Source organism: Emys orbicularis, chromosome 5 (assembly GCF_028017835.1).
Source record: "Emys orbicularis isolate rEmyOrb1 chromosome 5, rEmyOrb1.hap1, whole genome shotgun sequence".
Classification (NCBI taxonomy): Eukaryota; Metazoa; Chordata; order Testudines; family Emydidae; genus Emys; species Emys orbicularis.
In genome coordinates, this window is record NC_088687.1 from 76,016,635 (window position 1) to 76,160,813 (window position 144,179).

General features: G+C 41.2%; 2 protein-coding genes across 3 annotated transcripts; one reads left to right on the forward strand and one right to left on the reverse strand.

The window, feature by feature from the left end:
- Positions 1-6,709: 6,709 nt before the first annotated feature.
- FBXO8 (F-box protein 8) lies at positions 6,710-34,042 on the reverse strand. 2 transcript variants are annotated; one of them, XM_065404776.1, is made up of 7 exons: positions 33,834-34,042; positions 23,255-23,591; positions 21,278-21,404; positions 10,278-10,319; positions 9,577-9,695; positions 8,242-8,438; positions 6,710-7,343 (listed from the first exon to the last, which is right to left on the reverse strand). In XM_065404776.1, the coding sequence occupies exons 2-7, from the start codon at positions 23,581-23,583 to the stop codon at positions 7,156-7,158; spliced, it is 1,002 nt and encodes a 333-aa protein (XP_065260848.1). In that variant the 5' UTR covers positions 23,584-23,591; positions 33,834-34,042; the 3' UTR covers positions 6,710-7,155. The 2 variants fall into 2 exon arrangements, with proteins under 2 accessions (XP_065260848.1, XP_065260849.1); XM_065404777.1 differs by lacking the exon at positions 10,278-10,319.
- A 117-nt stretch (positions 34,043-34,159) lies between these two features.
- CEP44 (centrosomal protein 44) lies at positions 34,160-74,941 on the forward strand. Its single transcript, XM_065405418.1, has 11 exons — positions 34,160-34,230; positions 42,709-42,858; positions 51,216-51,366; positions 55,362-55,508; positions 57,401-57,511; positions 62,544-62,675; positions 63,334-63,543; positions 70,659-70,734; positions 73,475-73,602; positions 73,864-73,901; positions 74,778-74,941. The coding sequence occupies exons 2-11, from the start codon at positions 42,770-42,772 to the stop codon at positions 74,815-74,817; spliced, it is 1,122 nt and encodes a 373-aa protein (XP_065261490.1). The 5' UTR covers positions 34,160-34,230; positions 42,709-42,769; the 3' UTR covers positions 74,818-74,941.
- Positions 74,942-144,179: the final 69,238 nt, after the last annotated feature.

The following is a 144,179-nucleotide window of genomic DNA, read 5'->3' on the forward strand; positions in this document are numbered from 1 at the left end:
TTCCCTAACTGTGGTGGGGCAATAGATGGAACCCATATCCCTATCTTGGCACCGGAGCACCAGGGCAGCCAGTACATAAACCGCAAGGGGTACTTTTCAATGGTGCTGCAAGCACTGGTGGATCACAAGGGATGTTTCACCAACATCAACATGGGATGGCCAGGAAGGGTTCATGACGCTCGTGTCTTCAGGAATACTACTCTGTTTAAATGGCTGCAGCAAGGGATTTACTTCCCAGACCAGAAAATAGCCGTTGGGAATGTTGAAATGCCTATAGCTTTCCTTGAGGACCCAGCCTACCCCAGCCAATGCCATGAAGCCATACGCAGGCAGCCTGGACAGTAGTCAGGAGCTGTTCAACTACAGGCTGAGCAAGTGCAGAATGGTGGTAGAATGTGCAGTTGGACATTTAAAGGGTCGCTGGTGCACGTTACTGACTCGCTCAGACCTCAGCCAAACCAATATTCCCATTGTTATTGCTGCTTGCTGTGTGCTCCACAATCTCTGTGAGAGTAAGGGGGAGGCCTTTATGGTGGGGTGGGAGGCTGAGGCAAATCGCCTGGCCGCTGATTACGCGCAGCCAGACACCAGGGCGATTAGAAGAGCACACCAGGAAGCGCTGCACATCAGAGAAGCTTTGAAAACCAGTTTCATGACTGGCCAGGCTATGGTGTGAAAGTTCTGTTTGTTTCTCCTTGATGAAAACCCGCCTCCTTGATTGACTCGTTCTCTGTAAGCAACCCACCCTCCCCCTTCGATCCCAGCTTGCTTGCAAAGGAAATAAAGTCACTATAGTTTAAAAATCATTTATTCTTTATTAATTGATTATAAAAAGAGGGAGAGAACTGACAAGGTAGCCCGGGGGGGTTTGGGAGGAGGATAGGAGGGAAGGAAAAGGCCACTAAAAAAGTTCAATATAATGACAGCCTTTTGGTTGGGCTGTCCACTGGGGTGGAGTGGGAGTGTGCATGGAGCCTCCCCCTCCCCCCCCCCCGTGTTCTTACATGTCTGGGTGAGGAGGCTATAGAACATGGTGAGGGGGGAGGGCAGTTATACAAGGGCTGCAGTGGCACTCTGTGATCCTGCTGCCGTTCCTGAAGCTCCACCAGACGCCTGAGCATGTCTGTTTGCTCACACAGCAGCAGCAGCGTTGCGTCCCGTCACCTCTCATCTCGAGCGTCTCTCCTGTCCTCACGTTGGTCCCTTCTGTCCTCATGTTGGTTCCTCCTGTCCTCACGTTCACTGGCATCTTTCCTGTACTTTGACACTGCATCCTTCCACTCATTCTGATGAGTTCTTTCATTGCGGGTCGATTCCATGATTTCAGAGAACATTTAGTCTCGCGTCCTTTTTTCCCGCCACCTTATCTGAGATAGCCTTTGGGACGGAGGAGGGAGGCTTGAAAAATTTGCAGCTGCGGGAGGGAGGGAAAAAAGGGAGAGAAGTATTTAAAAAGATACATTTTACAGAACAATGCTTATACTCTTTCATGGTGAACAACACTATTCACATGTGATTTCAGTACAAGGTCACATTTTGCATCTTAATATTGAGTGCCTGCGGCTTTGGTGTTAGAGATCACAGACGCAGGTCCGGGCAACAGAATTCGGCTTGCATGCGGCCATGGTAAGCCATTGTCTTTCAGCTTCTGCAGCCTTCAGAAAAGCAGCACCCTCCTTTCCCACATACCATGCAAAGCCCATTGAGTGCTGTGGTTTTCCTGTTAACGTGCAGCAGCAGAAACCAAACTAACCCCCCCCCCATCCAATTCTCTGGGATGATCGCTTTACCCCTCCCCCCACCGCGTGGCTGGTATCAGGGAAGATCCCTGCTAGCCAAATGCGAAAAGCTCAGCGCCAATCCCCCCGTCCCACTTGGCTAGCTGCAGGGAAGGATTTATTTTCAGCCACAGGCAAACAGCCCAGTAGGAAAGGCCATTTCTGTCCCCTTAATTAAATTCCTGTATTTCAGCCAGGTTACCATGAACGATATCACTCTCCTGAGGATAACACAGTGAGATAAAGAACGGATGTTGCTTGAATGCCAGCAAACACCGGGACCATACGCTGCCAGGCTTTGTCATGCAATGATACCAGATTACTTGCTACTAGCATGGCGTGGTCAAGTGTCCTACCCTGGAGGACGGAATAAGGCTGCACTGCCCACAAACCTTCTGGAAAGGCTTTTGGAGTACCTCCAGGAGAGCTTCATGGAGATGTCCCTGGAGGATTTAGGCTCCATCCCCAGACATGTTAACAGACTTTTCCAGTAGCTGTACTGGCCGCGAATGCATCCCAAGCCCTCAAGGCAAATTAATCATTAAAAAAAGCTTGCTTTTAAACCATGTTTTATATTTACAAAGGTAACTCACCAGAGGTCCCTTCATGGTCTGAGATAATCCCCTAGGAGGGTTGGGAGGGTACTTCAGTCAGGCTGAGAAAAAGATCCTGGCTGTTGGGGAGAATGGAGTTCTGTGTGTTCTCCGCAAGCTCGTTGTCGTCCTCCTCCTCCTCTTCCCCATCCGCAGAATCCTCAGGCATGGCTGAGATTATCCCCTCCTCGGACTCCACGGTCAGGGGTGGGGTAGTGGTGGTGGCCCCCCCTAGAATTGTATGCAGCTCAGCATAGAAGCGGCATGTCTGCGGCTCTGCCCCGGACCTTCCGTTTGTTTCTTTGGTTTTCTGGTAGGCTTGTCTGAGCTCCTTAACTTTCACGTGGCACTGATCTGAGTCCCTATTGTGGCCTCTCTCCATCATGCCCTTGGAGATTTTTTCAAATGTTTTGGCATTTCGTCTTTTGGAATGTAGTTCTGCTAGCACGGAATCCTCTCCCCATATAGCGATCAGATCCAGTACCTCCCGTACAGTCCCTTCTGGTGCTCTTTTTCGATTCTCGGACTGCATGGTTACCTGTGCTGATGAGCTCTGCGTGGTCACCTGTGCTCTCCACGCTGGACAAACAGGAAATGAAATTCAAAAGTTTGCGGGGCTTTTCCTGTTTACCTGGCCAGTGCAACCGAGTTCAGATTGCTGTCCAGAGCGGTCACAATGGTGCACTGTGGGATAGCTCCCGGAGGCCAATACTGTCGGATTGCGGCCACACTAACCCTAATTCAAAATGGCAATATCGATTTCGGCGCTACTCCCCTCATCGAGGAGGAGTACAGAAATCGATTTTAAGAGCCCTTTATGTCGAAGTAAATGGCTTCGTTGTGTGGACGGGTGAAGGGGTAATTTGATTTAACACTGCTAAATTCGAACTAAACTCATAGTGTAGACCAGGCCTAGGTGTCTAATTTCTTTTTTTGCATCCAGGCCACCATAACTTGAGTAGGTCTTTGCAATGTGGCTGCTTACACCCAGGTGCTGATCACCCGGGCTACTGTGCAGCAAAGACATATTCTAATTCTCAGTGTCTCTGTTTTTGGGTGTTCAAAGTTGGAGGGCTTGATTTTCAGAGGCAGTCAGAACCCAAAATTCCAGCCAAAGTCAATGGGAGCTGTGCATGCTCAGGCCCTTTGAAAATCAGGCCCAAGCTATTTCAAATCAGATATGAAGAAGCTGACACCCAAGAACTGTGGCCATTTTTGAAAACGTTAGTTTATCTATAGTCACATTCTGATTGGCTACTTGAGCCTTTATGCTACACCTGTGCACCAACTCCCAGTAGTCCATGGATAGAATTTCATCATTGACCCCCACACAATGTTAAATTAAGTGTGTAGGAAAGTTAATGGAGTGGAGAGGTGAAACATCCTCTGAGCCTCAGAGTCTGAGGATTGGGGGAGGGAGGGAGAGATAGTAAAGAGACACAGTTAGGAGTGCATTGGGAGTGGGTGAAAAAAAGGGACAGTTGGTTCTGTCCTGCCTATGGAACTCTGCATTATGAGGGACTGTGTCCTCACACAGCTTGCGGGGGAGGTATGATGGCAGAGAGCAGATAGGACATATTCTCACCCCTCTCCCCATTCAACTGCAGCCCTCAGGATTACTTTCACAAGCAGTGCCATATGTGGGTGAAGTACTCCAGGCTTTTGAAGGGCCAACAGAATCCACAGAGAGACGATCTCTTCTGCCCAGCCTGTTACTCCCAGTAATACCTGAGATAGCAATTTTACTCGGGCAAGGAAGCTGGAATATAAGACAAGTGTAAATCAAGAGATTTAGAGACAAATTCTCTTCTCTGTGTGAGTCAGGAGCAATTCCATTGACAGCAGAAGTGTTACCAGTGAGTGGAGAATCAGGCCCTACAATTTATTTGTGGCGGTGGGAAGAAAGCTTTGCCTGATGAAGTTATCTGTAACTTCAAAATTCACTGCTGTTCCTCCTATTTTCTCTTTCAAGTGCCTAACACCTGGGAAATAATGCCTAGGAACTTCCTCTCTGCATCTCTGACCAAAGGCCACTTTAAAGAGCATGTGTGTGTGTTTATACTCTCTGCAGGTTTGTAAAGGTTAGGGTGTTAATGTTTTCTAAATTGTTTTAGTTTCTTACAAGACCAGTAGCTACAGCCGTGTTCAATGTTATGATTTTTATAACTAAAAAGTAACTGTAAAAGCTCTTATTCTTCACAATAAAATAAAAAAATTAATTCAATTCAGCATGTACTCCCTGTTTGTGAGGTTTCTTAGAAGAGTTGAGATTAACCTGTCATTGCTGCATCTACTCTTAGGTCTTCTGAAAGAGGATGTGCTAATGGACCTAGCATACAGAGAAAAGTAGTCATGTGTAGAATAGAGCAGTACTGTAGAACTCAGGTGGAAAGACCATCTGCAATACCAGTGTGTCTTGTCCTCTCTGGTGTAGGATGCATAAGTACAGCTGAAGTGAAGACCTGTTTTGAGGTACTGTACTTGAACCACACCCGCAATATCTGGGTGCATTTTTGTATGTGGATGAGAGATATTGGAAATACTATAGGCACTAAAAACTGCATTCACCAATGGCAGAACTATCTTTATTTTAGTTTAAGTAGCCCGTATGCAGCTTGACAGCACCTAAAGAAAGTGGCACTGTGGTTAAGGCAGTTGACTAGACCTCAGGAAATCTGAATTCAATTCCTAGCTCTATCATGGGCTTCCTGTGTGACCTCATCTGTAAAATGGAAATAAAAATACTTACAGATCTCACAGGGGACCCCAGGATAAATTCATTAAATGACTAACACAGACAGATACTGCAGTGATGTGACTATACACGTATCTAAATACACATCATCCAGAAAGAAAATTAAGGAACAAGTAAACCTCATGCATAATACAGAGAAATGCAGTATTGAGAGTTACTTGGCTAACAGCCATACAGTTCCCCATTCATTGTAATGGAAGCTGCAAAGCTAAAAGTACCCTTTAAATTGTAAGGTAGTACATAATTGAAACTATATTCCTGAGTCCAGAACCAATTAGAACCCGCATACATGACCACTAGACTAGGAAAAAGGTGCTTTTAGAAACTGAGTTAGCTAATATGAATGCTCTCTATAAATATATCAGAGGGATAAATACCAGGGAGGGATAGGAATTATTTAAGCTCAGTACCAGTGTGGACACAAGAACAAATGGATATAAACTGGCCATCAGGAAGTTTAGACTTGAAATTAGACGAAGGTTTCTAACCATCAGAGGAGTGAAGTTCTGGAACAGTTTTCCAAGGGGAGCAGTGGGGGCAAAAGACATATCTGGCTTCAAGACTAAGCTTGATAAGGGGATGGTATGATGGGATAGTCAAAGATCAATTAATTGCCAAAATTAGGCTATTAGCGGTAAATATGCCCAATGGCCTGTGATGGGATATTAGATGGGGTGGGATCTGAGTTACTACAGAGAATTCTTTCCTGGGTGTCTGGCTGGTGAGTCTTGCCCACATGCTCAGGGTTTAGCTGATCGCCATATTTGGGGTCAGGAAGGAATTTTCCTCCAAGGCAGATTGGCAGAGGCCCTGGGGTTTTTTCGCCTTTCTCTGCAGCGTGGGGCATGGGTCACTTGCTGGAGGATTCTCTGCACCTTGAAGTCTTTAAACCATGATTTGAGGATTTCAATAGCTTAGACATAGGTTAGGGGTTTATTACAGGAGTGGGTGGGTGAGATTCTGTGGCCTGCGTTGTGCAGGAGGTCAGACTAGACGATTATAATGGTCCCTTCTGACCTTGAAATCTATTACTCTAATATATCACCTCATATAGGCACAATTTAACAACTTCCAAATTGTGTTCATTGGCTGTGTTTATCCCAAATTCTCCATCAATGGAATATCTAGATTGGAAAACTGGTCGAGGTAAGGTTAAGGTTAGCAACAACATGATACTTAACCTCCATCATGTGCTAGTCTTGACATGCCCAACCTTATCACACAATGAGCTAACACAATTGTAACTGCATCTATGCTATGTGTTAAGGCTGCTTTCAAACTTGAATTTTAAAAAGTCAATTTTTCTAGTCTATTCCTCATGTAGACAGGTCTTCAGGATTTGTCTAACAGAGTTTGTGGTCCCATTTTAACTTAATAACTGACTGCCAATTAATTTAAGTTAGCCAATGCAATAGTAAATGATAGTTTAAACACTCCACAAATGTTTGGTGTGTCCTCGAACAAACCCTGATGGAGTGTCATGGCTAGCATTTCTCTTTAACTCAGGTATCTGAGAAAATCAACATCATGAAAACAAGAGCAAAGTTTGCAATGTAAAAGGAAGAAATACAAGACTATTTTTAAGAGAGGAAAAGGAAAAACTTTAGTTAAAATATTTTACAATAAAATAATTATGATTATAAATCTCTTTAGTTAAATATGTACACATTACATGGTATTTTAAAAAAGAATGGAACTGGTTAAAGTTTTCAAGCAAATCTAATGCACAAATCCACCATCTTGTCAGCTTTAGATTGTAATGTCAGTTTAACATTCATAAATGGCTGTGTCAGACTAATGGCACTGCTTTGTGCAAAACATAAACAAAATTAAGAAAAAATTCTGCAAAATCCTTCGGTTCCCATGGTAAATTGCTAAAAAAGGTAGTACATACAACACACATTGTGATTGTATACAGAGGTTAGAATGACCAGCACTAATATAACCCCCATATCTACAAAATAATTAACTCCTTGGGTAGCTTTAGTTTTTGTAAACTACAAATTCTTAGTCCTAGCAAATTGTGCTTTTAGGCAGCCACATGGCCAATAAGGTAGATGTTGTCATAAAGGTGCCCTACAAAATCTTCACTAATGTTCTGAGCAGCACGTCGTGTGTTTCGGATAAATTCTCTCTTTGACATTTTGTTCTTCACATGAGGGCTGGTAAGATCAATGGAAAGCAGAATCAAAGAGTAGCATAGTACATAAACTGCATCTAAAGAAAAGAGAACATTATGAAGTTATTGTTTACAGAACCATAAGTATGGATGGCACTTTACAGGCAACTAAAATGATCAGTCCCTGCTCAAGGATCTTACAATCTTAAGGGCTTCCTTGAATAAATATGCACATGAGTAACTTTACTCACATGAGTAGCTCATTGAAAACAATTTATTCTTATTAAAAAGTTATAATGATAATGCAGTGCTAAATAAACACCAATGAATGTATTCATATTTATACAGTATCCAAAGTGTGCAAAATTCTTTACAGACATGAAGATAGACAGATCCCTGCCCTGAAGAGATTTCACTTTAAGGCCCTGATCCTGCAAATGCTATGCACATCTAAACACTAAGTATGTGAGCAGTCTCACTGGGTAAAATCCTGTCCCCATTGAAGTCAATGGCAAAATACCCATTGACTTCAATGAGGCCAGGAATTCACCCTATTTGCTTATTATTATTCACAGGGTGTAAAGTTAAGCTTATGTGCAAGTCTTTACAGGATCAGAACCTATAAAGACCACAGAGATAAATGGCAGACAAGGGAGAAGGGAAAAGATGCAACACAGCAATTTTTTAAAATCACTTTTTGTACATGGAAGTTGTTTGCCTATCAGGTATGTACAAGAGGAAAATCAGTAAGTCAAAAGTTTTTTTGTTTTTTTTAAATTACTATTGTCTGTATTACTGTAGCTCCTGACAGGGAGGAGTTTGTATGCTTATTGTGTACAATATGCGCAGACCTGACCCTCTCCCAAGACTAATCTTTCTACTTTTAGAAAAATTTAATTAGACCCTGATTTAAACCCACTATGAAAAGTAACATTTTCCAAAGTATATGTAGATAAATATAGACTGATTCACTGCATAGAAGTCCTCTCTTCTTACCAGGGCTAAGGCCAAGCTCTCTCATCAAATCAGGATTACAAGCACAGAATCTGTGTGAGAACTTTGTTATAAGAGTCTCAAGATACTCCCCACGCTCCTCAGGGGCATGAATGTGTTTGAAAAACTCTCTCAGTGCATTTGGCAAGAACTGATTTCTGAAGTTGTGCAGTGTCACAAGGTCATCCAAAACATCTCTCCTGGTTGAAAAAAAAAAAAATTAGAGAAATTTCCTTTCTACTGTTTAAACATTAAACAAGGTTTCAGAAATTAAAATGAAGATTTCTTAGAATCTGAATTATAGGTATTTTCTGTCATGAGAAAATGAAGGAAAAATCCAACAATGATAAAACAAGAACAGGAAACACGTTCCTCAGACTGCTACCACAGTAGTGTACAGTTCAGCCTAATACTTTAGAGAAATTATAATAAAGCAATATTCTAAATTTGCACACACACAGAGTACAGAGGAAATTGAGGCTGCAACAATACCTGACAAAGCTAAGGAAACCACAGTAAAAGGAATAAATATACAATATGCCTTTCAGGGCCTATGTACATTAACAAGCAGTTAAGGCAGCATTCTGTTAAAACCAGGCTCAACTAAGGTGATATTCACTCATGGTGCATAGGGCCGGCATACAGGCCCTCCACAACACTTAGTTTCCATGGGAGTGCATGCTCCATCTATCCCCTGAATATCAAAAGGGCTCGGCGTGCAAGGGAAATCTGGAAGCAAGCCAGGGGAGAGGCAAGAGATCCACAATGTACTGATCCAGTGGCTGAAACATCCCAAGTAGGGGCTGTGGAGCATCAGTATCCAGAATTCCAGCCTATGGTCTACTCTTTTGCACATCTACAATTCCCACATCCCAGTCCAAACATAGTGTCTTGCTTAAAGCCTGGTTACGCATTCTTTGGGGAGGAAAGGTGAATCTCATTCTTAAGAAACAGGAAAAAATATACACAGCAAAATATTAGTAACGTTCCAATGCTAGACAGCACAAAGATCGCCTATGTAAGGTGACATTCTAGTTACAAATATAACTTAAGCTTGGAACTGAAAATGTGGAAATAAGTACACTATCTGACCTTTACTAGATAAACACAGTATGCTTATATACAGTGGTGCATACACACACATGCTAGAACTGAGTAAATGTTCTGCTTTAGGAATAATATATTTTAGCTGAATCTCCGTGTTTGCTCTTTACTTCAAATTTTTCTAATTAAGATTATTTTTCATTAGATTAGTACACGTAAGAAGAGTGATTACAGAAAGGTGTTACAGACTGAAAATGAATATAGCATTTTCCCCTCATTACAGATTCAAATTACCTTTCATCAAGATAGATCCTCAGTTTCTTCCAATTTAGTGTTCTTGTACAAAATATAAACTGAGCTATTTCCTTTGGTGAATCATCCAGTATACCCTTGGACATAAAGTAGTTAACTCCCTGAGACAAAAAAAGGACATTTGTATATAAATAAGATTGGTCTTAACAAATCTTTTATGGGAAAATATTGTAATGAGTAATATTGGAACATAAGCCTGCTAATGTTTTAGCATAATACCTCCTTCATCCTCTAAATGGCATTTCAACATGCACAATACAATCTAAAATTAATATAAATCAAATGCAAATAAGATTAATGCAACATTATGGTTGAAATTGTACATGTACTAACAGTAGGAAATTCAAAATTACATATCCCACAGCAAGCATAATTTGGCTCTGTTGTATTTTCTCTTACTATTTTTCTGTCATCATATGTATATACATGGTGATTAAATTATGTTTGTTGTAGGGACCATAATTTATAATTTCCTAACTATGGTTTATATAAAAATCTTGGCCATAATGTGCTTTTTTTGCCTTTAATTTCTTTTTATTTAAAGCATTGATTTCAATGTTCTTCCATGTGTATGGGTTCACATTCAAATAAATGCACTATATACATTTAATTAAATGTATAATAACTCAAATAAATGTGTGTTTATTCAAAGTGCAGATCCAGATACACACACATATACGTACAGTATATATGTATAAAAAAATCCAACAGCACTCTGCCTCTCCCTAATTTAAAAAAAAAAAATAGTTTAGAAAGTGACAGAATGAACATATACCTCTATTCACTTATTTATTACTTCTACATTACAACCATTTTTTCACACTTTGCCAAGCACACACTTCTCACTGAGAAATATGTACATGCCAAATTTGAACATGTAAATACAATATTTAAAATCCTTTTGGATGCTTTTCTTGAATTTAGATATCTCAAAGCATGAAAACTACTTTTGTCATGGTTTTATAATTCAAAAGCAGCTTACTGGATTTTAACCAAAAATTTTGGGGAGGGGTGGGGAAAAGGAGAAAAAAGGAGAACAGCCATGACAAATTTAAACTCAGAGCGTAACTTTTTTGGGAAGGGGCTTAAACTCAAATTGCGTCTTCAGCAGTAAATATGGCATCACTACCGTGATAGTATAATGCTGAAATAGGTACAAATGCGCAATCTAATGCATTCTCTTAATTTGCTTTAGACATCAGTGTATCAGTACAACTCCCTAAATCACCAAATAAGATAACCCTTACAATTTTTTTTCATTATAAATCTTCCGATTCCAGGTACTTTACAATATATTGCAAATTTCCCCTTTTGGTTTAAATTATATCTATAAAGACACAGTGGGGGCAACCTAGCACTTTGTTTATAAACAACCTTCCCAATGATGACAATTGAAGTTCTGCATAAATAAGGAGTGCACGACTGAGCTTTTAATCTGGAACATTATTTTATAAAAAGTGAGACAGTTAAGTAAGACAGAAAAGTTGAACCATGTCAAGCAAACTAGAAAATAAACCTTGAGATGATGACCAGGGACTTCACTTCAGAGACCTAAAACACAGGTGAAAGACTAGCACACACATATACAACACACATAATATGCTATTTAGCCTTTTTTTTTTTTTTACTGGTTCATAATTTGTTTTTATATTTGTGGAAAATGTTACTTGAAGTAACATAGTTCTTTGGTTATAATCAAAACAATGTTTTAAATATATGCAACAAATTAAATATATGCAAACAATTTTCTGTTAGGAACAAGGAATCTAGGCAACTTTAGGGCCTGATTCAGGTAAGCATCCGTATTCAGGACAGCACTTAAGCACGTGTTTAAATTAAAGCATGAACTTACGTATGTGCTTAATACCCATTGACCTAATTGGGATTTATCTGGGCTTTTCCGAATAGGAATGGCCTTAAACCCATGCTTAAGTGCTTTTCTGAATCAAGGCTTAAATGGGAAACTAAAATGGATTATCAAAATGATTAAACAATTGCTCACTGATGCCTCAGGATTTTGACAATTGCTTAAATATGACAAAAAGCAAAACAGCAACACTACAATATCTCATTACATCTTCTGTTTAACTCTGCCTCCTTAATCTTGCATCCTGATTCAGCAAAACACTAAAGTACATGCTTAACTATAAGCATGTGCTTAAAGTGTTCAGGTGAACTGGGGCCTTGAGGAATATCCTATTTTTAAACAAGCTGTGTTCTCACAGCACTTACTCCTCTTACTACAGTGTTACTAAAAGAGGGAGACATTGGACAATCTGAACAGAAATGTATTTACCATCTACTTTAACAATGAAAAAGAGTCACCTGTTCTATAGAGACAATCTGAACTTGTTCTCCCAGAGCTGGGAGATGCTGCAAAACATTTCTGTGCTATATAAGGCTCTTTATGACCAACAGTGTGTTGTTGGTACTCATTGTACAAGCTACCAGCTCCTCATTTGACATCCTCAACCCACCCTAGCTCTGCTTCCTTCTTTTATTGTATCTTCTTCTGTCAATGCCATCTCCTCACTCATTTCCTTTTCCTCTTTTTCACACACACAAGGTGTGATTGTATATTCATTCCAACACAATAACAGTGCCACTTTTGAGTTGCTGTTATTTCTCCCCAAATAACAAATACTTTGAACCAAATTGAAATGGTTTCTTTTTAAAGATTTTCCCCATTTTTTGTTTGCTCACATTGAGTGAAGGTTATTTGTAAGGACACTGGACAATCTGCTCTCTAAATGTGTAAACTGTTGTATGTTTATGGCATCTCCGTCACCTTCCTCCCCCACAAAATAAATCACCTTTATTACGCATGTTCAGCTATGAATGTACACTATTTGAAGGGCATAATTCTACAAGGAAGCTAAAACTAAACGTCAGATAATCCGCTTTAAAGTCCCATTGCACTGATCCGTCTTAAGCAGGCATCTGAGGATTCCCCCAGCAAAGGGGAATCCTTGGCTGCAGTAAAGCCAGTCTATTGAGCTTTGTCACCTGTTTCTCACCAATTTTTGGGTAGGAGTGGTTTAAGGCTGGTGGGGGCACACTGTGTGTGTGTGTGTGTCAAGGACAATATACTCTGGCAATCATGGTCCAGTGGAATGGTCCTTAGAAGACCTTTCCAGCAGCCATGATTTACAGCAGTTTCATGGCTGCTCTAAATTGTGTCTGTGGCCAGCTTTGTCCTTTGACTATCCTCAGGATTGGGGGCTTAGAAAAGGTGATTTAGAACTACCCATGTCTTCCTTCCCCATTGTGCTGTTTATGAGCTCAGCATAGCCCAGGATGCAATCCTAAGTTTAAGAAGGGCTATTTAAAGTATATGCAACTAACAGTCATCATTGTGGGCTATGCTTGACTAGGGAGGCAAGTAACTATCACAACAGGTTCTAGTTTATGGTCACTAGTTGTTCATGCCACCCCTTTCTCATGTTACCAATTAATTCCGATGCATTGCACCAGTTCTCAGGGGGCTGAGGTGCTCTTTGAAGCATATCTGGATGATTATCGGAATGCATTGCCAAGGATGTGTCTTGAGAAAGGGAAGATCAGATTGGAGGGATTTATTAGAGATGCCACTCACAGTTGTAGAGAATTTGATTACTGGAAAGGGGCCAGTGTGGACAGCTTTTATTTTTATCGTTTGTTTGCAACTCAGTACTTTCCTGTAGATATATTATGGTAGGTATCTTGTAGCAGCTATTATAGATAATTAAGGTTGCAAGTGCTTTACATTATAACAGCTGTTTTTTATATGCCCATAACTTTCTGCAACTATTCACCTTTTGGGCTGAAATTTTCTATGCTTATGCCTGATGATGATTTGTTTTTTTTTATAAAAAGTTTGAACAAAATTAATTGACAGTTCTGAATTATGGGACAGTAAAACACATTTTTGCCAATGGCTTTAATCACCCTCGTCCCCCTCCCCGTCCGCCCCCCAAAACACACCCTAACTATACTTTTCTTATCAGGGTTAATGCAAAAATTGGGTAAAGTTTAACATTTGGCATACATAGTTCTGAGTTTTGTGTATTTGCTTAGCTTTGGATAAATACGTTTAAAATACAAAAAGATGATTGAAATAAAGAATCACTACTGAGCAGGACAGTGAGCATCTGCTAAGATTTTTAGCACATTTTCATTAACTACTCCCATATGTGACAGCACTGGACATTCTCTCTGCTGGAACTCATTAGAGAGTTCACGTAGGAGCACGGGCTGCTGTTCTCATTCTGCTGCTAACACTATTAGTATGGGATAGATTGTAAATGCATCATTGATACACATAGCAAAAACTACAAAGTATGTTCTCTCCACAAGTTTTACTGTACTCTGCAATATTCTGCAGACTGTAATCTCTTACTTTACAAAAACTCAGAGAATACCAGACGGAGTCAGGACAGCTGGAATCTAGTCCCAGTTCTGCCATTGGCTCACTATGTGAAGCTAGGCAAATTGCCTCCTCTCTGTGTGCTTCATCTGCCAAAAGGAGATAATGATCATAGAATCATAGAATATCAGGGTTGGAAGGGACCTCAGGAGGTCATCTAGTCCAACCCCCTGGTCAAAGCAGGACCAACCCCCAACTGATGTTTTATCTGCCTTTGTAAAGCACTTTGGAATCTATGGCTGAATACTACATACATATTAAGTATTATTCTACTGCACTATAGCAAAGATACAGCCAGTATAAAATAAACAGTTGCAGTGTGACTGCTGTGTTAGGTTTTTGCAAGAAGGAGTTATCTTCAGCTAAATGATAGGCCTGATTCTACTAAGCTCGGCATGCCTCCTTCACAGTGCCAAGCATTCTCAACTCCCAATGAAGTCAAATGGGGACACTCATGCCACCCCCATACAATTTACCTCAGTATGCTGTATATTTGAAAGCCTAACTGGGAAAATGGAAATAGTAAATTCAGGTATTTCCCCTTTTTCACTTTATTTATTTATTTATTTAAGAAAAAGATTTCAAATGCAACACCATCTTAAAACTTTAAGGTGCAGTTAATTTTTTGTTAAAAGTTAGAAAATAGAGCGGTTAAAGTTTCAACACTAAAGTAAGCTCAACTGCTTAGATTGTAAGCTCTTTAGGGCCTTGTGTACAGTGCCTAGCACAGTGGGGTTTCTCCCTGACTGGAATTTCCAAGCACTAGTCTATTCTCCTGGTTAAACGTTAAGCTTAATACATTACTGTTTATGTACTAAAACATATTCCATTAAACATATAAAAAGGCATAATGTGTCCACATTACTATGGATTATTTATATGGGCATATTAAGGCTGAGAAACCAATCACTCAGGAGTCAAGAAATGCAGAGATAATGTTGAACATTCAATTTGAACTCTGCCTCCTTGTGCATATGCTTTAAAACACAGTCATTCAACATGGGAGGCAGAGAAGGTAAGGTACTAAAGTGGGACTCATAAGACCTGGGTTCTATTCCCAGCTCTGTCACTGGCTTGCTGAGTGACCTTGGGCCAGTCACATCCCCTCTTTGTGACTAAGTTTGCCTATATGTAAAATGGGAATAATATTGACCTATTTATAAAATGCTTTGAGATCTACAGATAAAAAGTGATTAATACATATGTATGTTATGGATTATTTTTAGCCTAAAAAATTAAAAGTTACACAGCTTCCAGAACTTGCAATTTCTTAGATTCAGAGCTTTTTGGCTTGCCATCTCTTGAATGTAGACTTTCTAATGTGGTTCAGCACTCTAGACCACTCTGCTTTTCAGTGTGACATATGACATTATCCTGCAGTATCCTTGTAGCGGGGCAGTCACCCCACTCCAGTCAGAAAGGGATTAAAAGCAGCCAAGGGAGGCTGGTTGGGTAGTCAGCCACAGGTGTGGTTGCACCCAATTAGGGCACAGCTGGCCCTGATAAAAGGGCAGGCTGAGAGAGGAGACTCTTGCTCCAGCTGGGAGCAGAGAGGACCAGGCTGCCTGGGAGAGCAAGCAGGGTACCTGAGACAGAGCAGAGCAGGGCTGGGGAAGGGCAGGCAGAGCTGAGGCGCTCTGGCCTGGTGAGTTCCCAGGCTGAGGCCTTGCTAAAGGCCAGGGGAGGTACTAGGGCTGCAGGGAGGCAGCTGGGGTTAGAAAGGCAGCAGGTCCAACCCTTGCCAGTGATGAGTGCCCCTGAGAGAAGGGTCTAGATGATGACTGGCATAGCCACTGAGGCAACGTGGGTATAGGGGGTTGAGGTTCCCCTGGGAGGGGAGACCCAGAGTGTGGGGGCACTGCCGTGGGGCAGCACCCCAAGGTAAGGGGCACCGAGGGCCAGGACTGACATGGGGCCAGAGGTGGTGGAGACAACAGGGCAGGTAACCGAGGGCGAGAAACTGGCCAGAGGAGGGTGCTCCTGAACTGGATGAGCTAATGCCCGGACTGATCAGTAGGAGGCGCCGTTCCAGTGAGTTGGTGCTCTGCTACATATGGTGGAGAATGTGGGCATTTTTGGCCCACCCCAATAAAAGGGGAACTGTGAGGACTGGGCAAGGTGTGCCAATATAGGGGAAGGGGATGATGGATCCCGCCTAGGTAGAGGGTTTTTTTTGCAGAGGTCTCTTATGCCGTCCCTGGCTGGACTCCAGCATCGATGCCCCAGCGAAAGGGGACTGGTGAGCAGCGAGGAAGACTAGAGACTCTGCTACAGGTGAGCCAGGAGGGACAATGGGAGATGTATTGGGCCCTGCAGGAACAGAGGGGGCAGCTGCTTGATGAACAGCGGGCCCTTGTAAGACTACTGAGGAAGGAATCCAGGAGAGACCACAGAGAGTGGTGAGAAAAGCCCTGCGCCAGGAGGCCAGTGGCGGAGTACAGGGCTTGTTATGCCTGCAGGAGGCGTGGACATTTATGGAGGGATTGTCCCTACTGGGATGGGGGCAAAGTACTTCACCCAGAGCAGGGGAAGGGACAAGGCCCTGGGAAGGCCCGCTGGGTGAGGAAACCCAGGGGACAATGGACATGTTGGGCCTGTGGGCAAAGTGGACACCAGCAGTGGGAGTGCCCATGCCAAGGTGGAGGGTCCAGTTGAGCTCCAGCGAGAAGGGGGGACCCAAGACAGACTATGAGAGGCCCAAGGCAGCAGATGGGCAGGGAGTCTACTTTGGCTGCTGTGGGCAGGGCCATATTAAGAGGCACTGCCCCCAGGGAAGGGTGGCCGAAGAAGGACGTGCCTGGGGACCCAGAAGGGGCAAAGATGAGCGTGATCAACACTGCAATGAAGGCGGTAGATCTGCCAGAGAGCCACCAGCATGAGGTGGCAGAAAAGGGGACTGAGACACAGGCTGTGAGGGAGCAGGCTATGACAGGAACCCAGACCCGCCAGACAGCAGAGTCAGAGCTGGAGAAGGCCAACAAGGAGAATGAAGACCTGGGCCTGCGGTTGAAGGAAAGTGAAGAGAAGCGACTGCGACTGGCAGGACATCTCTGGGTCACACAGGCTAGAGGACCCCCTACCGCCAGGGCATGGGACTTTGAGGAGTGTGTGTGTGTGTGTGTGTGTGTAGCAGGGCAGTCATCCCACTCCAGTTAGGTGTGGTTGCACCCAATTAGGGCACAGCTGGCCCTGTTAAAAGGGCAGGTGGAGAGAGGAGACTCTTGCTCCAGCTGGGGAGCAGAGAGGACCAGGCTGCCTGGGAGAGCAAGCAGGGTACCTGAGGCAGAGCAAGTGTACAGGACCTTTGGTCCAATGGGGAGCCTAACTCTCAGGGATGGGTTGGAAGATCTTTGGCCCACTGAGACCCCCACAAGACATGGATGCTGTTCTTGAGCTGAAGCTGTGAAGAATTTATGACCACAGGAAATACCTGTGTGGGGTTTGAAGGACTAATCACCATCCAAAGCTTTTGTTGGAGTTAGGGGGTCATCTCTGGTCAGCTTATTAGCATGCATGTAGGGGATTTTTATTGTTAATTTTTTTCTGTAATGCTTTCCCCTTAAGAATAAATGTGCTTGCTTAGAAAGAACTAAGTGTGGTAATTAACTGTGGCAATTACACTGTGTGCTGTCTCTGATTAGAGAAGTGATTCAGGCCTGCTTAGGAAATCTGTCTTTTGCTGCACAGTACAGTATGGAGACTGTGCAGCCTGGAAATGCCCTGGTCAGGAGGGACAGAGAGGCATGTCTCCACTTAAGAGAGGTGACATCTGAGGAGCCTAGAGCGGGTGCCCTTGTGGGACCATAGAGGGGTAATACAGGTGCAGTTGCCTTGAAATGTGACATTCAGGTCAATTAAAAAAAAAAAAAAAACTATGCACATATGATATTCCATTTTCAATTCTCATAACTTTTAGACCGCTGAACATTTCCCTCTAGCCTAGCTTATTCCTTAAAGATGTATAAAACAAGCCAATTTGATGTTTTTACCATGAGCTGTTGAATTAACCTTGCACAAGAATTTGGACAGACACATATGGGAAAGGGAGTATTTTCTGCACATAAGCTTAATTATAAAACAAACAAAACAAACTAATCAATCTTGCTCAAAACTTCTGAAAAAAAATCGCTTCTAAACTGGAAAGCATAGAAAATCCCCCTCACCAACCAAGTCATGAATTAGTCTGACAAAATTAGGAGCAATTGGAAAAAAAGAGAGGAGGATGAGAAAATAAGCTGAATGTCAAACTTAATTATAGACACACTATACTCACTACAATTTAGAACATTATTATATTGTATGGGTGAAATCCTAGGCCCACTAAAGTCAATAACAGTTTTACCATTGACTTCAGTGGGGCCAAAATTTCACCCTTTATCCATGAAGGAAAACATTAATAAAAACATGAATTCAGTTAAGACTATTAACATTAGGAGTAAAACAGAAACTGGACATCTTTTCTGAGGCAAATGTTCTCCCTCCCACCTCTACTTATAGTTTAAGTGCATAACTGTGCGTCATAATAATCTTTGAAGCATACTTTATGATTATGACTCTATATTTCAGAGAGAAAATTAAATCTACCCATGACACCTCCAAACTTTGAGTAATAACTCTGCATGATATGGAATGAGTATTGTGTGGGAAAGTTTCACACACACTGTACATTATTTAGAATAATATATGGTAGAAATTAAGTTGGCCGATTATAAAAAATAATTCTCAAACTCTTAAATTCTTGATACACTTGGAAGTAAAAAACAAAATAGATTTTAGCTATGAGGATGCTGCCAATGGAATAAAAATAAAAAACATGTCTTGCACATGCATAAGGAGGTTGTCATGTTATGTGTAAACAGGTGGTCAGGTACATCCTTCAGCAGAATGTGGTCACCTGCCATGAATGATGCAAGCTCATGCACACAGTCAATACAGTATATACAGCAGATTTCACAATGTCATGCACACAACAATGGTGAACCAGATAATCCTACCACAAAGTGTGCAGGCGCTCTCCCCCACCCCGTGAGCCACTGCTAGCTCTGGAGCTGTTGCTGTGGAGCTTGGTTACCCATTTTCATGACATGGGCGGTGTCCTTTGGAGAATCTTGCTCCTGTGGCCGTAAGTATCCTTATTTTTATAATATTTTAATCAGGTCTGTTACTAAATGTAAAGCAGAGTTGGGCAGGAAGTTTTTAGACATAGGATTTGTAATAATGGAATGTCATTTCATATCATATCAGTCACAGTGTCCTTATAGTAATAATTCTGCCAATATCACAGTTGTAAAGAAAATAAACAAGTGAATGTTCTTGGAACTTTCAGGCCCAGAACACTTCCTGCCAGGCTGTGGTGCTCCACAGGGAGAGAAGATCAGAAGCGGCTAGGAGATACAATGAAATTCCAGGCTTTCAAGGGACCTGAAGCTGACCATATTTCAACTGACAAATGGACCATTGTGAATTCTGAAGTAGCAAATGTATTATACATTTAATATATAAATTAGCCTATTTTATAGAATATTTACAAATTGTTAATTTTCATGTAATATAAAAATTACTTATATTTGTATATAGTACATTTTTTTTCTGAAGAATCCCAAAGTGCTTTACACTATACAAAAATTACTTCACCGCTAAATTGGAGTGTAACTGCACATTGCAGTTTAGGACAGGATGTGAAGAATAATATTATATCCAATTAAAACTGCAGGGGGAACTGTAAGTAGGCAGAGCTGTTACCAGATTTAGGACTAGGCCTGGCCTTGGCCTAGGGTTAGCACTTGTACTCTTATAAACAAATCTTAAATATCTCAGTGTAAAGTCTGATTTGTAAAATTTCATCTCTAGTAGTATCTCCACTAAGATTATTCTGGAAATAAATATATGAATCACTCTTAACCTGAGCTGCACAATACTGATAACTTCAGTGGGAGTCTAGAGTATTCTGCCCTCTTCTTGTACTGTATCAAAAGAATTGACTATTATATTTTGTGATCGATAAAAAGGGCATGGCTTTCAGCAGTCAAATAAAAAAAAATGTGAGCCAGGGCAAATGAGACTCAAAGAATTTAAACCAAATCACTTTGTTGTATTGGCTTATATGACTGCTTTATCATTTTGTTCAGCAATTGTACATACACATTATCTGTATGATACTGACATAGCGAATCATTTGTTTCTAAACACAAAACTGAAAATAAAAATTTACTACTCTGGATTTATCCAATTACCACTTGTGTGTCTTTATTATATAAATATACTTGGAAAGTGAAAACTCAGTTTTGTTCAGTGTGATTTACCATCTTTTTGCAGGAAATGTGATGCATGAGGAATCTAATTTTATACACAAGGGAATATTTTCAAAATGCTGGTGGGGTTTTTACCACATGTATCCTAGGTTAAACCTGGTTCAACTCTCAAATTTCTCTTTACACAAGCAAAGATGTGGCTAGATTGGGAAAAAGCAGAAGATAGTTTGGTTTTGATTAGTTATATGAATTAATAGGTAACACTTTTTTTTTTTAGTTCTGAGAGATTTTTATTTAAAATGTACATATTTAATGTAACAGAATGAGTTAAGTTTATTAAAAAGGAAACATTCAGAAAAATCAAAATCACTGCTATTTACGAAAGTTCAGTCTTTAACAGTTTTGTTCCATTAGTGTAATTTTATAGTATATGTTATAGGCAGGGTAAGTTAACAGATATTATTTCAACATTTGCACCTTGAAATTGGAGGTTTGTGTATTGTCTTTGAAGACTGCTTATGAACAGTGTCCCTCACCATCCTAGATGCAATTGGTGTTCCGCTCTATGGCAGGTTTCATCTGCATTTAGGGCTTGAGCCTGCTCCACTGAAGTTAATTGGAGTTTCGGCATTGACTTCAATGAAAGCAGGATAAAGTCCATATTGCATAATAAAATTTTTTTTAAATATTTATTTTTGTGGGCATATCACAACCAATTTTGAAACTGCCCATTGTTTTATCTACTAGGATCCCACCCCCATGTCAGGATGTGGTTATGAATTTCTGACATCTGTTAGACTGCTTGGCAGAGTACTTATGAGTCAAGCAAGTAAATGATATGCCTGGGAACTGTAAGCATAAAAGATCAGTATAAGGCCATAACTTAGTATTCAGCATTCACATAGTACAACACAGTATCCATTAAAAATCAACTTCTAATGTTGCTACAAGTTCAATGTTCTCATGTACAGTTTAACTGTATTAAAATTACTGCAACTGTTACTGATGTTAGCAACACTCCACTTACCTCATCAGGGTTGGCATTAAAGGTGAGACTGCCCTCATCCAGCTGCATATACAATCTTCTAAAAGAAAATCCTAGAGGTGGATTCTTATTGTATATAGAGCAGTGTCCCCAAGTGGATTTGCACAACCTACCAAAATAGGAATAAATCTAGTATGAAAATACTTGGCATATTGAACAATGGGGATAAAAAATATTGAATAGCTGCTCATTAATTGACAATCAGTCATCCTATGAACTAAATGAGGCAAGGTCCTGTGAAAAGTTATATGGGATCATATAATTAATGACAGTATCATAATCCAAATGCACAAGGGAGCTGAACAAAGATTGCACAGATGATGTTAATTCTGGCATTTCCTAACTTTTGAGTGCTTGACTTTACAACCTAAATAACATTCTTAACAATGTTTTGCATGTAATTGTATAATATACCTCAAAGGGAAAAACAGAAGAGGATTCAACTATATAGTGTACACTGCAGAGCTGATTTCTTTTCTCCTTCCTTTAGTCTTTATGCTATAAAATGTATACACTTTTATTTTAAGGGAATATCTGTGCTTAGTCTAAGATTTTTATGGAACCAAGACAAGACAACAGTAATTACTAGTCACTAATGGACTTCATGTTAGGTCATGTGAGGGGGCTTGCAAGTTTTGGTATTTATATATTTACACAGCATCATTGGGTGCTAGGAGTGCATCACTGCACCTTTTCACTGTAAAGTGTGAAATTGCCAGATGTTTAATTCTTGTGTCCAGGCGTGGTGGTGGTTGTTGGTCCCTTACTTCTTCCTGGCCAGAGGAAGATAAGATGGCAAACTGTTTTTAACAGCTAAAACAAGTTTTAAAAACACACACAATACAAAACAAACGAAAGCCAGAATGGAAAGGAAAGGCAGAAGGAGTTCATTGGCTGAAGCAAAGTAGAATGGACCATGGCACTATAAACCTGATCCCCAGCCTCTAGAAGCTCAGTCCAGGTCAGGACTCAGTACTGGCCAGAGCCTGCTTGCAGTTTCAACTAGATGTTCATTTAATTTGAAACTGGGTCTTATGAAAGGATGACTCTTATCTGAACTTTGTAAATCAATTTTCATAGAGTTTTAAATTTAAGTTCTCTATTTTTGATTGAGACAATGGATTCCTGACTTTTCTTCTCCTTACTGACTAAATAGGTCTACAATCCACATCACCTTTACTACCACTGCAGTATGACACTTCTGCTTTACTGCATTAATCCTTTCTCTTTGTTGATGCTTTTCCATTTAGATTCTATATGCTGGACTTAGACCCACTGTAACATTCTGCACAACAAAGGTTAACATTTCTGCTGTCAGGCACATAGTGGGCCATGAAAAGCACTTGTGGAGACACCAATGTGCTAGAGGGCTTGTCTTCATTTCAGTGCTAATGTGAGCATAGATAACTCAAGCTAACTCCTTTCTAGCTTGAGTGAAAATGACAACACTGCAAACAACACTTGAGCAGCACAGACTAGCTGAGTTACCTCTACATTATCAACTCCAGCATCACAATCATTTGAGCTTCAACCACATCTGTTGATGGGCCAGCTAGCTCGAATTTAAAGTACCACTGAACTTGAACAATAACATTTTATGTGTGCAGGGGGGGAGCTGGGTTACAGGCAACCCTTGATTTACACTGCAGTGAAGACAAAGCCATTAGTCTTCTTTCTAGAAGTGATACCACAAACAACAGCATGTTTATAATTTTCACACAGATCTGGATTTGCACTGGGTTCAAATTTCCCCCCGTCAAGTCTGAATTGACCTGGTTAATATTTGTTTGCAAAAAGACAAATAGGAAATCCTTAAAATGTATAAAACAGTTCATTAGCATGAGTTAAACAGTAACTTTTCACATTTGAAACATTGTTTAAAAGGGTAAACAGTGTGACAACCCACAATCAATCTAGTAATCCTCTTTATTCCATGCAGGTGACCTCACATTAACTTACCCTTGCCAGAGAAGCTCATCATTAGCAAGATCCTGCCAGACACAAGAAGCCAGGCAGAGGTCAGTTGCATTCAGATATGACAAAATGGTAAAACTAAGCTCAGGGGGCAGCATTTCCAAGTTAATGAATCCTTCTTGTTCTTTAGATTTTCTTGTTTTCAACAGATGGTAGATGTCAATTCCTCCTTGGGCTTGTTTACGATGGTTTGTGTTTGAAATGCTGTTAGTAGCTAATCTTCTACCATGCTCTCTGGTGAGATAGCCTTGCCCACTGTATCCTTGGTGTTGCAACTGCTGGTTCCTAGCCACTCTCCACAGCCCCTGACCCATCTGCGAGCCTGTGGGTCATAAAATCCAAATGAAAGGTTATTTAGAAAAAACATCAGTGGGCATTTTTATAGCTGCTAAGGAAATTAGCTTATAAATTTAGAGTTGCAATGGCAATTTATGAAAAGTTTTGGGAAATATCTAGTAGGTACTGAAAAGCTGAATAAAAACAAAGGTAGAACTGACTTTCAAATAGTAAGAGAAGAGTAATCTTGTAAATTATTATGCCATATGTTTATCCTCTGTCCCCAGTAAAATGAACAGCTATAGAGAACAAAAAAAGTCAATGAAAACTTAAAAAATAAAATTTGCCAAACATTATTGATGCTCTGGACAGAATTACAAAATTTAGGGCCTGATTCTGTAAATAATACGGAGCACAATGTAAGTTGCTCCATTCAAGTCAACGGGACTTGCAAGAGGGATCACAATGTTTGGGACTAGTGTTTTCAGAATTATTTGTAAAATTAACTCAAATGGCCTGTCTGGAAACAATGTAATGCAGACTGAGACTATAATCAAGAGGTAATGATAAATGGCATGTAGGGTAGTGTGTAATAAAGGCAGGGATTGGTATTAAGATAAAACCTAACAACTTTGGAATTGATTCTAAGTTAGGAAGATTAGCAATTATTGGCGAAGACAAAGAAATAATACGAAGATCTACTACTATTTATTTATTTAGACACATTGTTTCTTCAAAATGCTTCAAAAACAGAAGGTGGATTCATGTTAGCTCTCATGGTTATAAACACAAAAACTTAATTTTATGTGTGTTGTAAACAAAATCCAATTACAACTGAGTCCAAGAACTATGTTTTTTATAGAAATGCCAAATACTATCAGATTTGTGATAAAATCAAGTGCTGACAACTCTGCAACATATTTGTAATGTGATATGGCTATAAAAAGACCAATCTTGAGCTGCATTTAAAGAAGCATCGCTACACAAATTAGGGAGGTAATAGTTCTTCTCAGTGTAGCTCAGGTGTGACTGCACCTGGATTTGTGTGTTTGATTCTGGGCATTCTACTTAAAATATATTGAATGGGAGTGAGTTCACAGAAAAACAATTATCAGATGGCTAGGCTGGAGAGTCTGAAGAAACCTAGAAGAGCTAATCAATGTGAAAAAAATCTTGAAGAACTAAGGAATGATTAAGATGAGAAACCTGGTAAAGGTCTACAAATATCTGAAGGATGTATTCACTATGGATAGTGAAATTATTTGATGATGATGAAAGGGGGTATAGCTAGAAGTAATGGGATGAAGCTAAGAAAAATTTAGGCTGAATTTTTAGAAACATCCTGACCGTAAGATCTGTTATGATGTGGAACAGTTTTCCAAGAAAGTGATAGAAGCCCCTTTGCTTAGAAAACTTAAAAATCAGAGTAGGCTGAACACTAGAAAATGTCATTTTCTGTTTTCCTTCACTCTCCCAGCTAACACAAGTTATTTTCTTCTTTTCTTTTTTTAAAGATTGCAATATATTCTTCTATGGCAAGTTTTAAATATCATGAGATTTAGAAAGGGTGGCTTGAGGACTCCATTTTTTAATATGGAATTTATGTTCCAGTACTAAAGAGAATCTTAATCACAACACAAGACGTTGGTCAAAAGGCATCCAGGCCTTTCTTTTTATCACAACCAAAGTTGTACTAGGCTGTGCCCTCTTTTTACCAGCATCTCAGATGTACAGCAGCTGTGTATGTGACTTCTTTTCTTACTTATTGCTAGTTAGTTATGCTGTAGAGTATAGTAAATGCAGCAGATTCTGAAATTTAATTCAGGAACCTTCTAAATTAGACACTTAAATCTCAATGACAAATATTTCAGTAATAATTTGTATTTAATCAAAGGGACAAGGAAAATAGTTACTCACAAAGTAGGCCACTTGAACTCACAACCCAAGCAAAGGAACGTTCTTTGAATTCTAGTATGTTTTAGAACTATACAGTGAAACAGTCTTATTTTTATAGCCCTGCTATGATAGAAGAACATAAATTAATGAACACTCATTCCTGAGCTGTGCAGTCTCCTGTTGCTGGCTCACCAAAAAAAAAAAAAAAAAAAAAAGACATAAAAAAGACACATCTGAACTGACTTGTGCATTTGGACACTGGTCTGGTAGGAGCTCACATGCATGCTGTTATTATTCATATTCAGGTAGCACCTGGAAATCAGAATCGGGGATCTATGATGTTAAGGGCAGACATATGATGTAATGGCTCCAAAAGAGCTTAAACATGTAACTAGTAGGAAATTAACAAAAAGAGAAGGTGGAGGAGAACGAGGTTAATGGTCACAAAACCAAAACATTAAATTGTTTTAGAAGTTTGCAAAAGTGAGATATTCAAACTACTTTGTTTTTTATTTCTGCCTGTTTCTACTTTTTGAACTCTTGCATGGTTTCTATTTCTACTGGAACCTCTGTTTGGATTTTTTTTCTGTTTAAACCTCTCTTATTTTTACATAAACACCTCTCTCTTATATATACACATCTTAGTGGGGAGTGGGTGCTTTTAGAAGGCTAAAAAACACTGATGGAGGGAGGGGAAAGATCAAAGAACTACAGTTCAGAAGATCTTCTCAGAGGACACGGTCACTGCATATATACACTGGTGGGGATATATTAGACTCTACAAGAGGCTATTAGACTTCGATGGGCTTAAGACTTAAGTTTAACATTACTGTTTATCTGTTAGCACAGTAATCTATTCACTCACAAAGACATCAGAAGTTCTGAGCATAAAGAGCCTCTAACATTTGCATCTAAAATTTTTGCAAGTTTAATTACTTGCTGCCAATGCTCAAATTTCAGCCATCCCCAGCCCCTTGTGTAGTCTCCCATAGGTCCAGAAACACACCAGTTTTCTAAAACCTGTACACATACAGTGCCTAGCACAAGGGGACCCCTAATCTCAGTTGGCGTATCTAGGCACTACTATAATACAAACAGCAGCAGCAATGCCGTATAGAGATTAATGGAAACAGTTAATGCCTCAATCCTTCCCTTTCCTTTGTGGCCACAAAACAAATGGAGTTCCACTAGACTGCAGCAACAGGAGAGAAGACAGGGTTCTGATAGCCTACAAGGCACCACAGAGCTCAGCTCCAGAGCCTCTGTGAATTAAATATTAATTAAATCACAGGACAGGAAACAGCAGAGTTGGTGAATCTGCTGTTGTACAGAGCCATCAGTTATTCTTCACCATGAAATAAATAGCCACTGAGCAACTCCACCCTTCAGGATGGCCTCCATCCCAGAGCAGCTCCGTAACACAACTGTCTAGGTTGTGTGCTGGGATCAGGATTTAGGCCTTAAGCAGTTGTTACCTCTTGTTTCAATTTGCCTCCAGAGTGAGGAAGATATATGTACATTTATATTCTCTCCACATTCAGAAGGTTCTCATTACAAGGTTAAGGGCTAAAAACTTGCTTTTTCTAAATTAAACTTAAATTCCCCAGAAAGTCCTGGATAAGCCCCTTCCCACCAACCCACTTATTTCCTGGTCACCTTAAAATATTGACATGCATTAAGTTGGGCACTTTTTTCCCCATGGTTGCAATTATGTTTTTTAAGAAGGAAAAATTCAAAAGTATACCTTCCTAATGTGATCATTACTTGCTATTGAATTAGGCTGAAGCTGCTAACAACCTTGAGGTTTTTTTTTTTAAGCTTAGGTGTTCCTCTCAAGAAAGGCAGAAGTAAATTGCTTGTTTTCTCATATACATGCAATTGACTGTGTCACTTTATACATGTTGTGATTAAGCACTTTTAAAACAGGTGCTTAATATTTTACAATAGGATTAGTTGATTATGTGCTGGTTTAATCTGTTGTTCAGTCTAGTAAAACTCAGTAAATAGATAGCCATGTTGTAGATTTGAGACAGTAGTATTAGATCAAGGAAGGGAAAACTTTTCATACTATTGAATTGAGAAATATACAACTTGCTGTTCTAGTTATGTGAGAAAACAAATTAGATTTACCTGGTTAAGAAGCTTTTATGTGGAAATATTGAACTGCTTAGAATTTTTCAGAATCAGGAAATTTAAAATCTAGCTGTTTTCTGAATTTTATTTCTGGAATTAGTTTTATTACAAATCTTCACTTTCTAACTTGCAAACAGCAATTACCTATGACTGTCTTTTATCATTAAGGTTTCTAAGAAGTAAACTGGTGAAGGGTTGGGAAGGCAAGTATTTAATACAGCTGAAAAACAAATCTCATTCAGTTTTTAGTTACATTTAAAATCTGTCTAGGAAAAGTGAAGCTGTCTTCAAATCCACGAGACTTCTCTCTCTCGCTGCTATTTGTGCATTTGTCTTTGAATCAGTTATGTGACCCAAAACCTGGTGGAGCCCTTCCTGTAAATGTTGATGACCCTGTCACTTCTAGAAGAACAAATCTGTGCTGAATGTTCATATAATCAATTTCAGGTCTTTCCTAGATTGGTCCTTTTGCTAGAGGACTTTAAAAAAAATGATATAGTGATATTTATAGTTCATAGAAACTACTTGTTAAAATAGTGGAGAGAAAAACTGAATTAATTAATGGCAGTGGCTGTATATGCATTATATTTCAGTTTAAATATACATTTGAAAACACATTACTGTTACACTTGATTTTCATGTACAGTGATGGAAATGGTACTCAGCTAATGAGCAGCTGTTCAACATGTTTTATCTTTATTGTTCAGTATGTGACCCCATGCCTTATTGAATTCAAAACCTGCTCTGAAAACAGAATTATTGTTAGTTTGTTTGTTTGTTTGTTTTTCCACGGGCTTTTCTATGGTGCTAATAACTATGGTATATAAGTGCTTCCCACACAACTAATTTATATTCACAACACCCCCATGATGTGAGGGGGATGGTATTCTCATTTTACAAATGGGCAACTGATGCACAGAGAGATTAAAGTCAAAAGTAGCCACTAATGTTGGACACCCAATTTGAGAGAGAGAGGACCTGAGTTTTCAGTGTACTTATAGCATTATATAGTATTTCATCTATTCATCCACAGTTCCCAGTGAGTGAATTAAAGGGGACAAATTAATGTTGCACGGGCATCTCATATTTGAGTGTTTGACTTTGCAACCTTAATAATGTTCTTTTACTGTAGGGGATCTTTTATATAATTTCCTAGGTTTTAAATAAAGCAAATTTAAGATACAGAAATTTAATTAGGTGCTGTCATATTTTCATCCACATGGTCATCAGCATGTCTAGAACCTTTAGCTGTTCTGTAGTGGGAGGGAGAGCTCAGTGGTTTGAGCATTGGCCTGCTAAACCCAGGGTTGTGAGCTCAATCCTTGAGGGGGGCCACTTAGGAATCTGGGGCAAAAATCAGTACTTGGTCCTGCTAGTGAAGGCAGGGGGGCTGGACTCAGTGACCTTTTGGGGTCCCTTCCAGTTCTATGAGATACGATGTTAGACCTAATCTGCAAGGACCTCAGCCATTTAAACTAATGGAGTAACTCATAGCAATAGTAGATTGTGATTTCCTATATGGACCAGTACTAGAGGGGGGATGAGAGATGCACTTTGCCAGTGGAATTCCCATATATTTACTAACACGACTAAAATATAGACTCAGGAATCTTGGGTTCCGTTTCATACTCTACGAGAGAGTATTCTAATAGACTTATTTCCTCCCATGCTTGACCCATTCTGTCCCATCCTCTCCACTCTGCCCCTATCTGGTGTCTTCCCCACTCTTGGCTCCTTGTCACCGTTCCAGCCAGCTTGCCCAGTCAGTCCTAGTCACCCCACCCCGATCTTGCTCTCCAAGTCCTAATCTCCATGCCTTTCTTTACTCCCAGCCTCTTCCCCTACCGCACCCAGTACCCTTACCCAACCTGACCAATTCAAAGTTCCCTCTCCCACTGCCTCCCACTCTTCCTCCCAGGCTCCATATCCCATCTCAGTCTCCCCCCGCCCCCCACATACACACATCTCTCTCTTCCCCAGCATCTTGCCCCAGTCTTTGCCCAGCCAGTCCCAGTTATCCCCCTATGTTAGATCCTTTTCAGATCTTTCTTTTCCCCCCACACTGTTTTCTAGTCCCAGTCTCTCTCCACTCCCCCAGCTCCTTGTCCAATCTCATGTTACCCCACAGCCAACGTCTCTAGCCCCTGCCTCCATTTCCCTCACCAGCTCCCAAACTCAGTCTTCCCTCTGCAGCTCCCAGTCCCCTTGCCCAGCTAGTCCTAGTCCTCCTCCTCTCCAGCTCCCGGTTTCACTTTCCTCCTCTTCCAGTCCCAGTCTCACTAGATTTCTTGTCCCAATCTACTCCTTTCCCTCACCCTCAACTGGCTTTTGTCCCATGTGCATTTGAGATATATGGTTTCCTCCTCCATGCTGCCAGGATGCCAGCAGAGGGATCACTGACAGTGCAGGAGAGACAGGCTTCAGTTCTGATGCTCATCCTAGGCCCAAAGCAGCCAATACAGGAAGAATCCTTCTAAACCCCATTGCCCTGTGCTGGAGCATGCTCAGTCACTCTGTGGGGATGGCACATGCAGCATCTGGTCAGCACTAGCAGGTGTGAAAGGAGAATGGATTCTTTTGAGGGGTTCAGTGAGGATTCTTTTGGGATTTTAGCTATTAAGCTCTAGCAAGTCTCTACTGACCATGTGCAACCTGAGATTTTTCAGATGCTTATAACTTGGCCAAATTTGGGTGGATTTTTATGCAGATCACAAAATACGCATTCCTTCTCAATTTCAAATCCCTGATTCAAAGTATAGGCGTGCTAGAGCAAAGAAAAGGTTGCCACGTTTTTTTTACATGGGGGAAACATGTTTTTCCTAGCCTCAATCAGAAATGGTTGAACCATTTGGCTGAAATTATCCCCCCAAAAATTCAGCCTGAGGTGGATACCTGCATTTCAGCCAAAATGGTTAAAGTTTGACAAAATTATTAGCAACTGAAAAATCACGGTTTTATAGTGGAAAGTGTCAAGCACCTTTAATAATAGTTAGTGCAACCAGCCCCTCCTTTCATTTTAAGATTTGCTGCTGCTCACAAACACCTTCTCACAGATCCTGAGGAAGTGATGTGATGTTTGCATTGTGATAGCTTTGGTGTTGTCATGACAGGTCATCACATTCTGATGCAGTGTCTTGACATTGTGACAGGACCCTCCCACCCAAATACAATTTTGGAATTAAGTCAAGTCTGCCAGCTAATCTTGCAGGCTGTTGACAGTTCTGAGGTAATTTGATCTGTCCTTCAAAATTCAGTCTAGATGATGGCACAAGATGTCAGATTCTGGCAAGCGTCCTCCACCATACAGCCTACCCTTACCCCAATAAACTCTCAGCTGTAAAGCCCACATTTCCTCATGACCTGACATAGAAACTAGATTTCTTGAATTTGTTACTTGGACCTTAGATTCCTTCAGCTGCAGTTCATGGACTTTTCAATGGACATTTAATGGTAATTACTTGGTCTGCCTCACCAGAACTTCTGCCCTCTTCCTCCCCTACTCCTTCTTCTCTATGCCTAAACTTTTTCTTCCCATCCATTTCTCCTCCCTCATTTTTCTCCTCCCTGTAGTTCTTTGAAGCAGGGATGATCTTTATTTTTGCACGTTGTACAGTGCTGAGGATATTGTTGGAACTAAACAAATGATAAAATAATAATTAGATAGCAAGAGATCTACAACAATACTGAAGTGTGAAAAAGGAGAAAGTAGGATATGGGAGAAGAATCCTCTGGGCTCTGAAAAGTGTGAGGAGAATCCAACAAATGAAGATTGCTAACTCAAGCTGTCACTTTTTCCAGTATTACAAGACATTGAAAGACCATTTTTTCCCCGGGTCAGAGTATTCCAGAGAGGTTTACAGGTGAGAAATAAAGAGCATTATCAGAAATAGGGCATGGAATAATCACGCCTGCTGAATTATCAAGTGGACTTTACACCACCAGGCAAACACCCAAGTTTTTCTTATACTAGCTTCTGATCCTCTGCAAAATGGATTATCTGTCTATAGGTAGTACTTGTGTTCATAATGGTTGCAGGTGATTAAACCTTTCCTTTAGCTGTAAATAAAACATGGAAAAAGCAGCTACACCGGGTTTTTATACACAAAAGCCAGTCAACATTCATTTATAATGAAAGAAAATAAACATTTTCTCAGTGCTCCTGGTAATCTTTTCACCTCAGAAGTCAGACCACAATCATTTCTAATCAATTTCACATTAGAGAGTAAGTATGGCTGATATCCAGGGATACAAATGCAAGCAGTATGACAGAATATTTGAAAAAACAGGTTCTTTGTGAAATACACCCATACTTCTATGGAAAAATATCAAAAGGTGAAATCTGTTTAAAAATCAAAATCCTTCATTAAAATCTTACTCATTTTAGGAATGATAAAATAAAGGACAATAGATATTTTAAGTTAAATACCAAATGAGCAGATTTCACAGATGCAACAGGTTGAGACACGTTTTAACTAGCTAAGCACTGATCATAAAGCCATAAGATGTAATACATTTGTAACTGAGGCTTTGTCTTCACTACCCGCCGATCCGGCGGGTAGCAATCGGTCTATCGGGGATCGACTTACCGCGTCTAGTGAAGACGCGGTAAAATCGATCCCTGATCGCTCTGCCGTCGACTCCGGAAATCCACCTCGGCAGGAGGCGGCAGCGGAGTCGGCGGCAGCGCGGCAGCGGTCGACTTTCCCGCGTCCTCACCGCCAGGTAAGCCGACCTAAGATACGCAACTTCAGCTACGGTATTCACGTAGCTGAAGTTGCGTATCTTAGGTCGGACCCCCGCTGTAGTGTAGACCTAGCCTAAGAGCTTATCTGCCGTTTGTTAGATCTGATGTCTTATTTTTCCCCCATCAAGCAATTATTTTCAGTTTTGCAGTAATCAAGATGAACACTTTAGAAACTCACTATTACAACATGATGGGTAAACCCATTACTGGGCATAAAATCATCTGAGGGAAGGAGTAAATAAGAGTCAATGTAATTGTATTGTATAAACTAGTAGCCAGTTTAATTTTATACTTGAAAGTCTCCATCTTCAATGTTTATACCAAAATAAATCATTTGGGTGTATTTCCAAGACTTCAAAATTGTACAGTCCTCCCTACCTATGGAGACTCCGATGGATTGGCCTACCCTTGTGAGTAGAGGAAAGCCACTAACATTTATTTATACATTCGCTATCCTATCTACCTTTTTCTGTACAGAGCCTATCACAAGCAGGCCCCAATCCTGGACATGGCTTCTATGTGCTACGTTATGGTAAGTATTACATTGCTGGTGTGTGCTGCAGAATACAAAAAGTCAAATCATGGTCTCGTTGATAGAAATACCAGGTCGTCTGAACTGTGTGAAACTGCAGTGACATATCCTTCAGTGCTAATGGCCTGTGCTCACAGCAGTGACTGTTTTGGTTCAAGATAAATGCCAGTTCCTTAGCACAAATTTGAAAATCCCACCACTTGGTGAGCACAAGGGCTAGTTCACTGTGCACCATCCTTTCCAGTCCAGTACGCAGGCCATGAAGCATCATTAATATTACTACTAAACGTGGATGTTTGGAAGCCAGAGGTGCATTTAATAAGAGTTTTTAAAAAGTTTTTAAAATGACTATTTTAGTTAAAAGATTATTCCGTTTCCTCATGTCCATGATTGTCAGAGCTGTCACTATCTCCTTAGGAAATTCAAAGTGCCAGCAGCATCCCCTTTCCCTCCCTGGAGACCCCAGGTAGCCCTCACTCTAGGTTACACCTTACTCACACACACGCTGCTCCGAGCAACTCGGAATCATCATCAGCCTGTTGTATCGTCACCTATCTCTCCCCCCCAATAAAGCTCCCGCCCATGGGCAACAAAGGACTAACCCCCCAGCGCCCTAAGGAAGAAAAGGCGGTGGAGAGATTACTCGCCCATAGGCAGTGAAAGGGGCGTGTGTGTGTGTGTGTGCTGGCAGAGGGGGTCTGTGTTGTGCTGGGGGAGAGCGGGCAGGCGCGGGCACTGAAGGCGCAGCGTGGAGCAGGCAGGAGTCGGCCGAGCAGAGGCTCAGCGGTCTCCGAGCTTTAGGGTAACGTTGCTCCCAGCGCCAGCCTCTGGCTCTCACACAGACCCAACCGGGCAGGGAAAGTCCCGCCCCTGAGCCGGATTGGCCCTTTCAGACAGCCCCACCCTAGCGCCGACCTCTGATTGGCCGCGGTGCCAATCACTCCGCACCGACCCCACGGACCAAGTTCGGGGATCTCTCGTACCTCTCCAAGCTCCGATCCCAACCGCCGCCGCGACGAACCCAGTCGGTGCGTGAGCCTCGCCGGCTGGGAACGAACTCAGGAAGCACGGGGAGGGGAAGGGGGAGGGAGAAGAAAGGAGATGAGAGCCCTCTGCGTCGCCGTCGCTGCCACCGCCCCCTTCTCGCTCCTGAGTTTTGACGTTTGCTGTTGTTGCTGGAAGTGACGTCAGCGCCGCGAGACTTCCCGGAAGCGGAAACTACTTGCAGATTTGTGTCGGCAGATTCTGCACGAGCCGAGCCTGGCTAGTGCCCAGGGCTCAGTAATCTTCCCTGTCCTGTCCCGCCCCGCCCCGCCCGCAAGTGGGAGTCGCCCGGCAACAGGGCTTCGCTGTGGAGCTGACCCGGGCGCTCTATGGCAGGTAGGCGGCGGAGAGCGAGCGATGAATCTGCTAATGCGAATCGGGAGACGAGGTGGGGGGCGGTTCCCGCGGCTGGGCTTGAATTGCCGGTAAAATACAAACTGCCGCCGGGAGGCCCAGGTGGGTGCGGGCGTTGAGTATAGGCGAGCGGAGAATCGCTATGGGGGAGTCGGAGAAAGGGGGGGAGCTTTCTCTGTTTGCGACCCCTCGTCCCCGGTTTCCTGATCCTGCCCGCCCCGCTGGTCCGTGTCTGTTTCAGTCTTTGCCCCTCCCCCATACCGAGACTCGGGGGGGGGGGAGTTTTCTGTGCATCTTCCCTGGGGCGGGACAGGCTCTGTTCCGCGCGGCCGCCGAGTCTCTTTCCCCCGCGGAGGTCAGGGCCGGGCCCCGGATTTTCTGTAGAGTACTCTGCTCGCTTCCGTGTAAAGTGGCCCAGAGTGAGAGAGGGGCTGAGCACTTCCCTTGTGCTTCTCTCCAGCTGCGAAGCACCGGCCTGGAGGCCCTGCTTCTCCCGGACTTACATCAGCACCTCCGGAGCGGGACACTACCCGACCCCGGGGTCACTGCAGCTTCCTGAGGACTTGCAAGGCAGAAAAAGGGCAACACGTGCGCCTTGCCCCCCTTTGCTTTGCTGAGTCTCCTGTGGGGAAAACAGACTCCTGGGGCTGCTGACCATTTTGGGAGGTCTCTGGTCACAACCGCCTGGATGCTTCTGCCAGATAGTGAAATAGAAGAGTGTTATAATTAGGATCCTACCAAATTCAGGGGCCATTTTGGTCAATTTTATGGTCATAGGATTTAAAAAATCGTAAATTTCATGATTTCAGCTGTTTAAATCTGAAATGTCACAGTGTTGTAATTTCAGGGGTCCTGACCCATAAAGGAGTTGTGGAGGGGGTTACAAGGTTTTGTGGGGAGGGGGTTGCGGTACTGTTACCATTACTTCTGTATTGCTGTGGGCTGCCTTCAGAGCTGGGCAACTGGAGAGCGGCAGCGGCTGGCCGGGAGCCCAGCTCTGAAGGCAGCGCCGCCGCCAGCAGCAGTGCAGAAGGAAGGATGGCTAGGTATAGTATTGCTACCCTTACTTCTACGCTGCTGCTGGCAGGGCACTAGCTTTAGATCTGGGCGCCCAGCTAACAGCTGATGCCGCTTTCCAGCCGCCCAGATCTGAAGGCAGTGCAGAAGTAAGGGTGGCAATACTGCAATCCCCCTAAAATAATCTTGTGACCCCTGCAACTCCATTTTGGGTCAGGACCCCCAATTTAAGAAATGCTGATCTCCCCTGTGAAATCTGCATAGTATAGGGTAAAAGCACACAAAAGACCAGACTTCATGGGCGGAGACCAGATTTCATGGTCCGTGATGCGTTTTTTATGACTGTGGATTTGGTAGGGCTCTAGTTATAATCATCTCACCTGTACCTCAGAGCTAAGGATAGCAATTTAATGCTGCTACTTGCCATTGGTATAAATCAGTAGAACTGTTCCTGTTGCTGCTTCATCACTTAAATGATTGTTTAAAACTGCATGGGATGAGACAATTATTGGCAGTTTGTTACTGTCGAGAGTTAATGAGTATCTTTTACAATAACAATATGTAACCACTGTATAAGGCACAACTTTGTGTGTTGATCTCCAAGTTCAAATGTTTATGGATCTATTGCTGTGTATACAGTATGTGGCAGAGAATGATCCTTTTTCCTATCCCTGCAAAAGGAAACGTTTTATTGGAAGCTAATGCCCTCGGTATTTAAATGGTGCAAAAATGGGAAGTAGGGTGAGAAAAATGGAAGGGCTAAATTGTAGCTTGTTTAGAAAGAGCCACACTGACTGAATGCCACTGCTATTTTTCTGTTACAGGCATTGGAAGGAAGTTTACATATTTCTTCAATGGGTGGGGATATTGTATTGATGTCACCTAGGTACTTTGTGATTTAAAAACTACAGGTACCTTGTTTCCTATAGGATTTTACAGCAGGATAGCTAATGTACATTAGTTATTCCACAGTACAAACACCACCTTTTTTTGCAGTTGACATTGCCTAAGTATAAAAACAGCAGTTGGCTTCCTCCTCTGTTGGGGGTGTAATTCTTCAATGAGAACTCTGTTAGTCATATTGAATAGGTCTCTCCTCTTTGTCTTTTTGATCTCAAGAACCATTTTTTGTACAAACTGGCAGTATTGGTATTCCATGTAAAATGGACCTATGGACCCTATATAAACACAAGGAATTTTCATTAAAATGTAGGGGTGTCATGTGTTTAAGGGATCTTTTGACTACTTACTCCATTATTTTAATGGGCTCTTTAACTTCCCATAAATGTCTAAAACTCTGCTAGTGTAACTTGTTTTCAACACTTCCCCCCCCCCCCCACATTCTGTAGTTCCAATGTGGAAATGGCAGTGGGAAACTGTCATCTTGTTAACTTAAATTATACTCTCAAAACAAAATTATGATTGTACCCCACATTGTAGATTAGAACCTCCATTTTTTATATGACTCTACTTTGTGTTATGTAAGAGCTAGTTTAAACTGGTGTACATATAGCCTGGTTGTAATGTATAACAAGAGAAGGAGGAGTTGAAGCTCTCCCCAAGATGAGAAAACACTTAATGAGACATCCCGCTTGCTCCCAAGGTCTGACTTGCTCCTGACTCAATTGGCTCCATCTCTCCTCTGAAACAAAGGGGACTGTTCATGTGAGTTCAGCATGGCTGGGACATTGGGACCTCACAGCGGGACTCATGATCAAAACTACTTATATGCATGAGGGCTTGTGTGCAAAAGGGAGACTATTGCTAAGAAGAGACGATTGAGCAGGAGGAGATGGGTCAGGAGGATCTGAAGGACACTCACCGAGACCCAAAAGCCTCATAGGAAAGATGAAACTGAGGGAGGGTCATGAGTGCAGCTGTTTGTTGTTTTTGCTTAGATCTGTAACTCGTGAGCTTGCCTCTAAGTAAAGTGAATAGTTAAGTTCCTATGCAAAGTCTGTTACTTGCTTTAACTGTCTTGTCGTCCCTGAGGAGTTAAATTGTAAACCAGATACCCGTGAGGGTGGAGCTCTGGGGACAGCATAATAAAACTATCAGGCGGGCTTGTGGCGTCAGTACTGGTCTTTGGGCCTAGGGCAGCTAGACTATGGGGTCCCATATCCCTAGGAGGGCTACTAGACAGGGGTCTGTACCCCCGGAGTGTGCCAGAGAGGCTGGATTTAGAGATTGCGAGGATGTTGCTCAGACCTAGGAGGCCATATCCAAAGGTTGGGTCCAGTACAGCAGTCTCTTTTCTGATCATGATGGGGAAACTCAGCCAGGGCTGTGACAGGCACTCTCCCTAATTTTTAGCAAGAATTTAATAGGTTGCTGTAGTGTAAAGTCTTATTGCAGAAATTTCACTACTTTTACTCAGGTTTTGAAAAAAATGACCAGACATACTAGCTGCTGGAGTTAAACAAACAAAAAACAGAGAAGAATGTGTTGAAGCAGCACCACCCTTGCTAGGAATCTCAGCTTTTCTGCCCCATCAGGTCCTAGAATTTTTGTTAGTGTGCTGTCTCTAGACCTTACTTAGGGGGACCTCCATCTCTCCCAGTAGCCTCTGGTTACTGGTAAGTCTGAAATTTGAATCTGCATCTCCTTTTCCATTCCCTCCAGGGGCTACAGGTAATTACAGGTAGGGCATGAGGGGAAGATTTTAACTACTTTACCCTAACTCACCTTCCTGGCCATTGTGGTCGGAAAGAGGTCCTTGTTACTTTTGTCTTCTCCCAGAATTTTCTGGATGGTGCAAAGAGGGAAAGAGGACTGCTGCCCCAAAGCTCCCAGCCTATTTTTTTCAGGGGGAAGGAGAGGATGGTCCTCCTGGGTCATAACTCTAGTTCCTGCCTGTGGTGCTACCTATAGTTTGCCCAAGTTGCGTATGGTTCTTAAAAGTGTCACTGTTGTGCATGAGGTTCTAAATAGCTGTGAAACTGATCAGATTCTTATTAAAGAATCTGTGTTCTCAGTGGTACCAGATGATAGAACAAGGAGTAATGGTCTCAAGTTGCAGTGGGGGAGGTTTAGGTTGGATATTAGGAAACACTTTTTCACTAGGAGGGTGGTGAAGCACTAGAATGGGTTACCTAGGGAGGTGGTGGAATCTCCTTCCTTAGAGGTTTAAGTCAGGCTTGACAAAGCCCTGGCTGGGATGATTTAGTTGGGGATTAGGTCCTGATTTGAGCAGGAGGTTGGACTAGATGACCTCCTGAGGTCCCTTCCAACGCTGATATTCTATGATTCTAAAGTTACCGTTCACCTGCTTGGCAAAGCTATTAAGCACACGAAGAGGCACTGAGACTGCCTGTTTCCAGATTCAGGGCTACAGCACTATATCATTCTACACTGAGTCCATGTTTGTTATGGTGAAAAGCTTCTAAAAGGACTAGAAACATATTCTTCTAATTAAAGCTTAGATTCTGCAGAAATGTATCATATGGATCTTTTCACTCACTGAGGTCTCAACTAGTGGATTTTTCAAATCCTGCTTTAACAAATGTACTGCAGAATATGTATTGTTACTAATTAAAATTACTCTTTTTTAAAATGTCCTACCCCCCACCCCCAAACCCTTTCATTGATTTGCTTACTTTCTAAATTGCAAATAATCTCCCTCTCATTACATGAATTAGTGAGGTTCTGTTGTATTTGTAGTTCCCGGGGAAGTTGCATACAGTTTTATATAGAACTTGCCATGCTGATTGAAACCTATACAGTAGTAAACAAGCAAACGGGGGGAAATGCCATCTTCTGTAATTTGGCACTGCATATTTTCAGAATTTTCTTTGAACTAATTATCTCTTGGAAACCTGCCTCACTCTTTTGCTAATGAAACCTTTTCATGAAGCACTGATAGAGGAATCTTGTCAGTTTGCTAATGGATCTTCTCTGCAAGACAGGCATTTTTCTCTGTCGGAATCTCTGCTGCAGATCAGACTGAGTGAAACTAATACAAGCCTTAGTTTCTTCTGGGAAGGAAGGTTCACAGATCTTAAACAGTAAGTTGTCAGTTTGCTTACAGCTTGGGCATCAGAGCCAGACCTGTCACATGCAGGGTGGGAGTGACCCTGAAATACCCAGCAGTTTTGCGTTGCCTTCTCAGGTCTAAACGGGCTTTTTAAGACGATGCAGAACAGAAACTGAAGCCAAGAAAAGTACTTAATTCAATACATTTGGTCCTTTCAGAACTGCATGGTCTGGTTCCAGGTTTGTAAGAAAGCTTTTTTCTTTTTTTTTCTTTTTTTTGCTCCTAGTCTTGCTCTTGTTGAGGCTTTGCAGCAATTACTGCCCCTGCAGCACTGCTGAGAGCGCTAATGTGGCGGACAAACAACAAGGAAAGATCTTTATCTCCCATTCTTCCTTTATGGAACGTGTAGATGGAGATATCCCACTTTCTGTGGTGAGTAAGCCAGGCCTATCTTCTGAGGCTCAACTATCCAGTTATTGCCGAAGCCCCCTTTTGATCAGGCTACAGTGGAGCCAAGTGCACTCAGAGCAGTCTTCTAAGGTGGAGAATTGCTGAAAGGTGCACAAAACAGCTGTGCCAGTTTGGAATGTTGCAGAACCATCCATGCTCACATCAGCAAGTTGCTGCTGCTGACTATAATCCCTCATGGTCCCCCCCAACCTGCTTTCCAAATCCCAGCTGTGAAGGGATGGACTTAAAAACAGTTTGGACCCAGCAAAAGCAATAGGATGGCATTAAAGGGCCTATCTGTTTATTCATTTAGCTCATTCCTGCTTCCTCTTCTCCAGTGGTTTGGCCTAATTTCAAAGAAGGCCCTCCTTAACTGAATTTTTAAAAGTCCTCCTTGGTTGAAGGTTACCAATTTATAGAATGTACTTTCAGGGGCCAGGGCAGTTCTGTTCCTCCAACACAACCAGTGAAAAAACACCTACTCTGAACCTCTCCATGGTGTTGTGGAGTGACCCTTTCAAGGAAATAGAGACTAAATCAAAAAGGAGAAGTGTGTCCACCTTTTTCAGGTAGCTCTTCCAATGAGACCCACAGATTTTTCTTCCTTTTCTTGAATACCCACATAGCTGGAAGGAAAGAAGAAAAGGGAGCCCATCAGAAAGGGGAGAGATTCCCCACTTTCCTCTCAAAATCAGGAAGAAGCTGGCATATCTTTCCTGGTGTTCCAAATCTCTTTATTGGAGTCAGACTGGCAATGAGAAACTGGCCAAGGCTCGGGTGGCCAGAAAACACAAACCTAAATCTTGCCATAGGATCTTCTGTCTCTTCATCAGAATCACGGGAGCCTAATGTCTTGAATCTTAGGAGATCTATAGGAGGGAAAGAAAAAGACAGGAGAACTTCTGGGGGAGGGATAGCTCAGTGGTTTGAGTATTGGCCTGCTAAGCCCAGGGTTGTGAGTTCAATCCTCGAGGGGGCCACTTGGGGATCTGGGGCAAAATCAGTACTTGGTCCTGCTAGTGAAGGCAGGGGGCTGGACTCGATGACCTTTCAAGGTCCCTTCCAGTTCTAGGAGATGGGATATCTCCATTAATTTCTATTTCTATTTCTTCTGTTCCTCCACCTGGAAGGAGGGTCAGCTGTTGGTGTTGGAACCCAAGGACCAGGAGGAAAAGACAGGATATTTACCCCCAGGATATTTGAGACACTTTCAGGTTGTCACAAGCCTAGTTCTTCCTCTGGGACAATCCCCCAAAAGAAGAAGGGGGTGGGGGAAAGAAGGGGGTGTGGGTGGGGTCAAGAAAGAGAATTAGATTAGTAAGAATTTTTTCCCTTTGGGATACAAATTGGAATTATCAGAGTTTCTATGCATGGATATTACTGGACCTGAATGGGAAACTTTTGCAAAAACAAGTATCTGTGAAAACTTGTTCTGTTTTGTAAAATTCTGTAAAATGTTGCACAATAGGTCAGGGCTAGTGAATTGATCCAAAGTGGATATGGTCCTCTCCTGGAATGGGCACCTCTGATTGTTTAAAAAACAAATCTCATGGCTGGGGCATATTCCTATGGAATATCTGTCAGCAGCACTCGTGTTTCTCCTCAAAATACCCTTGTACCTTCATTACCCTAGTGGAGACATGATCAACAATTGTCTCAAGGGTCTGACCTCACAGGGTCCCAGAGCCTGGCCTGCAGCCCAAGCCCAAACATTTACACCATGACTAAACAGCCCCATAGCCTAAGCCTGTGATAGCTGGCATGGTCCAACTACGGGTTTTTAACTGCAGTGTAGACTCATCCTGAGATGGAATACAAGCCTTGCTACAAATCAGGGTAGTCTTTTTGTTGTCATGCAGATGTTTTTTGTGTCAGTTGGACTCTCCTGATTGATATATACCAGTATCCAAAATATGCTAGAAAGGTTGACGTGCTGCATGAATAGCAATTTATTTTGTGGATGAACTGCTTGTTACACGGGTCAGTAATTTTCTATTTTATTGTTTTTAAAGTATTTGGTCTTGAGTTGCTACAGAATTGATTATGGTCTGTTTAATACCTACACTGGTCTTAATGCAAAAGATATTTTCCCCCACTAGGGCTAGTTTAGAGCTAACTTTACTATTTCCCCCAAAATTTATGATAGTATAGTGCATATTCCTCACTGAGTACTACTGACATGTCAAGTCTGAAGATTTTAGTCTTAATTGTTCTGAATTTATCAGATTGTGAAAAGGCATCAGAATAGTCTTCAGAGCACGGAAAACACTGGAGGTTTGGTTTTGTTTGGTTTTTTTTAGACACATTCATAACTTAAATGGTTGGATTTTCTTTAAACCTTAAGGGAAAAATATTTCTAAGTTAAAGTAAGACTTGAGACATTCATGCAAAAGATTTTTTTTTTGTTCACCTAGTTTCTTTCTCTGCCTTTCTACATATTTCCCCAAACTGAGTTTAAACTCCATCCCCTAATGGCCACAGAACTGGTGTCTGCAACACCTTTTTGTATTTTTATTACAGTTAAGTATGCTTTTTCAGGGCTTATGCAGCATTTATATAAGCTTTTATATAGTGTTTTTTGCTTTACACACTTCCCCTTATAATACTCTCACCTTTGTTTCCTTGAAATAAAGATTCATCCAGATCCCATAAGCTGGTTGTATAGAGCTGTCTTCAGACCATAATGATATGACTACCTGACATTGAGTAAAACACAGGTCTTTGTTCCACCTGAGCAAGCTATTTAGGAAGCAATAACCCAACTATGGAATTTGAACTCTGATTTCCCTTTCTAGCAGTAATAATTCTAGTTTACTGACTGACCTATATATTCCATGCTTTTTAGTTTGAATGAGGAAGTACATAGACATTAATTTGTGCGGTACCTTGGCTTAATAGCATATTGGGAAATGTTATAGAATGTCAGAAATAAGACAGTGTCTCGGGGAAAAAAAAACATGGACTTCACTGGTAATCCTATTGCAGTTTATAATTGTCATGTCTGTTTTTTTCTTTTTAAGAAAGAGAATATCCTGTATTAAACTTGTCCCAAAATCTAAAAGAAGAATAGTGTGTGAAATAATGGCAACCGGAGACTTAAAAGGAAGTTTACGCAAGCTAGAACAAGGACTTCGCTTGTTAAACTATCCTAGAGATGTGGATTACACAGGGTAAGAGGCAATTAGATATTTTGAATGAACTTGTGCTTATACATCATGATGACCACAAGAATGTAAACAGTTCTGGTAATTGTTGTTAGAAATTCCACCACAGAGTCAATATAGAAATTATGATCTGTGCATGTGTGTGCTAATGGCAGGGTATGGTAGATACCTAGTCAGATTGAATACACATTCCAAATCATTTAATTAAATAGTGTCAAATTTTGAGTGTGCGCACTAAGAAATAGGTTATTCCTGTTGACAAAGCTGATAGAATACTGATGTTTCTGGGTTGAGATTGGGCCATTTGCCATTGTAGACAGTCATGACTTTTATTAGCAAATATCTTCAACAGCCAGAGATGAGACATTGAAGGGGCAGGACTCAGAGTTACTACCGAGAATTTTTCCCAGGTGTCTGGCTGGTGGGTTTTGCCCATATGGTCAGGGTATACCGGCTGCCATATTTGGGAAGGAATTTTCCCCCACGTCAGATTGGCAGAGACACTGATGGTGGTTTTTTTTTTTTTTTTTTGCCTTTCTCTGCAGCGTGAGGAACAGGTCACTTGCTGTTTGAACTAGAGTAAGTGGTGGATTCTGTGTAACTTGAAATCTTTGAATGAAGATTTGAGAACTTCAGTAACTCAGCCAGAGGTTACAGACCTGCTTACAGGAGTGGGTGGGTGAGATGCTGTGGCCTACAATGTGCAGGAGGTCAGACTAGATGAGCATGACAATCCCTTCTGGCCTTAAAGTCTGTTACCTGGTTCAGCTGCAGGTGTTTTATTGAACAGTAGACGTACGTATAGATACTAATATCACCCTTTGCAGCTGTTCAGCATTTCACAATTGACTTGGGACACTTCTGTGGGTTTCACTTTTCTCTGAAGCATTAGGATAGGGGCCTATGTTGGAGGCAGGATACTTTACAACTAGGTATTATTTACATATCTCTTATGGGAAATCTATCAATAGTGCAGCTTCACCAGTGTTGGTAACAGTGAGAGCACTAAGGTAGAAAGACACTGGTATTTTTACCACTGCCCTCTTCTCAGTGCAAGTACAGAGAGGTAGTGATAAGAAGTGGCACTACTCGTTCTATACTAGCACTCTCGTTAGTAGTAGCTCAGTACTAAGAGAAAGCACTGCAGTTCTTCCCACATTGTCATCTAGACCTGAGCAGGGTCAGATTACACAGTGATAAAATGCTTGTGCATTTTCTACTGTAGCACTACCCCAAGTGCAGCTGAAGTGCTGAGAGATTTCACACAAAATGTTATTACAGGTACAGCCTGAGATGATTTGCCTCATTTGCACAAATAAGTTACTCTTCTCCCTAGTGAATGGATTCAGTATTTTAATAATCTGTTGAATGTACAATGTCATAATGAAAATATTCAGTATTTAATACAACAGTTATTGCACATTCAGTTTTCCTTGGTATCACCAGTCATTTGTGTAAGTAGTTGCAAATCAAGATATACTTCACTCAGTTTGTTACTGATAAAGTTATTTGTCCTTGAAGCGAAGCAATGACTCGCCGGCGTGGCGCCTCCTGCTGGTTGTTCTGGAAATTAGCTCTTCATCAGCTTCAGAACGCCCTCTGCAGGCCACTGTCTCGCCTGCCGCTGGCTCTGTGTCCCTCCCGGACCCCTTTCCCTGGGGTTCTGCCCTCCACAGTACCCCAGCTCTGGATCTCCCCTCCCAGGGGAACCCCCACCCTCTACACCCACCTTGCCTCAGTGGCTACTTCCGGTCATCAGCTAGCCCCCGCTCACTGGGGCAGACTGCAGTCTGTAAACCACTCATCACTGGCAAGGGGGTTTTGGACCTGCTGCCTTTGCCTAACCCCAGGCTACACCTCTTTAGGCCTTGCACAGGGCCTGCAGCCTGGGGAGTTACCTGGCTGGCGCTCCCAGCTCCTCTTGCCTTTCCCCAGCACTACTCTACTCAGGTCCCCTTCTCTCCCAGGCAGCCAGGTCCTTCTCTCTCTACAGCTAGAGAGAGACTGACTTAGCTCCTGACTCACAGCCCTTTTATAGGGCCAGCTGTGGTTGCTTCCCCAATCAGCTTAGCCTTTTCTCTCTGGAGTGGGGTAACTGCCCCGCTACAGTCCTTTTCTCTCTTTAGCAATGCTTTAACATCACAGGTGACTTGGAAATACATATCCGGTTTAGGACTGATGACAAGGTCCATGTAAACAGCAGGCATAAACACTATAATTTTGTAACCATTAAATACCAGCTTCGCAGTGAGGGTGCAAGAATTCTGTAATATGATATATTGTCCAAATCCAGAGCCAAATATGGATTTTAAGTTATTTCACTAATGTAATTTGACTTTGATATCCCCTTTTCAGTATTCTATAACTTGTGGAACAGGGAGGAGGAGCATTTTAACTAACTTTTATGACGGTTCTCTGAGCTATTGTATGGGGTAAGAAAGCTAGGGGAAAAGTTCTTGGGGCCTGATTTTTATTCTCTTTCCTACCTCCCAAAGCTGTCTTTTTCTCTTCTCCCACTATTTGGTGTCTTGCCAGCCTCAGAACAGGCATTTGATTAGCTTAGAGCTTCTGTACACAAGCATTTCCCGAGCAACACCCCCTGCAGTGTGAAACTGAACAGGCACATTTCATGTATGTTCCTTTTCAGTTTCACTTGGGAAAGTACTTGTGCGCAAGAGTATAATGTTAGTGTCTATGTGACTCCTGGGCACAGTATCTCCACAGGAGTCAGTAAATGGAAAAAACAACAGCTTGTTACAAGGGAAGGTGGATCCTAAGCTACTGGACTGCAGATGTGCTATATACTTGGTTGAATAAATGACAAACTATTGCAAAAGCAAAAAAAATAAGCCATAGTTTCCTTATGCTTGCTGCAGAGTTAGGCACTTAAGTGCAACAGAATTCTAGAGGCCCAGGGTAACAGTATGACTATTATGAAAAGTGTAACATGCAAAACTTAAATATTATCCAAAAATCCCCAAAGGTGCATGCACAAATGCAAGAGAGGGGGAGATTTTGGCATACTTGGTGACATAATTTGATCCACTTTTGACTAGTTTTTCCTGTAGTGCCTTGATTAAAGTTGGACCTTTGCAAAAAAAAATACACTTCTTCCACTGTGCTGTGGAAGCAATAGCATGTCGCTGAAGTTGTTTATAGTGAATACTTCACATTTGGCTTAAGGAAAGTTCAGCTGGAGTTTTTCATTTAAATTGATCTTAAAGCTAATGCAATTCTTTCATTTATAATCATGTTTATGAATTTTGTACAAGAGGAAAAAGCAGTACATTTTTCTGGAAACAGAGGACTGGCTTTATAAATAATCTTAGTACATTAACCAGTTCCATAAACTTAAGTGGCTCAATAAAGCAAAAATGTTGTTTAATCCCTTTGAAGTTTTAGTTCTTCAATAATGGAGAGTAAATGTCAGTTAAAATCTATATCTTCTAATAGATATGTTAATATACAGAATGCCTATTGATAAAGGTGGAGGGGTAATTAAAAGATTTATATGGCTACGCAGGGAGATTGAAAACAATGTTAGTGTAGAAAAGATGGTGTATGTCAATGTTCTTCTTTGAGTTATTGTCCACATCTTCATGGATTCCATTCTTGGTGTGCATATGGCCCGTGCACATGAAATCAGATTCTTACGACCTGCAGTGTGTGTTTGGGTCTGCACCTGTGTTCTATATGTCCTTGCCTGTGCTCCTCTCCCACCCTCCAGAAACAGGGTATAAAGAGCAGAGCAAGCCCAACCGTCCCTTGTTTCTTTCTTACCATCCGTGGCAGCAAGACAGAAACCCTACAGTGTCCAGTTACTTCTCTGTATTCAGTGTTAGTGTTAACTAGTTCGTTTTAATCTTTTTCCTGTTGGCAAAAATACATTTGTTTAGTCAGATATTTAGGTTTTAGGGCCTGCCTCAACCCCTGCAGCGCGCGCGCGCGCACACACACACACACACGGGCTCTTGCAATATGGAAGAAGTGAAATCCCTGGAGTTTAAAACTTGACTCTCTCAAGAGAAATTTCAACACCACTTAACAGGTACTCTAGATGCCTTTGTTTGCCTAGGTGAGGAATATGTTCCATACATATTCCTGAGAAGCTGGTTCAATAAAAGATATTACCTCACCCACATTGTCTCTCTAATATTTCATATATCACTTCTCTAAGTGGATTCAGAAAGCTTGAGAAAGCTCTTAAAATCATTCCTCATGTAATGCTCTATGTCAGCCTCCACAGATGCCAAAAAGAAGGATGTAGTGAGACCTCAGTTCTCCAATCAGTCCCTCTCCATGAGCACCCCAGTGGGCCAATATTTCACCCTGAACTTGCACACTGTTGACTAAGAGGCCTCGGTCGTCTGCCTCCATTCTAGCATCAGATATAAGCTGAGGCATAAGTTATCCTCTCCAGTGCCTACCAAGTCAGACACGAGCAAGTCAGATACCTGCTCATCTTTGGCTCAACAGTTAAAGGGTAGTTCAGAGGCCTGACATAAGTCCATCTGGTGCCTTGGTACTGAGTTTTAAACGTGTATCTTCAGTACTGACGAAACATGTGGACTGCCCTTGCTCCATCATTGGCCCCTTGGTACCTGGTGTGCAGGTACCATCTGTACTAGCACCTAAAGCGCATATGAGTACAGAGTATGAGTAAAGTACAGAGTGATCTAACTGTAGGATTAATAACCGTGTCAGTGAGGATGCTGATAGCTAAGCCACCAGTTAATGTGAGTCATCAGTACAGCAGATGAAGGAGGTATCTCCAGTACAAACATCATCCCCTGCCCAATTAGGGAAAATACAGCAGAGCCAGAGCACTCCTGAAAGGATGGCCTTCCCACCCCACCCCCTTTGGAAAGAAGTATACTCCTTCTCTTTGTCCTCATTGAGACTCAGTAGGGAGTCATCTCCTACATAGCCACCCTCTCCCACTTGGGTAGCACAATATAATCAGGAAGCAACCTGGGACTCTCAGGGAACATCTTGGTACCCCCATCCCAGTATCTATACCCTTATCAGCCTTGGCCCTACTGGGTACCTGTGCATGTGCAGTCATATTCTCATAAGCCTGTAATTTCTGCCCTTTCTAAAGTTAGACTGCCCTTCCCAAAGAGGCACTATAGACTAACCTAGGCAGGCCAGCTAGTGCAGCCTCAAATACAGTGACATGAGGAGGAAAATGATATGGAACAACATCTACAAGGGAAGGAACAACTTTTCCCTGCTTTAGTTTCCTCATCCTTCCCCAAGGAGGAAGTTATCCTCATTGGATAACTTCAAGGAGTTCCGGGACCTCATCAGGCATATGGCAAAGACTCTGGAGATATTTCTGGAAGTGGTACAAGAGAAATATGATATGCTTCTGGAGAGCTTGCACTCTTCCACACATGGCAGGCTAGCAATGCTGACAAATGAGGAATTGTTGGAGACTGCAGAAGATCTTTGGCAGACTCCAGCCACACCCAAGTATGCAGACAGAAGGAACAAAGTCCCTTCAGATGCCTACTTTGGTAGGGCTGTCCCACAATCATTGTTTAAGTAGGACTCCTTCTACCTACCTCCAAGCAAATAGACAACTGCTTGTTAGTCACCAAGAGTGGAATCCGTGGGGACAATCACTTGAAACGTTACTGTAGCTTCAAGACAGGTTCTTCGAGATGCATTGTCCACCTGGATTCCTTGACCTACCTTCCTTTCTGGTTATTACAGAATTCCTGCTCCTCCAGGTTTGTGTATTGGTAAAGGAATCTGAGGGATGGTTGGGCTAACTGCCTTTTATGTCCTTGAATGGATGAATGCACACTTCTAGGGCATAGATGTGGCCTAAAGAATCCAATCTCATGTGTATGCTGTTCATGTGGGCAACAAATCTTCAAAAGACACAGTTTATCTAAGGTACACCTCTACCCCGATATAACTTGATCCAATATAACACGAATTCAGATATAACGCGGTAAAGCAGCATTCCGGGGGGCGGGGCTGCGCACTCGGTAGATCAAAGCAAGTTCAATATAACGCGGTTTCACCTATAACGCGGTAAGATTTTTTTTGGCTCCCGAGGACAGCGTTATATTGGGGTAGAGGTGTAAGTAACCATTTTTTAATAGAAGCCTGAAAATTGTAACAAAGGTATTGTAGCTAGATAGGTTCTTTGAATTATTAGATCTCAAGATTGGTGGATGGACTAAATAAGAAAATGGAAAGTAAAAGAGAATTTAGGCTTGTTTTAATAAATAGGTCAGTATTTGCAAGTGTTTATGCCCCTTTGTGGCCATAATCCCATCTGAAAAGTCTTAAATTCCGTCAGTATTCAGGCTGAGTGCATATGACTTCAATAAGACTGGCCTTTACAGTACAGATAAAGGAATAGTGCTTTTTGAACACTTTGTTACCCACATAACAGCGTTTTGGGTATTGCAAGTAGTAGAATTCTTGATTAAAGTAATTCTTTCATGAAACTGAAGGCAATTCACGTTAGTCTCACTATGATATTCGGTTATTGCATTCTGCTTTTATCTTAGTCACTGCAGTAGTAACTCTCTTTAATTTTAGGGAGGAGGGTATTCCAATTACACAGTGCAGATAATAGGGCTTCATTAATTCATTGCCTTTGGCATCCTGCTCATCCACAAAAGGACTCCAACGAGAGAGAGAGTATAAGATGTCTGTGCATCTGCCTCTAGACTTTGTGGTCTGCTGAAGCTGCAAAAAATATAAAAACTGAATAACGAAATGCAGTTCTAAATACAGCTGTTAAGCAGAGCTTGAAAAATTTACCAGACCCCTATTATCTGAAGTGTAATCCTGCTAAGAGATAACAGCAAAAGGTACACATCAGTGAGATTCATGGCAAAGTGTTTTCACAGTCTCGGTGGAAATCTGGCTTCATTGGATTAGCAACAAAGAATGACATAAAGACACAAAACAAAAAATAAAAATAAATAAACATTCAGAGACACTATAAAACACTTATTACAATACTAATCCCAGATACAAAGGCTGAGTTTAGGTAAGGGTGAAGGACTATATTTCAGTTGCTGAGTACCGTCTTTCTTTTCTTTTCCAGTATTTAAATGGTAGGTCTAGATTTCTACCCAAAATCTGTTTGCACAGGAAGTTTTCACTGTTCATTGTGTTAGCTGTATAAAGTGTGGCAGTAAAATCATGGAACGTAGTTCAGACTTTTGTTAATTTAAGATCTATACTTTGTCCCAACATGCGCAACACCAGTTCTCTCTGTGTGTGTGTGTGTGTGTTTTGCATATTTGGATTGGTTTGGTGGAAAATGGGAATAGGTGCTGAAAAAGCAAATAAATTGGGTAAAAGTGTCAGTAGTCAAGGTCAGGTAAAAATGGTAATTTACCCTCTACTAAACACTGGGCTGAGAACACTGTATATGAGTGTCTTTTTCTATGAGGAATTAATATGGCTTATGAAATAAATTGCATAGTATGTGCCTTGAATTTCCATTTTATAATGTTGAGGGTTTTTTTAGATCTGTTATTTTCAGGAATTGTCTTTTTGCAGAGTGAATAAAAATCGCGCACTCTCTATTAAAATTTTGTTTATACCAGGATTCTGTCTCATATAGAAGAGTGCTTTAAACTTCCTATTCAATTACTCAGGGGCTGGGCTATAAATTTAGTATTATATACTCCCTACAGTGCATAGTGGAATGTCTGCTGATGTCCTTAGGAAGTTTGTAGAGAGATCAAGACGATGATATGGCCATTATGTTGTAACTAAACATTTGGCTATTTTGTTCAGTGCATTATTGTCACATTTACTGCTCAATGACAAGATCTGCTCCCATTTGGGCCACTGTTATTTCTGCCTTTTTTTTCTTTTCCATCCTTCCTCCTTCTGTCTTTGTGAGCGCTCCGTTGTCTCTGCATTTCCTTCTGTTCAGCAACTTCCAGTTTCAGACCCAGTGTGCTTCACTCCCACCTGTTTCTGCATTCCATCTGCTAAAATGATCAATAGTAAGATACTTTAATGTTGACAGTGAAGTATCATTGTATCATTTTAGAGTTGACACTCCAGTGTGATTCATAGGGAGAGGAGTGTGAGTCAATTTCAGGCTGCCTTCAGACTCAGGCAAATTTCACTGAATCAGGTGACCTTCTAAATGTGAACTATGTTTTTATTTCTGAAGCCAAGAGGGCTAGAAACTTATTTAAAAAGGGCGGGGGTGGGAGGGGAGAAGGAAGCTGTGCTTCTACACAATTTTGATACATCTTGTGGGCCATACAGATATACCTTACAGGCTGTATGTTTGACACTACTGGTTTATACTGATTGCTGATTATTTACTTCCATTTACTGTGCAAAATACTTATCCTTTTTCCCCCCAGCAGTTTTGTAAAGGGTGATCCAGCTGCGTTTTTACCCATCATCAGTTATTCCTTCACGTCCTTCTCAACTTACATAGCAGAACTTTTGGTGGAATCTGATGTAGAGCTCACGGCTAAAAGCGATTTGCGTTTTATTGAAGCTATCTATAAGGTATCTAACTTTATGTTCATTGAGTTTTATGTATCTGATAATTACCCTGCCAAACATTTAATATGCGTCTCTGCTGGGTAATAGAATAATTTTGAAATGGTAATATTGGTGACACAATCATTTGGTAACTCCTGCACAAGAGGTTTGGGGCACGGGTCACTTGCTGGAGGATTCTCTGCACCTTGAATTCTTTAAACCACAAGTTGAGGACTTCAATAGCTCAGACATAGGTCAGGGGTTTGTTACAGGAGTGGGTGGGTGAGATTCTGTGGCCTGCGTTGTGCAGGAGGTCAGACTAGAAGATCATAATGGTCCCTTCTGACCTTAAAGTCTCTGAGTCTGTGAGTAAATTTAGCTGGGTTGATTTGTAAAGCATATTCAAAGTGTCTTCTGCTTGGTGTCTAGAGTCAAGATTTCAGAGGAGCCATGACCAGTATGTGGCGGTCCAAATTTTGATTTATAACTTAATGAAAACAGTGAAGGTTGATATTAGCTCAACTTTACTCTTTAGTTGATACTATTAGTGTTTGTATTATTGTAGTTGCTAAAACCGCCAGTCATGGACTAGGACCTCATTGTGCTGGATGCTGTACAGACAGAGAACAAAAAGACAGTCCCTGCCCCAAAGAGCTTACACCAAAGTGTAAGACGAGAGACAACAAATAGGTACAGGCAAATTGATAGAATACAGAGAAACAATGAGACATAAGTGGTCAGAATGAGAAGCTGTGGTATCAACATACCAGAAGCCTAACCAATGTCAAGTTATTAAAAAATACTGTCATAATTTTCTATTAAATGACATCTTAAATCAACAGACTGTAGATATGTAAGCTTACCTGAAACATTCATTGTACAATGAATTATGCAGCCTAAAGTTGACTGAGAGTGTGCTTTATTGCCACTGAGGAAATTAAAACCAATTCTAAGTGTTCATTTTGCAAACAACTGTTCTTGACTTGTTCCTATGATGTGCCTTTCACACTGGTGTCTATAACTAAGGTACATGCAAATTTGATCTTTTTGATACTTGCACCGTAATCTCATCAAGACTATTAAAAATTCCATACAATCCTAATATTAAAGATACATTAGATTTAAAAATCTAAGAATTACTTGCATTGTATCCTGATTATTTTACTATTGATCTAGTTTATAACAATTGGAGAAATTACAATTTGCTACTTAAAATTGTTTTATCTCAATTCTCATGGTGAGTATTGAGTAGAGGGAATAATGCCAAACTCTGTGACTGGAGGGAAGTATGGGTTAGAGAATACATTACGTAGGAAAAACTGTGTACTGTAGGTTACAATAACATAAGGAATATTTTAGACTTGCTATTTTATATATAAAAACACATTTCACTCTTACATGCTAATTAAATGAAAGTGAGCTGGCTAAAGCTCAGCACAGACAAGCATGAGAAGATGATGTTGGGCTGCAGGAAGCAGTTGGAGGAGAGGGCGGATGTAATATCGGTTTTCTTGCTTGAAAGAGTGTCTGCCATGAGTTACCTAGGTTTGCAACAAAGGATGATTTTGGACACCCTCCCTCCCCATAGTTGCAGTGAGGTGATTCTATAGCACTAAACCAGTCAACTTTTTACAATCTGGTTCTGACTAGGAGGTTATGAATTTTCCTTTTGAATACAGACCTTGCCACTATTACCCATGTCTGTTACTGTAAGATTAGACTTTTGCAATAGACTGTACTTGGTGCTATACCTTAAAAGAGTTTGTAGGCTGAAGCTGGTGCAGAACGCAATAGTGGCTCAGTATTGAGCAGAACATCTTATTAGGAGCATGTGACACCAGTTCATTGCTGTCTGTCTGGTCTCCAGTTAGTTTAAGGTGTTGGCTATGATCTCTAAAGTCCTAAATGGCCTGCAATCTGCATATCTGGGGGATCCCTTTTTTCCCAGTGGCATACTGCCACAGCTGCAGTCAGGTGTGGTGCACAAGTGGGATTCCAACTTATAAAAAGAGGGGGGATTGTGGGCGAGACATTTTGTGTGGTGTCCAGGGCTCTGGAACTTGCTCCCTCACCTTGGTCCAAAATAGCTTGATTTGGGGTAATCCTATGGGCTTTCCTCTGGCTTTTGGAGTGTGTTGAGGATATACTCCTTGCATTATGAAGGGATGAAAAGGAGCTTTTTTTTATAGGTGCCTGGCTGGGTCTTTTCGGATTGACTGCTTAATGCTTCTGGTGTTACTAACTGAGGGTGTCTCTACACTGCAGCTGGGACCATGCTTCCTTGTGCAGGTAGACAGCAGGTTAGCACACTAAAAGTAGCAGTACTCGGGTGGCTAGCCCAAGCTGCTGCCCATGCTGCTGCCACACTGCTATTTTTAGGATGCTTGCTTGAGCAGAGCTAGTACGTGTCTGTCTACCTGTGCTGAAAACATGCTTTCAGCTGCAGTGCAGATGTACCCTGAGAGCTAGGGTGTTAAGCCTGTAAATGCATCGTCTTTTTATATTTTTATTCTTTTAAAATTGAAATAAAATCTGAACAACAGTTATTAATTTTTAACCTTGTCTGATATGGTTAGGTAATAAATATTTTAATGTAATTTGTTGCTAGCTGGTTGGTTCATGTGTGTTTCAATTTAATCTAAAGATTGTACACAAAAATCTTCCCATCAAGTTTGTGTTCATAATGTTCTGCTTTAATGAATATCCAAGATTTCTAACCTTTAGATCTTGATTCAAACTGAATTAATTTATCAGCTGTTTTTACAAGGTTTTTTTTTTTATTCCCCCCCCCCCCCCATGGAATTGAATAGACTAATTTGTCAAGTTATTTCTTTGAAAGTTTATTTATAGATAGTTATGTAGTTTTAAACAATCCAAATTTTAAGTCATCACATTTTAAACATAAATATGAAAACTTACAGGGACTTCTGCTTGTTATATACAGACTGCAGTATAGGTTTTTCACTGGTACAGCGTATGTAATTATCCTTAAATTACCTTATAAATATGTTGTATGCCTGGGTTAAAAGTAGGTGTGTGGTGCCATCTTAGTTAAGACACTTTACAAAGGTGTAGGGTTTTTGGTTTTTGGTTTGCTTTTTTGGGGGGTGGAGGGGTTGGTGTTTTTTTTGTTGTGAGGGGGAAATACTCAAATGTAGGTTTTTAGTTGGGTAGAGATGTGCTGCCCATTTTAACATTAAGTAAAAATATGGTTTCAATTCTCATATTCCTGTAAGTGCCAGTTATTGTTGAAATAAACATCATACTGATATCAATAGATTAAGAATAAAAATATTTGACTTTTGTAGAGCGTTATATTTAATCCAAAGAGGTTCATATAAATACACCTTCTCTCAATTTTTTAAAGTTTTTGTGAAATTCTGCTTTTTATTATAGCAATGCACTTCACTACATGACACTACACTTTGTATCTATGATTCTGTATGTTTTCTAACTACAAGAGTATTTAAGCGCTATAATAGGTTTGTATGGGAGGTTGTGGAATCCCCATCATTGGAGACTTTTTTTAAAACAGACTGGACAAACACCTGTCATGGATGGTCTAGGTTTACTTGGTTCTGCCTCAGTGCAGGGGGCTGGATTTGGTGACCAATTGAAGTCTCTTCCAGCCCTTCACTTCTATGATTTTATGATTCTTTCTAGAGCTGAAACAAACAAAACTGTTTTTACTGTGCATTCATATTTCTGGAACTCTCCAAAACTTTTTTCCAAACTTGCTTAGTTGTTTAGACACGTATTAAGTTTGGTATTTGTATTTGCTTTTGTTTTTTAAAGGAGTGATTTGATTTAAGAGTGCCTGGTAGATTGGCATATGATGGGAGTTCCAGTTATGGGGGCAGTTTAGAATATATACGAAGACCAACATGTGAAAAGATTCACTGGCAAAGCTAAGGGGGCAAAAGGGGCAGTTGTGCAAAAATAAGAACAAAAATATAGTTTCTACAGAACAGAGAATATACAGAGGTTTGGGAAACTAATAAAGTTTTACTCTCTTGCAGCTACTTCGAGATCAGTTTCAATACAAACCAGTTTTAACAAAACAGCAGTTTCTCCAGTGTGGCTTTGCAGAAAGGAAAATACAGATTGTTTGTGACGTTATCAGTGTTGTGATGAAAAAGCATAAGGAATTAAGTAATATGAATAAGGTACTGATCTGGTACTTCAGATATGATTTACAGTATTTGAGAGAAAGATTAACTATATTTTGTAACATATTTCAGTTCAAATGTTGCTCTAACTAGAAAAAGAACTACAATAAGGATCACTGAAGTTAGAATAGGGGGGTAAAAACCCTAAATCAGAGTCCATCCCCTTACAAATTCAGTATGTACTCTCCCAATATAGAGGATATATCAGATATTTAAGTGATTCTGCACTTGCTGCTATCCAAAGGACCTAGACCAGGGGTTCTCAAACTTCATTGCACTGCGACCCCCTTCTGACAACAAAAATTATTATACGACTCCAGGAGGGGGGACTGAAGCCTGAGCCCGCTCAAGCCCCGTTGCCCTGTGTGTGTGTGTGTGTGTGTGCGCGCGTGTGCGTGCGGGGGGACATAGCCAAAGGGCTTCAGACCTGGGTGGTGGGGGTGGAGAGACTGTAACCTGAGCCCCACCGCCCAAGACTGAAGCCCTCAGGCTTTGGCTTCAGCCCCACACGGTGGGTCTCGGGCTTCAGCCCCAGGAGATGGGGCTCCAGCAAGTCTAATGCCAGCCCTGGCAACCCCATTAAAATGGGGTCGCGACCCAGTTTCAGAACCACTGAGGTAGACATGCTAACATTTTGTACTGAACAGACAAAATTTCAAGCAAAGATAAACAAATTCACGCCTATTAACAGTAAGTTTCATGTACTCTGTTACGCTTTTGGATTTAGTGAAAATATCATTGCAAAATAGTTCATTGTACTTCTGGAACAACTTAAGGTAGATAGGAACAAAAATTGAACATCTGCTCGTTTGGGGTTTTTAAATTTTTTTTTTTTTTAATTTTCTGAAAAGTGTGACACCTAACAGTATAGTGTTCAGAAACAAACAAAACAAACTTTTAAGTCCAAGCATCAACAAATTGTGTCTGTATATATTCTTACTACTTGTATGTGAGTTTTAGTTGGATTTCACAATACACAGTTTGAGTCTTATTTATATATAGATCTTAATATATATTGATTTAGTATTAGGGCAGGTAAGAAATCTAACACATCAGTTGATACTGGGTGTATGGGCAAGTTCCTTTCAGAAAAGAAATTTGAAACGTTCCTATCTCATACGAACTTGTAGGATGTAGATTGGGGTGGTCAAACCACGGCTCGCAGTTAAAGTGCAGCTCACGGAGCCCTCCGTGTCCCCCCACCCCACTCTCCGCCTACCAGACTGGGGCGGGGGAAGAGCTCGAGGCTTCTGCCCAAGGGGAAGGAAGGGTCTCAGGGCTTCAGCCTCGCTGAAGCTTGGGGCTGAAGCCCTGGCAGATGCCTTCCCCAGGGCAAAATTCCCTAGCCCTGCCGCAGAGCAGGAATTCTGCAGGGCTGAAGCCCTGAACCCTGGCAGGCACGCCCAGCTCTCGAACTTCTGAAGATTATCGCATGTGGCTCAGAGGATCAGTAAGTTTGGCCACTCCTGATATAGATAATCATTTCACGTAACACTAGTGTTAAGAAGTTCTATTATATGCATTTGTAACTTGTGACCCTTATTACTATAAGGATATATTTTCCTATAATTTTTTTTAAAAAATTGTGTTAAATACCTTACAAATATTTTTTCTTTTATATCCATGACCAGGCTAGACCCAACCTCGTATGTGCAAAATGTGGTTTGAGAATGTATGTATATTAGATTCACTTTCAAGTGTTTGTTTGAGACATTATTGGCATCTTAATTTCATATTTTTCTATTTTTGGTTAATATTTTATAATGAAAAAATCCAAATCTGTTTCATATGCATGATGTACAATCGGATCATATAGTGATCATTTTTAACAGTTTATTTTAGGGGGGGGAAATGACATTGCTAATGTGGATTTTTTGTTTATTTTGAAGGCTAAATCTCAAACAAGAAAAAAAAACAGGTCTTTAAAATCTGAGTCACAGGCAAATTGTGAGAAACTTCTTGCTGACCCTGTTATTTGCAGGACTGTGATTTCTCAGCAGGTATGAAACTAGAAAGAAAATTGTTTGCTTTTTTATGTGTACAGTTTAAAGTTCTTTGACCCTGGTGATATTAACAAATCAGAGTAGGGCTGATCTGCAGTTGTTCAGCAAGCCAGTACCTTCCTAGAATGTAAGCTTCCATTTAAAATAAACAAAAACGTTAGTTGTGAAGATAAGTGTAAAAACAAGATGCAAACAGATGCAAAGAGTGGCTCTGAGAAATGTGCTCTGCTTCAGTTCACACTGAAGTCTAATGATGGTATTTAAAGTATCATTATAAATTTACTGTTTCATTGGTGACCAAATATGAAAGAAAGGAGAGGGACAAACATAATATGAAGACATGCATAATCTATTGATGGTGGGTAGAATTTGGGCTATGAATGTAGTTTGAATTCTTTCCAATCTGACCATACGTAATACTACAATAATCTGTTATCAGAAATACTTTTTGATATTCTGCCAAAATCTGGAAATGTCTCTTCATAACACATTTCTCAGTATAATATGTTTGATCTACTAACCTCTGCTACTGTTATACTGTGAGGGAGTCAAATAAGTTTTACTCTTATTGTTTGCCATAGAGGCAGCAAAGTTACACCCTCCAGAACTTTACAGAACTGTAATTGTTTAGTAAATCCAGACAGTCTCTACTCAATGCCAGAACATAGCATCACTTGCTGTTAAAATCTGTCCTCGTCACAAAGATTACCTGCTTCTGGCATGACTTACCACCTGACCCTACCCTTTCTGTATGATAAAGTAGAATGGGGAACACGTGGGACTCCTATGGACAGATAGTCCACAGCTCCTTTGAAGAGAAGAATCTGTCAGCCACACTAAAATATGCATTAATCAACCAGCATTGAAGAAACTATTGATTTGCAGAGTTCCGAGTATCAACCATTGACCATTGGTTACCTCCCTTTTTAAAGCATGCTAATTGAGAAGCTAGCAGAGAAGTCTCCAATTCTACCTTTCAGCTGCCAGTGTTCTAGATCCTTTTCATTCCGGCTTTTGGTCAGTGCATGATACAGGAAAAGAGCTTATTGCTCTGCAGGAGTAGGTCTTCCATCATAGACAAGAGAAATAGATTCCTACTCATTTTGCTAAACTTCTTGTGACACTTGATACTATTGATCACCTAGTACACCTGTCCAGTCTCCAAGAGACTTCAGGGGAAAATGGAAATACTCTGAAATGGCTCAGATTCTTATTGTGCTGAAATCAGAAGGTCATCATGGACAGCTGTTCTTCCACTTCCAAAGCCATCACCTCTGGAGTCCCACAATGCACATGATTCTTCCCTTTATTATCCTGTTGCCAATAGGAAGCTATCAAGGGTATGTCTACACTGCAATTAGACACCTGCAGCTGACTGGGGCTCGGGCCAATGGGCTGTTTAATTGTGGTGTATACATTCAGGCTTGGGCTGCAGCCTGAGCTCTGGGACTCTCCCACCCCATAGGATTCTAGAGCCCGAGCTCCAGCCTGAGGCTGAACATCTACACTGCAACTAAACAGCCCCTTGGCCCAATCCCTGCAAGCCTGAGTCAGGTGGTACGGGCCAGCTGCGGGTTTTTAATTGCGGTGTAGACATACCCTGAGAGATTTCTTAAAACAGGCTGAAGTGCAGGTAGTGCATGAATGACACTGAGCTCTACATCTCCTTTAAGCTAAATATAAACAACATTGTCGTCTTGCTTCCTCATAGTTTTGATCCAAAGCCTAGTTGAAAATATCTGGGTAAAGATATATAGGGGGAAAATTGGGGTGATGTCATTGTAGGGCACCAAATCAGGAAGAGGAGGTGGATCAGGCATTTCTATCACAAATAACAGAAATATCCAAAATACAAGACGTGATAGTAATGGGGAACTTTGCCCAGACATCTGTTGGAAAGTAATACAGCAAAACACAAAATTTCCAATATATTCTTGAAGTATAGTGGGGACAAGTAGAATGTATTAGGGACAACTTTTTGTTTCAACAACTGAAGGAAGTAAGTGGGGGCAGCCATTTTAGTCTTAATTTTGACCAACAGGGAGGAATTGGTTGCAAATCTGAAGGTGGAAGGCAATTTGGGTGAAAGCGATCATGAAATGGTAAACTTCATAATTCAAAGGAAAGAAAGGAATGAGAGCTGTGGACTTCAAAAAAGCAGACTTTTAACAAACTCAAATAACTGGTAGGTAAAATCCCATGGGAAAAATAGTCTAAGGAATAAGAGTTCCAGAGAGCTGGCAGTTTCTCAGAGAAATATTAAAGGCACATCTGCAAACTATTCTGATGCAAAGGAAAGATAAGAATAGTAAGAGGCCAATATGGCTTTTTCAGGAGCTCTTCAATGACATGAAAATAAAAAAAGAATTCTAGAAAAAGAGGAAACATGGATAATTGGCTAAGGAGGAGTACAAAAGAATAGCATAAGCATATAGGGACAAAATCAGAAAGCCCAAGGCACAAAATGAGTTACACCTAAGTAATAAGAAGAGGTTCTATAAATTACATTGGAACCAAGAGAAAGCAAAGGAAAAAATAGGTCCTCTACTTAGCGGGGAAGGAATGCTAATAATGGACAACATCAAGAAGACTGAGGAGTTTAAAGCCTATTTCGCATCAGTCTTCACCAAAGTTAATGATGACCAGATACTCAACACAATCAATAAGGGGGAAGGAACACAAGCCAAAACAGGGAAAGAACAAGTTTAAAAATATTTACCCAAGTTAAATATAATCAAGTCGCCTAGGCTTGATTAAATTCATCCTATGAGACTTAAGGAACTAGCTGAAACAATCTCTGAACCAATAGCAATTATCATTGAGAACTCATGAAGGAAGGGTGAGATCCCAGAAGACTAGAGAAGGGCAAACATAGTACCTCTCTTTAAAGGGGGAAACAAAGAGGACCTGGGAATTATAGACTGGTCAGGCTGACTTTGATACCTGGAAAGATACTGGAACAAATTATTAAACAATCACTTTGTAAGCACCTACTGGAAAATAGGATTATAAGGAATAGCTAGCATGGATTTGTCAAGAACAAATCTGGCCAAACCAACCTAATTTCCTTTTTTAGCAGGATTACTGGCTTAGTGGTTAGGGAGGAAGCATTAGACATGATATATCTTAATTTTAGTAAGACTTTTGACACAATCCCCTATGATATACTCATAAACAAATTTAGGGAAATGCGATCTAAATGAAATTACTATCAGGTAGGTGCATAACTGGTTGAAAGACCTTCCTCAGAGTAGTTATCAATGGTTTGCTGTCAAACTGGGGGAGAATATCCAGTGGGGTCCACAGGAATCTTTTCATTAATGACTTGGATAATGGAGTGGAGAGTACACTTATAAGTTTGCAGATGACACCAGGCTGGGAGGGGTTGCAAGCAATTTGGAGGAAAGGATTAGAATTCAAAACAACCTTGACAAATTGGAGAATTGGTCCAAAACAACAAGATGAAATTCAATAAAGACAAGTGTGAAGTACTTCATTTAGGAAGAAGAAATCAAATGCACAACCACAAAATGGGGAATAACTGGCTTGGTGCTAGTACTGCTGAAAAGATTCTCAGGGTAATGGTGGATCATAAATTGAATGTGCATCAACAGTGTGATGCAGTTGCGAAAAAGTCTAATATTCTGGGGCATATTAACAAGTGTTGTATCTAAGGCATGGGGAGTAATTGTTCTGTTCTGCTTGGCACGCATGAGGCCTCAGCTGAGGTACTGTTGAATACTGGGCACCACACTTTAGGAAAGATGTGAACAAATTGGCGAGACTCCAGAGAAGAGCAACAAACAATGCTAAAGGGTTTAGGAAACCTGACCTATGAGGAAATGTTTAAACAAACAAACAAAACTGGCCACGGTTAATCTTGAGAAAAGACTAAGTGGGGGACCTGATAACACTCTTCAAATATGTTAAGGGGTGTTATAAAAACTGTGATCAATTGTTCTCTCTGTCCACTGGTGGTAGGACAAGAAGTAATGGCCTTAATCTTCAGCAAAGGAGATTTAGATTAGATATTAGGAAAACTTTTCTAACTGTAAAAGTAGTTAAACTCTGGAATAGGCTTCTAAGGAAGGTTGTGGAATCCCCATCATTGGTGGTTTTTAAGAAGAAGCTGGAGAAATCGCGGTCAGGAATGGTCTAGATTTATTTGGATCTGCCTCTGCAAAGGGAGCTGAATTTGAGGACTTCTCAAGTTTCCTTCCAGCCCTTCATTTCTATGATATGTTTGTGACTTCCACACTTGATTATTGTAACTTGTACCTTATAATGAAGCCACACAGCCTGAAAAAGTTCAGCTGGTATAAAACACAAAAGTTCATTTGCTTAGCAGTGCACATTACCATGAGCACGTCACTTTGGTGTTCTGCTTTTTCAACTGGCTTCCCATTGAATAGAGTATAGTTCAAGGTCTGTGTCCCCTTCATGGGCCTGGATCTAGCTACCAGTGAGCATGCCCTTCCCTCCACAACTGTGACCTCCCATGACTTCCAAGTTCCGTTGGAACAATAAAATTATTAAGCAGTAGAGAGAGAGAGAGACTTGTGAGCCTTTGAAGTCAGAACATTCAGAGGAGTAGGGCTTACACCATGGAACTCTTGCAAGGGGTAAGAGACCTTGCTGTGCTCAGAAAGAAATGTAATACTGATCTTTTGACTTGGCTTTCCCTCAGTAAGCCTACCTAGAAAAACTAAAAATAAACAAAACCACCTAATCAAGCTATTTTTCTAACAGGCTGCCAAGGAAAAGGAGAGATGTTTCTTACTTTAAAAATGTGGGAAGCATATTTGGGGTGATGGGCCATATGACTCTGAAAAGATTATCAAGGATAACTCTGTTTTTGTTTTCACAGTTTAAAACTTTCATGGTCTGTCTTACAACTGGGTGAGATCAGATTGCTTGGGTGTATAGATAAAAGCAAAATAATTAAATGCAGAACATTGTACATTTAGTTGTCAAGAATGTTTTTGTTGTAATAAATCATACATGTGGATTATTGTTTTTACATACAAAGAAACCTCAAGTGGAACATCACCCAGATAGTGAAGTTAATGTGCATGGCTATAATACAGCCATTCCAGTAGAAGAAGATAGTGAAGAAGAATCCTGTGTAGCTGATGATGTTTTAGAAGTTGTGTGTGAACAAGTAAGAATTTGAATTTTTAAAATGTAGAGTTTGGTATGATAGCCTAAGTGGCTTCCAAACATCTTTTTTTATTTTTTTCAAAATTAAACTTGATCTATAAGTATATAATAAATGTGTAAATAACATTGGTAGTACAATTGTACAACTTGTTAAGAAAAAAAGGTTCTAACATGAGTAGCAGTTGAGACTTACTACATCTTATTTATTTTGAATAATGTCCAAATGTGCAATGTGCTGTACAAGCACAAAAAAGAAGGTTCCCTGCCCCATGGTCTCTTAAAAGATCATACCAGATGGTCAAAAAACAGAGGGTAAAGGGAGAAGAGGCACAACAAACCTGTGGGAATAGTTATGTGGTGGTTGGTCTTGTCTTGATTATTATTTCTATGTAAAGCACCCCCAGTTACCCCACAACTTCAGAGTCAGCTGGCTGGTTTCTGGCAGGTGTCTCTAATGTGCAAACTTTTTGCATAAAGCAGTTCACAGCAATTTCTGAAGGAAAAAGCCTTCATAAATGTGACTCATCACAATGGTTGAAATGACCTAGTGGGGAAGAAAAAATGTTCTACACTTCTGCAGTGGAGTTTATCATGTCTGTTCAATTGTATTTATGCCTAAAATTAGAGAAAGTAAAATCTCTTATTGTTCTTATTTCCAGGCCACAGAAGATAATAGTCAAATCGAGCTGCTAAAGAGCCAGCTTGCTGATTGCCAAGAAAAACTTCATAAGCTAAATTGGATGGAAGATAAACTACATGTTTTAGAAGAGAGACTGAAAGGGAAGGTGATTATAGATGAGAAGGACTGGAATAGTCTCCTGAGCCGGGTCTTGCTTCTCGAAACAGAACTGTTATTGCAGTCAAAAAAGGTATATTTTACCATAAAGCTTCAATTTTATTGGGGAGGTTGAATGTGTAGCAGGGTGGATTGATTTAAACCGGGGATTTTAATCTTATTTAGCATTTGTATGTTATTTGCCTAAAGAGAGGATGATTCTCATTGGTTGGTATAACCATCAAAATATGTTGTTTTGCAACTAAATATGTAGAACCTTAGAGTTACGAACATCAGAGTTACGAACTGACCAGTCAACCACACAGCTCATTTGGAACCAGAAGTACACAATCAGGCAGCACACATCCCTTCACACACCCCCCCCCCACAACCTCCCCCCCCCCCAAAAAGCAAGTACAGTACTGTGCTAGACATAAACAACAAAAATAAAGGGAAAGGTTTTTTTTAAAAAAAATTGAGAAGGTAAGGAAACTGTTTCTGTGCTTGTTTCATTTAAGTTAAGATGGTTAAAAGCAGCATTTTTCTTCTGCATAGTAAGGTTTCAAAGCTGTATTAAGTCAATATTCAGTTGTAAACTTTTGAAAGAACAACCATAATGTTTTGTTCAGAGTTGTGAACATTTCTTGAGGGGTTCGTAACTCTGAGGTTCTACTGTGTAGCCTTTACATGAAATCTAGTACTACTTTTGCTAAATAGGGAGATACACTATATCTATGCACATTTAAACAATTATAAAACGTGACATACATTTATTCAAATTTTTACTACTTTTAGAAAATGGTGAATGAGACAATTCTTTTCTACTAGATTAATTTTTTTACTTGTGATTTGTATCAAGATACATTTAGATTAAAATTGGATTGCAGTCAAAGTGTGCTAAAACAGCATTCAAAATTTGTTTTCTAGTTAAATACTTAAGAAAAAAAGTTTTTTTTTTGTTTTTTTTTGTTTTTTTAATCAAAACCTGTTTTGCATTTAAAACCGAATTGTGAAACAAAGGACGTATTATCTGTAGTTAGTGAATTGAAGTGATTGTTTCATAGACTTGTAGAGTACATCTATACTGTAATAAAAGACCAACGCCATGGCTGCAGGGTCGGGTCAGTTTACAGTAACTCCTCACTTAAAGTCGTCCCGGTTAATGTTGTTTCATTGTTACATTGCTGATCAAGTAGGGTACATGCTCGTTTAAAGTTGTGCAATGCTCCCTTCTAATGTTGTTTGGCAGCCGCCTGCTTTGTCCACTGCTTGCAGGAACAGCAGCCCAGTGGAGCTAGCTGGTGGGTGGTTGGAACCAGGGTAGACCGACAGCCCCCCATCAGCTCTCCCTATCGGCTCCCCGCTCCCCTAAGTTCCCTGTGCAGCAGCTGCCCAACAGGCTAGCAATTGCAGCTGTCCCTCCCCCCACTGCCATATGCTGCTCCTGCCCTCTGCCTTGGAGCTGCTCCCCAAGACTCCTGCTTGCTTGGAGGGGGGAGGGGGAGGGAGAAAAAGGGGGACTAATGTCAGGGTGTTCCCCTCCCCCTGCTCCTGCACCCGTATTACCCCATCTTCCATAGAGCAGGGAGGAAACACGACAGAGGGAGCTTCCAGGCAGCAACAGCTGCAGCTGTGGTCTGGTCTCAGCTTGCTGATCTAATTAACAAGGCAGTGTACTTCTGACCCCACTCTTCATAATTAAAGGGGAAATGCGCATCTCTCTCTCAGGGTGTGTGTCTCTGTCTCTGTCTGCCCTCCCTCCTTTCCTACTGCCTTGTACAATAGAGTTTGAGAGTTAACCCTTGAGGGCTCAGCCAATTCCTAGTTCATCATTTAGCAGTAAGGCATTCCCTGGAAATATCCCACCCTCTGACTCCTTCACCTCAACCAAGCTTCACAATCATCACCACTGTGTACCAGTATTAAACTGTTTGTTTAAAATTTAGTGTGTGTGTGTGTATATGTGTATATATATATATATATATATATATATATATATATATATATATATATATATATATTAGTCTTTTGTCTGGTGAAAAAAATTTCCCTGGAACCTAACTCCCTGATTTACATTAAATCTTATGTGGAAATTGGATTTGCTTAACATTGTTTCGCTTAAAGTCGCATTTTTCAGGAACATAACTACAACGTTAAGTGAGGAGTTACTGTACTTGGGCTTGCCAGACTTGGGTTACAGGCCTGTAGAATTGCTGCATAGATGTCCGGGCTCAGGCTGGAGGCTGGGTGCTGGGGTAAGGATCCTACCACTCGGCCCCCGGCCTGAGCCCCAATGTCTATGCAGCAGTTTTACAGTCCCGTAGTCTGAGCCACGTGAGCTTGAGCCAGCTGACCTGGCCCAGCCATAGGTGTTTAATTGCTGCATACACACATCCGTAGGTTCTGGTCACTATGTCCTTCAAGATTTTAGAGCTAGTAGATCTCCTCCTCACACCTTGTTTTTATTCGTACATTGGAAGAGAAAAGCAAAGGGTTTCCTTTTCTTCAACTTACTTCTAATGACCTAGTGATTTAAACTGAAATTGTTGAATAAATTGAAATGGAAAAAGTGTTCTTTCTGTACTTACTTAAGAGGTTACTGCGGTCAAAAGCTAGGTTAACATTTCAACAAATTATATGGTTCCAGGTGACTTGCACCACTTCAGTGGCTTGACTTTCTTCACAGCTTCAGAAGCAAACATGTGCTGCTTAAATACTACCTTTTCATTTAATTTAAATGATTTTAATAGATTTTTAGTAAGGTTAAGCCTGATGTAGGTTTTCATAATTTCAAATTTCATTGTCAATAGTTTTATTTTTAAAAAGAAAAATGTATTTAATTTAAATTTTAAAATATTTTTGATTTAAAAAAAAAACACAAACGTTTTCTCTACCCTGATCTGTACTAATATTTAGCAATTAGAATATCTACTATTTGTAAGGTAATGTGTGGCCATGATCACGTGACAAAATTTTAAACAAGACAGAAATCTCAATTTCCTCATGAGCCCACTATTCCTCCTCTCTCCCAATTGTGCTCTCTCCCCCTTTCAGGGCCCCCTGTTTCCCTCTCATCCAAAAAAAAGTTAGTGGCTTGTTACTGAAAAGTGCACAGCTATTTCTTCAGGACTTGTGGAGCAGCACTGTGCATTGTAATGGAGTTTCCCAGAAGGAGCCTGCAGACCCTGAGGGAACTACAGAAATAGCTCTGCAGTTTATCAATGATAGCCACTGTGTTAGTATGTGGTACTAATACATTTACTGAAGGAATGTAATTACTGTTTGAGTGGTTGCTATTGTTATGAAAAAATTCAGCCTGCTTAGTGGCACATGATTTTTCTCTTACTCTGACTGTCTCATCCTACCTTGTTGGATTTTCTTCCTGTAACTGTAATAATTTATATGAGACCGCCAAAGTACCACTTAGGAAGCTGAATACTGTTTAATTTCCCAAGGCAAGGTATATCATATTTTGAAAACAGAGAATCTTTTTACAAGAGCTTCTTGAAAAGGTTAGACTTTCGTTCTGTTTAGCATTATCTGGGTTTCACACTAGACATCTTCATTTCTGATTGTAGAAAAATGCACTATTTCATATCTTCAGGCAAACCATCTAGAAACTAGATGCAAAATTAAGAATGAGAATTCAGCAGATGGTTTGCTCAGTACTGTGGTAAACTTACTTCATTCATTGGGCAAGTTTCTCATTGATCATCATCTTATTTATTTCTGATTTAGTGGTTGGCATTTCTCCAATTCTTTCACTCCTTGTTGGTGACATTAGGTAAACTTTCTAAATGCACATGAGATTTAGTGACATTACTATGCTCGGTATGTTTAACATGCCACAGAAAATCAGCATTTTTCCTCAGAGTAGTGTATCTTTTTTTTTAACTTTAAAAGCTTTTGAGAGGTAGGGGTGTGTGTGTGTGTGTATATGTATAATATATAATATAATATAAGAAATATTGAAAAAATGTATATATATCTAATGCTAGTGTTCACAGCACAGTATATTTGGGTATGGGTTCAGGATCTTCCTGTAATGCTTAAATTACAATCCTCCGAATACTTCAGTTATTGTGAAAAGCTGTCCAAAAGTTGGAAATCTTTGCAAAAAATATTTGACTGATGCTGCAGTTCTTGCAGAAGTGTTAGAATGTTCAGTCAGTCACATCATTTTGTTTGGTTGTAGAAAGTTGTAGATGTCGTTGGTGTTATAAACATATAATATGGTTCTCATTCTACATTTATTGAAAATGCATTGTTCATCTAAAAGAGGTTTGGGGTGGGGGGATAAATGAGGAAAGCTGCCATCTCTCTATGGTATTTTAAGATGCTCACTTAATACAATTTTAAAGAAAATTCAGTGGCTCGAAGGATGAATATGGAGCTTTTCAATTCTAGATCATGTTTGAATTTGTCTCAGGTCAGTAATGACTGAAATGTGATACCATCTGATGTCTATTAATCAGTCATTGTGGATGAATTTGGTCTTATTTCTCAGTGTATGTCCAAATCACACAACCACTGTTAACAGTTTGTTACCCTTGCTAGTGCTCTCAGGAAGCCAAGGATTGGATGAGCATAAAGAGAATTGCCCTCTCTTTCACAGGTCACTTGTTGAGGCACACTGTGGTGGAGACAGTGTGGAGAAGCTTGCCCCCGGACTCAACTAGCTCAGCTCTACCTGTTCTGTGGCTTGATAAATGCCTTCTAATCTGGAATTTTTCAATACCACTAAATCCAATTAAAACAATAGATAAATATAAATAAATATTCATTATTTTGCACTGTACTGTGGATTAGACTAGCCAGATATTTATCTGCCACTTAAATATTTTAACAGTAGTACCATTTTTTGAAAACATCTAACCGGATTGTGTTTCTTTTTAGTCTAGACTATTGTTGTAAGAGCAGGAGTATACAAAAACAAGTTTGATTTAGTTTGTGTGCACCATGGTTGCCTGTTTTTCAGCATAGAAGGAGCTGGTTCTTGCAACCTTCTTTTGAGAAGCTCTGAAATCTCAAAATAATACATTCTAAGACCAGGCCCACACCACCGTCAAAGCAGCAGCGACACACATTGCACTGAGGATACCTGGAGCTCTCAAGGCAGCTGCAATGGAAGGGGTTGGGGAGAGGAAGCCAATCCAAACTTCTCCCAACTCTGAGGGCAGTAATTACTGTTTGCCTGTCCCCAAATGCCTTGGGAGGGGGTAGGAAAGAGAGCTGAGGGCTATGCCCATGCAGCACTTGGGACCCTCACCCCCGTCCCCCTCAGTGTAATAGCCTTCTGCTGCTACTTAATGTAGTTAGCCCAGTAGCTCAAGTGGTAGATTTGTGTTATAGTGCTGAATGTCAGAGTTCAAACCTTGCTGATCACTCACAATGGTGGAGGGCATGGTTTATTTTTGTTGTTTGGGTTTTTTTTTTATACTTTTCCTTTAAATCAAACTAGGAAATTACATACAAAAATCTGTGAAAAGTTGGCACTGCAACCTTAATTCTGCCCCTTGTACCTTCACTTTATGATACAGCCTTCAATTGCATGATCATATGCTATTTTTCTACAGGACCCCTACATCATTTAGCATACAAGATGGATGCTAGCAGGCAGAATTAAGGTTGCATTGACAGCAGTAAATCTGGCACTTGCTAACTTTTGAGTTATTGACATGTAACCAAAATAATGTTGTTTAATGTAAGTTTTTGTATTAGAATATATGTGGCTCTGAGATTGTACATGTGCACACACCCTACTCCATAAATTCATATGGTGCATTATTGAAATGAAAACAGTTGTCCTAGAGGGGTTTCACAAGGGTGGGGGCAGGGCTGGTGCAACCATTTAGGCGACCTAGGCGGTCGCCTAGGGCACTAGGATTTGGGGGGCGCCATTTTCTTCGGCAGCGACCGCGGTGGCCGGATCTTTGGCCGCCCCAGTCACCGCCGGCATTTAGGCGGAGGGAGCTGGGGCAGTGGAGTACGGGGAGGGCCACCTGCAGCAAGAGGGTGAGGGCAGCACGCAGGGGAACTCCCTGCCTCAGCTCACCCCTGCTCCACCTCCTCCCCGAGCACGCCGTGGCTGCTTCACTTCTCTCACCTCCCAGGCTTGCGGCGCCTAAGCTGATTGCCTCAGGGCGGGGGGTGGGGAGCTGCCGCGGGGGGGGGGTGTGCCTCAGGGCAGGGGGTGGGGAGCTGCCGCGGGGGGGGGGGGTGCCTCAGGGCGGGGGGTGGGGAGCTGCCGCGGGGGGGGGGGTGTGCCTCAGGGCGGGGGGTGGGGAGCTGCCGCGGGGGGGGGGGGGGGGTGTGCCTCAGGGCGGGGGTTGGGGAGCTGCCGCGGGGGGGGTGGGTGCCGCGGGCGGGGGGGGGCGTGCAAGGTGGAAGTTTCGCTTACGGCGCGAAACATCCTTCCACCGGCCCTGGGTGGGGTCATCCATCTGCATAGATTAACTTCCAGGATCTGGGCCTAAATTAGACAAACATAAATTCATGTTTCTGAAAGGAAAAACAGTAACTCTCGATGGTCAAGGCAAAACCCTAAAACTAACTTTTTATTTTCTTAGCAAATTAATCCAAAAGAAGAAAATGGTCACATTATAACAGAGAAAGCAGATATAGCATTAATATTGACAATGTATAAAACAGTTTGTTTTTTTCACCATTTGTATCATGAGCCAATTGGGTATTTTAGCCAAAATTTTCAAACTTGATTATCTAAAATTAGACAACCAAATCCAGCAATAGACTTCAAATCAGCAGCCTCAGAGTCAGAGGAGCAGAGCACTTGCAGCCGCCAGTAGTCCGTCATTCAGAGCTGTTGGTGCACAGTGTGTTTTAATAAACACCACTCAGCCTGATCAAACAATCACACCTGGATTGTTAGGCATTCCACTGTGAAACTTTTGGGCTCAGTTTTTACAGCAAAGTTGGTATTTCAAAAGACAAAATGCTTTAATGAATTTACCATTTTTTCTTATGATATAAATGGGTATACGAATATAAAGGGTCAAATTTTGCATGCTTTACTCACAGGAGTAGCCACATAAAGCTACTTCCATAATGCTAGAAAAATGTGGTCAGTACCGTACATAGATATACATATTTTCACCCATTTGATTATAATTCTCAGTAGGCATTTAAATAAGACTCGTGGCTAAGTTATAGAATTTTTTTTGTAAATGGCAAAAACAATTATTGTTTCAGAGTGACTTATCTACAGAATTTAACAATATGAGTGAAGACCATACCTCTAGTAGGAATATGACTCCAATTTCTCCTGGTGAGTGTTTGCAATGCTCTTTACTGAAAAGGTTTTCTTTTAAGCATGCTAGCCTTGCATAAAATTGTCACAGTTAGGATTTTAAGTTGTTTAAATAGACACTGTCAACTTTAAAACAAACAAACAAAACTAACTACATTTCAAGTTCAGCTGTTTCAAGTACGAGCCAGCCCCTGAAATCACCCTGTTAGTTTTGGGACTTTTATGTACATTTCCTATTTGATAGAATGTGTTGTGTTTTCTCCCCTCTCCTGCGTTGCTGTGTCTATCCTCACAAAGATAATTAATTATTAGAGAAACATATTTCTTTATTTTTGTTTATAGTAAGCTCAAAAAAAGGCCTGAGGCACAAATGTGATTTTTTTTTTTTTTTTAGTTGATATTCAAAGACAGGTTATCCTTTTTTTCCCCTTTAACAAACTGTAAAATACTAGTAAAAGTAATGGGTAATGGCCAAGTAAATTTCTGAAGGTGTACACAGCAAGCTTTTGAAGTTAACTATTTCCTAAATACAAAGGGACCCAGGAGAAAATCACACTAAGTATCTTGTCAGGTAAATAATCTCCTCTGGACAGCCCCATCACTGAGGCCAGGGAAGTAGAGGTACAGATGTGGAAAACTGAATCAAATTTTTCACTCACTCTCTTCCTTAGACTTCATCCATATTGCCTCTCCCTTCTTCCTCAAACTGTGGCTTGACTTGCCACTCCCCCAAGTCTGATCCATCCTTAGGGCTGGTCTACACTGGGGGGGGGATCATAGACTCATAGACTTTAGGTCAGAAGGGACCATTATGGTCATCTAGTCTGACCTCCCGCATGATGCAGGCCACAAAAGCTGACCCACCCACTTTCCCTTAGCTGTTGAAGTCTCCAGATCGTGATTTAAAGACTTCAAGTCGCAGAGAATCCTCCAGCTTGCGACCCCTGCCCCATGCTGCGGAGGAAGGCGAAAAACCTCCAGGGCCTCTGCCAATCTACCCTGGAGGAAAATTCCTTCCCGACCCCAAATATGGCGATCAGTAGAACCCCAAGCATACAGGCAAGATTCTCCAGCCGGACCCTCATTTTACCAGCGATGGCACGTTATTGCCTAATTGACTAAAATCACGTTATCCCATCAAACCATTCCCTCCATAAACTTATCTAGCCTAATCTTGAAGCCAGAGAGGTCTTTTGCGTAGCTGAAGTTGAAGTATCTTGGATCGAATTACCTGGGGTCCAGACGGCGCGGGATCGATGGCCGCGGCTCCCCCGTCGACTGCGCTACCGTCGCTCGCTCTGCTGGAGTTCCGGAGTCGACGGTGAGCGCGTTCGGGGATCGATATATCGCGTCTTAACGAGACGCGATATATCGATCCCGAATAAATCGATTGCTACCCGCCGATACGTACCCTTAGTTTCCTAATTCTCCCATTTGGTCTTCTCTGGTAATATACACTTAAAGCACTGAGATGTGCCTACAACCTTAACTTCCCCTTACAGTGTTCTGTGCAGGAATGTATATTACCCAGCATGTTTATGGTACTGTCTGTAGTTTAAAATCTTTCTCAAGTCAAAATCTTATTCTTAATGAGTCATAGACTTACTTAATTAACATAATTTTTGTAGACAGCAGAGTAAAGATAAGATTCTCTCTGACTGTGATGCCTGGTAAGTGAAGTGACAAACTAAATCTTATACACCATTTACCTCTGTAATATTTTTCTAGATTGTCCTACATATCAAGCTTGCTCTAACACCCACAATTGTTTTGTTAAAATACCGTACATAAATTTGTGTTAGTGGGCTATATATAAGTTTGAATTGATTTACCTTATCACGTGATATAGATCAGCTGCCATCTGGAGGTTTTGAGATCCACTGCTAAATAGTGCGGTTTACAATGTTATTTTCTGAATGCAGACTCAGGACTTGTAACCTGAATCCATAGACTGTAGCTTTAATTAAAAAAACAAAGCCAAAAAACCAAACCCTACCTTTTTTTAAATGGGAATTTTTGCTTTCCTCAGGAAGACAGGTTTTTAAAATTGTTAATTTTTTTTAAATGCTAGGATAGCATCAAGCTTTTCCTGATACAAAGGGTAGGGATTTTCTAATGCGTTTGATATGTTGGCCTAGGTCTGCTCCTATTGAAACTGGCACTTACTGCTATACAAATGTTTAAACCCTGATTCTGCTGAATGAATACTAGCCCTAGATTATTGGAAACTGACTACATTTTTGTTTGTATTTCAGCTGTTTATACTGTAAATCACTTACTGAATTAAAAACATATTTGGAAAAGCTTTTCATGTTATAGTAAAATATGTTTACAAAGATAATTACTATATTGCTTAAACTTTTTTTTTTAAAGTTTAAAAGATCCCACATCTGTATAAGAGAAGTGGTTTATAGTAAGAAAACAAATGTGAGCTGTCTGAAATTATTATTGAATGTTTTGCCCAGTAATTGTACTTGCCTAAGTGTTTCAGCTGACTGTAATCATGACAAATGCAACATTCCTGGATAATCTTTGTTGGAATTTCTTTTTTGTCTGCATCATACTGAGCATACTCTGTTCATGTTATTTTAAAAGAATATGAGAAACCCATCTTGGACCTTTACCAGTAGCCTTTTTCTTTCTAAACAATGCATTCTCTTCTGTTATTACATACTGTAAATCAAACTGTTCGATAGCTGACCCTGCTGCAAGAGAGCAAAAAGGCAAAGGTGACCTAAAAATGAATATTTCTCCACAGATATTGAGAGGAAGGAGGAGATGCCAGAGTGTCTTCATCAGTCGTCTGGATACAGTTCACTATTATCCACAGACCCATCTCCTAAAGCCGTAACCATTAATTATCATGGTTTGACAGAGATTTCAAAGGTAAGTAAAACTGGCAAATGCTTAGTTGATTTCCTTTCTAAGGTCAAGAGAACAAGTAAGCATTAGTTTTAGTTGTATATACTACTGGCAAAAAACAGCAAAACTATGCAAAACTTCATCTAGGTCTGTCTCATAAAAATCCTTTTGATATGTAAACAGTGCTTAAAATAATTTTTTGCATGAATTCTCCAGGTTAAAAGTCCATTTCTGAAGATTGTTGGCTTTGAAGGGTTGCCTAAACATGTTGCTTTTAAATTGCAGGAGACAACAAGACAAAGAATGGAAAGGATAAGTAAAATGTAAGTAATAGAAAAGGGCAGCAGGAATTCATTTCCCAGTAGGGAATTGTACTGGACTAAGACATATATAGAATGTGCATATGTGTTCCAAACCTCAAAGGTCTCTACATCAGGTGTGGCATTTCCTTATGACTCCACTGGATAATAAATCCACTTACAGTTCTGTGTTTGTGGGATGAGTCACTGTTTTGGTTTGTAACAAGCAATATAATGCATTCTTAATGGTATTAACTAGAGATTAAAGAGTGTTTAGAATTTGGTTGACAACTAATAGGAGTATTATCTGTCTTCTGATAAGAGTTTACTGGAACTACATAAAACTTGTGTTCAAACTTTGAGGTGAAATTTTAAATGAAAAGAGCTAGACCAGTTTCAGACCAGGCATCACATAAAGATACCCAAAATAATAAGCAGTATCTACTGCTGGTTCTGAGATTTGTAATGAAAATTTACAGGTAGAAATAACTTTCATTACACTTGCTGAAGTAAAATGAAATGCATCATCACAGTGCAACTTCTATTCAACAAGATTTCTGTATCATACAAATGAGTTACTTCAGGAAGCTGAAGTCATTAATCTTGTCTGCCACTTTGCAAAAACCTAAGCTCTCTGATGGTGACAGCCTTTTTAAGGCTAATTTGTGATATACAAAGTGTCAATTATCTCCTCCATTAACTTTATTTTTGTGAGTTTTGTTCCTTCTCTATGTATATTTTTTAAATGTCTCTCTCAAATAACAGCAAATCTAATAGCCTGACCAGTGTAAAAACAAACAAACAAAAAGTCAGAAATGCTGCTTTGTTACTTTAGCTTCATTCATTAGTAGTAACTGTTTGTTTTAGTCTTTGTTTTAACCAATTTTAAAAATATTTTAGGATTGAAGAAACTTCAGAATTGCTGAAAAATTCAAAGTAACACATCGTAGACAATTTTCTGTCTAGACTTCTGGATCTCAAAACTATTATGTAAATTTGTACAATTTTAAAGTTATTTTGAATATATTATCAGTTTTAAGGACTATAATTGTTTTAAAATTGTTTTTATTTTTACTTGAAGAATAAATGTTTTCTAATACCTTTTGTGTCATGATTACATTAATTTTAACCTTTTGCTATAGAAAATTGCATGAGTTGAAGTCATTACAGCGGTGTATTTTTGTGTTGACATTTGTTGGCAGCGTGCTAAGTAATATGTTTTTTAAAGTGCAGGCTTGAGGACCATGGTTTACATCCTGTTGGAAACACTCCAGCTGGGACTTGCATATTGCACCCAAGAGACTTTCTTACATACCATCTTGCCATCTGTACTGTTCAATAAGACTTAATGAAAACTTAAATGCACATATTGTAAATGTGTACCTTTTTTGTTTTGTTTTTTTAATTATAAATTTTCATGGTTTAGTCAGAAAGCACCCCAACACATTATGGCTTCCATTAACACTGACAAAGTGAAGGTCATTTGGATCCTAAACACTAAAATGTGTAAGTAAGTCCACAGACTTTGACTATGAGAGATGTGGTGAGTGTTTTAGTGCTCTATTACCCAACACATTTTAAGACCAGCAGCACAGATGGAGACCATCCAGTGTACAAAGACATACAACATTTTTATGATTTGAAACTATATAAAATTTCTCTTTTGAGACATAAGTAGATGTAAGACTTCCATAAACATGATATAGTCAAATCAAAGGTGTCAGTGTGGGCTGTGTAGAGAGATGGGATTTCATCCTTCTTTTTTAAATTACTGGGTATTTAAAGTGTTACAACATGCTGTAGCTATTCATATTCCTTTGATTCACATGAAAAGATCAAAAAATGACATTGCAACAGCTGAAGATATCAAGACTTTAATGGTATAATTTTCAGATGGAGCATCTGTTTGTTCTTCCGTTGTAAAAATGATTGATTTGATTTAATAATAATTATGAATATGTTCCTCCATAAATATGTGATTGATTTCATTTTACATATCCAAACTGAGTAACATACAGTAATCTGTTGTTGCTTCATAAACTCAGTGAAAAGCTTAAGGACTGAACACACTTGTAATAAACTCCCATTTTTTTTCCAGTATACTTAAGTTGCAGATTCCCTGGGAAGCAAGCTTTACACTGGTGATGGCAACTTACTTTAAAGTTTATTTGGAAATACCCCTAGCTCACAACCCACTACTCCAGTATTCTAAAGAATAATTGTTTAAATTGTTTCATCTAAGGAGAAGAAAAATTTCCTACTGATCTGAGATGGTGTCTGTTCTGTGCAGTAAATAGAAATTATAGCACCATCTTGTGGTGCATATTTATACGAAGTATTTTTCAATGTAGAATAAATTTGTTTTGATACAGAGTACCCACAATCACTGTTGCTTTGAAACAGTAATGACAATGTTTTGAGTATCGACTTTTCATTGTTTACTATATTGTATTGAAACAGGCTTCTAACTGGTAATTTAGGGTGGAAATTACTGCAAACAAAGTGGCATGCTCCCAAAAGTGCAACTCCACTGTTAGCAGCAACAACAGGAACACTAGCTTAGATGAGCAATGCCACTTTTATCATTGTGGTGACTAGAGGTAAAAATACTAGTATCCTATGTATACCAGTACACTGGTATATCTCCATGACTGGTAATGAAACAGTTGGCGATTTCCCCCGCCCCCCCCAAAGAGTTAGACATTAGAGAATGTTTTTCCTAACAGCTTTTATCATGACTAGTTGCTTTCAACTTGCCTAACAAGAATTCTGTGGTTTCAAAATGTAGATGTTTTACATGACTACTGTTTTTTTTATCTATTTACTGTGCTGCTATTCACACTTTAAAGTTCTTAAAGATGCTTCTTTAAAAGAGAAGAAAAATCAGTCCATTGCAGAACAGACACTCCTTTCCTGAATACCTTTCTTCTTAATTTATATAATTTAAAGAAATTAATTGAAGTCTCTCTCTCTCTCCTCATAGATCATACAAAAGAATCCCACCTTTTAATTCTTATGACACTCATGATCACGTAAGGGATAATGAAGCATAATTGTATTAAAGTGGAACACTGAAGCAGGACCTCTTCCTAAAATTGCAGTTGATCTTGGACTGGGTTCTAAATCTTCTAGTAGATGTGAACTGAAGCATGCATGCTTGTTTGAACAGTCAAAGTAACAAAAAATAAAAATAAAAAAAAACCCAACCCCAGAACCATAGCAATCATCCAATATTTTAAAAAAATTATTTAGAACATACTTAGCTTGTATAATAACCATAAAAATCTGATAGTTACTGAAATATAATCTGAGTCACAGCCCTTTTGGTAATCTTACTTGGGGTTGCTGTAGAGGGCTTCTTGGGTTTTAATATTTGAATGCTGTGAAGCATAGCTAGTAAGGGAACAATTGCAGTATATGGCCTTAGAATGCACTTTAGGCTTTATCATATTGGGTTAGTTATTCTAATAGAGATGACAGAAACAGTATCTTGCTAAGGGCCTGACCTAAGTCCCCTTGACCTAAATGGTCTCAACATAGTAATGCTTTGGGGGGGGGGCAGGATTTAATTCTTAATTCTCTACAGTAGCTGTGATCTGTGCGTGTGTGTGTGTGTGTGTGTGCAGGGGGAGGGGGTTAGTCACCATTATTACTAAGTATGTCCCACTTTCTTGTTTTTATGCTGCTTCTATGAATTATATTTCATAACTTTACACTGGTCCTTGGGGAGAAATATATTTCTTCCTTGTATTATTGAGTAGCTCACCAGCTGGTCAAAAATATGCTGGGTTTTTGCAAAGCTGAAATGTTTCATGAACACATAAATTTTGAAGAAATTTTCATGGGGAAAGTTTTTGGGGTCCAGGGTTCTTTGGTCACTTTTAACGAGAAAGAGACTAACATACTTTGTAGGTTGGTGATGTTTAGGCTACTGGCTTGGGATGTGGGACACCCAGGTTCGAATCCCTGTTTTGCCTGATTTAGAGTTTTTTTTCATCCAAGATCACTCTGAATCAGGTAGAGCAGGGATATGAATCTGATTCTCCTACTTCCCCAACCAGAGCCCTAACCACCAGGCTATAGAAGGTGAGAGTATACTCATCCTCAGCTCAGGTTTCGAACCCACAGTGGATATTTTGACAGAATTCTGTTTTTCAAAAACAATGGAAAGGTTTCTGTTTTGTTCCAATGTGGAATGAAAACAAATTCTAAACCCTAGAAAGTTGCCATGGAATGGAATTGTTGTCTCCAGACAGCTCTACTGAAGAGGAGAGATCCTTTTTATATACTTTGTCTGCTAGTGTTTGATTTCCCCATGGTGTAATCTTCTGGAGTGGTGTTTGTTTCTGTAGCACTCCATAGATGATGAGTAGAGCTCATGTTGTGAATTCTAAGAAATGGGTATTATGCTGCTCTTTTAACCTATTAACATGAGGTACTGGTGCAGCTTTGAAAAAAACACTCCAGTATACAAATGCTCTCTGCATCTTAAGCACATCTGAAACTTGTTCCCTGGCAGTGTGTATTTGTTCCATTGGAATTGCACTTCTAATTTATCAGGGGGTTTTTTGTTTTCAGTCCGAGAAAAAAGGCACTTTAGTTATGGGAAAAACTCCAGTGGGAAAATAAAGTAACATCACTGACAAAGCTAAAATTCTGGTGCAGTGGAGCTGGTTTTGCCTGTAATCTTAAGGGAATACACGTTGAAATTAGGACCAAAAATTGATGGTAATTGGGCAGTCTCAAATGCAGTAAAGAATATGGCTTTTCGTGACACACCCTTGGGCCATCAGAAAGACAACTGTGGCCGTATTGTGTTTGTAATGATTTATACAAGACATAACATAGTGTTTAATCGTTGACTTGCAATAAGTCACTGAAAGTATATTTTTAACAGATGTGTTCCAAGACTGTCCATGAATTTTAATCTGTATATTTCTGTTCTAGTATAGGTCAGCAAATTGAACAGAATTTAGAGATAATTTGTTTGGGATTATTTGTGAGCCATGAGTATTGGTCAGCGACTCTTGATTTCAGGGAGAGAGAAGCTGGAAAAAGCTTTTTTGTGCAAAATCCTGAATTTGGCTTATACAAGAAAATTGATTTCTTTTTTGAGTCTCTGCGCATGTGGCTCTCGCCCATGGTGTATATACATCCGCTGCATCTGAGTGGGATCCACATGCACAGAACTTGATGAATCAGTTACTATAAGGTAAGAAACTGTTATTGTATAGTTGAAACTTTATGTTTGAACTGATCAAATGGGAGCAAATGTTTGCTTGGAAGACAGTATGAAATAGGATTATCGCAACCTTAGGTATATAGGGAGGTATATGTAAACTAAATCCAGCAGTTTGTTTTATGCCAAATTTGTAATAGTTTAACTATTATCAACATATCATGGAGTATAGGTGGAGTTCTGATATGCATGTGAATAGATTATAGTGGTGCATTTTATTTTGTTTGATAGGTAACAGATATAGTATGGGTGCGCTTGATTGTACAGAGTAGTGTTTCCATTTCCATATTATGCCAAGTTAAGATTCAGAATTACATAGTTTTCAGCTGTATGGCCTTGGATAATTAATCTACAGTAACTTCTGTACCTCAGTTTTCAACATCTGTAAAAAGAAGAGAGTGATGCCTGTCTGTTTGCCTCACAGGAGCATTGTGAGGATTGATCAATTGTTTGCCTTACACTTTGAAAATGTGGCGTTTCTCTAACATTGTAGGTATAGTTTTCAGAGTTCTTTAATTTAAGCCAATCAATTCCTTTCCTTATTCAATTATTTAGGCTCCATCTTATTCGAGTCTTAAATGTTTAACTCTTTTTGAAATCCTCCTCTCTCAAAGTACTTCAAAGTTGTATCAGTACTGTAACAAAATATGGAAGTTGGTGCTGGATGGGCTTCTTTGCTTGAATTTCTTCATCAAACTAATATTTATCCTGTGTTATAGTGACACCAAGACCTTGCAAGACTATAGACTTAAATTTTGCTCCCTCCTTTTGTCTCACACACTACTGTTAAATCCTGCATTTCTGTGTCCACTTCATGCTATATAGTTCAAAGTGACTAGCCTGTTAATATTAAAAGTTGTGATTTTTTTTTCTGCCATGCATCCTATTTCTAGCAATGCACTCTTCTTGACTATTCCATAGCTCCATCTGTCAAAGTTCCTGGAAAAAATCATGCTCAGCAGCCAGAGTTGTGCGAAGGGCTTCTCAATGCCAACGTACACAGATGCCTTGAACAGGTTATTCTTTCTAATGAGGTAGAAAATCCTCAAACAAGAGCACCTTTACCCCCCCGTTCAGAATTTTGCAAATGTATACAAATTGGAAGACTTTAAAAATAAAAAAAAGTTAAAATGGCCATTGTGCAATCTTTATACGTTGTTTTGTGGTCTTAAGTAACAGCCAATTCATACTTTGTTTCTGATCTGTTCATGCTGATTTTTGTGTTCCTTTTTTTCATGAAGATGTTCTAGCAGTCATTGTTAACAAATTAACAGCTTGTGGTTAAGCATCAGAATGAGATAAAGAAAAGGTTTAATGTATTTTAAAGTGATTTAAACTTTGGCTGTTAAGATACTGCTTTGATCCACTGATCATTAATTGTCCCCACTATTAACTATCCACACATGCATTATTCTCTAGTAAAGCCTTGTTCTTCATATATTACTGGCCAACAGGGATGGCATGTTCACTTCCAGTCTGACTTTTCCCCCTTGGTATAGATAGACCTAAATGTTTGGGGTTTTTAAAAAAAAAAAACAACCAAAAACAAAGAAAACCCTCTTCTTTAACATCAGCCATTTTCATTAACTCCCAAAATTCAGCCATTATTTTCAAACTTAATGCTCTATTAAAATTTACTGAGCCATTGTTCTGTAATAGGAAAGTATGACAATAAATAGTCATCAAGCAAATCTAAACATCTTTGGTTAGTAAAAACTATCTACTGAAATAATAAGTAGTACATTGAGTGAATTATTCTAACACTTTTATTGCACTGTAACCATTACAGGTTCTCTCTGGGTTCCTCCATTTAGTTTTACTGTGAAACTGTCCCTTGTCAATTTGCAGCACACGCATACTTTTCATTCGCTCTAGTTTCATTTTGTCTTTACCCCAATTATTTTGAAATAAGACTGTCATTGGTGCAAGTCCTTGAAGCCTCTTACAGGTTTCTTCCCCCGTTGCCTAAATTCTATATCCTCTGAAGGCTTGTTGTTATACTTTATGAACCCTTTAATGGATGTCCAAGGTTATACCACTGTGCAAACTGCCTTGTTCAAATGTGAAACAGATTCAATTGGCAGTAGGACAGTAACTCTCATATTTTTCTGGTTGCCCGAGCTAATGAGGATCGATAGACTTATAGTGGATATTTCATAATCTGATAATAAACTCCTTGAATAACCTTGCTTAAGACATGAAGTAGTTCAGGAGTAGGCAACCTATGGCGAGCTGATTTTCAGTGGCACTCACACTGCCCGGGTCCTGGCCACCGGTCCAGGGGGCTCTGCATTTTAATTTAATTTTAAATGAAGCTTCTTAAACACCGTAAACCTTTTTTAAACACCTTTTTAAAAAGCATATTTACTTTCCATACAACAATAGTTTAGTTATATATTATAGACTTATAGAAAGAGACCTTCTAAAAACGTTAAAATGTATTACTGGCACGCAAAACCTTAAATCAGAGTGAATAAATGAAGACTCAGCACAGCACTTCTGAAAGGTTGCCGACCCCTGGAGTAGTTGAAATCTGATAGATTTGACTCACTTTTCCAATTTATTTAGCATTGCAGCTCTCAATAGATGGGCCTGTTCTCAGAACCTTGAAAAGTGGCCTTTTAGTAAAATCCTCAACAATAAACCCCACTTAATCTTAAACAAACCAACCACTCTCACAATCCACATTATTTGTGTCTTCAGCCAATCTGTATGTATGTGTCTGCTTTATTGTCGGTTTCATTTTAAAATGTAAGCCATTTATAGCAGGGAGTCTGTGTTGTACTAGACCAAGAATACTGATTGCACTTTGTAAATAAGTACAATAGAAGTAAATATTACCATTTGGTTTTTGTTTTAGTCCTGCCAGAAACCCCTAGTGTGCTAGACATGATACATACACATAGTAAAATACACAAAAGAGCTTACACTCTAAATAAACAAGACAAAGGATTAAAGAGAATCATCCCTGTTTTATAGAGGGTGAACTGAGAGAGATTTTGTTACTTGCCCAATGTTACACAGGCAGTGATGGAGCAGGAGGCAGTCTACTATCCTGGAGATAACCATAGTGCAGCATGCTGCAGCTGCAACCTTTCCCACATGCTGCCCCTTTCTTTGAAGCTTCATGGTTGTGATGTGTAGGAACTGGCTATGCTAGCTTTGTGGTGCCTAGCTGGGGAGCTGTGGCCAGTTTCTATCCCCTTTCCACTGCCTGAGTGGAATGGGCCACAGAATCTGACCCCCATCCTTTTAAATTTTGCCTAGTAGATGAGTAGAACTCAAGAGATGGAGAATAACTTCTTTTAAGAAATTTCAACTCCTCCTCTAAGGTACAGTCTACAGTAGAAGAGGGCATTTGTGTTCAAATTACCATTTCACAATACAGTACAAACATGGCTCTTCTTAAATCAGGTTGTGAAAGTGCATGAGTTGCCAGCATGGCCGATGTCAAACAACATTTCAGAATGATTCTCAGAAAACCAAAAGTTCAATCCTCAGTGTGCTGAGTTTACCACTGGTCAGCTGAAATGGCCTGAAAACAGCCACAGGGCTTCTCTAAGTCAGCCAGTGGCAGTGCTTCTGTAGGGACTGTTGCACTGGCTAAAGATCGGCCAGAGCTCCATAACCTACATTTTGGCACTCCCCTTTGGTAGAAGGGGAATTCTCTACAGCCCCTTCAGAGTAGATTTTTGACTGCTTTCTGCTGCTCCTGAAGCAATGCAAAGTGGCCAGGACCAAAGATCTGGTTCCATGTTTTCAAAAATCAGTCTGGAATACAGTTCTTAAACCCATTAAAATGGGTGGGCAAAATTTTTGGCCCGAGGGCCATATCGGGGTTGCAAAACTGTATGGAGGGCTGGGTAGGGAAGGCCGTGCCTCCCCAAACAGCCTGGCCCCCGTCCCCATCCGACTCCTCCCACTTCCCACCCCCTGACCGCCCTCCTCAGAACACCTGACCGCCCCCTCCTGGGACCCCCTGCCCCTTATCCAACCCTCCCCCCGCCTCCCTGACTGCCCCGACCCCTATCTCCACCCCCTGACAGGCCCCCTGGGACTCTCACGCTTATCCAACCCCCCCCCGTCCCCTGACCGCCCCCCTCCCCCCGAACTTCTTCCCCCTACTCCCTGTCCCCTGACTGCTCCCTGGGACCCCTTGCCCCTTATCCAACCCCCCTGCTCCCTGCCCCCTTACCATGCTGCTCAGAGCAGCATGTCTGGCAGCTGCGCTGTCTCACTGGAGCCAGGAGCGTGCAGTCCCGCCACCCAGAGTGCTGCCTGCATGGCGGCGTGGCTGCAGGGGAGGGGGAGACAGCAGGGCAGGGGTCAGGGGCTAGCCTCAAGGGCCAGGCAGGACAGTCCCGCAGGCCGGATGTGGCCCGTGGGCCGTAGTTTGCCCACCACTGGATTAAAGCATGGTTTCTTCACTGGTGGGCAAAGCAAATCTGAAATTAGTTCAGAAACTTTTAGAACATGACTTAACAGAACCTAAGGTGAATGAGATTCTACTCTTATTGCAGCTGTGTAACGTGGATAATATATAGGACTGTATCACATCATCAGTTCTTAATCAGAATTTCCCTCACAAATAAGCTGTCAATACTAAGGGTGTGGCATAGTAAGAGTGTAAGGTTGGTTGGTTTGTTTAGTAACATGTAACAAATCCTCACAGTAAAGATTGTTATTCCAACTGTATAGTAGTTTTACCTCAGAAACAAAGAAGAAATGTTATTCCTTTTTGGTTCTTGACAATGTGCATTTGTGCATCTTCTTCCACCCCCATGGGAACCAGAAAAACAAAACAAAAACCTATTACTAAAAATAACATCCTGTACGAGTAAACTAAACTTGTTATTCAGAAATAATGTTTGAACCTGAACTTCTCAAGTCACAGAATTTACTAAAGGATCATTCTTTGTTATTGCCCCAGTAATAGTCATTGTACAAAATTAATAAGGTTGCCTCTTACCACAAGTAAAGCTCTGGAAGTGTAGGTTGTTCATCTAAATGAAGCATATCAATTATAAATTTGAGTTTCCTATTTGTGTAGTTTATTGGCTAGCTTAGACAGAAGTGTCTACCATAATGTAAACAGTCTTTGTTACATTTTTTTCATACAAGATTGACATTTTCTGCTTTTTCCAGATAACAGTAGTCAACACTCTTATCAGGGAGAAGATTGGCTGCAGTCATTGTGTGTATAAATGGTCTGCAGTTGGGCCTTAGTTTTTAATCTTTTCCTAAACACAGACATATTTCTCAGCAGCCTGACCAAACTGGTTCTTGTGTCCAGGAAAATCACTATATAGCTTATAGAAAAATGAACTGCGGATAAACACTTAAAATGAAGTGCAAATTAAACAAAACTCTCTAACTCAGGGGATATTCCATATTTTTAATCAATTTTATGTACATTTCTGGCATTGAGTTTTGGCCAAATTATTCTTTTTTGTGAGATATAGCTATAGGTGCCCTAATCAAGCAGCTATAATTGGGGGAAAATTGAGTTTTCAATTGAAATGATTTCTTCCACAAATGATTTTTATAGATCCATAGATAGCAAGGTTGTTTGAGAACTCCAGAAAAATTAAACAGCATTATAAGTATTTCAGGTAGAGATTAGGTTAAATATAACTTTAGGCGTGACAAATTTGTCATTGGGTAATAGGAGGAGCAAGCAATCTTGTTGATTAACAAAAATGTTAGTGTTCTGTGTATAATAAGATGGATTTTATTTCAGTTACATTACCAGGAATCACTTAGGAGGAGAAAGAACTACTAAAGACCTGGGTTTGTTTGTTTGTTTGTTTTTAGGTGTAGTGGGGGAATGTATTTACAGTATACTGTTATCACAGGTTCTGGTCTTTATTAGTTCTGTATATATGCTGGTAACATAAGCAGTTGCACAAATACTAATACCTTACATATAAACACTTTATATTGTATACCAGGAGAGCAAGGCTTCCTAAATGATCATCTTTTTTTCTTTTTCTTTTTTTTAGCAAAAGAGAATGTGTGTTAAATACCCACTTATACATCTCTTCAACTTTAGCTATGGTGCTTTAGCCAGATACTACTCCTTTTCCTTTCTTTTGACCCAATGTCACTAATGGACCATACAGATCATGTCAGCTGTTTGTTAAGCTGGAGTTAGGTGGAACAGATAGTATTCCACCTCATGTATTCAATAGTTGTGATTGTTAGTGAGGATAGAACTATGATCTTTAATTTTAATACTTAGGCATTACTACCACTGACAACTATGCCCTCTCAGTGGGACAACCACCGCAGAATATAAGCACACTTGTCCTTTCACCTTCCCTTACAACACCCAATGCCTACAAATTAACACCTGCTGTAATTTCTTGTGTCTCAAACTTCTTCTCCCCACAGAAGAAAAGGGAGATTGATAAGACTGAAATTTATCACATCTGATGCACTGAATGGATCAACACGTTTCACAGGCCTTCTGCTGCTGTTATTTAGCAGGTACCTCAAATAGTCTTCAACATATTGGCTACTTTGAGGTGAAACTCTTTCTGTGTCAAGTAACTGAGTTTTACCACAGGTGTAAGAGAGATCACCCATACGGTATACATCTTTTCTTCCTGATATTGCCTTCCTTTTAGAAATGCAGCTGTGTATTCTTTTCCCAAAATCTCCTCCTTTGGATTCTATCTGGAATATATATTTGGGGATTAGGAGTTTCAGCTGTCACTGGTATGGTTTCTTCTAATACCAAAGCTACTTCTGCTGATTGGTATTGTCCCCACAGCTCCTTTAGGTCTGTAAGTGCTATTGCAGGGGAGAAGGAGAAAAACAGATTGTCCTTGCCAATGTTCTTGGGGTCAATAGGATCATGGTCTACTCTAAGTGCACATTCAGCAAAAAAATCAGATTTGTTTAGGTAGTGTCCATATATAGGATAGTATGCTAGAAACATTGGTTAGCAGATCAACAATAGTTAGATTAATCCTTTAACTTTCCTACAGCTGTATTGTTCAATATATAAATAAGCAAAGAAATTCCTCTAAGTCCTCAGTCCTTTTCTGAATATTAATTAAACTAAGTCATTTAATTTCACGTCTTCCCCCTCACCCCCATCTTACTGAAGGGAAAATTTATAATGCAACATCATACTCTTTCAGGTGAATACAATGTTGGTTTTTTCCTTAAGATTATTTTATTGTTTCATAACTAGTACTTTTTCCAGGAGTAGAATACTGTTTGTATGATTGGCTGAGAGTGTTTCAGTGCTTTATGTAATTCCTATGAGACATGGAGAGGAAATAAATAGGATCAGTCAACTGACATCACTTAAGTGATTCTATTGGCATCTGCTCCACGTATATTGTAGAGAATATAAAACCATTTGGGGGATTCTTCAGTAAAAGGGAGGCACGAGAGAGTTTTCTGTTGATGTATCCAGCACATGAAGTTGAAGTACTTTGATTGTATTTCATGAATAAGATTGCAATCTGGAAAACGTATTGTTGGGAAGAATACCAGGAAAGCTATAATCCAGTGCATTAGCAAAATCTTAGCTAGAGAGGTTTATAAATCAGCCTTGAGAAAGACACTGGGAAATAAATACTTAGACCGTGAACCCATACATCTGAAAATGATTCTGACTGACAAATACAGTATATACATTCATGTCAAATAGACACTGATATATTTGGATGGTTATTTGCATAGGAAATCTTATAAATCAGTATGATGTCATCTATGTGTTTGCATTTCTCCTTTCTGTTCTGGTTGCAAGTAATTGTAGTGTAACCTCTTAGTTTCATCAAGTGTCAGAATTCTTTTTAGCAATGGTTAAAGCTAAGGGTGGGATTTTCAAAAGCACTTCTCATTGGCTTAACTCTGCTTCCATTGATCTCAATGGGAATTTTACCAGTGGCTTAAATGGGAGCAGAGTTTAGGTCAGTGCTGAGTGCTTTTGAAAATCCCCATCCTAATAAAAGGGAAGACTCTGACTTCTTAGTTACAATACGTGTTGTAATTGTAAATCTTTTAATTCCATTTTTTGTCATTGACTGTTGCTGCTGGTGGTGCTCCTCTCCTTGGAAAACTGAAATTCTCCTCTGCTCAGCATCTAAAAGTCTGTAGGTGAAATCAGCCTTGATCCGCCCTCTCAGCAACATAAAGGCTGCTCAGTCAAAGTTTGGTGCCAGAACATTGTAATAAGAAAGGTAGCACAGCACATGGGTCAAGTTAACTGCTGCTATACAATGAAATTGACAGCACCTTCTTATCTCTAAGCTTATTTCATTCTATCCTGTTTCATCTGGACCACATTTTATTTCTTTCTTTCTGTCTCTGCTTGCTAGGACTCTACTTGTTGGAAAATGATGGACATTACATGTTGACATTATGATGTTGTGACTGTGTCTTCCATCTGTTTCTGAGACTGGCAGAAGATAGGAAATGTTACCTTTTCAGCACATTTTAGAAACTACATCTTGTATCAGAGGGGTAGCCGTGTTTAGTCTGTATCCACACAAAAAAATGAGGAGTCTGGTGGCACCTTAAAGACTAGCAGATTTATTTGGGCATAAGCTTTCGTGGGTAAACCCCCCCCCACTTCTTCAGATGCATGGAATGAAAATTACAGATACAGGCATAAATATACTGACACATGAAGAGAAGGGAGTTACCTTACAAGTGGAGAACCAGTGTTGACAAGGCCAATTCAGTCAGAGTGGATGTGGTTCACTCCTCGCTTACAGACAGCCCCCAAACCTGAAGCAAATACTCACCAGCAACTCCACACCACAGCACAGAAACACTAACCCAGGAACCAATCCCTGTAACAAACTCTGTTGCCTACTCTGTCCCCATATCTACTCTAGCGACATCATCAGAGGACCCAACCACATCAGCCACACCATCAGGGGCTTATTCACCTGCACATGTACTAACGTGATATATGCCATCATGTGCCAGCAATGCCCCTCTGCCATGTACATTGGCCAAACCGGACAGTCTCTATGTAAAAGAATAAATGAACACAAATCAGACATCAGGAATGGTAACATACAAAAGCCACTAGGAGAATACTTCAGTCTCCCTGGACATTCAATAACGGATTTAAAAGTAGCCATCCTTCAACAACAACAAAAACTTCAGCAGACTTCAAAGAGAAACTGCAGAGCTACAATTCATTTGCAAACTTAACACCATTAATTTGGGCTTGAATAGGGACTGGGAGTGGCTGGCTCACTACAAAAGCAATTTTCCCTCTCTTGGTATTGACGCCTCCTCATCAATTATTGGGAATGGATCACATCCACCCTGACTGAATTGACCTTGTCAGCACTGGTTCTTCACTTGTAAGGTAACTCTCTTCTCTTCATGTGTCAGTATATTTATGCCTGTATCTGTAATTTTTACTCCATGCATCTGAAGAAGTGGGGGGTTTACCCATGAAAGCTTATGCCCAAATAAATCTGTTAATCTTTAAGGTGCCACTGTACCTTTTGTAGATTCTCTTTGGAAAATAATTTGCTCCATATTCAAAATTTTCCATTATGCTTTATTCAGAGACCACACACCTTTGGCCCAGCCTAGATGTGCTTGCAGGCCCTTCTATTTCCTTCAGGGATGATATTATTTCCTCTCAAGAAGAATCTTCTTGTACTAGTAACATTCAGGAAATAGGTGCACAGATCTCCAGTCTTCAACGTCCAAAGAAACTTTTTTTTTTTATATATATATATCATTGGCCTGATCTTTTTCCTACTCTAATTGGATCATATCTTATGTCCAGAATACCACAATCCCAAGTGATGGAAGAGTCTGTGTTACGTGGGCTAGCTGGATTCCTCTCTTAATCAAATATATGAGAAACTAAGACTTTAAGGACTCTTAGGTGCTTAAGTAACTTCCTAAGAATTCTAAGTAGTAGGGTAAAATAAAAATTCCCAAGAAGTTTTCCAAGAAGGCTGCCATGAAAGGCAGAGTATTTTCCATGGAAAATAAATTGTCTTGACATCACCCCCAGCTTTTCCCTTTTCCTTTGGTGGGTCAGAGTTGGATTTTTAGCATGTTAGTTCTCTACAAACTTCATCAATTAATGGCAAATATTATTCAGAACATGGATATTAAATAGAAATTGTTTAGATCCCCTTAAAATGAAGACTGTTGTTTTCCCTTTCCTAGTCCCTTGAGGATGGGATGGACTCTGAGAAGAAAAAACAATCATCAGCCATGTGTCATAAACAGTACAGAAGGACAAGGATGATAAATTTTGTTGCATTCTCTCAAGTGGTTAATTCCTGTTTTGTCAGTTTCTTAGGAAACTGCACCCCCCAGAGTGCTGCTGTGATCAGTCATGGTAGATATACTTCACATAGCTCGAACCTCAGTGATAGCTCTTAAAGACTTGGGTAATTTGTTTCTTTAAAGAATCTTTAACCTGTGGTTAGCACCTTTCTTGCTTATGCAGGTCTTAATTTGAAATCAAACATGTTGAAACAAAAAACCACACAACTCAAAAGGCTCCAGTTCTCTTAGGGCTTATAATCGCTATGGGGGTAAATCAATCTAAGTCAGGGGTCTCAAACACGCGGGGTGATTTTCTGCGGCCCGTCAGCCCCTCGCAGCCCCCCCCCCCCCCCCGCCCTCTCCCAGTGTTTACCAGAGCGGCTCCGGCTGGACGTGCTCTGGGAGCAGGGCATGCTCCCTGCCCTGCCCTGCACAGCTCCGGGAAGAGGCTGGAACATGGGGAAGAAGGTGGGGTGGAGGGGCTGTGTGTGGCTGTTGCTTCAGGCAGCGCCCCCAGCAGCTCCAATTGGCCGGGAATGGGGAACCGCGGCCAATGGGAGCTGCTGGCGGCGGTGCCTCAAGCAACAGAAACACACAGCCCCTCCGCCCGCTCTTCCCCACGTTCCAGCCTCTTGCGGGGGCAGGGCAGACAAGCAGGCAGACAGGGAGCCTGCCCTGCCCCTGGTACGCGCCGGGCCAGATCCTGCCCCCCGAACCCCTCCTGCAGCCGAGCCCCCTGCCCTGAGCCCCCTGCCGCACCCTGCACCCCAACCCCCTGCCATACCCTGCACCCCTCCTGCACCCCGACCCCCTGCCTCACCCCGCACCCCTCCTGCATCCCAACCCACTGCCGTGAGCCCCATGCCGCACCCTGCACCGCGACGCCCTGAACCCCCTGCCACACCCCGCACTCCTCTTGCACCCCAACCCCCTGCCCTGAGCCCCCCTGCACCCCACACTCCTTGCACCCCAACCCACTGCCCTGAGCCCCCTGCCGCAGCCTGCACTCTGACCCCTAGCTATACCCCTCACCCCTCCTGCACACCACACCCCAACTCCCTGCCCTGAGCCCCCACCACACCCCACACCCCTCCTGCACCCCCTGGGGGCAGAGTTGGGGTGGGGATTTTGGGGAAGGGGTTGGAATGGGGGCAGGGAAGGGGTGGGAAGAGGCGGGGCAGGGGTGGGGCCTCATGGAAGGGGTGGAGTGGGGGCGGGGCCGAGGGCGGCTGCGGGGGGAGGTGTCAGTAATGCGGCCCTCAGGCCAATGTACTAGTCCTCATGTGGCCCTCATAGTCATTTGAGTTCGAGACTCCTGATCTAAGTTAAACTACTCCAGCTACATGAATAACGTAGCTGGAGTCGATGTCGCTTAGGTCAACTTATCCCAGTGTCTGCACTGCTGTTCCAGCGTCTTCTCAAAGTGCTGAACTATTTCCTGTATGTCTTCCTTCTTTTCAGCCATTTAATTGGTCCTGGAGGCTTTTCCAAATCTATGGCAATCTAAATGTTGAGGATCATAGAAATCCAAGGATTTCAGAGGATGCTAGTGCTGTCTTTCCATCACAATCTCAGTGGTTTGGTCCCCCCGCCCAAAAAAGTTTGTTACTGACAGGATGGTAGGTAGTAAGGTCTTCAATATAATAATGTTTCTTCAGCAAGGGTTTAACTACTATTATTTGAATGGAGCTGTGACCCTTTGCTCCCTAAGGAAAGCGCAAAGAATTTAATCAACATGGACCCATTATTACCTTGCTTGTTTGCTCTAACTATCCAGGTTGTGTTGGAATTCAATTTGCAGATGGTAGCTTAAATTTTTTCTAGAACATCTAGCACGATGCTGAACAAAACAAGCTGAGTTTCAGCCAGAGAAGAGCCAAAAGTAGCATGCCTGTCATCTAATGTTTTCTACTTTTCAGATGAGGCCTCAAACAAGACCAGTGAGGCTGGTAATAAATTATTCATTTAGCCTTTCTTTAAAAGCCAAATATCCACCGCAACAGAACCAAGAGTCTAAGAACATACCTCCACTCCCTCCCTGTGGTATCTATACGTCAGTATAGCTCTACATTCTCAGACACCTTCTAGTGGCTATTGAAGTGGTGCAACTGGCATGAGATAGCAAATGTCCAAGTAAGGAACCTTAAGGGAAGAGCATATAAACCATCTGTATTGGCTCCTCCCCAGTAAAATAAGATATTTCCAGCACTGTGAGTAACCATAACCAAATTCCTGAATCACCCCGTAGTACAATTAGAAATCCTAATCAAAACTGGGATCTTTATACAAAGCTCCTACTATGCCCAAAAAAATAAGTGGTCATTGGTAGATGCAAAACAACCTGGGCCATCCTTAGGCATATGCAGCATACCTGGCTGCGTAGGGCACCCGAAAATTTGGGGTACCCCTGGGTCTTAGTGTCCACCCGCCCATCTCTTCCTATCCCTGTTATGACCCTTCCTGCAGGCTCCCACAGCTAGCTGCTGCAGCCTGGTGAGTCTTCCTCTAGAGGGGATCTAGTTCTTAAAAGTGAAAAAGCCTTCCAGCCTGCCAGACCTATTAACACAACATTTAAACTGATAAATTGCCATTCAAGTGGTAATGAAGCCATTTAACAGGCATTTGCCAACCCCCAGGTATATACTGTCAGTTTCTGAATTTACTGACAAAAATAGTTGTGCATTACTGTAATATTTACTCAGAACATGTTAGTCTACAGGACCTTAGTTTAAAATTTGCTTTAAAAATATTTCGTTAGTGTGTTGCTTAAGATTATAAAATCACATCTCTAAAAAATCGTTGCATAGATTTTTAGATGCACAATCTGAGTATTCATCTTTAGCCTTAAATGCTTGGATCTTCAGACACACAGTTTTTTTTAAATAAATACTTCAAAAGACCACCCTTATCTACAATACACATTTTAATTTTAATTACTATAGTACAGTACCAAAAACTTGCTTCCATAGTCTTCCTGTCCTTTCTGTCCATCCCTTTCTCCCTTCAGCCCCTCTCCCCCACCCCCACCCCTCCGTTGAAGAGAGCCCTTAAAGGGACAACACCCCTTTCCTTCCAGATAGCTGGACAAAGTAGTTTCCTTTCTTTACTACTGACTATTTTATTAACTAGTTTCAAGAGAACCCTCTAGCAAAATCAGTACCTTAGGCCTGGTCTACACTAGGAGGTTATGTCGAATTTAGCAGCGTTAAATCGAATTAACTCTGCACCCGTCCACACAACGAAGCTATTTAGTTCGACATAGAGGTCTCTTAAATTCGACTTCTGTACTCCTCCCCAACGAGGGGAGTAGCGCTAAATTCGACATGGCCATGTCGAATTAGGCTAGGTGTGGATGGAAATCGACGGTAATAGCTCCGGGAGCTATCACACAGTGCACCACTCTGTTGACGCTCTGGACAGCAGTCTGAGCTCGGATGCTCTGACCAGCCACACAGGAAAAGCCCCGGGAAAATTTGAATTCCTTTTCCTGTCTGGCCAGTTTGAATCTCATTTCCTGTTTGGACATCGTGGCGAGCTGAGCAGCACTGGCAACGATGCAGAGCTCTCCAGCAGAGATGGCCATGCAATCTCAGAATAGAAAGAGGGCCCCAGCATGGACTGATCGGGAAGTCTTGGATCTGATCGCTGTGTGGGACGATGAGTCCGTGCTTTCGGAGCTGCGATCGAAAAGATCTACGAGAAGATCTCAAAAGCCATGACAGAGAGAGGATACAGCCGGGATGCAACGCAGTGCCGCGTGAAAATCAAGGAGCTGAGACAAGGCTACCAGAAGACCAAAGAGGCAAACGGACGCTCCGGATCCCAGCCCCAGACATGCCGTTTCTACGAGGCACTGCATTCCATTTTAGGTGCGGCCGCCACCACTACCCCACCACTGACCGTGGACTCTGAGGATGGGATATTGTCGACGGCTGGTTCCTCTGAGATGTTAGCGGACGGGGAAGATGAGGAAGGAGATGAGGAGGACGAGGCAGTCGACAGCGCTTACAACGCTGATTTCCCCGACAGCCAGGATCTCTTCATCACCCTCACAGAGATCCCCTACCAACCATCCCCAGGCGTTAACCCGGACCCAGAATCAGGGGAAGGATCAGTCGGTAAGTGTTTTAAACATGTAAACATTTATTTTTAACAGAACATTAATATTAACTGTGTTTTTCATGATTTGTTTGCCCTAGGCGCTTAACGTTTCAGTCCTTGGCAGTGCAACTACTGCAAAAAAATCTAACAATGTCCGGTTTATCATGATTGGTTTGCCCTAGGCGCTCTACTGTTTAGTCCTTGCCAGTGCAGCTACAATAAAATTCGGTCTATATGTCCGGGGATAGAGCTGAAATCCTCATGGGACATCTCCATGAAGCTCTCCTGGAGGTAATGGGAAAGCCTTTGCATGAGGTTCCTTGGGAGAGCGGCCTTATTGTGTTCTCCGTAGTAGGAAACGTTTCCGCACCAGGCTATCAGCAAGTATTCCGGGATCATTGCCTTGCAGAGCATGGCGGCATACTGCCCTGGTCTTTGCAGGCTTTCACGAAGCATGCGTTCTTTCTCGGTCTCAGAAATCCTCATCAGAGTGATGTCGCTCATGGTGACCTGCTTTGAATTAGGTAGGGGAATGTTAGTATTGGGACTGCATGCCTGTTCCTTTACAGAACTGTAACCGGCGGTTTACAGCCACGCGGTGGAGGCGGGAGAGGGGCAGCATACAGGGATCTTTGCCTGGGACAGCCGCGAGGGGGTGGGACAGGGGCAGAGTTCATGCTTGCCGGATTGCTGGTAGCAGGAAGTGGCCAAAGCTAGGAGCATTGCTTTGAACGTGAAAGGAGGCCAGTGCTATTATTAAAGTTTTAAGCAGCCACAAGTCTACGGCTTACCATGTCAGCCTGCTACCCAAATTCTGCTGTCCTGTCCCGCTTGTCAGATCTGCACTGCAAGACCCCAGGCACTGAATGCGAAGGCCGAAAATTCGACCTTGTCCTGAGTGCGCATGTGATAGGTGCTGTGCATGGTCTTGTTCACAGAGAAAGACTATGTTCTTTGTTCACAACAAAATTTATCTTTCCGAGGAATTCACTCCCTTTTTCCCATCCCACAGCTGCGACTGTCTCCCGACCTACCCTGGCATCACACTCCCAGAGGCTAGTGCAGATTAGGCATAGAAAGAAAAGGACACGGGACGACATGTTCTCGGAACTTATGGGCTGCTCCTGAGCCGAGGCAGCCCAGCAGACCCAGTGGAGGGAGAACATGTCCCAAATCCATTGATCACACATTGAACGGGAGGAGAGGTGGCGTCAGGAAGACCAGCAGGTGACTCAAACGCTGCTTGGACTAATGAGGGAGCAAACGGACACGCTCTGGCGCCTTGTGGATGTTCTGCAGGACCGGAGGCAGGAGGACAGAGCCCCGCTGCAGTCTATCTGTAACTGCCCTCCCCCGCCACAAAGTCCCATACCCCCTCACCCAAAGTCCCAAGAAGGAGGGGCGGCAGAGGCCGTGAAAACTCTCACTCCACCCCTGCAGACCGCTCAAGTACCAGAAGGCTGTCATTCCCCAAAATTTGATAAGTCCTTTCCTTTCCGCCTCACCCAAGACCCCGTCCCAGTTTCATCCCCTAAGTGTGTAGTTGCTAATAAAAAATATGTTTCTGTTAATTACTGTTTCCATCATGTTCTTTTAGAGGAGAGTCTGTTTGAAGGGGGGGAAGGGGGTTGGTAATTGGACAGGACAGTCACCTTTACCAGGGTACAGATGCGGGGGCAGGTTCAGCAGCAGGTCACACACACATTGCAGTCACTAGGCACCCTGGTCAGTCTGGGAGGTGGTTTTCATGTTCTGTTTGTGGGGGGGGGGGCTATGTGACTTTGTGGCGGGGGAGGGCGGTTAGAGATCTTATGCAGTGGTCCTTAACCTGGATCACAGAGCCACGCAGCAGGGGATCTGTAACCGTCCTCCCCCTGCCACAAAGTCACATAGCCCCCACACACAGAGTCCCGAACAGGAGGGGTGGCAGGCTCCGTTGAAACAACCAGTCCACCAGTGCGGACCACTCTAGGAGCAGGAGCCTGTCATTCCTCGAGTTTAGAAGCGTCCTTTGCATCACTACACTACACCCGCTCCCGACCACAGTCTCCATCCCAGTTTTAACACTTTACCGCGAAAACAGTAATAAAGAAAACTGTGTTCATTAACAAATTTCCAGTGATTTTATTTTTAAACGTGTGTTGGAAGGGGGGAAACGGGGTATGTGACTGGAGAGGATAGTGAACATTCACTGGGTAAGGAAACGTGGGCAGGTTCAGCTTCTCTGTAAACCAACTTAATAGTCACAGGTTACCCTGCTCACTGTGGAACCTAGCTTTCAAAGCCTCCTGGATGCACAGCGCGTCCCGCTGGGCTCTTCTAATCACACGGCTGTCTGGCTGGGCGTAATCAGCAGCCAGGCTATTTGCCTCAACCTCCCACCCCACCATAAAGGTCTCCCCCTTGCTCTCTCAGAGATTGTGGAGCACACAGCAAGCTGCAATAACAATGGGGATATTGGTTTCGCTGAGATCCGAGTGAGTCAGTAAGCTTCGCCATCTCCCCTTGAGACGTCCAAAAGCACACTCCACCACCATTCTGCACTTGCTCAGCCGGTAGTTGAAGAGTTCTTTTTCAGTGTCCAGGGCGCCTGTATAGGGCTTCATGAGCCAGGGCATTAGCGGGTAGGCTGGGTCCCCGAGTATGACTATCGGCATCTCCACATCCCCAACAGTTATTTTGTGGTCCGGGAAGTAAATACCTTCCTGCAGCCGTCTAAACAAACCAGAGTTCCTGAAAACACGAGCGTCATGAACCTTGCCCGGCCATCCGACGTTGATGTTTGTAAAACGTCCCCTGTGGTCCACCAGTGCTTGCAGCACCATTGAAAAGTAGCCCTTTTGGTTAATGTACTGGCTGGCCTGATGGTCCGGTCCCAGGATAGGGATGTGAGTTCCATCTATAGCCCCATCGCAGTTTGGGAATCCCATCGCGGCGAAGCCATCTATGATGACCTCCACGTTTCCCAGGGTCACTACCTTTGACAGCCATACCTCAACGATTGCGTTGGCTACTTGCATCACAGCAACCCCCACGGTAGATTTGCCCACGCCAAAGTGGTTCGTGACTGACCGGTAGCTGTCTGGCGTTGCAAGCTTCCAGAGGGCTATGGCCACTCGCTTCTGGACACTCAGGACTGCTCGCATCCGGGTGTCCTTGCGCTTCAGAGCAGGGGACAGCAACTCACAAAGTTCCAGGAAAGTTCCCTTACGCATCCGAAAGTTTCGCAGCCACTGTGATTCATCCCAGACCTGCAGCACTATGCGGTCCCACCAGTCCGTGCTTGTTTCCCGGGCCCAGAATCGCCGTTCCACAGCATCAACATGACCCATTGCCACCATGATGTCCACGGCGCGGGGTCCCATGCTTTGTGACAGGTCTGTGCCACTCTCAGACTTCATGTCCTCACCGCGCTGCCGTAGCCTCCTCGCCCGATTTCTCAGCATCTGGCTCTGGAAAAGGTGGATGGTAAGGTGCGAGGTGTTGACAACGGCCATAACTGCAGCGATGGTCGCAGCGGGCTCCATGCTCGCAGTGCTGTGGCGTCCGCGCTGTCACTCACCAGAAAAGTGCGCGAACTGATTGCCCGCCGGCGCTTTCAAGGAGGAAGGGCGGGAGTGACGGTTGGATGACGACAGTTACCCAAAACCACCCTCGACACATTTTTTTCCCCAGAAGGCATTGGGGGCTCGACCCAGAATTCCAATGGGCAGCGGGAACTGTGGGATAGCTGCCCACAGTGCACCGCTTCCAATGTCGACGCTTGCCCCGTTAGTGTAGACTCACAAAGTCGAATTACTGTCCTTAGTGTGGATACACACGTTCGACTTTGTAATATCGATTCCACATATTCGATTTAAGTAAAATCGAACTACTCTCGTAGTGTAGACATACCCTTAGTAAGATATAAAATCCTTTGTTATGCCTAAAATCTTTGGAAACATTTTTTAAAGTTGGTGAAATTTCATAAACATGTCTATTGTTCTGGAGATCACACAAAGTAAATTAATAGGAGTACTTGTGGCATCTTAGAGACTAACAAATTTATTAGAGCATAAGCTTTCGTGGGCTACAACCCACTTCTTCGGATGCATATAGAGTGAAACATATATTGAGGAGATATATATACACACATACAGAGAGCATGAACAGGTGGGAGTTGTCTTACCAACTCTGAGAGGCCAATTAAGTAAGAGAAAAAAAACTTTTGAAGTGATAATCAAGATAGCTCAGTACAGACAGTTTGATAAGAAGCAAGTGTGAAAATACTTACAAGGGGAGATAGATTCAATGTTTGTAATGGCTCAGCCATTCCCAGTCTTTATTTAATCCTGAGTTGATTGTGTCTAGTTTGCATATCAATTCCAGCTCAGCAGTCTCTCGTTGGAGTCTGTTTTTGAAGTTTTTCTGTTTTAAGATAGCCACCCGCAGGTCTGTCATAGAATGGCCAGACAGGTTAAAGTGTTCTCCCACTGGTTTTTGAGTATTATGATTCCTGATGTCAGATTTGTGTCCATTAATTCTTTTGCGTAGAGACTGTCCGGTTTGGCCAATGTACATGGCAGAGGGGCATTGCTGGCACATGATGGCATATATCACATTGGTAGATGTGCAGGTGAACGAGCCCCTGATGGTATGGCTGATGTGATTAGGCCCTATCATGATGTCACTTGAATAGATATGTGGACAGAGTTGGCATCGGGCTTTGTTACAAGGATAGGTTCCTGGGTCAGTGTTTTTGTTCAGTGATGTGTGGTTGCTGGTGAGTATTTGCTTTAGGTTGGGGGGTTGTCTGTAAGCGAGGACCGGTCTGTCTCCCAAGATCTGTGAGAGTAAAGGATCATCTTTCAGGATAGGTTGTAGATCTCTGATGATGCGCTGGAGAGGTTTTAGTTGGGGGCTGAAGGTAACAGCTAGTGGTGTTCTGTTATTTTCTTTGTTGGCCTTGTCTTGTAGGAGGTGACTTCTGGGTACTCGTCTGGCTCTGTCAAACTGTTTTTTCACTTCAGCAGGTGGGTATTGTAGTTTTAAGAATGCTTGATAGAGATCTTGTAGGTGCAAGATCTCCAATCTGAGGGATTGGAGCAAATGCGGTTATATCTTAGAGCTTGGCTGTAGACAATGGATCGTGTGGTGTGTCCTGGATGGAAGCTGGAGGCATGTAGGTAAGTGTAGCGGTCAGTAGGTTTCCGGTATAGGGTGGTATTTATGTGACCATCGCTTATTAGCACAGTAGTGTCCAGGAAATGGACCGCTTGTGTGGATTGATCTAGGCTGAGGTTGATGGTGGGATGGAAATTATTGAAATCATGGTGGAATTCCTCAAGGGCTTCTTTTCCATGGGTCCAGATGATGAAGATGTCATCAATGTAGCGCAAGTAGAGTAGGGGCGTTAGGGGACGAGAGCTAAGGAAGCGTTGTTCTAAGTCAGCCATAAAAATGTTGGCATACTGTGGGGCCATGCGGGTACCCATAGCAGTGCCACTGACTTGAAGGTATATATTGTTCCCAAATGTGAAATAGTTGTGGGTGAGGACAAAGTCACAGAGTTCAGCCACCAGGTTAGCTGTGACATTATCGGGGATACTGTTCCTGATAGCTTGTAGTCCATCTTTGTGTGGAATATTGGTGTAGAGGGCTTCTACGTCCATAGTGGCCAGGATGGTGTTTTCTGGAAGATCACCGATGGATTGTAGTTTCCTCAGGAAGTCAGTGGTGTCTCGAAGATAGCTAGGAGTGCTGGTAGCGTAGGGTCTGAGGAGAGAGTCCACATAACCAGACAAGCCTGATGTTAGGGTGCCAATGCCTGAGATGATGGGGCGTCCAGGATTTCCAGGTTTATGGATCTTGGGTAGCAAATAGAATGTCCCTGGTCGGGGTTCTAGGCATGTGTCTGTACAGATTTGTTCCTGTGCTTTGTCAGGGAGTTTTTTTAGCAGATGGTGTAGTTTCTTTAGGTAATCCTCAGTGGGATCAGAGGATAATGGCCTGTAGAATGTGGTGTTAGAGAGCTGTCTAGCAGCCTCTTGGTCATATTCCAATTTATTCATGATGACGACAGCACCTCCTTTGTCAGCCTTTTTGATAATGATGTCAGGGTTGTTTCTGAGGCTGTAGATGGCGTTGTGTTCAGCATGGCTGAGGTTATGGGGCAAGTGATGTTGCTTTTCCACAATTTCAGCCTTTGCACGTTGACGGAAGCAATCTATGTAGAAATCCAGTCTGTTGTTTCGACCATCCGGAGGAGTCCACACAGAATCCTTTTTTTTGTAGTGCTGGTAGGGGGGATTCTGTGGGTTAGTATGCTGTTCAGAGGTATGTTAGAAATATTCTTTGAGTCGGAGATGTCGAAAGTAGGATTCTAGGTCACCGCAGAACTGTATCATGTTCGTGGGTCTGGAGGAACAAAAGGAGAGGCCCCGAGATAGGACAGACTCTTCTGCTGGGCTAAGAGTATAGCTGGAAAGATTAACAATATTGCTGGGTGGGTTAAGGGAACTACTGTTGTGGCTCCTTGTGGCATGTAGCAGTTTAGATAGTTTAGTGTCCTTTTTCCTTTGTAGAGAGGCAAAGTTTGTCTTGTAAATGGCTTGTCTAGTTTTTGTAAAGTCTATCCATGAGGAAGTTTGTGTGGAAGGTTGGTTTCTTATGAGAGTATCCAGTTTTGAGAGCTCATTCTTAATCTTTCCCTGTTTGCTGTATAGGATGCTGATCAGGTGGTTTCGCAGTTTCTTTGACAGTGTGTGACACAGTCTCTCAGCATAGTCTGTGTGATATGTAGATTGTAATGGATTTTTTACCTTTAGTCCTTTTGGTATGATGTCCATCTGCTTGCATTTGGAAAGGAAGATGATGTCTGTCTGTATCTGTACGAGTTTTTTCATGAAGTTGATGGATTAAAGTAAATTAGTGTTCCCTTTTTCTAAAAGCAATGAACAGTGTTATGAACACACTAAACAATGTGAAATATGCCAGCAATGCCCCTCTGCCCTGTACATTGGCCAAACCGGACAGTCTCTACGCAAAAGAATAAATGGGCACACATCAGACATCAAGAATTGTAACATTGAAAAACCAGTAGAGCACTTCAATCTCCCTGGACACTCAATAACAGACTTAAAAGTGGCAATTCTTCAACAAAAAAACTTCAAAAACAGACTTCAACGAGAAACTGCAGAACTGGAATTAATTTGCAAACTGGACACCATCAAATTAGGCCTGAATAAAGACTGGGAGTGGATGGGTCACTACAAAAAGTAATTTTCCCTCTGCTGATACTCACACCTTCTTGTCAACTGTTGGAAATGGCAACGTCCACCTTGATTGCATTGGCCTCGTTAGCACTGACCCCCCACTTGGTAAGGCAACTGCCATCTTTTCATGTGCTGTATGTGTAATACTGCTTACTGTATTTTTCACTCCATACATCTGATGAAGTGGGTTTTAGCCCACGAAAGCTTATGCCCAAATAAATTTGTTAGTCTCTAAGGTGCCACAAGGACTTCTCGTTGTTTTTGCTGATACAAAGACTAACATGGCTACCACTCTGAAACTAAACCTCTGTGACTGATTAATTTAAAATAATGTCTTTGTTTCAGTGAGTTAAATATGTAGTAATCTGGAATGATTGCTTTATGAAGGCTTAAGAGGACATTTAAAATATAAAATCAATTTAGAAATACTGATTAAGAAAATGTAAAACAGAGAAGAGCTGCATCATGTATTCCATAATATTTAATGTTGTATTCAGCAGGACAGCTGACTTGCTCTTACTACAAAGTTTTTACAAATAAATCTCTGACAATCTTCAGGGTATATTTAAAAAAAACCTGTGACTGACATTTTTTATTTCCAAGTTTAGTGCTTTTAATTAGGTACCTTCTGCATGGCCAGTCTTCACCATCTGGCATGCAGTGGAAAACATGCTCCATTTTCTTTAGAAAGAAATTGCAGAAGAGTGGTTTCATCCTATGCACAGTTCCTAAATCCAGTCCAGCATGTCTCACTCCTGCTGGAAAAGGATTTTAGCATAAACCCTCCCATGCTCCTGCCCTCAGTTACTGTGATGAATGGGTTACGGCAAGACCAGACCCTAGGTGCTGGAGCCATGATGGAGACATGGCCTCAGGGAGGCAGCTGATTTTAAAGGCTCCCACCCAACCCTAAGCTTTGCTCATCCTCAGGGTAGTGTATTAGGTATGGCGTAGCCTTATGTTTACAGTTACATTCACACACAAAGAAAGGGGGCAAAGTAACCTTGGTCAACACCCATGAGTTACTATATATGGCACATTGGAAGTTTCAATAGCTGAGAATGCAAAACTTGTGTGGCTGTCATCCAAACCTTGGGATGTACAATACTTTTAACTAATTTTCCATTGTGTTTGACAGCTGTCAAGATTAAAAAAAAAAAAAAAATTAACTGTCTAGTATATCTGCAACATTAGTCAGTCTAATATATTAAAGAAAACAACCAGCGAACACACTTCGCTGTTACAACCCTTCATTTTAGTTAACTGTGGTTATGACTAGGGCTCCATGTTTGTCACAGATTCCGTGACCTCTGTGACTTCTGCAGCGGCCAGTGTGGCTGATCCCAGGGTCGCCTGAGCGACTGGCTCCGGGGCCAGCCGCTCAGGCAGCCCCGCAGACAGTCGCACCAGCTGTTGCTGGTGCGGCTTTGCAGCCAGCCGCTCAGGCGGCCCCATGGACAGCTGCTCCGGCCGCTCAGGTGGCCCCACGGACTAAATAGTAGCCTTAGTAACCTTAGTTATGACCCTCTACCAAATTACTATTAAAAATGTAAGCATTTGCCAGCTTTTACTATACAGCAGCCTAGATACCACAGATTTTCCTTACACTCTATATATGAAATAACTGGTAACTATAAAGTGTCTGGCAAATCTTGCGTTTTTGAATGGCAATGCGTGTAGGTGGTACAATTATATCTTTGCTGATAATGGACTGTCAAATGTAGGTTATTTGCATAGTACAATCCTATTGGTGAACATGCTGTAAAAATTAGTTGTCCCCCCCAATAAAACTACATTAGCAGTGATATTTCAGGTTTATGAGATGATAACAATGGAATGACTTTTGATAACATAGTTATGACTGCTTTTTTTGGAGGGGGGAATGAGTGGGAAGTGGAATGTTTTCTGTACCTACTCAGGAGAGATGTGGGGGGTTGTGTAAGTAATGTTTTTGTGAGAATCTATATTTAACACAGGTATAAGATTATATATTGATAAGATCTAAAACGGTCTATGATAAATTGAAATAAAATGTTTGACATTCATTCTGTTGTTCAGAGTTGACTTTAAGGAATTTGTTTTAAATTAATAAAAAGTCTGTTTTGTATTTCATAGGCTTCCCCCGCTAATCATTTTTGGGTTCCCCCATTTTCTCATCACAGAAAAGCAGTCAGCAACCAGTCAAATTGCTGATGCACAATACAAGAGTCAAGCCTATACTCTTCTATACCATGTTTAGCAGAGTGCTTTCCTATCTCCTCAGTGAATAAGCTTTACAGTATATTACTACAGATGGAGAAGTCATTATTATTCACATGTGTGGTTAGCATCATTATTCTGCTTGACTAGAACTGAATCATATGGATAACAGGTGCCAAATTTACAATAGGCCCCCAAATATGCCTAACTACTTTTCACAGAGTTGAACAAAAGATTGCTTAGTAAAGATTATATATAGCATAGCTGTGCTTATCTAAGTAGTAATTTAGTCAATGGTAAGACCCAAAAAACCTAAACTAACAACAAAAAACTGATTGCAATTAGAAAATCTGATATTAGATTAACTTCAACACAGAGCTTGCAATATGATGGTAAGAGGTATAGTCTGGAGTCAAAAGGAGGTGAGCAAACAGGAATATCACAAAACCAAATATGAATTAGATATTTTGACAACTTAACAAGAAAGAAGCTGGTCTATGTCGTTCCTCAGTTTCAAAGTCCTGTCAAGTCAATGTGGGGCAATATTGTATTTTACCAACAAAACTGAACTATTTTTTGACTGTCAAACATACACCACAATTCTCAGAAAATAATCATATAGTAAAATATTTAATTGTAGTGTTAGTAATTCTATAATTTTTAATCCATTGTGGATATTTTGCCAGCTACACATCTGAACATTCCCAATTTCCCCAGTGAAAGTTCTATTAATTATAACCATTGATTGTTCTGGAATAAATATGCTAAGTAAACAAAGCTGTAATCACTGAAGGTTTTGTGCTGGACAGACAGTATATGGAGATTATTCAGTCAAGCACGTATAGTCTGGCTCAGCATCGTGTTTTTAGGCCATTAACATTAATTTTTCTCCTAATTAGATGGATCGAAAGCATGTCATTGAACTCTGTACCTTTGTGGAACTGATGCCTAGAATGTTGTGCTAGTGATTAACTCATTTGCTATTTTGAAGTAATCAGTCAAGCTAATGAGAGAAGGATTTCTAATCCAGAGGCGGCGGGCTTGGACCTAATTGAAAATGGAAACATGATTAGTGGGCACAGGTTTGAGGGAATTTATGTTGGGCTTGGCAGCTTAGAAGTTTTCCACTCTGCTTTCAGGAGCAGTGCTTGAAACCTTCACTGCTTACATTAGTTATACTAAAAATGGCTTGCACTTGCTAAAAATATGTGATTTTTGTTATATAATGAACCGCAGCATCAATATTGACATAAATTGGAAGACTAATCGCAGATTCTAAATTAAGCGGAATTTTGACTCACCTACTGTGTTTCATCCAGCTCAGTTTGTGATCTAGATGGTGTTTAGCTCTCATTTATCATTCTTGCATACCTTTTCACAGCTGGACTTTCTAATCTGATTTTAAGGTTCATTTGATATGCTTTCCCAAAAGTAAATATGTCAGTGAGTTTTGTTTTATTTTATATACTCATTCTTAAGATAGTTTAACTTAATACAAACATGTATCACACTCAAGAAATGTAGCCAGAGTTGGGCAAGACTAGAATAATTTCAGATTATGAAAAGTGATTTAGAAACACCTGGATCCAAGATTTATATCATGCCTAAATCCTGAAAGTACTCTGGTTTTATAGCTCTTTAGAGGAAAGGCAGGAACTACATTAACACTTGTTAGTGTAACAGCTAATGCATTGCTGACTAAAACTTCAAAAAAGCTTAATATTATGTCAAAATATAAAAAAGGAGAAGAAAATAGGGGTGTTTTTGGATTTAAAAAAAAATTTGGAGTTATACATTATCTTACATGTTTGAAAAGTTCAGTAAACGAAAAGCCATTTTTGGATACTTTTTATTAATTTAAATAAAATACTTTATTTTGGCTTAATACTGAAATAATGTATAGACTTTAAGTCCTTTCAAATATGTACTTAATAGATTTTTCTCCACTCACAATTATCAGGAGCGTCATCCTGTTCACATCAGAGTTTAACAGGAGTTTTGCCATTGACTGCAGCAAAAGTAGAGTCAAGCCAACATGCTGCAAACTTAGACCTAGACCTTGGTCCTGCAACAACGTCAGCATGTGTGTAACTCTACCCGAGTAGTCAAAATCATTGGGATTCCTCCATGTGCTTAAGCCTTTTCAGACTTAGACGTGTTGAAAAGTTGCACCATGAACGTTTCAAAGAATGTCTCAGTTTAAAGACTCAACAAACCATACTTCGGGGTTCCATTACTTTGACTAGATTAAAGATGGCCACTGCATGTGAAAAACGTGGCAAGCTGACTTCACTCAAGTTTATTGGAGCTTTACCACATTATAATAATACCAACTTGTGCTCTTTCCCCCAGCAAATTCCAATCAGTCACAATCGTCATTCACTACTGACAGCACTCCAGCCAAAATAGTTACACTTTTTTAGAGTCATAAATCATACTGTCATTTCTCAAAAGAGCATAAAATCATTCCACCAGTACATCTGTTAAGAATATAATGCTGTTCTTTCTAAGCAGCAGAACACTGAAGATTTAATGAGAACAGAAACCATTTAGAGGTGTCCACTAAGGTATTTAGATATTCTGGCTAAGAAAGATGATTCACTTCCTGAGTGATATATAAATATGCATTGGAAGAATCTTTTCTATCCAAGCAATTTTCTATATAAAATAGAACAAAAATTGTTTGTTTAAAATATATGCAGGAACTTAAAAGTAATAAGTATTTCTACAGTTGTTTGAAATGTTTGCAGATAAGGTGGTCAATTCTACTATTTTCAGAAAAGAGTGACAAAAATGGCTTTTTGTGCAAAACAACCACAAAAAGACTGCAAAATTAAATGAAAAATGACAATTTTTATGGCTATTGTTTCATGCTTGGAAAACTTTTACAAAGTTTGTTCCTGCCCACTATTTTATGGTGCGAACCCTAGAAATATTTCCCTCCTACAAGTTTTTATTGAGGGAACAAACAAAGATTGAGGACAAGTCTGCCTCTAACTAGTCTGCGGTAGTGTTTTTTCTACTGCCTGAAAATCCCCATGATTGATTTATACATTCCTCTCTCCCGATTCAAGTCTGGTTTGACTGTACTAAGAATAACTTGTCTTCTACAGCCAACACAACATCAACTTTGTTTTCAGCTTAAAGAATTAGTACTAGTTTAAAACTTATTTTGTCACTGGAAAAACTTTTTTATATTTTTCATAAGGTGTGATATTTCAGGTGCTGATATGTTTAAAAAAACCTCAGTGTTGATTTTTTTCTTTCTTTCAGGGCATAGATTCAAAACTTTTGAAATATTTCATTTGGTCACAATCCAGACAAGTCTGTTTTTTCCATTCTCAATCACTTTTTTTTCATAGCCATACAGCTCCAAAACTATAACACCAATTGAAGATTTGTTGCTGTGACTATGCAGAATTACACATTCAACTTGTATAAATATTTAACCCTTCTATTGAAGGTTAATTCATTTCTATTCCATCGTGCAACCTATCGCTTGAATACTAGCTCTTGCCTTGACAGTTGGGCTAGTAATGGAATCCAAAGTAAGAATTGGCCAGGCGTGTAAGATCAACAAAAGAAGGGGGATGCATAGCTAAATGCCATAGTGAAAAGCAGGCTGTGTCCATGCTGCACTGTGTAGCTACACATATGAGTGAAAGGTTCTGGCAGGGGGAAGGCAGCAGGGAGCCTCCAAAGTCTTTCCTCACTGCCTCCCCCCTGCCAGAGCCTTGACCTACTGCTGGAGTCTTTCCCTGTGGCAGGGAAGACTGGGAGGCAAGAGGACACTACACTGCTAAAAGTAGCAGTGTAGATGGGTGAAGGCACTGCTTAGGTCTGTAGAAAGCCACGGAAGGTACATACCCACAGGGTTCGGTCATGTCTTTACTCACCTAAGCAGTGCCTCACTGTCTACTATTTATATCAGTCCTGGGAGGGACAGGTAGTGTATGTACTGTCAATGCTACCAAAGGAGTGTGCAGTGTAGACGTACCTTTACATAACATAACTCCAGGAGTTGGGACTTTAAAAATGCCTATCCAAGGCTCCAGGCACCTTAACACATTATTCATGCTGCTGAGATTTCATTATATTAATCATTTTAACAGGAACTCAGCCAGTCAGACACCTACAGAAACTCCTTTCCACCCATTCATTGTTCTAGGAGCACACCCCACAGCCCTCTTGCAAAACCCTTTCAAACGGCTGTCTTTTGCAGAATGCCTAGAAGGTCACTGGTTTTGGTGTACTTTGGACAAAGTGGGGAATAAGTTCTGGAGCCCTCCCAGAAAATGGCTTGGCAGCCACCTCTTCTCCCTCCCCCTGCTCCTTTTGTAACAAGGGGAATCTAGCTCAAGCACAGCTGTGGCAGTGTGGCATTGAAAGAGGCAATTCCTAAGATAGGTGGGGCCCTGGCCATTAATTTACATATTAGAGCTTAAAATCCTAACTCACTTCCAGAATATTTTCATTTTAGGGAATTTCTTAGAGTTTTTTTAAAAAAATCTTCTCCTTACAAGGGCTATACAGTGTTGTGTATGGTACCAACGAATCCTGCTTGTATATGCAGACAGAGAGAAAAAATATTTTAGAACCTTTTTAATTTTTTTTTTTAAAGCATTTGGTAAAACGTGGGGCATGGCCATATGGGATAGTATAAAGGGTTTGAGTTGACCTGTGTAACTCATTCATAGCTTTGAAACTTGTGAATGAAAGCTATCCTAAACTCATGCCAATAAATCTTCATACACAACACCATTATATAGTCCCCTCTCTTTTTCCGTACATACACATATGTATGTACATATGTGTCTGTGTTTAGATATAAGGTGTGTATCTTGATTTCCACTTTGGGACTACAGCCTAGTCAACAACATACACTTTTGAATATATCTTCTTTTTATATAATCTCTGAGCATTATCACAACAATACTAATTCTCATGACCCCTCATGCCCTTACTGCACCGTTTGCAAACCAGGGCTTCATATGGCTTGGCCTCTAAGGAGTTCCACTAACTTCATATTTACAGGTCCTGTTGTAAACTTTGCAAAATGGCAGCAGGATGCCACAAAAATGATACATTAAATTTTGTATATAACTTATTACTACTTATATTATAAATTGTACAAGAGTGTTCTTTTTCTAGGGTAAAAAGCTATTGGTAAGACAAATCCAGCTGTTTCAACCAGTTCTACTAAGGAAGTGAGTCCTGCATGCAGGAGGAGATTTTTGTGGTATAAAGACAGAAGTATGTAATTGAGAAAATATATCAGTGTTGTAAGAAGAGAACGTAAGTCCTGCAAGCATTTGCTTGAATTTCGACATCACCTTGCTTTGAATGTGTTTGTGCCATTCCTGTTGTGTTCATTTTTCCATGCCAAATGCTAACTCCCTTCATAAGCATCCCAGAGTTTGAGGCAATTGATCTGCATGTGTATACATTAACATATTGAAAGCCATGAGCTACAGTTTGAAGCTAAAAGACTAGTTTGGAGAGAACTTTTGGACTTCTGCACTGCAGGGAATTGCAAACTTGGAGTTTTTATAAAACACGTTCAGCTGTAAGGATCTGCTGCTATCGCTTGGAAAAATACAGTTTAGATATAATTATGCTTCTATATGTTCTCTGCTTCTTTTTGTAATTTTATTGTTCAGGGAATGTTTTGAGACAAAATCATGTTTTCACTGAGTTCATCTTCCCCTGTTGCTTATGTTTTTTAGAAGTCCTAGTTTCTTTTGAGTGACATCACAATTACTTGCCGTTATGTTCATGATATCAAAAAGAGGAGATTGTAACTTCAGGTGCAGAATAAGAAATAGGCTCAAGACGGGTTAGGCCTAAACTTGATCCCCAGATCTGAACTTTGGGCAACTACACCTCCAGATCGGGAGCTAAACTTTAATGCTTGGGCTGTCTCTAATGTCCTGCATCAGAACTCCTTATGCCCCTAAAGAATCAGGGAAGTTGAAACTCAGATCCACATTTTGTGACTTAATCCTGTTTTTCAGCTAATTCTCTGTAATACATTTTTCTAAAGCTTTTCAGGAAACTGTCATCTATTAATATTATTTTACTACATTTACATAGCACCACAAACTTACACTTAACACTCTGTCAACAGTGTTGTGTTCCTCAAGGGGCAAGAAGTATGTAGGAGAGCACTTTTGGAGAATGACCCCAGACCAGCAATGATTCTGAATGCTCTTAGACCACGATTCAGCATAGCATCTGTATTCAGGAAGGGCACTTAAGCATGTGACTAATTTGACTAACTTGCAGTCAATGGGACTCAAGCTCATAAACTTTAAGGTCAGAAGGGACCATCATGATCATCTAGTCTGACCTCCTACACATTGCAGGTCACAGAACCTCACCCAACCCACTCCTGAAATAGAGCCCTAACCTCTGTCTGAGTTATTGAAACCTTCAGATCATGGTTTAAAGACTGCAAGTTACAGAGAATTCACCATTTCCACTAGTTTAAACCGGCAAGTGACACATGTCCCATGCTGCAGAGGAAGGCAAAACTTCCCCAGAGTCTCAGCCAATCTGATCTAGGGAAAAATTCCATCCTGACCCCAAGTATGAGCATGTGGGCAAAACCCACCAGCCAGACTGCTGGGCTCTCCCCATCAGAGCTCTCCCCACCTAGTGTCTCTTTGCGGGCCATTGGGGATTTTTGTTACTGGCAGTCATAGATGAGAAACATGTGTAAGCGCTTTCCTGAATCAGTGCCTCTGTCACAAGATAAGTACAGAGGAAGGCAGATGAGATCATAGAGTGGGTTATAAAATAACATCCTATAATATGGGGCTGGGGACAGGGAGGAGATGGGGTGGATCAGTAAAGAAACCTTAGAATGTGAAGGTCCTCATGTATGGTACATACGTGTATTTGTTTTAATCTTTCCCAGACAATGTTGCCCTATTATGAAGATGAATAAAACAGAGAGAAAAAACTTTAACTATTTAAATGATAAAGAACCAATAACAATGTTCACCAGTTATTGCTTTTACTTGCAATGAGCATGCCTTGCTCACCAACCTTCTTGTGTCATTTAATGTGCCCCTATTAACTTTTTCATTTTTAATTGTCTTAAACAAATGTGCATGAGTACCTGCTTAAATACATCCAAAGATACTAATAAAAAAACCCTAAATACATAAGATACACAAGTGAATATAAATGGAAACAGATTAATAAATGAAGTAGACCCACAGCTGTCATCAGACCTTCACAATCACTAGATTTTTTTTCAACTGCTCAGGTGGTGCTTGCCATCCAAGTAGGCAATGGCAATATACTTCATCTCTCACCAGTTGTTTTCCTACCATCTTTACATGTTTTCTCTGAGAGCTTGTAACTTTATTAGAGTAGTTTAAGTCCTGTTAAATGTACTAAGCAATGTAAAGTGGTCACTATTAAAAAGTCAACATTTATGTGCTGCCAATAAGGAGGGGCTCTTTCGAAAGTTCTCTCTGAGCTATCCTCTGGAATTTTGCCAAACTGATAAATAAATCGTATGTGTAAGGGTGCATGTGGGCTTACGGACTGGAGGGCTGAGGGACTGGGATTCTGTAAATTTAAAATGTTTCTTTAAGGAGGGAGGCAATGCCACTTAGCAAACATTCATATTAAGCTGCACTTCATTGACATTTTCTGAAAAAAATATTCTATTGACGGTATGACATATATTCAATGTATGTAATTTGAAATAGAAAAGTATGTGCATCTAAGGGCAACAGAAAAGACACTGTAGTAGATTATGGGAGTATCCTCCCTCAGGAAATGTTTTTGAAAATACCTGATGCTTAGTGCAGTCTGATCCCATTACAAAGGCAAAGTATGTATTTGCAGAATTTATTTGTGTTCCAAGGAATCTCTGGCAGGAGTGATTTAGCAGTATGGGGAGAAGGGGTTATCCAGTTGGAGGCAGGGAAAATTGCCCCTGCCCATCTCTTCAGTTCGATAGCAAAATTTTAGCAAGTGTGGAAGATAAACGAGTCCTCACTCTGAGTTTGAAGCAACAAGCCAGAGGCAGCTTTATTTTCAAGCAATTGCAAATGCACGGGAGAATACACATGGGCAGGTCTCCATTAGGTAAACAATTAGGCAAGCTTTTATACGTTTCATTACATACAATAATGAGCAACAAATGTATTTTGTTATACATTTTCTTCCTGATATCTCACTTTTCTCATTAATTTCTGCCACAGTTTACATTCCATTCTTATCTAACACAAGGTCAAAACAATATCTCTTACAGTCTGTTCTCATTCACTTTCTACTTGCCTAGGCCTTCAAGTCTCGTGTTACTAGAGTTAGCCTGACTCTTGCTCTATTCCTAGAAGACTAAGAATGTCTGTGCTTTTCCCAACTTCCACACAAGGAACTCTATAAATTTGTTTCAGTAGCATGTTGGGGGCCCATTATTCTAGGCACTAGACAAACACAAAATAGAAGGTGGTTTCTGCCCCAAAAGATTTACATCTAAAAACAAGACTGATATAGACAAGCAGCAACATGCCAAAAGGACAGAATTTGTAAAAAAAATCTTTTTGTCTCATAGTTCCTTGTGCTTCCTGTATGTCTAGCCACTTGTTGTCTATAGTTTTATACATGGATTGTAAACTCTTCAGGGTATGGACCATCTCTAGGCACTACTGCAGTATAAAGAATTTTTGTTTATATAGGAAAACAAATTGATAGGATCCCAGCCCCACAGCCCTCCACTGGGAGGTCGGGGGAGGTGGAAGGGGCAGCTTTTGAAGGAGTCCATTGTTGGCCAAGCAAAGTGAGGCTTCTACATTGAAATTCATGACATTGCTCTCTGTCTGTCTATAGCATATTAACTTTTGAACACAGTATCTGATCAACGCCAAAATTTCAGGGAATGATCTAGGCATCAATGAGAAGAATCCTTTTGAAATGGTGAAAATTGGAAAACCAGGAAAGCCTCATTTAGAGGAAAATCAGGCCCACAGGCTGCCTGGTACTGCAGGCAGAGAATCTCTCTGTTGGAGGCAGCAGCTTAACTTTCTGTGTTGGGAGACAGACTCCAGGTTAAAGACAAACAGAAATAAGACCCTTACAGGGAGGGTTTGGAAGTGGCAACCAGCTAGGGAGGAGAGGAGAGTGACATGAAGGAGAAAATGGGGTATTGGATGGTGGAAGACTGAGGGTGGGAGGAATAGTTAAGCAGAGAGATGTGGTGATGGTGGTGGGGAGCTGGGACCAAGAGGAGATTGGGAGGGAAATTATAGGGGAAGCAGCAGGGACCCAGAGGATGGAGGGGAGGACAGGGATCCAGAGTGAGGGGACAAGGGGAGGATGAACCTTGGGTTTATCAGCTCAACCTCCACAAATATTGACTCTGGAAGTAGAAAGGCCCTGTGGAATGAGTGTGTGTGTGTGTGTGAGGGGGAGCCATTCCCAGCCAGGCTTTGGGAGAGAAGAGGAGGAGGGTTCTGGTGAAGGAGGGGGTCAGGTGGGAAGGGGATGGGTGGCAGGTTAATGAGAAACAGGAAGGTAAAGGACAAAGCAGCTCTCTGAGTGTAGGAGCTGGGGAGTGCCTGTAAACCCCCAGGATCCCTATCTCTGCCCCCCATCCATATTACCCCTCCCCCACTGCTTACACATCCCCTTCTCACCACCAAATTTCAGCAAGTAGAGGACCTGTACCCCTGCTGCTGTGAGACAGATCACAGGCAGCATCTTCATATGTTGCTCTCTCATTGGATCTACAGCTTGGCCCACCGAAGCAACATAGTTTGCAACTTTCCAGTAGTAACAATTAAAAGTAACAGTATAATTTCTTTCCATCTTCCCCTTCATGTAACAACCCTTTTCCTGCTTCTGTTCCTGCTATGGTATCATGATGTTTTCCTGTAATTGCCACAGAGTGATGTGTGAGAAACTTCATGTTCTAACATGAAAAATTGGGAGGGAAAGGCAGGATTTTTGATCCTACATTGTGCTAGCAGTGGGCAAATCTTGCTTTTCAAATGGCAGTCACAGTTTAGGGGTTTGTGTGTCAGTTTGAGATTACTTTATTTTGTAGGCAAAAAATATCTGCTAATGAAGTTTGAATATCCTCTTTTGAAATAATACAGTAGAACCTCAGAGTTACCAACATCTCGGGAATGGAGGTTGTTCGTTACTCCGAAGTGTTGGTAACTGTAGTGGGGCCGTCACCCTGCTCCGGCTCATCAAGGGTTAAAAGCCAGCCCTTGGAGAGGGCTGGGCCTGTGAGCCAATCAGAAAAGGCTGAGGGGCAGCCAATCAGGGCCAGGCTGGGCCCTATAAAAGGGCTGCAGGGCTAGCAGGTAGGGAGTCTCTCTCCAGCTTTGGAGGGGGAAGGTACCTGAAGCAGAGCAGTGCTGGGGAAGGGCAAAAGGAGCTGGGGAGCTCCAACCTGGCAACTCCCCAGGCTGAGGCCTTGTACAAAGCCTAAAGAGGTCCTGGGACTGCAGCGGTGCAGCCCGGGGATAGGCGGAGGCAGCTGGTCCAACCCCCTTGCCAATGATGAGTGGCCATTACAGTCTGCAATTTGCCCCAGAGAAAGGGGGCTAGATGACGACTGGCAGTAGCCGCTGAGGCAAGGTGGGTATAGAGGGGTGGGGGTTCCCCTTGGAGGGGAAACCCAGAGTGTGGGGGTACTGCTGGGGCAGAACCCTGAGATAAAGGGGCACGGGGGTCCAGGAGGGACACGGGGGGCCTAAGGCAGGTGACCTACTGACCAGCAGAGGGCGTGCCAAGGCTGGAAAAGAGCTAATTCCCAGGACGACTAGCAGGAGGCATCGTACCAGTGTGTCTTCTCTCAGCTACAGTAACGCTGAACAAAACGTTATGGTTGTTCTTTCAGAAGTTTACAACTGAACATTGACTTAATACAGGTTTGAAATCTTACTAGGCAGAAGAAAAACGCTGCTTTTAACCATCTTAATTTAAATGAAGCTAGCACAGAAACAGTGTTTTGCCTTGTCAAAACTTTTTTTCAGGGCCATCCAGAGAGGGGGGCAAGTGGGGCAATTTGCCCCAGCCCCCACAGGGGCCCCCACGAGAGTTTTCAGGGGCCCCACGAGAGTTTTCGGCGGGTCTTCGGCAGCAGGTCCTTCAGTGCTGCCGAACACACCCGGAGCTTCCGCTCCGGGTCTTCAGAGGCAATTCAGCGGCAAGGGTTCCTTCTGCTCCAGGTCTTCGGTGGCAGTTTGGCGGCGGGTCCTTCACTCGCTCTGGGACCCGCCGCCGCTGTGCCCTGCCCTGGAGCAGAAGGACCCCCGCCACCGAAGACCCCAGACCCCCTGAATCCTCTGGGCAGCCCTGCTTTTTTTAAAAAAAATTCTTTCTAGTTTTTGGTAGTTTATGTTTAACACAGTACTATACTATATTTGCCCTTTTTTGGGGGGTGGGGAGGGGTGTCTCTGCTGCTGCCTAATTGCATACTTCCGGTTCCAAATGAGGTGTGTGGTTAACTGGTCAGTTCATAACTCTGGTTTTCGTAACTCTGAGATTCTACTGTAGTGATATCATTGCCTTATTATCAGATGATAATCTGAATTTCAAGTGACTAAAGATCAGGTAATCAGTTGCAGCAAAGAAAATGGATTATTGCTAAGGAAAATCAGGGGGCTGGGGCAGATATGCATTTATAAGGGCTCCCCAGATTGTCTTTGCTATTAAATAGTGGTCTTATCAACCAGGTGAGTGGTTCTTGGTATCTCCAACTAGGGAGGTAGGGCACTTTATCTGAGCAAAAGGATCCCTTATTAAAATAGATAATGTACAAACCCCAGGAAATTACTAGTACTTCATAACATAATATCTTTAAAGGCAAAAAAAATTCTTATTCTGAGCCTTAATTTAATTGAAGTTATTTAAAAAAATAAACTTTCTGTTTCTGATGTGTACCATTATTGCCTGAGAATTCTTAGCTCAAAAGAATGGTAGTAGAGACCGTGTTTGTAATTTCTTTCAGAGATAAAGATGTTGAATTCTGTACACATTCTGACCATTTGCAGAAATTATAACCTATTTGCTACAAAAAATCAGTAGAACAGATAACTAGTTGATCTATGCTTTCTACCCCAACTCTTTGTGTCACAGTGTGTGCACACGTGTGTATATCTATCCATGATCTAACTACAAAGGAGCAGATGCTTCAGTTCATAAAAACACATTCACTTAAATTTAGAACGCCTCAGTACAACTGTGCCATTAACAATAATCTATATCTTAATTTTAGCCATACCATTAGTTAAAGAAATAAATAGCTCTTGGTTTAATGAAGTTCAGTCTATTACTCTGTATAGTGCCTAGCACAATGGACTCTCCATTCTTTAGCCTTTAGGCACTACTGTAATAAATATGATTAATAATTAAATATTTCTTGGGAACTAAAGGCACTAAACTTAGTTCTCTTGATCTGTCTTTTAAATGGTTTCTACATAGATGTGCTTTAAAATAAATTAGGTTTGTAGCTCATGCCATTGCTTAGGGCAGGGGTTGGCAACCTTTCAGAAGTGGTGTGCCAAGTCCTCACTTATTCACTTTAACTTAAGGTTTCGTGTGCCGGTAATACATTTTAACTTTTTTTAGAAGGTCTCTCTCTATAAGTCTATATTATATAACTAAACTATTGTTGTATGTAAAGTAAACAAGGTTTTCAAAATGTTTAAGAAGCTTAATTTAAAATTAAATTAAAATGCTGATCTTATGTCACTGGCCCACTCAGCCCACTGCCGGCCTGGGGTTCCGTTCACCTAGTTCGGCAGCGGGCTGAGCGGGGCCTGCGGGACCCTGGCTGGCAAGGGGCTGGCAGCCGGGAACCCAGACTGGGGTGCAGGTGGAAATGTGCGGGGTGGGTGCAGGAGCTCCCGTTTGGTGCTCGGGGTGGGGGTGGGCATGTGGGGGGAGGCAAGAGTCAGGGCATGGGGTGTGGGAGGCTGGGTGTGTGTGAGGGGGTGCAGGGGTCAGGGCAGAGGGCTGGGTGTGTGTGAGGGGGTGCAGGGGTCAGGGCAGAGGGCTGGGTGTGTGTGAGGGGGTGCAGGGCAGAGGGCTGGGTGCGGGGGGGGTTCAGGGGTCAGGGCAGAGGGCTGGGTGTGTGTGGGGGGGTTTCAGGGATCAGGGCAGAGGGCTGGGGTGCTCAGCTCATGGGGGTGCTCATGGCAGGGGGCTGGAGGGGATAGACCCCGTCCCCACCTTTTCTCCCAGGGCCCCGTCCCCACCTCTTCTCTGCTTCCTCCCCGGAGCAGCGAGCACGCTGCGGCTCGGCTCCCCCTTCCCCTTCCCCTTCCCCTTCCCCTCACAAGGGCGATCAGTTGATCGGCGGCAGGGAGAGGGAGGGGGAGGGGCAGGAAAACACCATGCTGGGGAAGAAGCGGGGGAGGGGGAGTTTGGCTGCCGGCATGACCAAACTTCTGCCTCCTGCCCCTGCAGGAGAAATCGGTGGGCAGGGGGGGCTGAGTGGGGCCAGGACCCCGGCAGGCAGCAGCGTGCCATCAAAAATTGGCTCGCGTGCCATAGGTTGCCGACCCCTGGCTTAGGTGAAAATTACTACAGTATATGACTAATTTTGCTTTAGCAAATTACAAATGCCAAATGGTTTGAATAATACCTAGAAATAATATATATAAAAATGGAAGACAAATACATATAGGGAAAATTTACCAGAAACACAATTTAGGATTAAAATAATCACTTCAGTTTAAAAGCTTCATTTGAAAATGTTTAATCTTCTTTATATATAGGAATGAATGTTCTCACGTGAAGTCTGATCCTGCACCATTGAAGTAAATAGCAAAATTCCCATTAAGGTTAATGATGCAAGCTCAGACCCTATAGCACCCAACTCTGTTCTGTTAATATCTTTAAAAAATATTTAAAGAATGTCTTTTATTTCTACTGATTCAGAGATTGATACTTCCCGCCAAAACATGAGTGCATAACATCATGTTGCCTGTGAAATTGGCTGCAAAGCTTGCTTGCAAATGCAGAGTCACTTATTGTGTGTGCATGTGTGTGTATGTGTGTCTGTCATATAAATATGGACATGTCTCTGTGTATATCAACTTACATCTGCATATCCCAGAGCAAAAATCGAGGGCCTAATGTAACCTGAAGTATTTAGCCCACCTGGTTTATATGGCTATTCACAACATTATCCATTTTTATCAGCTTTAAAGGTGGTTATTTTCACCCTTGATATGTGCATATAAAACTTTCATGCGTGTCAGTGAATCTGTGGAAGTTATACATTTGTACTGTGGGAAACAGGCCCAAAAGCCCTTACAATTTGATGCTCAAGTGATATGGAGAAACATTGTGGACTAATATCAATTCTTTATTGAAGAGAACATAGACCTGTAGCTCTTCCAAGCACAAATAATTGATAGCTCTGAGATATTAAAGTGATTTCTGATGTTCAGTTCTCTGGTAATAAAATTAGATCTTCTATAAAACTGGGTTTTAGGGACATAATGACCATCAGGAGGCTGTTTCACGTTGCAGACCAGTCATTTGCAGTGTTGATATGCTACACATATGTCTCAATCTGCAGTTATGGGACCTCTGAGGCTGTATAACAAAAGTCCTTGTTCTTGCAGCTGCTGGGTAATCTGCCTCCCTGCTGTGTGTATAGCAGGCCCTATAAAATAGTTTTGGCAATTAACTGTTAAAGCTCTATACAATACTAAAACTTCATGCTCTTCATTCAAACAAATATTTGACAGGTTCTGAACAGGCTCCCAAAAGTATATAAGAAAACTAGGGAGTACTGTGATCTGTAGATAGTGTTAGTCTGGTATTCTTGATTTCAGACACCATGGGAATGGGTGCAATATAAGAATCTAGATATGTAGAACATATATTTAGGGAGGGTCTCTGTTATAGCAAACCCTAATCTATCCCTTATAGATTACAAGAGGATGGTGAATAAAAAGATAAAAGTATTACCATTAAAGGTGCAGGAAACATTCCAAATTTCAAGTTTTTGACAATTTTTTTGTTGAAAATTCAATTTTCAATGGAATTTTTGATTGAAAAACCTGAACGTTTCCATCAGCTCTCATTTCTATATTGTAACACTACAGTTTATAATGCACGTAAGAACAGATGTAGACATAAAAGTAGGAACACTAAGTAGGTTATTTTATGTCATGTTCTTTTGATTTAACTCACTTTTATTCAGGCAACTATAGAAGAGAACAATTATTGGAAGATACAACACTAACTGGCTCCTAATGCTAAATAAGATGGTTAGTAGAATAATAGGTAGATTCTGACAATCTATTTAAACCTGTAAGTGGACAATACAGATGTTCTGAAATAAACAGACCTGTTGTTTAGTATTCTGGTCTCTCTCAATGGTTTAATTCTATACTAGTCTAATCCACATAGTTTCTCGTACCACACTCATCACCACCATGGTATTTGAGTGCCTAAGTAGTATTGCTGCAATCAGGGATTTCAAGTGCCTTCATAAAATGCTTCCTTAGAAGAGCAGGGTTCTATACAATCAATTCCACCATCAATCTGTCTGAACTGAAGCAACACACCACACAACAGCAGTGCTCAGCCCTACCTCCACTTAGTTGTCCAATATAAAGCACCTGAAAAATACCAATTGTTGATGGAATAACACCAACAGAGACTTTGGTCTTGTGTTTCTGGTTTTCTAAGTAGCTGATGACATTTGTCATTCCTGGAGGTTCCAAATCATGGCACCCGTGGGAACTTCCTTCACCAGTATGAGAGAGTGCAGAACTATTTTACAGACATGTTCTGCAAATTGAGAAACAAATAGATTTATAATAGCAAATGGAAGGCAATAAGGGTTTAAGTTAAGTAGGAGTAGAATGTTTGCAGATGCAGTTGAATTTGTGTAGTAATTTAACTTCTAGGAACTAGGTGCATTCATACTTGTTTGTAGTGGAGAGCATATTCTGTTAGTAGGACCAAACACTGGCTGCTCAGGTGAGTGGTATGCATTTCTGCTGAGTTGCATGCGGTGTGTGGGTTTAACATCTCAGAGAGACCCAAGGATCCTTTGCCATGGCTGCTACAGCATCACCTTTAAAACACTACTGCAGCCACTGCAAAAAATTCTGGGATACATTTGGGAACTAAATGTGCCAACTGCAGAAAGAGAAAGTTAATGGTATAAATAGGTGACTGGTTTGGTGGAAAGAAAGGAAAACTTAGGATTTCCCTCCCCACATATCACTGTCTTCATGTAGAGGCTGTTTTCTACAGCTCAGATGCTAGAAGGTGGTGGAGCACTACCCAGAGTTGGCATCCCTGTTGCCTTTTTATATGAATTTATTTAGGAATCTGTACCTGAAGCCTGCAAGGCCCAAGTCCTACATTTTCTTTCAGCATATGGGAGCATCAAATATGCTAAATACAAATGAGAACCTTGCTGAACTCCATAGATTCAGGTTTATAAGGGCTTGAATCCAAACGAGAATTTCTTTGGGTTTAACCACTCTCCCACAATAGGCCACTTCCTCAGAGGTAGTGTTTGCATGTCTGAGAGTTACATTCATGGTGTTCTTGCTGTTGGTTTTAATTTAATTTCAGCCTTATCACTGAGGTATCCTTAGTATTTTGTCTGCTGTCAATGTGCTGGAGTTGATGATTTTACTGTAGAATGTTTACTATCAGCAGCCTGAACCCTTTAGAAGTATTACAGTATATTCAAAAAACATGTGGAACAGGATAGTATTTCATTAGAGACTCAAGCATCATTTATTGTGGTGATTAGATATCCATATGTATTGCTCTTGATGCTATAATATATGGTAATTGATATTTTCCTTTGGTAATAAAATGTATGATATTTCATACAGTTATTTCAAAATGGCAATCTATTATGCTCTGGCTATTTGTTCTGCTATAAAATGTAATGTTGCTATAAATGTATGCATCATGTACAAGAGCTTCTTCACACAATGTGGTGTTTTATCAATTTTTAGTTGTCTTTTGGAACAGAGGTTGAGTGGCAGATTCTGACCTCCACTAAGGCTTTATACTGCTCTGGAGGCATAGAGGAGTATTACAGGCAGCAGAACTCTCCCTTTTCCTTGAGAATACCCCCAGTGCAGAAGCAGCACAGGGATAATGTAGGCCTTATCTTGTGCCTCCCCCCAGCTCTCTTGCCTTGCAGATCTATGCATAGGAGCATACTGGGGGAGCAGTTGGGATTGGGAGTAGCAACCTTTTGGTAGCTGTGGAGAAGTAGGAAGCTGCTGGTGCACTGAGACCACAGTCTACCCTGCTGACCAATATTGTCTCGTATCCTTGTACTCAACTGTTGGTCTGTCTGTCTCCATCTGTTGTCTTTTATAATTAGATTGGAAGCTCTTTGGGGGAAGGATTGTCTTTTAGTTCTGTGGTTGTACAGTGCCTAGCACAAAGAGATCTTGGTCCATGATTGAGCTTCTAGGTGCTGATAATACAAGTAATAAGTTACGGCAGATTCTACCCTCACTTACATCAGTATAAATCTGAATAAAATATGTTGATTTCAGTGGCTGATGTTCCCCAAGGCAAGTACAAGCTGCTAGGGAAATGGAATCTTCATAAGTCCCCTAGTAATTTTTCTGTCAGGGAAGAACAGTGTCACTACCTGTTGAAGGCTTTGTCTTCACTAGCACTTTTGTCGGCAAAACTTTTGTCGATCAGAGGTGTGAAAAAACACTCTCATGACTGACAAAAGTGCTGGTGTGGGCAGCGCTATGTTGGCAGGAGGCGTTCTCCTGCAGACATAGCTAACGCCACTCGTTGGGGATGGTTTAATTATGCTGGCAGGAGAGTTTTCTCCTGCTGGCAAAGAACAGCTACATGGGCAACCATACAGCAGCACAGCTGTAGCATACACCTGTGCTGCTGTAAGGGCTGAAGTGTAGACATAGCCTAAGAGACAAGGTGTGTTCTCTTTCTCTCTCCCTCTCCCTCTCCCCCTCCCCCTCCTTCACACCCAAATCCATAGGCCTTGAGGGATCTCCTGGAGAAAAGGGGCATTCTATAATTCCTTTATAAATTTACTTTCTTATAGGTAGTTGGTGCCATGACTGGGCCTTGGGCGGTCAGACCCAGTGGTCAGAGTCGGAGCTGGGAATTGAGCCAATGGTAAGAGCTGGAGCCAGAGCCAAAGGCCAGCAGCTATGGGAGAATATCACCATAGCTGAATGTACAGTTATCCAGTAATTCTGATGATCAATGCCTGATTTGCAATAGCAGTAAATTATAACATGACCCTCTCTCTATGTATAAATGTGTATACTCTCTCTCTCCTTCCCCCGAACCCCCTCATATGCATGGGCAATATTACGGTACCTGGAAAGGTAAATGAGTTCATACTACCACACCAATTAAACTCTGCAGTGCATGTGGAATTCCCCACTTGTAGCTGAATCAGATGTCTGAGATGATTACAAACATTCAGTTGCATGAAGAAAATGGTGAAGAATATGTATGTAAGCCCTGAATTTTTGTTCCAGTTAGTCAGTATGAGACAGCAATGTTTCTCTGATCAGACTGGATACAGGAATATATCTGGAAACAAGTCACATGTATTCTTTGCTTCTATCCTAATATAACCTAAATTTGTAGAGCTTAGAGAAACTCCAAAATGACTTTACATGGTCCCAGGGCTGCAGAGAGGTTTCTGAGTTGTACAGGGCAAAATGTGAAACTGAGGCCCTCCCACAACCTTCCAAAGAAACCAAGTGTGCAAAAACACAAAGAAGAGGCCACAGGGGAGGAGGTGGTTGGAGAGTGAGCCATCCCCACCCCTTCCAACCAAACTCACCCTGCAGTGGCAGCTTTTGTCCCATAGGGCTGGGCCCTGCTCTTGACTCTAGGTGTTGCGACCTGCACACAGGCTCATAACGCCACTCAGGTTTGGACTGGCTGGCCCATGTTGGAGGAGTGACCAGGTCAAACCCGATTGGTGCTGTGGTCCCTGGTGCCAAGTTGCAATATCACTTTGGGGCGGGGGGCTTTCAGATGGGTGGTTTGGGGCAAACTATCCCTTTTGCCCTCCCTCTGGGTGGCCCTGCATGGTCTACACATTACAAAGAAGGTTAGGATCTATTTGCAGCAAGGTTAAAAAACAGGTATATTGAGGAATCAAGGTGAATAATACCCCCATAAAAGTTATTAATGAAGTTCACTGTGCTTCACATATGAAAGTGCAAACTTTCCCCTTTAATTGCCCTGGATTCTAAAATTAAGTCCAGCAGGGACCATGATCTTGCATGTAATTTAAAAATATACTGGTTGTCGATATGCAAATACATAAGTTGTTGTTTTTTATAATAAAACCTCAAAGCACTTTGGGATAACTTCTATTTTTGTAACTGAAGATAAAAGTGCTGTGGCTGTCACGTTAAAAGAGATCAAAAGACACAGAATGGGAATGACTAATAATAAGAATTGATTGTAACATGGCTTTCTTCTGTCTCCTCTCACAAAACATGACCAAAAATGTAAACATCCAAAAAAGTGCAATAGGCCTGGTCCGTGGCCTCCATTCCTCTTGGCCCCAGGACTACAGTCTATATTTATCAGCCAGTTTACTAGCTGTGTAAACATCTATAGGTTTTTGGTCTATTAACCACAATTTTAAGTTATACAAGTATAAGGCATAAATCTGCTCAAGCCCCATTAGCTCACAGGCCCCCTCAATAGTTGTCAGGCCCCACTTATTTCCTTATATAGTCCTTAGCTTCTCTTGCAACTGTGGAATAATTCATATCTCCTGCTTTCCGACCCTTTCAAAATTTCTTCCTATGTACTTCAGGTATCCATTCCAATTTTTGAAATATGTCAAGTTGTAAAATGGTCTTAATTTCTGTAGTCCTCATCAGTCATCTTACTATAGGCGTGTAAGGCCTTCCCCAATCGTAAGGGAGACAGATAGTGCATCGTCTTCAGCAGCCACCAGGTTTAATTCACACCCACTCTTGAAAGCTTTTAGAAATACATCACTGTCTCTGTCTTTATACTGAGGTAACAATCTATGAGCAAAGACTGTCTCCACTTATTCAGTTGGTGGATAGCTGCTTGCACAGTCTCTCCAGATCGTGCTATTGGTCTTTTTCTCTGTTAACCAGTCTCTCTCTACCTTCTTTCTCCTGAGCTGCAGTTTTTTCCACCCTGGACTACTCTGGTTCAGAGTCCTTGGTCTGGAGGGGGTCTGGTTTGCCCATCTAGTCATTATATACAGCTCAGGCATCCTCATCTGCGCATCTGCTTAAAATCTTGTCATTGTTCTCAATATCCGAGTTCTCCTAGTCCATTCAGGCCTCTATCTACCTTGATATTTTCAGGCTCCACCAATGTACTGGTTCTTCCTTTTGAGTCCTTACAAACCATTTCTTTTCTAGTTGTCTGAGTGCAGCTGGATAATAGGTTGCATCTTTTTAAGCTCCCTACAGTTCAACTTTCTTTCTTTGAATGACTCCACTAGCTCATCTTTTCTGGACAGTTTATAACTCATTTTCCAGCCTGTTTTCTCCTATTCTCTTCCTCAAAAGAACACAACGTTTCCCTTGCTTTTTCTGTACAATACTGTTCATTTTTTGCTGTTGTGACTTATTGGAAATGCACATGCTGCCACCAATATGTCAGTTATGGGGCTAGCTGTACCTCTTCCCCTTTCTGGTCTCTGAGTGCATCCTCTCAGATGTAGGCTTCTTGTCTTTACTTGCAGCAGGAGTGGAATCTTGCAATCCTTCCACTCTTAGCTTGGGACCTAGATATAGTATCCAATGTATACTAACTGCTTATTAGCCTGCTGCTCTGACTGGGTTTCAGGCACCTGTATGTCTTCTTTTTAGAACTTGTGACCAGTGATTTTGATGGAGAGCCTTCTTAAAATGAAGTATTTTTATGTAGCAGTTGGAACAAAGCATCACAGAAAAAGCATTTTAAAATAACAAACAGCCTAAACACATTTAGTCTCATTTAATCTTATGCTTCACTATAAGCTAAATTTAGATAGGTTCTCCTCTTAAGTTACAGGAACAGAACTGAGAGAACTCACATGGTTTCAACTGCCAAGACCCTTCTATGACCCATCCTGGCTACACTCCCACTGTGCCCTATCTTCGTCTTGCCCCATTTTTTCGGGAGAGTCTGTCTTAAATAGAAGAGAGGCCCTCCCATTCCACAGGGAAACCATTACCATAGTGCTTAATCATTTTCTTTGTTTCCAGTCCCATGTGTTGTAGGAGCTGGATTAGAATTAATGTATGATTTGATTTCATCCTGTCAGCCACCCTTTTTGAATAGAAGAAAGGAATGACAGACCAGAACAATCCTTATGACTGATTATGGTCACCCTTTTGTTTTAGGATAAGTTATAATGTCTACTATGCTTTCCTATATGTATTACAAATTAGGCACTCTAGTTAAATATACATTTCTTTGTTTTAAGGTTTTAGTAAGTAAGAGACAGGATTCTCTATTGTGTCTATGTTAAGTAGATTAGAGGAACATTGAAGGCCTGGGTCTCAATGTAAATTGTCGTGGTTATTGATTGTAAAACTTAGCAATGTTAACTTTGCAATGCCTTTTTCCTCGATATAAAATACTACTGTTTGTATTCTCAATCTGTTTGTGTGAATGAGGAATGTATGCATCAGGAAAAGATAAGGTGTGAAGGCCATTGTTATAGCCAGAGTCAAGGAAGAAGTAAAGAGACTTAAAGAACATCAAAGAATCATCAACGCGCATCCATAATGAAGGGCAGATTGACGACCCTGAGGTGAAGGCTGGCACCCCTAAGGACAATTGATTGAATCTGAACAAAGGACAGGATGACCCTCTCAGAGGTGTATTGGAATGTTTACACCAATTAAGAAGTAACCGGTCACAAACTGACACAGCAAAATCCATAGGCTTCAACAGAGGAAAAAAACCTATAAGAACAAGGTGCTTGGCCATGGGACTTTGGGTTCATCTTGCCACACTCCAGGAGCATCGGATCCCGACCGATAGAGCCCCGCTCCCCTCTGCGACCAATCTGGCTGGCCACTAGATTGATCCAAACTCTGAACAGGTAACTATAAACATCACTGCAGGACTCTGTGTATGTGTGTATGTGTGTGTGTGTGTGTGTGTGTGTGTCTGAAAAGCATATGCTAACTGTTGTATTTTCAATAAATGCTGCATATTTACCTTCCTCTATAAAGATCCCATGTGCTTTGTATGAGCATAACATTTTTGGTGGAGAATTGCGAAAGGAGGAAGAGTATATGCGCTGTAATTATTGACAATACTGCTAAGTGATTGATCATTCAGGTGTGCACACCCCCGGTCATAGAGATACCGGGCAGTAAAAAGGTAACCAGGTATGGTTAATATTGTGTTCACTGTTGGTAATTTATGAATTGATAATTTGTTATGATTAAAGGTATACACACCCTTGGTCGTAGCAGGGCTGAGAGACAGGAGAGAGGTTTAGCAATCCTCTCTCCACCCCAGGCTGCTGGGGGGAAATAATTGGAGGTGGGTATACCCCCGGTTGTAGAAGTGCCGGGCAATAGGGGGAGGATTAGAGTCCTCGCTCCAACCTGTCTGTCGGGGAAAACCATAAAAACTATAGGTGCATACCCTCGGCCATAGCATGACTGAGCATAAGAGGAGAACTTAGGGTTTCTCGCTCTGCCCCTGGGAGGGGTTTTTTATATTTGGTGTATGAACCCTCGGTGGTAGAAGGCCGAGCAATACAAAAGGAAACTTAGCGTCTCTCCCTCTGGCCCAGAGTGGGTTAAAATCATAAGCCCCGGCACGGGCAAACGTAAGATGCAGATCTTGTTCTGTTAAACCAAACTCTGAAGGATATAGGAGTTTGGGCAGTGTAGTATTTTTTGTAAGTAATATTGTGGTAATTTCACAATTTTGAAGGAAATGTTTAAGGAAGGGGACCAGGAAGGGTGACGGCTAGTTAAGAAGCCCACCCTCCTTGCTAAATTGGTAGTGGATCAAAGCTTGTGCCCATGGAAAGGAACGGTTCAGCGAGGAAAGCAGGATCAGGCCCAGGCAAGCAACAGATAGGGCTTTCTCTAAGGGTATAGTGTCAAAAGTAAGAAAAGCAGTAAGTGCAGGCATGAATCCCTGGAACAATACTTAAAATGGTGAAATCTGAGTTGATAAAGGTGTCGTTTTGGGAGATAAAGTGAGTTAAGGAAAGAGAGTGAAAAGTTAACTCTACAGAGGCTGGAGAGAATTAAGCAGTTTGTGAAAATGTTAAAAAGGACTATGTGTGTATGTGTGTGTGTGTGTGTGTGTGTCTAAAAAGAATATGCTAACTATTGTGGTAATTTCTCTCTCTTTCTCTCTTTGTATTTACAATAAATGTGGCGTTTTGCCTTGCCCACCTTATAAGATCCCGTTGGTATTATTTTATTAATGTAACATGTGAAGTCCTACTGGTGCTTCAAGCTGTTTTTCCCCCAGAACCCCCACCAAGACCTATCAAGGAGACTGCCTTCATGATGTTGGTTTGTTGTTGGAGTGGTTAGACCCATTCAAGTCTCAATGAGTTGTAATTGCTGACCTGATTAATACATCTTCCATGTAGGTGAGGTGTTGAAACTTAAAGCTATGGCTACACTACCAAGCTTACAGTGGCACAGCTGTGGACAGCTGTTGGTGGGAGAACTCGCTCCCATTAACTTAAATTACTCCAGTCCTCATAAGCGGCGGCGGTAGCTATATTGGCGGAAGAAGCTCTCCCGCCAACACAGTGCTCTCCACACCGGTGGTTAGGTTGGTATAACCTGCAAGGGGGTGGCTTATTCACATCCCTGAGTGACATAATTTATATCTGGGGTAGTCAATAGGCAGCCCATGGGTCAAATTTGGACTGCCAGACACTTTTGAATGGACCCCAAAATCTTTTTATTTGCCTATTTTTTTTTATTGTCTCTGGAGTCTGGACCTTGACTCTACCTTGACCAAGAAATTTGGACCTTGGCCAAAAGTAATTGGCTACCCCTGACTTATACCAACGTAAGGTGTAGTGTGCACATAGCCTGAGCACATGCGGCCCCCTCAATTCCCCTTCCTTTGTCTAGCATATCATCTTAGAAATCAAGCACATAAATAATATTTTGGGTACAGACCAAAAATGCAATTAATATAGACACTTGGTCATTTTTCATCACAACAGCCAAACAAAATACTTCACAGCTATACTAGGATACTTTTGGAGTGGTTGGTATAGAATCTGGACTTTTGTGTACTCTAGGAAATCACCAAATGGTTGTGTGCTACCTTATCAAATTCAAGTTAAATGACAAACTATGAAACAAATGATTTAAAACAAGTTATCCACGCCACTTAATGTAAGGTGAACATGGATTATGCACAGTCCAATAATCCAGATGCATTAATCAGTTCACACACTTTACTTCATGGATGCCAATATCTGGCTCCTCTTGAAACTATAGGTGAAAAACAGTTTGTTCAACCTTATGGAAAACTAGATTGGCCTGATTTAAAAAAAAAAAAAAAAAAAAAAAAAAAAAAACGTTCTGGCCTCAGGGATGGCATGAACCCAACTCTCAAACCCCTCAACATTAATGAGCAGTGGTGCTGGAAATAATTTGCTTTAAATTCTTCTGTTTTAATATAATATGTTAACAAGAATCAAGTAAGCTATATCAGTAGACCATCAAAATACAGCTCTTTGTGATGCTGTTCTAAATTTATTGAGTATTGTGCTGGTATCAGATAGCCTGATGACCCATGTAATGTAACATGTTGCATTATTCTTCGGTTTGGTCTACCACACCAAAATTGCACTATCCAATTTCTTGCCAGCTGATAGTGTACCAGGGTCTGTGTCCAAAATAGAAATGATTCACTCAAGTCTCATGCAAGTATCACATTAGAACTTAATACATATCCATGCTGATTGATTTCTGAGATGGTCCAGAGATATTTAAGCTAAGGGACACATACGTGACCTTAAATTTAGTATAATTTAATTTGTCAGTGTTATATTGTTTTCAGTATAGTCTATTTCTATGTAAAGTTTTTCTTTATTTGACTGATCTGAGTATGAATACTTTTGTGTATATATGCATTTTTATAAGGTATACTTAATATATTTTGGAAAATAGATATTTAATATAAATATTTAAAGAAAAGAAACTTATTATAAAAGAAGCTGATGTGCTAGATAGTCAATAATTTTGCTATTGTTGACTATAACTAGTTCATTTGAATGTCATATTACTTTTTTTTTTTTTTATTAAGTGAGTCAATGAGAAAACCAAGCTAAGCAAGGTGACAGGATTTTCAAATGATTTTCTAGAGGGTTAAAATATTCTGATCATCTGGGGACAGTTGGTGAAAGTTGCCAGCACATTTATATCTCTGCAGCTTCATGATGTGTTTGAGGTGGGGCAATGTTGTTTCATTAACTAGGTATTAAATATTGGTAATTATTTCTGAACTCTTAATCCACATCCTAAGTATGTGAAAAATGTTTAGAAATATTTCTGTAATCATAAAAATATGTATACAGTCTCATAACTATTTGTAAGTAGTTAAATAGAGTAATATTGTCCATTTCTGTGGAAGTAGACATTTCACTTTGTCACTTTGATCGTTTGAAAAGCATGTATATGCTATTTATAGCCTGTAATATACTAGAAAATACTAGTAGTAGTAGTAGTCCATTGCTAACGATGATGACGATATTGTTGCAATTCTCATCTGTGGCTACGTACATGCCTCTGAATTCCAAACCCTGATGCACAAAATCCGCTGCACTGAGGACATGAAGTCCATATGCATGATGTTTGATGATGCATCTCTGTGGCACCTTACACGTGCAGACTGGAGATGATTTAGCCAATCCTGCTCAAATCTGTTGCTTGCTAATCTTGTCAGAGACCACCAGTGTGTCCTGTTCTGAACTGTATTCTTGAGTTCTTTGAGATTGAAAGCGCCCCACTGAAGATTGCTCTTCAAGTTATCTTTGAAGCGCTTAAATGGATGGCCCTTCTTTCTTTTGCTCTGCCTGAGCTCCCCATCTGTTTTGGGAGGCAGTGGTCTTCCATTCTGATGACATGTCCGGTCCACCTTAGTTGTGCTCATAGTAGCATTTCCTCAATATTGGTGTTTTCTGTCTCAAGGATCTTAATATTGGCCACTCTGTCCCTCCAGCAAATGCTCATTATTGTGCAGAGGGAGTGCATGGTAAATTGCTCAAGCTGTTTAATGTCCCATCTATAAAGAGTCCATGTCTCGGAACCATACAAGAGAGATGTTAGGACCATTGCACTATAGATCTTCCATTTGGTGGAGTGACGAATGTTGTGTTGGTTAAGGACTTTTGTTTGGAGCTGGCCAAGGGCCTGGTTGACTTTACTGATTCTGGAGGCAATTTCCTTAGCAAGCGAACCATCACTAGAGAGGGTACTGCCCAAACACTTGAACTGATCCACATTTTTCAGCTGTGTACCTTGGATAGAGATGGCGGCACTGGGATATTGGAATAAGGTACTGGGTGGAATAAGACCTCTGTCTAGCTGAGACTGATGGTAAGGCCAAGGAGTTGGGATGCTTCAGAAAATCTATCAACAATGGCCTGAAGGTTATGTCTATGAGCCATCAGGGCAGAGTCATCTGCAAAAAGTGCTACAGTGAGAAGTTTCTCCAGCATCTTGGTCTTAGTGTTGTCTTCAAAGATCAAAGAGAGAGTCATCGACTCGGTAGCAAATATATATCCCCTGATCCAAGTCCCTTGTAGCATGGCTGAAGACACAGGAAAAGAACAAATTGAACAGCACTGGAGCAGGTACGCAGCCTTGTTCACTCCATTTGAGATTTCACATGCACAAGAAGAGTCACTATTGGAGAGCACCTGCACTGTCATATGTATGAACCTTCTTGTTCATACAAATCTACACTAGAATATAATTGTCTAGTATATCTTATTAAACACTGTTATGAGCCATTTTTTACAGTCTGAAAGGACAGCACAAAATGTGCTGTGGACAAAATATGCTGTATACTAGTACAAGCCCCTAGCAAACTTTTGAGTGATGTGAAAACAAATAGTACATTTCAGTTGCATGTGCTACTTGCCATCTACGTATAGCATTTACCCCACTTTCACATGTGATTGCAGTAAAAACAGATATTCTTACGTCCTTGGACGTTGACATCTTCCTTCCAAATATAGGGCCCTATATGTCGTAAAGATGAATGTAACCATTCTTATTGCTAATGCCACGTGGCAACCCAGCATGTACAATATTTGGCAACTTCTGGTCGTGTTTCGTCAAATCAGAATATCTGCTTCTTTATATCTCCATTTATGGAGTCTGCCCATCCTGCTATATGGTGTATATACAGACTTTTCAAAGACTGTTCTCTCCTGCCATTAACTTATGTAAACATATAGTATACTACAACATTTTAAAGTGTATTTTATTAGCTCAATTACATCGTTATCATATTCTCAGAGATACAATGTATCTGGTTTCTGTTTCCTCCTCTGATAACTGGGATTTGCCATTCAAGGAACAATGTTGAGTTTCACTCTTTTCCCCCCCTTTTAGTTAACTCATCAGTGAGGAAGCCCCACTTAGCCATTGCTGTCTTCTTTCTCAAGTAACTCAAACTCTATCTCACTGTTAACTCTTTCTTATAATCTTTGGGGCCGCATATTTGACAGAGGTGGGTTTTTGTTTGGTTGGTTTTTTTGGGGAACCATTCCAAAATGGCCCCCTTCGCAGCACTCTGGGTCTTAGACAGTTGAGTAGTTTTTCTGTTGTGGGCAGTAATGTCTCAATAAAATGTTCCATGCTCTTCGACATCTCAAGAGTGCTAGGTTGTGCTCTCAGAGGACTATTATGGGGGATGTACTGTAGTTCAGGACACAATCATACTTATACCAGACTGATTTTTTGGAGTCAAATGATGAAGTAATTCCAGGTTAGTGTGTGAGACTCTGAAAACAGCTGTTTTATTACATATCTTAGACCCACAGTCAATAAAACAAGCATAGATGTAAGTTTGCAAATTGCATAACTTGTTCCCTGCTCTTGTCTTACATTGTTGAGAACTGTAACTATTCTGTCAGATCACACTCTGATTGATAGGGTATCAGGAGTAGCACTTCATTCTCAAATGAAAATATAATTGATTGCAAACAACTGTTTTCTAGTTATCATTTTTGTGTGATTTAGTACTTGGAATCTGAGGACACAAATCTGTGTCACTTATAATAGATATACATTGATGTAGCACCATTTACTTCAATGGAGTTACTCCAGTTTTATGTTGCTGTAGCTAAATGAGAGCAAAATTTGGACCCACATCTTAGCTTTTGCAAAATTGCTGTAGCTGTGCAAAATGTTGATTACAAAACGTAGAGCTACACAACATACAAGTTTTGAAAAGAAACGTGAAGCTACATGTCAAAGGTTGCTACTGTTCATAAAGCCTTTGAACACTGCTTGGCCAATTTATGCTTTTTGCAACAAAATCATGAAAACTTGTTTCCTCTTTCTCTCTTAGTTTTTCATTTGATTTGTAGCTCCAGCACAACTTGCCCACTAATTAGCTTGGTCACTGCCTGAACCAGCCAGCAGAGCTTTGAATATCAGAAAAATGTGAAAGATGATCACGTAATTTAAAAAATATGTAAAGCTTTTCATTTCTGGGCTACATAGGCCTTAGCGGATGCATCATTCCTGGACAATATAGGCTACTATAAGACTGAATGACTAGGTATAAATTTTACACATGATTTTCTCTCAGCTCATTCAGAGAGTATTTGAATGAGAATATGTAGTCATACCTATAGTTGTATAGAGTATGGTAAGATCCTTGTTTTGTTCCTTTAATTGTCCTTGAGTCAGGGTTCTGGCAAGGCTTTTGGAGAATTCTTCCTCTGTTTATCAAAAAATACTGTTTCTGGTAACTTTGGGTATTTCTGGGAATATGTGGGTGCAATATTAAAATAAGCTGCCTGTTGGCATTCATGCAAATTAAACTCAATTGCTTGAATGTTCATGGAAAGTAAATATGAAGGCCATAAGCATAGTCAAAGCAAATACATTTTTCAATTCAAGAAAACAGTTGTAGATACTCTGGGGCTTGGTATTCACCCAGTTCGAATCGATTAAAAATAAAATCACCCCCCTTCTCTGTCCCACTGGCTAAGATGCTTGTCAATGCCTTGGTTGTCTCTCACTTTGACTATTGCAACCTCCTCCCTGGCTTCACCTTTTCCCATCTTTGTTCCCCCCAGTCTATTTAGAATGAAGCATCTACAATGATCTTCTTTGTCCAGCACTCAGATCACATCATTCCCTCTTCAATTCTCTCCACTGGCTTCTACTCTGATACAGAACACTGTGGAAATGCCATCTTCCTCTTCCACAGATCTGGTCCTGGGACAGCTTCAAGATCATTTCTGCTTGAAAGACAAGTACAGCCCTGCTGAGAGAGATTGAGCTGGATTCTCTTCCTGCTTGATGATTCCTGCATCATCAGCAGAATAGTTTTCTAAGGCCTTGGTTGTGCCATTTAAGGACAGTCCTGGGTTGTCAGCAACGTGAAGGCACACCACCCTGTGGGAAGCTTTGAGAGGCATTCTGCTTTGGAAAAATTACCCTTCAGAGCTCTCCTTGATGTGCAGGGCACATTTTATGGACTAATAAACAGGAGTCCCCATCGTTCCCACTTTGGGGCAATATGCACCTCTGGGGTTGAATGGAAGAAGCAGTCATTACACTCCCCTGAGTGAGGGATTGTATTGTTACAAGCTTTTATACAGGACATATGCAAGTAGGGGATGAAAGCTCCTTGCCCAGTCAATCCCCCCCTCCCCCGCCTCTGTCCACACATAAGGATAAACACAATCTGGCTCGAAGTTCTAATAAGTAACACCTGTATAGCTCCCACTGAAGACAATTTCTGTTATACTGATGTCACATATGGCCTAATTTAATCTGCAAAACCTTTATTACTGGTGACAGTTCATATGAAGAAAAATCCAATTGCACTCAGATTGCAAGCTGAATTTGCAGTGATTGAGACAATCAATGTGGAACCCTATGGTGCTTCCCCCGCCCCAGTCACTATAGGTTTTTCAGGTCAGGGCCTGTGTCTTTCTTTGTAACTTGTGAAGTACAGATTTATGTTGGTCAGCTCTTAAAAATATTATCATTATTAATATAATTTTTATGATTAAACTAACATTTCTAAGATTTCCACTTTAACCTTTACACCTTGAAAACTTAATATTTTGACTTAGTAACTCAGTTGGGCTGTAAAAGTGCAGGCAAGCCCTGAGAGCCTCCTTGCAGTCTGGTGTGGGGCTGTAGGTGTATCCCACCTTAACTTCCACAAGAAGAGCCACAATCGATTCACTTTAACCACCCAGTGCAAGGAAAAGCTAAACATTTTTAAACAAAATTCCATGGTCCATTTTAATCAGATTTCCAGGACAGGAACCATTGTAACAAACAGTTAATCAGGACCCTGATTCATGGCTTCCAAACATACAAATCTCTGAGTAAGTTTAGATTTGTTGCCTGGGAGAGTAACATTGTATCTGCAGCCTTCCCGGCTTCCATTTCTTTCCCTTCCCCAACCCTCTTTCTCTGCTTCCTATTCCTGTTCATAAGGACAAGGCAGGGCCTACTTAATTATCTTCACGCTGCCCTTTTCCCCATACACTTTCACACAGGAAAAAAACAATCCCTAAAGCGTCTTAAAAGAAAAGGAAATATTTCCTCTTGAAATCGACATCCACCACAAGATGGCAGTGCAGGAATGTTTTTTACTCCAGTCTCTGCTCTAGTTGAGCATGAGAAATCATTCTGCTATATAGAGGTAGTATTGTGCTCTTTTAACTTACCCAGATACACCTATAAATACCTATTTAATAATTTTTATTATGATTACAAATGTCAGATGCTGAGTTCCTGCAATTCTCACTAAAACTGGCTTTGGTTCATTATATCTTTCATTTTTAAAAATGTAAAAGAAAATCTGTTGCTTCTCTGTCTTCCCTTTTTGTCAGTCTGGGCAGGCGATTCTCTCATTATACAGTAAGGCAGACCTTCCAAAAGTCCCAGGTGGTGGGATGGTCCCACTTTGACCCCCAGTTCTCCCAGTCCCAGTTGAAGTGGACCATTTCCCACATTCAGTGCTGCCGGTGGGGGATGGGGGAGGCAGTGTGCCCTGAGCCCTGGTTTGACAGGCCATCCAAACCAACTGGAATTGTGACCTGGTGCACAGGGTCGCAGTGCCACTCAGGTCTGGCCCGGCAGCCCTGCTAGCTCCATCTACAGAAGGATGGCCAGGCCAAACCTGAGTGGCACTGTGTCATGCTTTAGCCATTTGAATTGTTGAGAGGTATGGTAAAGTGGAGAGCACAGGTAGTGTAAGAAAAAATCTCCAGGTCCATTCAAAGATAAAATCAGTGCTAATGTACATCACTATCAATGTTCAGAGTAAAAGTTTCCATAAGAAGAATCAATTTGGTTGGGGAAGAAGGGAATTAGTGCTGCTGGCAATAGGAGTGAAAATTTACATTTTTAGCAGATTTGTCCAGATTTGTTCACCCTGTTTTTTCACAATGCTGCATATCATTTAAAAAGAAATTGGTGGAAAACTATGCGAGTCTTAGCCCTGGCAGGCTAGTTAAATTTTATCTGCACTTAATGATTTCCCAGTCTCATATGGAAATTCCAAAAATCACCTATTTTATATAATAGCCTAACTTGGAGAATACTAAAACCACAAAATTGTGCTTTCACAAAAACTGTCAGTTTTTTCCTCAGCTGTGTAACATATGCTTGGTGTACTATGAGCTACCCAGCAGATGTCCCTTGAGAGCATAATATTTCTTACCTGACCAACTGTTACATCTACAGGGGATTTCTAAAACATATTTTGGCAACTTTTAGAAGAGGGCTGTTAGTACAGCCTGTTTTGCCTTTTCAGAAACAAACAGTCACAATTTAGGCATAAAATAACACTATAACATAGTAGCTTGAGGGATTTTACACAGGTAATGTACCAGTTAATAAGGAAAATGACATGGGGAGAGGAAGAAACTCTACACTGTTCTGCTTCTGAATTCCCTCCCTAGGGAGTGCTCAAATTGTAAATAAACAGGGACAAAAGGATTCCCAAAATGTGGATATATGCCCCCCTGTGTTAAAAAATGATGGTGTGTTCCCCACTAGTTTTGATTGTAAGCTCTCTGGGGCAGAGACCATGTTTTTGTTCTGTGTTTGTACAGCAGCTAGCACAATGGGCCCTTGCTTCAGAACCAGGGCTCTTAGGTGCTGCCACAATACAAATAAATAGAAGTGGTAATAATTTGGGGAGGATGCCTTTTCCCTTCCTGCAGGAAGCTGTTTCTCAGTACACCCATGAGCATGCCCAAATCTTTTGCTTTGTTCTCAGGGCTTGGTGGAATGTCTGATGGCTTCATTAACCTACCATCAATCCCCAAAAGGCTCTTTCCGCTCACAGCTTCCATGTAGTATAGTATAGTGTGCATGTGTATGTCTATATTATATAAAAGTGAATTTTAAGTGCTTGTGAAACTGCCATGCTGTCAGATTCAGTTTCCAACTTAGAAACCTGAGCCACATACAGGACTTGAACAAATATAACTTGTCCCTCCCTGATAGCATCCTGAATCTTCAGACTGAAAACAAACAAAAATTGGCTTCCACTGACTAATTAAGAGGTACCTTTGTGACTAATCTATTTGCATATTTGAATAGAGAGGAGCCTTTTCTGACTTGCAGGAACAACAGAAGAAAACCATGGGTTTCAAATACAATTATGCAGAGAGATGCAAAACAGTGATATTACATAAACCCACCAAACAATGGCACAAAAGAGTTCAATATGGTACCATAAAGGAAGCATATTCCAACTCCAAAGGATTACACAGTAAGTATCAGTTCTGAATTTATAAATAAAAGCACAGGCCATGTGTTGGTACATATAATTTATCAACCCAGATGTCTTTGTGAGCAGCAAGCTATCTAACCTAGTCCTACATTAAACCTTCCTTCTGGTGAGGAATTCAGACCCAAAATCTCAGCCCAGCCTAGTACTTAGGAATAGCAGATCTATTGTATGATGGCCTGCTTGTGTCAGGAATCGGGTCCTGCAGCAGTGCTAGTCTCTGGGCAACCTAATGAGCACAGATAGTCTGTAGTAGGCTACCTGACTGGCTTTATCACCTGACTGGTGGGAAGTCCCTCCCCCAGTCCTGCCCAACCCCACCGGAGCTGCCGCGGCTCGGCTCGGGAGAGGAGCCCTTCCCCTGGCCCAGCCCCACCAGAGCTGATGCAGTGGGGAGAGGCACACCTCCCACCCGAGCCCAGGTGCTGCTGCGGGGGGAGAGAGCTGGGGGGAGTCCTCTCTCCCCGCTGTAGCCCCGGGGCAGCCTGCACTCCAAATCTCTCATCCCTGGCCCCACCCTAGAGCCTGCACCCCCAGATGGAGCCCTCACCCCCACACACCCCAACCCTCTGCCCTAGTCCTGAGCCCCCTCCCGTACCCCAATTCCCTCATCCCTGACCCTACTCCAGAGCCTGCACCCCCAGATGGAGCCCTCACCCCCCAAACCCCAACACTCTGCCCTAGCCCTGAGCCCCCTCCGACACTCTGAACCCCTCAGCCCCACCCCGTCACATGAATTTTGTTATGTGCACTGATATGGAGATGTGTCACACATCACCTCCATATTGGTGCACATAACAAAATTCATTCCATACATGGGTGGGAAAAACTAGAGGGAACACTGCTTAGTACTGACTCTTGCTCCAACCACTAGTCCTAACTGCTCATGTGCTGGTCTCTTATAACTTGAACCCATGAGCATTTCTCCTTTGGGTGTGGCTGGACTGTGAAAAATTCAGCCTGTTTCTCTATTGATTCATCATCTGTCAGTGGTGAGTCAGTGAATAATTTAACAACTGTGCAGTTTTATTCTCATATGGTACCCATCATTCTATCAAGAAAATCAAGATTATTGGGTGGGGGCCCTTCTTATGGGGCCTTTCATTGAGGCCACTTTTGAGTTGATATCAATATAGCACAAATGTTCTCTCGGGTGCAACTTATAGTTCAGGAAAATGGATATTGTATAAAAGTGACACACATTCTGCATTGTCTTGTGTTTTTGTATATTTCATTCTCTTTGTGGCCTAAGTTGCAGCTAGAGCGTAGGGTCATCTTCAGTATTTAATAACTTATGTGACTTTTGTCTGTGTGTCACCTGAGCAGCTCCACTTGTCAAGAACTACTGGAAACCTTTTAAAAGAAAGCTAAACCTGAAGGGCACTGGAATCCCATCTATCATAACATGAAAAAGAGAGAGCCCCACCTTAATTGTATGATTTCTAAAATGTGAAGGAGATTTGAGGAAGTAGAGGAGGCAGCATTTCATTTTTTTTTTTTTTTTTTTTTTTTCTGTGGTGAATCCCTCTGGCCATCATGGAAATGACACCGATAGTCACTCCTGCCAGCATTATTTGTCTCACCTGGAAGTCAGTCTTTGCATACCTTACAGGTCTATCCAGTACTCTTTCTTGGTTTATAACAAGAGGGAAGTCTACAGAAGGGAAAGAGTAAAAAGTGACCATTTGAAAGAGGGAATCCAGTTGAACAACAATGTACAGTCCACCTTAAAAATGAAAATGAGGAGAAGCAGAGTAAAGTTGTATTATCTATATCCATTATTCTGTTAGCCTTGGTAGTTTACAAAAAGACAAGACCTGTAAGACATGAGGCAAAGGGGGAGGAACTGAACATGAAGAGATTTAAAAAAAAAATAAGTACGTACTCTTTCAGAATGCCTTCATAAATATCAGTCTTCTCTCCTTGCACCCTCAGGCCAAGAGATGTTAGTTATTCCAAAAATCAGTCCTCATAACATGATAGATAACAAACATTAATAGAACTACCAATATTCATGCTCTGCTTCAGTGCTCAGCCACACTATGTTTTGCTTTCCCAGCATCTATCCCTCTTTGTGTATGAATCTGTTTAGGCCTCAAACCTGCCAAACTTGCTTGGATGAATAATCCATAACATTGACGTGAAAGGGATCCCTTGTGTTAGCCTTGCAGGGTTGGTCTGTTAGCTCTTCAGTGAGGATACTTTGTCTTTAGGATTGCCAACTCTGAGTGAAGCTATTCTGGGAGATTTTTTCCCCCCAACATGACATAATGTCATTTTCTTAAAATATCCTATTAAAATCTCCTGGATTGCTTTCACTAGTCACCGGGAGATCAATGCCGATTCCGGGAGACTCCCGGCCAATCCTGGAGGGTTGGCAACCGTACTTGTCTTCACAATGATCTGTAAATCACCTGGCACACAGTTGGTGGGGGTACCATCCAGATAATAAATAATAACAGCACCATCCATTTTTTATTAAAACAGTACATGACATTTTTAGGAGAGGAAGTGAGAAATGATTTCTCCAGGTGAAAGGATGATTTTAGGTGGCCAGAAGTTAATAATTTGAGTTAAAATTTAGCCTAGAAATGGGGGTATATATTATCCCTTACTCCTGTGCAAAGTGGTAAGCAGTTTCTCATGATCACAGATGTTCTGGAGTTCTGTTATGTCCTACTGAGTAGGAAATGTGGCAATTTGCTTATGAATTTGATTTTTAGAAATATTTTTGTAACATTATTTTGAGATCCATGAAATAGGTGAACTGTGAATAAGGTTATATAAACATATGTCTGATTCCACAGTCACTTGAAAATGGACCTATGCTTTCCCTGAAGTAATCAGAGCTCCTTTGTGTGTGTACAGTTGTCTGCTTAGTTACCTGTGTCTCTGGCTGTGTATGATATATATATATATATATATATAAATAAAAGCATTTATGGAGTGAGCATGGTCAGTAGCCTCGGTTTTCTGGGTGAAATTTACTTGCTTTTATGCCATAGAAGCCCGACGGTATCCCTGAGCAGAGCCCCCTGCAGGGGTATTCTTACACCCATTTAGCTGAGAGTTAGGGCTCATGCAATCTTAACTAGTCTGGTGCAGAGGGAAGCATTGGCTAGGGAAGGGGCCATATGATCTGTGCTTGCATGGAACCAGTAGGCTTAAACCACTAGCCAGGGCTGCAGAGAGGAAACTGTTGCTATTGTAGGCCATTGGTTGGACTAATGGATACAGAAAGACCTGAGTTGGGCTGGGCCCTGCTTTACTGTGTGTACCAAGTCTGTTTGCTGGGGCTTTGTGCATGCTTTTGTGAATTTCACCCTCTGTTTATATATTGCATATAATCATTGTGTGAATTCTTGGAGCCTAATAATGCATTCCATTCTGTGCGTACCAAAAACCATCACTGATTTCAGTGAGTTGTGGGGTCACAAGCAATGCACGATCAGGTCCTTATGTTTCAGAAACCATGATTAATAATCATTCTATAAATGGACTTTATACTTCACTTGTGTTTTTTGTTTAGCTCTGCCCATACCAATGGCATCAATGTTTCTGTTGTAATTAAAGTACTTCAAGGGAGGTGGGGGAAGAGGAGAGACTAGAAAGGAATAAAGATGAAACAAAACTACACATGTCAAACGGCATATATGATGGTGTGAGGTGCTATAAATCTTTGGACAAGGTTTTGGAAAGCCCTAGATGACTCACTTTGGGCCCAACCATGTGTAATGTGGCAAACAGGTGGCAATAAAAACTTTATAGCACCCACAGCATCACATTATGTATAATAATAGTCTTAGAAGTTAAACCGTATAAAATTTTCTTACCTATCTAGCTCAAAAAGTTTTCTAGAAATTATTCAGCGTGATTAAGTAATAACAGTGGCCCTTTTTCAGTAATTACTCTGACAGGCTTTTGGTGTGGTAACTAGTCTCTAATGGGAAGGCACTGGAAATAATTTAGATACAGAATACAAAATCACCTAAATGATTATGATACAGCTAGAGGAAATATCAGGCTGTGACTTTTTTTCTCTTAGCATCTATTTTTTTTTAAAATCTTTCTCAGATGTATGCAAAGGCCTTTATCTTACCCATCACATTTTAATTTTGTGCATTTCATCTGGAACCTTAGCAAATACCTAGTAATTCACAGTATTGTGCCACCTCCAGAGTGCTGAGATAAGTAAAATTTTCCAGCCGAACATGTGCATGCAATTATATTATTTGATTGATTAAGAAGTTCTTAATAGCTGTTCTTCATTGTCATAAGAATATAGTAACTACACTTTATTCATTAATTCTCTCTCCCATGCCTTTATCAGTTTTTAAAATCAGCCAGCCTGAAAAGGATGATATGAGAGACAGGTCTCTTAGTCACTGTTCTGGTGGAAGTGTACATTGTATTCTTACCCTCCCGTCTCTGCCTGTAATGTACTCTCTGTACTTTTTGAGAGAATGATGTATATCTCTTAACAAATAGCAAGGGGAAATGTGAAAGTGTTCCAGGACTAGTTCTGTAAAATATCCTGTGGCGTAGATCAAGGAACAATTAATTAGAAAAAAAAGTTTCTAAAATTCAATTTGCTGCACTTCTTTTTTTTTTTTTTTTTTTTTTTAAGTGGTTGTTGCGATTATAGTGAAAAGCTCTCGTGGCGTCCAGTACTGCATACACACAGGCCACAGCCTTTTCATTCTAATGGGAAACAAAATTAGTTCATTTAATCTGTGTTCCTGCTGACTTTTACACCCAGAGTACTCGAGAGGTTTCAATTAAGATAAGTGGTTTTCCTGTTTGTAAAATATTACTTCATTTTCCTGACTTTGATAAAAAATGTTCCCCATTCAAATGTTCCTAAGCACCTAAAAAGGTAAACACACAGTTGGAAAAGAATAAAGGTCAACTCCTGGTCAGTGGTAGCAGAGGCCTTGCCTAAGTAGGACTCTGAACACACTGTGGCTGTGCAATGTTTCTATTGTTGTTCTTATTTGTCTTAGTTATTAGAATCAACTAGGAAATTATAAAATTGTACATGTTTGTGGTGGGTGAGGGAGATGGAGGGATTGCTAGAAAATAAACTGTGATAGACAAATTGGAGAGATAAGATATGAATAAATATCGAAAATAAAATATATGCAGGAGAGGCCTTTTAAACACACATTCTTAACTGTAGCTAACTAATTCCTTTTATTAGGTATTCTTGGTGCAATGCTCATGGAAAACCAGAATTTGGAGACATTGACCTCCTTCAGTTTCACTTGATTCCCCCCCACACTCCTATCATTGCCTAACCAGTTTCTGTTTAAGTGAAAAGGCTGAGTAATTTCATAGTGTTACTGTGTTTGTTCAAATGTTAAGCAGCTTGTTTGCATTGAGACTTGGAAACATTGTAGTGTTGCACAAAAAATTACATTGCATCCTTGAAGTCCTGGTAAATTTAATCACATTCGTGCTGCTGGCCTCTTACCTGCTTTGCAGCGATGAAGCTACCTGGACTTCAGGGGTGGACTGAGCCCTCCAAGGCATTTACACAGGCAAGATACCCATGAGTAGTACAACTGTTTTATGGAGGGAAGTATAGCCAGTTATGACAGAAAAGCCACCTAGCCAGGGTTTGAAATCCAGCCCAAACAAACAAAGAATTTAGAGGCTCGTTCACCTGTACATCTACCAATGTGATATATGCCATCATGTGCCAGCAATGCCCCTCTGCCATGTACATTGGCCAAACCGGACAGTCTCTACACAAAAGAATAAATGGACACAAATCAGACGTCAAGAATTATAACTTTCAAAAACCAGTCGGAGAACACTTCAACCTCCCCGGTCACTCAATTACAGACCTAAAAGTCGCAATTCTTCGACAAAAAAAACTTCAAAAACAGACTCCAACAAGAAACTGCGGACCTGGAATTCATTTGCAAACTGGACACCATTAAATTAGGCTTGAATAAAGATTGGGAGTGGATAGGTCATTACACAAACTAAAAACTATTTTCCCATGCTAAATTTTCCCCTACTGTTACTCACACCTTCTTGTCAACTGTTGGAAATGGGCCATCTTGATTATCACTACAAAAGTTTTTTTTCCTCCTGCTGATAATAGCCCACCTTAATTGGTTAGTCTCGTTAGAGTTGGTATGGCAACACCCTTTTTTTTCATGTTCTCTGTGTGTGTGTGTGTGTGTGTGTATATATATCTTCCTACTGTATTTTCCACTGCATGCATCCGATGAAATGGGTTTTAGTCCACGAAAGCTTATGCCCAAATAAATTTGTTAGTCTCTAAGGTGCGACAAGCACTCCTTGTTCTTTACTGTCTATTCTGTAATCCCAGCAACCAGAAAATACTCAGCACAAATACACTGATTTGCTGTTGGAGTAGTCAGTTGGATCCTGGTCACACTATGCTGACTGTTGTAACTGCTTTATTATGCTGGCTGTGCCAGTGTATTGGTTTCTGAAGCTGTGGCTTAGTCCAGGAATAGTATGGTGGACAGCTATTGCTGGCAGCCTAAGAAGTCACGGGCACCTGTACGTTCACCTCTCAATCTAGTTACTAATGTTTATATTTATTAGTATTACAGTAGTGACTGGAGACCCCAGACTGTTCCTGTCCTGAAGAATTTACCATCTAAACTACTCATGGATAATAACTCTGAATCTGTGGCTAGTTGAAAATAGCTACCTGAACCAAATGGAAAGCTGATCTAGTAGACCTCATAGGGGCACTGCTGGCCTTAGATTTCAGTACTGACAAGCCAGTCAAAGCCTGAAATGGTGTGAGCAGTGGCAGCAGATGGGACTGAAGGAGAAAGCTGTTATCACCTGTCAGAAGGAAACAACATTCCTTCCTTTCCAAACTAATATCCTTTCTAAAGGCCTGATCTTGCAAGGTACTGAGCACTCTTTGTGACGTTGCACTCTATATGATTTTATGAAAGTATGCTGATGAGTGTGAATAAAATGTAACTAAAATATGCCTCACGAAAAAGGTCTCTTCTAAGGTATCATTACAAAGTTTATAATCTACTGAGTGTGATCATCCTATTTGTATAAATGTATCACTCTTGTATCTGAAACTAGAAATATGACATATAACTCTGAGGGCCTATTGTAATTATGCAAAGTGTGGGCCATTAATGGTGGTTTGGAATCTTGATGGCGTCCATTAACCAGGACAATTGACTGTAGATGGCTCTGTTTTACTTGTAAGTCTTCCTGTATATGTGTGTGCTGGCAAGTGGGTAATTAAGTCTTACAGTGACATGTGATCATGTCACCTGAACTGGAATCCATCTTTAACCTGGTGCTTTTCCATTTAGAAGGGAGGGGTGGCAACCCAGAGGGACAAAGGATTCCCGCCTTATGCAAAAGATATCTAAGTGGGTGGAAGAGAGCAAAGGGGGAGCCATCATGAGAAATCCCCTAGCTAGCACCTGAGCTGGAACAAGGGCTGTACCGGGGAAAGGATTGTGCCCAGACTAGGAAGGCATCCAGTCTGTGAAAGAAACTTATTGAAACATCTCTGAGGGTGAGATTTTATCTGTATTCAGTTTTATTACTGTATTAGGCTTAGATTTGCGTGTTTTATTTTATTTTGCTTGGTAATTCACGTTGTTCTGTCTGCTATTACTTGGAACCACTTAAATCCTACTTTCTGTATTTAATAAAATCACTTTTTACTTATTAATTAACCCATAGTATGTATTAATACCTGGTGGGGGAACAGTTGTGCATATCTCTCTATCAGTGTTATAGAGGGCGAACAATTTAAGAGTTTACCCTGTATAAGCTTTATACAGGGTAAAACAGATTTATTTGGGGTTTAGACCCCATTGGGAGTTGGGCATCTGAGTGTTAAAGAGAGGAACACTTCTATAAGTTGCTTTCAGTTAAGTCTGCATTGGGGCACGTGGTTCAGACCCTGGGTCTGTGTTGGAGCAGACTGGTGTGTCTGGCTCAACAAGACAGGGTGCTGGAGTCCCAGGCTGGCAGGAAAAGCAGGGGCAGAAGTAGTCTTGGCACATCAGTTGGAAGCCCCAAGGGGGTTTCTGTGATCCAACTCATCACAATGGCGTAGTCAAGCAGGATCTGTGCACACCTGATTGCTTTGAGGTACTGGTAGTGATTTTAAGTGAGTTTTAAGTGTGGTGGCTGGAGCACAGACAAAGTGGTTACTGGTTTGTTATTTTCTGTTTGCTTATTTCGGATAAAGGAAATAGGGACAGAAAAGGAAGCAAAATAGGTAAG

Coding starts and splice junctions, on each gene's coding strand:
- FBXO8 (XM_065404776.1), bottom strand. CDS start 23,583: ATGGGTCAGGGGCTGTGGAGAGTGGCTAGGAACCAGCAGTTGCAACAC. Junction 9,696..10,277: donor TTTTTTTATACATATATACT/GTACGTATATGT, acceptor TTTTTGTCTCAG/GGAGTTAACTACTTTATGTC. Junction 8,439..9,576: donor AGGATCTATCTTGATGAAAG/GTAATTTGAATC, acceptor TTTTTCAACCAG/GAGAGATGTTTTGGATGACC.
- CEP44 (XM_065405418.1), top strand. CDS start 42,770: ATGGCAACCGGAGACTTAAAAGGAAGTTTACGCAAGCTAGAACAAGGA. Junction 55,509..57,400: donor AATTAAGTAATATGAATAAG/GTACTGATCTGG, acceptor TTTATTTTGAAG/GCTAAATCTCAAACAAGAAA. Junction 62,676..63,333: donor TAGAAGTTGTGTGTGAACAA/GTAAGAATTTGA, acceptor TCTTATTTCCAG/GCCACAGAAGATAATAGTCA.